Source organism: Saccostrea echinata, unplaced genomic scaffold (genome assembly GCF_033153115.1).
Source record: "Saccostrea echinata isolate AGI-Se365-2 ecotype Australia unplaced genomic scaffold, CSIRO_AGI_Sech_v1 ptg000030l, whole genome shotgun sequence".
Lineage (NCBI taxonomy): Eukaryota > Metazoa > Mollusca > Bivalvia > Ostreida > Ostreidae > Saccostrea > Saccostrea echinata.
In genome coordinates, this window is record NW_026889779.1 from 7,756,044 (window position 1) to 7,877,939 (window position 121,896).

At 34.2% G+C, this 121,896-nt stretch overlaps 8 protein-coding genes, 2 long non-coding RNA genes and 1 other non-coding gene across 15 annotated transcripts in view; 7 read left to right on the plus strand and 4 right to left on the minus strand.

The window, feature by feature from the left end:
- Nucleotides 1–26,521, minus strand: part of LOC133197197 (dolichyl-phosphate beta-glucosyltransferase-like) — a 132,180-nt gene extending 105,659 nt beyond the window's left edge. The window contains exons 1-9 of one of the 2 annotated variants that reach the window (XM_061333103.1): nt 26,373–26,521; nt 24,810–24,981; nt 24,074–24,120; nt 23,759–23,827; nt 23,561–23,653; nt 22,918–23,091; nt 22,355–22,506; nt 21,498–21,583; nt 19,616–19,762 (exon numbers count right to left, since the gene is read on the minus strand). In XM_061333103.1, coding sequence (XP_061189087.1) covers nt 19,647–19,762; nt 21,498–21,583; nt 22,355–22,506; nt 22,918–23,091; nt 23,561–23,653; nt 23,759–23,827; nt 24,074–24,120; nt 24,810–24,981; nt 26,373–26,432 — 969 coding nt within the window. In that variant the 5' untranslated portion in view covers nt 26,433–26,521 and the 3' untranslated portion in view covers nt 19,616–19,646. Of the gene's footprint in view, nt 1–19,526; nt 19,763–21,497; nt 21,584–22,354; nt 22,507–22,917; nt 23,092–23,560; nt 23,654–23,758; nt 23,828–24,073; nt 24,121–24,809; nt 24,982–26,372 lie in introns of those variants that run through there. The other variant, XM_061333102.1, reaches the window with a different exon arrangement.
- LOC133196281 (uncharacterized) lies at nt 3,069–4,413 on the minus strand. The gene is made up of 3 exons (XR_009722308.1): nt 4,334–4,413; nt 4,100–4,221; nt 3,069–3,250 (listed from the first exon to the last, which is right to left on the minus strand). It is a non-coding gene; the product is annotated as an uncharacterized LOC133196281 (long non-coding RNA).
- On the plus strand, nt 4,663–9,799 carry LOC133196282 (uncharacterized). Its single transcript, XR_009722309.1, has 4 exons — nt 4,663–4,718; nt 5,946–6,033; nt 7,548–7,634; nt 9,713–9,799. It is a non-coding gene; the product is annotated as an uncharacterized LOC133196282 (long non-coding RNA).
- On the plus strand, nt 15,274–16,084 carry LOC133196163 (craniofacial development protein 2-like). The gene is made up of 2 exons (XM_061332093.1): nt 15,274–15,682; nt 15,852–16,084. The coding sequence occupies exons 1-2, from the start codon at nt 15,274–15,276 to the stop codon at nt 16,082–16,084; spliced, it is 642 nt and encodes a 213-aa protein (XP_061188077.1).
- LOC133196164 (uncharacterized) lies at nt 16,553–17,691 on the plus strand. The gene is made up of 4 exons (XM_061332094.1): nt 16,553–16,840; nt 16,943–17,065; nt 17,165–17,298; nt 17,388–17,691. The coding sequence occupies exons 1-4, from the start codon at nt 16,553–16,555 to the stop codon at nt 17,689–17,691; spliced, it is 849 nt and encodes a 282-aa protein (XP_061188078.1).
- Nucleotides 26,522–26,722: 201 nt separating the features above from the next.
- On the plus strand, nt 26,723–36,200 carry LOC133197189 (PGAP2-interacting protein-like). Its single transcript, XM_061333089.1, has 15 exons — nt 26,723–26,883; nt 27,110–27,422; nt 28,026–28,180; nt 29,692–29,872; nt 30,000–30,139; nt 30,319–30,555; nt 30,814–30,891; nt 31,063–31,142; nt 31,900–32,008; nt 32,119–32,254; nt 32,481–32,545; nt 32,654–32,795; nt 33,040–33,189; nt 35,299–35,454; nt 35,630–36,200. The coding sequence occupies exons 1-15, from the start codon at nt 26,826–26,828 to the stop codon at nt 35,709–35,711; spliced, it is 2,082 nt and encodes a 693-aa protein (XP_061189073.1). The 5' UTR covers nt 26,723–26,825; the 3' UTR covers nt 35,712–36,200.
- Nucleotides 36,201–39,031: 2,831 nt separating this feature from the next.
- On the plus strand, nt 39,032–47,496 carry LOC133197190 (testis-expressed protein 26-like). Of its 2 annotated transcripts, XM_061333090.1 has the most exons (9): nt 39,032–39,225; nt 39,315–39,483; nt 39,584–39,616; nt 40,353–40,446; nt 42,895–43,057; nt 44,049–44,199; nt 44,776–44,952; nt 45,229–45,390; nt 46,801–47,496. In XM_061333090.1, the coding sequence occupies exons 1-9, from the start codon at nt 39,145–39,147 to the stop codon at nt 47,259–47,261; spliced, it is 1,491 nt and encodes a 496-aa protein (XP_061189074.1). In that variant the 5' UTR covers nt 39,032–39,144; the 3' UTR covers nt 47,262–47,496. The 2 variants fall into 2 exon arrangements, with proteins under 2 accessions (XP_061189074.1, XP_061189075.1); XM_061333091.1 differs by lacking the exon at nt 39,584–39,616 and having other exon boundaries at nt 39,035–39,225.
- Trnas-uga (transfer RNA serine (anticodon UGA)) lies at nt 43,188–43,269 on the minus strand. Its single transcript has one exon. It is a non-coding gene; the product is annotated as a tRNA-Ser (tRNA).
- Nucleotides 47,497–57,219: 9,723 nt separating the features above from the next.
- Nucleotides 57,220–73,327, plus strand: LOC133197191 (uncharacterized). The gene is made up of 12 exons (XM_061333092.1): nt 57,220–58,407; nt 65,947–66,103; nt 69,328–69,438; nt 69,706–69,835; nt 69,940–70,021; nt 70,188–70,380; nt 70,537–70,592; nt 71,046–71,196; nt 71,307–71,458; nt 71,563–71,742; nt 71,859–71,956; nt 72,116–73,327. The coding sequence occupies exons 1-12, from the start codon at nt 57,424–57,426 to the stop codon at nt 72,837–72,839; spliced, it is 3,018 nt and encodes a 1,005-aa protein (XP_061189076.1). The 5' UTR covers nt 57,220–57,423; the 3' UTR covers nt 72,840–73,327.
- A 3,758-nt stretch (nt 73,328–77,085) lies between these two features.
- LOC133197195 (stromal interaction molecule 1-like) lies at nt 77,086–106,362 on the minus strand. Of its 3 annotated transcripts, XM_061333098.1 has the most exons (16): nt 106,018–106,362; nt 101,685–101,806; nt 100,049–100,166; nt 93,764–93,875; nt 91,792–91,907; nt 91,337–91,511; nt 90,795–90,885; nt 89,189–89,278; nt 88,058–88,222; nt 87,680–87,780; nt 86,580–86,722; nt 86,091–86,165; nt 85,448–85,471; nt 84,646–84,702; nt 81,473–81,680; nt 77,086–80,191 (listed from the first exon to the last, which is right to left on the minus strand). In XM_061333098.1, the coding sequence occupies exons 1-16, from the start codon at nt 106,187–106,189 to the stop codon at nt 79,801–79,803; spliced, it is 2,160 nt and encodes a 719-aa protein (XP_061189082.1). In that variant the 5' UTR covers nt 106,190–106,362; the 3' UTR covers nt 77,086–79,800. The 3 variants fall into 3 exon arrangements, with proteins under 3 accessions (XP_061189082.1, XP_061189083.1, XP_061189084.1); XM_061333099.1 differs by lacking the exon at nt 85,448–85,471 and having other exon boundaries at nt 106,018–106,361; XM_061333100.1 differs by lacking the exons at nt 84,646–84,702; nt 85,448–85,471 and having other exon boundaries at nt 106,018–106,361.
- Nucleotides 106,363–106,632: 270 nt separating this feature from the next.
- On the plus strand, nt 106,633–121,213 carry LOC133197196 (steroid receptor RNA activator 1-like). The gene is made up of 6 exons (XM_061333101.1): nt 106,633–106,663; nt 117,204–117,353; nt 117,585–117,952; nt 118,122–118,224; nt 118,461–118,531; nt 118,907–121,213. Exons 1-6 carry the CDS (start codon nt 106,645–106,647, stop codon nt 119,186–119,188), a joined length of 993 nt encoding a protein of 330 aa, XP_061189085.1. The 5' UTR covers nt 106,633–106,644; the 3' UTR covers nt 119,189–121,213.
- Nucleotides 121,214–121,896: the final 683 nt, after the last annotated feature.

A 121,896-nucleotide genomic window follows, 5' to 3' on the forward strand; every position in this document is an offset into this window, starting at 1 on the left:
TGCCTGCACTCGACATTACAACATCAAAAGGTGGAGGAGAGGGCAACCAGCATCTAAATGAAAATTTACTTTAGCAAAAACTATACTCAGAAAAAAAGTGGGGGGGGGGCGGGCCCCCTGGCCCCCGCGTTCTACGGGCCAGCAATAACTTACAGAAACAAGTTACTACACTACAGCAATCAACACTAAATAACGCAGAACAGAGACACTTACTAAACCAAGATCAGTTGTTAAGTAGATCAGTAATTCTTATATCGGTTTATAACATCTTTTAAAAAATAGATTATTGCACTTACAATCTTCCAGTTTCATTTCCTTCTAACGTTACATTGTAAGACCAGGTATAATTCACACATAATACCACAAAGAGGAACAACAATTTCATGGCTGTGAAAAATTCAATGTTTAAAGTTATTCCATATTGTTTATTGTGTGTTAGTTGGAAAAATAATTTTTCAAAATTTTCTTGGGGAATCCCAGACGTTTTACATTAATTGTGTTTTTTTTTTTGTTTAATTTGTCTGTCAGATATCAACAATTTTTAAAAAAAATATGTTTGTGAAACGCTGATGCCCCCGTTTGGGCAGCTTATGGCGAAGGTTAAAGTTTTTCAAATGCAAGTCAAACTCCAAGGTCATGGTCAAGAGATCAAAAATGCTGGTATCCAAAAGGGAAGGTCTTGTCACAAGGAATACACCTGTGAAATATGAAAGGCTTAGCACCAACCGTTCAAAATTTATAGTCAAGGTTAAAGTTTTCAAAAGTAGGTCAAACTCCAAGATCAAAGGGTCCAATTTGTTGGTACCCAATGGAAGGTCTTGTCACAAGAAATACACCTGTGAAATATGAAAGTCCTAGCACTAACCGTTCAAAAGTTGTGGCAAAGGTTAAAGTTTTTAAAAGTAGGTCAAACTCCATGGACTTTCATACTTCACATGTGTATTCCTTGTGATAAGACCTTTTTTGGGGTACAAATATTTTTGACGTTGGACTTTGACCCATTTGGTGGCCCCTACGAGATGACCTTTCCTTGGGTACCAACAATTTTGACCCTTTGACCTCGACGTTGGAGTTTAACCTACTTTTGATAAACTTTAATCTTGACCACACGTTTTGAATGGTTGGTACTGGTCAAGGTCAAAGGATCAAAATAATTGGTACCCAGAGAAAGGTCTTGTCACAATTCGAAATGTAAAAGCCCTAGTACCAACCGTTCAAAAGGTTTGGTCAAAGTTATTTTTTTAAAAGTAGTTCAAACTCCAAAGTCGAGATCAAAGGGTCAAATTTGTTGGTACCCAAGGGGAGGTCATGTCAGAAGGGACCAACAAGGTTAAAGTTTTTCAAAAATAGGTCAAACTCCAAAGTCAAAAATAATCTTGTACCCAAGAAAAGGTCTTATCAAAAGGAATACACATGTGAAGCATGAAAGCCCAAGCACCAACCCTTCAAAAGTTATGACCAAGGTTAAAGTTTGGTAAAATTTTGCAAAAGTGGGTCAAACTCTAAGGTCAAGGTAAAGAGGTCAAATACGTTGGTACTCAAGAAAGGTCTTGTCAGAAGGAATACACATGTGAAATATGAAAGTCATAGCTCCATCCAATCAAAAATTATGGACAAGATTAAAGTTTTTGTGGTCCAACAGGTAGACGGACGGACAGAGCAAAAACTATAATCCCCCGAATCTTCGATTAAATAATCCAGGTGTGATAATTAAATTGTCATTAGTTCATGTATCAAACCATTTCGATATCAATTAATGAAAGATTTCACGATCTCTCGATCTCTCTCTCTATATATATATATAAACATTCGAGCAATTGATAACACATTACCAGAATTTTTTTTTTATATATGAAAGTGAAATATTTGGATATACCTTTGAAATCATTCCCCTTGAAAGCGGAAGATTTGAAATTTTTTTCCAGACTGAATATCAAACTTCCTTTCTCAGAGATTTGTACAGGACTGGAAATTTTTGCATATATTATTTTTTTTTCATTTGAAAATACAAGTTGAAATCAAGCTTTTTATCTTTTCTATTGTAATACTTTATAACAAGTATATATTCATATTCTACATAAAAGTTAAACTTTTATAAACTGTAATTATGATTTAAAGATTACATACAATGAAATTAAATTAAATGCCAATAATTTTAATGTACTTAACAATAATGTAGCCTATTAGTGTATTATTCGGAGACCTTTCAAAACAATAAAACAATTTTTAAAAACTTTTTGTTTATCATCGAATAGTTAATACATAACAGTGAGACTATAATAAATATTCTACCAATCTGCATTAATAATAGTCCAAAAGTTTACCGTGCAGCTCCTGTTGTTAAATTGTCTGCTTTCAAAAACGCCTACTATACACAGATTACATCGATTTTCATAATGATTGATGCGAAAATCTTTTTCGATGTTTAAATGCTGAAGGTTGAGAGTGAATTAGGTCATGGTCTTAAATCAGATATCAGTTTACACCATGCAGTGGCGTCGCAATCTATAAATCAACAAAAAACATGCAATTCTCTGTAAAAGAACTTCCTATCGAAGCTACTGATACTATTTTTAATATCTAAGGATTGTTGATACTATGCCTCTTTTCATTTTTGTGCATATTGGCCCTCTTACAACGAATTATGACTAAACAGATGTTGTTGACAAAGAACCCTCTCTACACTGCACTAAAGAGTTCTGATTCTATGGTATTTTTCTGCAGTTAGATCTGATCTGCCCTTAATTTGAATTCAAATAAATTGAAATCTTCATGCAGTGTGATACACAGGGAAAAGTGGCTCGCATGATTTTCATGCGTTTGCCTTTTCGCACGAAATTTATGCGAAAATCATACAAAAATCATGCGAAAAGTCCCACATGCGAATTTCATGCGAATGTTATCACACAAATTTCATGCGAAATTCATGCGATTTTCATGCGACTAAAATTTCGCATGATATCCATGCGAATTCCACTTTGTCTGTTTTTCGTGTGAAAATCGTGCGATATTCACAAGAATATTATGCAATATTAATACCATATGAGGAAAAGCAATGAACAAAAAAATTTAACATTTCAATGTTTATTTAGATGCATCTATCACAGTGAGTGGTAAAAAATTGCCAGTCTCTGATGATCCTAATAACATATTGTTTGGATGCTCCTTAGGAATCCATTTACATTAATGATGGCTGTGTTTAAAGGCAGTTTTTCAGTCTTTTTCAGTCTTTTGTCCTGACAAGCATTTCCTACAAAGAAATTAAATCATAAAAATCTTTATTAACTACCCATACTGATATTCCAATTGTTTCAGTCAAAGGGGCTAACTCCTATAATTACTGAATAGGATCTGTCATTACATACAATAAATTCCATGTTATCACCTGAAAGGTCCATGGTTTGTCAACTTGTTTATGTTAAACTGCACTGGTATTTCATGTTTTGGGCAAAACAGAAGACCCTGTGTTTTGTACATTAATAACTGCACAATAGAGGCATATGTCAGACATCAGAACATGTTATTGACCATGCAACTCTCTATATAAGTAGTGATTTCCCTAAGAACCAGCTACCGGCCAAATTAGTCACTTCAATTGATAAAAATGCCGCTTTGAAATAATTAAAAAAAAAAAATAAATAAAATTTAATTGTAAGGTCCACAGAGATTTGTCATAAACATCAACCCAAAGCCAGATACAATTGATCTCTAATGCTTTACTTTGAAATAAAGGGAAAACACTGTATAAGGTTGTTATTGGAACCTATTGTCCAAATTAGATATAATAGTCCATTTTAGTTATGATATTCCAATTGGATTTATGAGTTTTACAGACATTATAATGCTGAAAAGATGGGTTTTTTAATCTGCATAAAATAATTAGAATATATCAAATGCAACAGTTTAATTTTGACAAGGAATTTTTTCATTAATAACCCTCACATTTCTGAGATTAATCCCCAAGAAAATTGGATCTTTTGTGGGACCTGCGTCCTAAAATATTTTGTGTGATACACTGTAAAAGTCGCGTTTACAAGTCTTGCACATGTGTCAGAACAATATACACAATTAAAAATCACTTTTAATGTTAATTACTTACTCAAAATTTAGTAAAGCCTTCAAATAAATGTCGCTTAGCATAAAAAATGCATAACTTCATTATGACTTCGATGAAACGGAACCATTCGATTCACCTGGCCGTGTTACGTTGAACTGTTGAACCTGAAACGAAAACGAGATCCGAATTTACTCTGAAAATTTTCGTTGCAAAATGAATAACAATAAGAATCTACATTTTAAACACAAAATTTGACAAACAATTAACAGTACATACATATTCACCGTCGTTTCAAGGGATTAGAGCACATAAATCCCAAAGGAAACTCTGGAACAAGCCACAGGAGGGTACACTCGACTGACTCGTTTTTTTTTCTGTAACAGGAAGTGCAAGTAGAACCTGGCTAAATCTGCCAGTCCTTTTCGTATTCATCACAGAATCGGGAAATATCTAAATAACTATAATTTTTGTCCTTTAAATCTTTATTTTGAAAATTTATTTCCGCGTCGAAGTCGGAACTTTGATGACTACGGGGTTATACACTTATTTTACGAAACCAAAAGTAGTTTTTTTATGGAATGCCGTACGTCACATATTACGTCATGATGCGGCTGAGAAAGCAGACAAGAAAGAGCAGAGTAAATTCAACTGCATATTTTCTGTAAGTTTGTCATATTTTTATCTCCTTTATCACCAGATGAATGTAATATAATTTATTGGCAATATACATGTATGCTGACAGCTTAATAAATAGATATGTTGAAATAAGAAGGACCTGGCACAGGCACTCTTTGCCTGTTGCACCTGGGTCCGGTGTAAACCTCACCAAGCAATATACAGCACTGTAAAGTTATACATGTGTATTAGGATATACCTAATTTATTTTTTAATCAGACTGTAAGTCAATCATTTTGTTCTAAAAATAGATACATAATGGAAGGGTGGCCTGGAAAAAAGTGGGGTGGGTCTTTAATTTATCCTTCTCCTAGCTCCCATCCCTTCAACTCTACTATTTTGAATTTCCATTATATTCCTCTGTCTGACTCTGACCTTCCCTATTTCTTCCTCTCCAAACTCTGCTTTACACCTCACATTCACCCATCACCACCAATCAAAACATTAGTTTGTAAATGTACATGTATAATCACAAAGAGGTTACTCTCTCTCTCTATAGAACCATGATATTTATATAATTACTACAATGTACTAATGACATGCACAGTGGGGGGCACATCTGTTTAGATACACTGTAGTTCATGTTCACTAGTTTGCAAATAGTAAATGAGTTGTGTCCCTTTGTGGGGTCTTTTTTTTTTCTTCCTATGTGGTACAATCCACTATAATCACTTAACCAAAAGGTCAAGACTTAAAGAGTGAAAAGAATAATGTTTTCTTTGATCTTTTTGCCACCAGGGCAGGCATAGGGGTGTGCTGTGATAAATTCAGTGTTTTAAAAACACTAGGAGGTTAATTATAAATGGGGATGGATATAAAAAATGTTTATAATTCATCGAGTTTGAAGTTTGACGCTCTGTTTGCAATATTAATAAAAGCAGTAATGTAATATAGCTAATAAATCAATTGGTTTCTGATTGAGCTAGAGATAAAAAGTATTTATTTAGGAGCACTAATGCCACTGTAAACATATCTATACATTTTAAATTGAAAATACAACAGAACTCAGTTCTCATAAAAAGAGGTAAATCTCAGTTGTTTTAGGAATTAAACTGTAATGGATTCCAAAATACATGCAGATATATAAAGAAGCTTAATTATAAGAAAGCAAATCCGAGTAACTTCCCTGTAAATGAGTTGTACTGTATATTCTGTGTTTAGTAATGACATGTTTGAGAAATATTTACTAAAATGTTGTATTCTTAACTTGCAGGTATTTGCTAGAAAATGAGCAGATGGTCCCCCACTATACCACACTGATAGCTTCTCAAAGATTATACATATATGTTGCATGCAAACAGGTAAAAAATATCTAGAATAAAATATTTATTGCAAAGGTATACATCAATATATATAACTAATGTTGTTATTTATGATCAAGTGGCTGACATACTTTTCCCCCCATCTTATTTTTGCAACCTGTCTGCTTTTCTGCGACTACTCCATGCTGCTTTTCCATGATTGGTTTTAAGCTCACCTGAGCCAAAGGCTCAAGGGAGCTTCTCTGATCAAAATTTGTCCATCGTCTGTCATTGTTGTCATAAACTTTTCACATTTTCATCTTCTTCTCCACCACTGGGCCAATTTCAACCAAACTTAATACAGAGTATCCTCTATGGTAAAGGGGTTTCAAATTTGTTCAAATGAAGGGCCATACCCTCTTTCCAAGGGGAGATAAGTAAGAAATAGTATAAATTGGGTGTGGATATTCAAGGGGAGATAAGTAAGAAATAGTATAAATTGGGTGTGGATATTTAAGAATCTTCTTCTCAAGAACCACTGGGTCAGAAAGATGAAACTTATGTGAAATGTGAAAGCTTTCTGACATAATGTAGATTCAAGTTTGTTCAAATCATGACCCCTTGGGATAGGGTGGGGCCACAGTGGGTGATCAAAGTTTTACATAGGAAAACGAAAAATCTTTAAAATTTCTTCTTTTCAGGAACAGTTAAGCCATGATTGGTGATTTTTATGAAGAAGCATCCTTAAGTAGTGTAGATTCAAGTTTGTTTAAACCATGACCTCCGGGGCCAGGGTGGGATCACAATGAGTGAACAAATTTTTACATAGAAATATATATACAGTGTATAGAAAAAATCTTTAAAAATCTCCTTCTCAAGAACAGCAAAGCCATGATTGGTCATATTTATATGAAAGCATTGTCAGGTAGTATAGATTAAAGTTTGTTCAATTCATTACCCCTGGGGGTTGGGAGGGCCTAAATGGGTGATCAAATTTTTATGTTAGGCATACATGTGAAAAATCTTCTTCTCAAGAACAGTTAAGCAGTGATTAAACATATTTATATGGAAGTATCCTTGATAGTTTACATTCAAGGTTGTTCAAATCATGTCCCTTAGGGGTAGGGAGGGGCCATAATTGGTGATCAATTTAGTTTAAAATGAGAATACATAGGAGAAATCATAAAAATCTTCTTCCAAAGAATTGCAAATCCATGATTAGCCATATCAATTCAGAAGCATCCTCAGGTAAGGTTAGGTATATTCAAATTTGTTCAAACCATGTCCCCTGGGGTAGGGTGGGGCCATAATAGAAGATCAAACAGAGAAAAGCAAAAATATAATTGCAGAAAATCAGGATAAGGCTGCAGAAAAGCAGGATTTTTTTCCCTGTGAATTATTTGAATCAGACTAGCAGAACCATAAGCATTCAGGTTATTTCTGCTTATCTAATTCTTAAATATATTCTGCTAATTTATAGAATAAATGCATAAAAATGCAGTAGTACTAAGGAGATAATTAACCAAATGCTATTGAATTGACAGTATCTGAAACTTTTTTAATTTTCACTGTAGGCACAGTTAGCATGTCATCACAGCTTCAAATACCAGAGTACCTATATCCTCAGAAGATACATGCAAACAGATTTGTCAATGGTACATGTAAGTAAATACATGTATGATTTTTTTTTTCGACAATTTAAATTTGACATTAAGCTGAACATATTTAATTTAATTATTCCATCTAAGCCAGAAGCTTTAGTAAGCTTTTTACTGTCAAAACTTGTCTGTCTGTTATTGTAAACTTTTGCACTTTCCAGATGTACGTATTACATTCTCTAGAATCACACCTAAATGCCAATTTTAACCATTGCGAACTTGGCCAGTTAGTACAACTCATGTTTTGTTTAAGTCTCAGATTAAGGAAATTCAAGTTTTAACAGAAATGTGCAGACTAACCATTTTCCAATGGGAGAGCATTTAGGGATAACGAAAACAGTGATGTAGGTGTAGTAAAATATTGAATTATCTCAAAAGTCAAGATCACTGGGCCATATATTATTGGTAAAAGCTAAAACTTTTTTGCCCCTACAGTGAAGTTATATACTAGCTCCTACAAAGAAGTTGTAAGGGTGTCCTGGAATCACCATGTCTGTTTGTCTGTCTGTAGACATGTTTTGTCTGGAAATTATCTTTTAAACCACTTTATAATAATGCCCTGGTAATCGAAGAGTCGTGAGTATATAAGTTTTTGCCCCGTCCGTCCATATTTCACATGTGTATTTATTGACTAGACCTTCCTTTTGGTACCAACTTATTTGACCTTGACCTTGGAGTTTGACCCACTTTTGTAAAAATTTACCCAACTTTAACCTTGGCCATGACTTTTGAACAGTTGGTGCTAGGGCACCTGACAAGACCTTTCCTTGGGTGTAAATATTTTTGACTTTTTGACCTTGACCTTAGAGTTTGACCCACTTTTAAAAAACTTTAACCTTGGCCATAACTTTTGACCCACTTTTAAAAACTTTAACCTTGGCCATAACTTTTAAATAGTTAGTACTAGGGCTTTCAAATTTCACAGGTGTATTCCTTGTGACAAGACCTTCCTTTGGATATCAACAATTTTGACCTTGCCCTTTGAGTTTGACCTACTTTTGAAAAACTTTAACCTTGACCATAACTTCTGAACTGTTGGTGCTAGGGCTTTTATATTCTGCATGTATATTTCTTATGACAAGGTCTTCCCCCTGAATACCATTAATTTTGACCCTTTGACCTTGACCTTGGAGTTTGGCCCACTTTTAGAAAACATTAACCTTGACCATAACTTTTGAATGGTTGTGCTTGGGCATTTTTGATCTCTCGACTTTGCAGTTTGACTTGCATTTGAGAAAGTTTAACCTTCACCATAAGCTGCCATACGGGGGCATCAGTGTTTCACAAACACATCTTGTTTTTCCCTACACTTTGTAATTACATATGAACTAACTGGTAACAGGAATTTACAGACTGATTTGTCAAACTTTTAAAAAGAGGAATAAGAGAATTAAATTCTTATTTGAACATGACTTTGTAACCAAGAAAACAATCTTAGGCTCATAACTGATAGAAAGGTAGCTTGTGTCCAGAGATGAGTCTTGACCCAGTACCAAGGGCATTTTAGATATCTTCAAGGTCAAAAGGGCACAAATGTATTAAATTATTTTCATTCACAACTCTATAATGGAAACACAGTAGACATACCTGAGACAAAACTCACCTGTGACTCAAAGATATATCCCAAGACTAACATAGGGTAATATGAACTAGATATGTTTTTAAGGTTGCTTAATTATGACTTGAGGCAGTGAAACAATCCTGCCTGTTGGTCATTTAAGCAATGTAGAAGTAACAGGAATTGAAGTTTAAATTCTTGGCCATAACATAATTGTATATTGAAAAAAGTAACTCCCAAAGATCATACTGCCCTAATGGTTGATAATGATCATAAGATATGCCAATTCCAGAACAGAGGTCATAAGTCAAGGTCAAGGTCATAGACTTGATAGAAGTATCTCAGAAAATGCAATTTTTTATTGGAGTAGTATCTGGAGAACATACTTGGCGTACAGGTGATTATGACCAAGAGGTATTAATCCTACTTAAGGGCCTAGGGTTTTAGTCATAGTTAATTTTAAAAAAAATATTGTCCATTATGAATTTCAATAACTTGAGATTGTTTACTTTTGTATTTTCAGCTATAACGACAACACCCTCTCAACAGAATCCTCAAGATAAAGAAATCTTATGTGATGAGAACCTCAATAAAGAAGATAGAAAAAGATCAATTGTTTTAGTTTTCAATGTAGAAATTGATGTCACAGATGTCTTTATTTAGTCAGGGAGTCCAGAAAACAAGTTTTGATTCTTTCAAATTCAAAGTTACTTTTTGTATAATCATGCATTACTTGTGTCTGGATTAACTGACTAAGTAAGAAAAAGAGAATTTTTCAAGAAAACTTCATTTGCAAGAAGCAAAAATTCTGTTTCCAAGGAAGAAGGATAGAATTAATGGATTAGGTTTGGTGCACTAATAGATAATAGCTTGATATTAATATCTGGGGTACAAAAAATATGCTTGTCTTCGCATGATATTCATATGAAACCTGGGTTCTTTTTTTCACATGAATTTCGTGCGATTTTCTTTTCGCATGATATTCGTGTGAATTTCATGTGAAAATTGCATGATATTTTTGTGCGAATATCATGCGTGGTCCTTTTCGTCTCCTTCTCATGCGAAGAATTTGCATGATATTCGTGCGAATTTTATATGAAGTTCATGCGAGCCACTTTTCCCTGTGTACTCAATCTGTGATCATTTCAAGTATTCTAAACATTTTAAAAGGCCAAGATAAATAAATTGAACATTTCATTTGCATGTATTTTCTCCACTGAAGTTAACAACAGTGATTTCTGTTCATTGCTACTGTTAATTGTCTTTGAACATTTTTTCTGGGGGAAATGCCACGCACCCTATGTTGAAAATTAAACAGATAAGCTCAATATTTACACATTTATGCAGTATATTTTTCTCAATATTTTGCACTGGTGTATAGAAGGTTCTTAAATGTATATTCTCCGTATGAAGTTTTGTTTGCCAGTGATTTAATTGACTGCCCCTAAAGCGAATTCCATGTAAACAATGCAAAATCCGAAGTAAGTTGTATTTACTCCAATGATATATTTCTGCGTTGATAGTTAGCAATTTTTCCTTCACAAAAAAAGAATATGTTGGTTGATAATCTAAATCTAAAAATATTTTTGAATTCGATTAATGGAATCTGGATAGGGCCACATAGTTCACTATCGCGCCATCGAGCATCTACTAAAGGGTCGATGGCGCGCGCGATGACGATGACTGGACGGTGCCATATCGCGATTACGATGATGCGATGGCGCGACAATGCGATTACAATGCTGTGATAGCACGATGGAGTTATAGCGAACATCGCTACATCGTCATCGTACCATCGCTTCACCGTCATTGCACCATCGTCTCATCGCTATCGCACCATCGCGTCATCAATTCATCGTGCTATCGCATCAATGTCATCGCATTGTCGCGCCATCGCATTATCGTCATCGCACAATCGCTTCATCATCATCGCACAATTGCTTCGTCTTTGCATTATCGCAACAACGCACTGTCGATCCATACCTCGATGGTGCGATGATGCGATAGTGAACTTCATGGCCCTATCCAGATTCCATATAGTTATAACAATTTTTTTGAATTCGTTATAACGAATTCAACAAATTTCTTAAAATTTCTTATTTAGATTACAGGCAGTCCGGACATAACTTCATTCAATTCACATGAAACAATATACCATAATCATGGATAAGGAACCAATCTATAACAGAATATTTGTTTTCTGGAAACAAGTAATTGTTTTCTGGAAACAAGTAAATGAATTCGATAGGATTGAAATCATGACCGACCAAGATTGTATGACCAGGTTATTTATCAATAGTCTAGATACACGGATTGATGTACAAACTCTACAACCTAGGAATTAAAGAAAAGTTAGGGCAAATCACCGATGTCTTTTATGCTATAATGCAAGTATTGAAATCATTAACCAACTTCAGTCCAGCATTAGAAGGAGTAAGACAGGGTTGCTTTTTTTCTCTTAACGATGTATTAGATGAATAAGAACTCGCAATTCAACATTATCCATATGTGTTTTGGACCCTAAGTATGTTTGTCCTTTGCAAGCTGATGATGTTCATGTATTCCATGCACTGATGTATCTACCATAATGGATACTAGTATGCATGCAATTTGCGCTCTAAATACAGCGTCTCAAAATTCTAACAATTCTGCGATAATCCTTTACCAGTATTTCATGAGAATTCTACATTTGGACGATACTTTGATCACACGGCCATCATAATAAACGAGAATCGAAACAAGAAAACATGTCTTGTGTGCATGTGATGAAGGATGACAATCCTCAGTGTTATGGTCTATCTCATATCAATATCTTGTGCACTAACCCTCCAACCTTGGCACATCCTTAAAACCATCCTCCCCTATGCACCCTTTAGATGTGAACTATTGAAATGGATTCTGCAACTATCGAAATTCCCGGGAAAAAAAAACCTCTGCCTTACCTAGATCCACAGTTTACTTTCCGTCATAATTGTCTTGGAATTATTCCATCGACAAATAAAAAAAACTTTTGCATTCAACAGTGATACGTAGTATCATAACAGATGGTGATTTTCAGTTTTTCAACTCAATCTTCTACAACAACAAACTTCATAATATTTGGAAACATTCGGAGTCTCAAATTTTTCTGCAAACTAATTATCAACAAAGTTCAATGTACCATGATCAGTGCAATTTGATCTCTTTATGACGACAATTTCTGTCATGCAGCCTTGCATGTTCTGTCTGTCAAAATGAATGGTGGAATGCCACCGCAAATTAACTCTTTTGACATCAGTCTTGTGGCAGAGCTTCGTGGACTCCATAAGATATCTTCCTGACTGTTCCTAACATAAACCATGTTATCTGAGTATCAGGACAGAAATTTCTACAGAGCTCAAATTGTTATTTCGCACTTGTGCATAATACAAAGGGTTACGTGGGGCGGTCCAGTAGTATAACTTTTAACTTGTAAGGAACAAAACGTGCTTTATATATTAATACATGTATGTACATAGATAAGCAATGTAGTTTTACAATGAATCTATTTAAAGAGAAAATAAAAGATTAATGAATAACAGATAACTATTTAAAAAATACACATACCCTTGGTGCATACATGTTTATTTCCTGCTTTAGATTTTAGGAGACAACGATATCGTAAACCGATGTGATAATGAAATTGTCGTTAGTTCATGATTTAACATTTCCTTTTTATTACCGTAATCGTTATCTATCTAATCAGTAAAAATTAGCATGCAAGCAATTAAAATTTTATTAGAATTATCGTGTTATGAGTTATGATACAAAACTTTTAAATCATTATACATGTATTTGATATAATGGAAGATTAATTTGATAATGTTTTCCTCGAATGAATGTTAAATATTGGGACAAGTCTTGTAAAAAGTACAAGGAAGAATCAGAAGAAGACTAAAAATTACCAGTACTTTAAAATCTAAATTTATCTTTAAAAAAAAATTTTATTATATAATTTAAGTTGGAATCGAGTTATATATCTATTCTGTTGAAATATATGATTTTGATATTAGTTGGGGCGGGAGTCGGGGAGTGAGTATCCTTATAGAGTGAATTTCTATGTGCTTTCTGTATAAACCTCTAATAAAACTAATGTCCAAATGCTGTATCTCACGTCCAATGACCATGTAGCATAGGGCAGCGCCTCGTGAAGTCCATTATTACAACGCACTTTGAAAAATTATGCACTTTGAAAAAAAAATTTTGGGACCACGTTAACGCACTTTGAATAAAAATATTTCTTTTCAAAGTGCGTTAATATCGACCATATTAACGCACTTTGAAAAAAAAAATGTGCACGGCTTGGTCAATATTCTTGCAAATTTTAGGTATGATAAATATTTATTTGAACCTGGTTGGATAACTTTTCGGTGATGAGATATATAGACGTTTAAAGATTTTTAGGAGTTGTCTTGTTTCCAAAGGTTCTCGTAACTGTTATTTTTATGAAAGGGAAATGGATCTTTTAGAAATAATGGAGGAATGATTGTTTAATAGCACAGTTTTGTTTCTTTTTTCCTTTTCTTTTTTAAATTTTATCCAAGCTCTCTTCTTTAATTTAATAGGGTGCGTATTTTTTTTTCAGGAAAGCTTACCTCAGTTTTTTCATCTATTTTACGTTAAATCAAATTTATTGAGAGAAATAATATCAATGTCATACCAGTTATTTAAATACTTATATTTGTGTAGGAAAGATAGAGAGTTGGGCTGAGGGACTTTCTACCTGTCTTCTCCACGTTCTCGATGAGGGTAGATCAATTCATCAGTTTTTTTTTTTTCGGAAGAAATATAACAAATTAATGCTGTCTATTACTAAAATCTAAGTCCTGAATTTTGTTTTATACGTATTTTTTCAAAGTGCGTTAAGTGTCTCCATGGTAAAAAATTTTGATGTACACTCTTAACGCACTTTGAAAAAAAATTTCAGAGTGCGTTGATTTTCTCCCAAATTTAACGCACTTTGAATTTTTTTTTTTTCAAATTGCGTTGATTTTGTCCCAATTTTAACGCACATTGAAAATTTTTTTCAAAGTGCATAATTTTTTCAAAGTGCGTTGCCACAGTCCATCCATTGGCATCAAAGGCAGGTTTTGTTTTGTTTTTTTTTTACTTGCCTAGATAACCGAGCTGTCTAGAGCGCTATTCCTGAACCGCAAGGAGACAGATTCCGCAGGCCTCGAGTTCAAATCCGTGTTGGGGCGGGAGCATAGGCGTCGGAACCGGGGGGGGGGGGGGTAGGGGGGCTAAGCCCCTCCCACTTTTTTGCCAAGTTGGCCAAGATAGACATAATATAGGCATTGAACATTGGGGTGTAGGTTTAGCCCCCCCCCCCCCCCCCCCACGAAATAGGATTTTTGAGTTTGGACAATTTTCAATTTTTTTTTTTTTGCTTGTCAATTTTTTTTCAGGTTTGAATTTTTTTTTCACTTTCAATTAGTCCCCCCCCCACTTTCAATTTGCTTCCGACGCCTATGGGGAGTGAGTATCCTTTTGAAGTGAATCTCTCTCTCTCTCTCTATTCAAATTGTCTACGTATGGGGGTCAAATGCTGGTGAGGTTCTCGAGAGGTATTACTTCGAGTTTATGTCCATCTTCTCAAAAAGGTTCTGCCAGTAAAGTCACTTGTCACACCTCCTCATTTTGGTGACCTTGGAAGTGCTACGGCAACTGGACAGTGGCGAAAGGCGAGTCTCCGGCGGCTTTGAATAACTGGAATTTGTGACCTAAGGGAAGAGAAACCCTGACAGAAAACCACTGGTCCTCCGAGTCCAGGGGGTTCTGCTCAGGGTGAGCGACCCTCACATGTAAAAAAAAATCAACTGCTACAGAAACCAAAGCCGAGGATAACAGATTGGAAACAATTCAGGAAACTGATATCATGAAGTCAAACCCAACAGGAAACTGACACCGAGATAGTGAACATCCTCCACCCTAAATAAGTATGTAGAGTTGGCTGCTGGAACGTCCGCACCCTCTACCAGACAGGAAAATTGGCTCAAGTCTTAATGGAAATGGACAGGTATAACATCCAAATACTAGGTACATGTGAAACTAGATGGACAGGAAATGGGGCCACTGGTCATCAGATACTACGATAAACAGCACAGCAGTGGTGTAGGCTTAATACTCAGTAGGAAACTAGGGAAGTGCATGTTAGGCTGGAAACGACTCAGCGACAGACTTCTTTCTGCACGATTCCATTTAAAATATGCTAAACTGACTGTTGTAGTCTGCTACTCACCTACAGAAGACAAAGACGAAGAAGAAAAGGATTCCTTTTATGAAGAACTGCAGAGAGCCATAGAGGAGACACCAGTTCATGATGTACTACTCATACTGGGTAATGTCAATGCAAAAGTTGTCACCAACAATGAAGGAAAAGAATCCATAATGGGAAAATATGGCTGTGGTGTGATAAACAACAATGGTAGTAGACTAGAAGATTTCTGCCAAGAAAATAAGTTAATTATTGGAGGTACCATCTTCCAACACAGAACATTCATAAACTAACATGGACTTCACCAGATGGACACACAAACAGCCAAATTAACCATGTACTGATAAACAAGAGGTGGAGAGGAACATTGTAGGATGTAAGAGCAGGGGCTGATATAAAACATTACCACAATCTGGTCCTAGTAAAGGTAAAATTGAGAAAGATAAAGAAAGGGGAAATCGGTCAACTCAAGTGGATGTAAGCAAACTCAAAGACCCCACAGTCATGAAATCATTTCAGATAGAGGTTAAAAACCGATTGACCATCATAAAAAATAAACAAGAACTCAGTATTGAACAATTCAACACCACACTTGTTGAAGCAGAAAACATTGGGGTTGAAAAGGAAGAAGAAGGAAGAATGCCATTGGGTATCATCTAAGCCATGGAAATTGGTTGAACTAAGACGCAAAACAAAGAAGAAAATACTAACAGCCAGGTCAGCCAGACTAAAAGATCAGCTAAAAGAAACATACTCAGTATAAAGAAGTTAAGTGCACGAAGGGACAAGAGAGATTATGGTGACACGCTAGCACAAGATGCAGAAGATATTGCCTCAAAACAAAAGATGGAGACCTTATATCGCATCACAAAATTTTGAGTGGAGGATTCAAAAGCAAAGATACACCAGATGGAGAATTGGCCTCCAGTATAGAAGAAGAGCTTACCTGTTGGAAAAATCACTTTGAAAAAGTATTAAACAGGAATGTACATCAACAGAACAAGCTGAAATAAGTAAAGGTGTAGACACTTTGGACATCGATACTGACGTATCAACAATAGAGGAAGTAAAACAGGCCATCAAACTTCTTAAGAATAATAAAACCCCAGGGATCGATCAGATACAGAAATGTTGAAAGCTGAGGAAGTATTAACACCCAAACTTCTTACCGATATCTGGCAGACAGAAACAGCACCAGATAATTGGAAGGTTGGCCTCATAGTAAAGCTGCCCAAGAAAGGTGACTTAGCTGACTCAAATAACTGGAGAGGAATGATGTTGTTGTCAGTTACCAGCAAAGTCTTAAGCAGAGTCATCTTAAACAGAATGGCCTCAATGGTAGACCCATACCTTTGTGAAGAAAACAAGCTGGATTCAGAAATGGAAAATCATGTACAACCAGATATTTGCCTTGAGGCAAATTTTAGAATAGAGCAATGAATTGAATGCAACGCTGTATGCCAATTTCATCGACTTGCCAAAGCATTTGACAGTATACATTGTCCTGCTTTATGGAAGATCTTCACACATTATGGCATCCCTAACGAGATCATTTCCATCATTCAGATGCTTTACAAGTACTTCCAAGCACAGGTGATCTGCGGCACAGAACTGACAGAGAGCTTCCCAATCCAAAAGGGGGTACGACAAGGATGTCTGCTTTCAACATTGCTCTTTACTTTCTGTATAGACTGGCTTAAAAGTCAGACTAATAGGAGAATATCCTGAACATTTCAACAGTCACTAAAAGATCTTGACTTTGTAGATGACATTGCTTTACTAGCAGAGCAACATAAGGATATCCAAGGCAAAACTGATGGCCTAGTCAGGATTGGGAGACAAATTGGACTAAATATAAATGTAAACAAAACAAAGTTAATGAAGATATTACAAAGATAGATAAGGAAGTTACAGCAAATAACAACAGAATAGAAGAAGTAGACAATTTTATATATCTTGGCAGCAAGATCACAGCCAATGGAGATACCACCAAGGACGCTGAAAATAGAATAGCAAAAGCCCGTGCCACCTTTGCAAACCTACAGAACATCTGGAAATCTTCGAATTCAATCATCAGAACCAAAACCAAAATAAGAATATTCAAAACAAATATTATTGGAGTCCTCAAGAGATCTGACTCCTGGAAGGTGACAAACAACATCACTCAAAAACTAGATATCTTCCAACAAGATGCCTCCGTAGAATACTCAAGATATTCTGGCCGAACAAGATCAGCAATGAGGAGATGTATGAAAGAACAAAAATAGCGTCCATATCCCACCAGATCTATATATCAAAGATATATATCAAAGGTAGTCAAACCTCGTTATCTCGAACTCAATAACTTTGAGGTATCCGAGGATTCGAGATATCCAGGGTAAAATACTTAAAGAAAAAGTTTTGGTTTGGGACTTCCAAATCACAATATCTTAAGAAAATCCTTGTATACTTTGGTATCCCTTTCCGTCCGCCCATCACAAATAAGCAGCAAAAGCCAATTCATCTTTTGAAACACGATTAATGGTGCCCGGTACATGTGCATTTTTCTTCCATCCTCGCCAGTGGGAACCAATGGGGGTCGAAAAAACATTTTTTCCTACAAAACCCAGTTCTCAGAATTTCCTTACGTTTGACAAAGAAACTTTTAATAAATCATCTTGGTGGTTGAATTGCAACAAGGTTTCAAGAATTTTCATCTTTATCCAGGAGTCCAATTGAAGGGGGGGGGGGGTAAAAACATGTTCCCAGAAATTTTCACACTTTAGGAAGTACTATGCATATTTTGCCACAATTTATTATGCTTCATTAAATTCTTTTTAGACTGATGAATTTTTACTATATGAAATACTAACATAAGAGCCCCATGCTCTGGTACACCTGACCATTTTACACTCCATTTGATATATTATATACATATATTTAATATATGTATATATTTATTGTAAATTATAGAATAACTATTGCTGCATGAATCTGCAGAAAAGGTCAGTCATTGTAATTTTATGCTTTCTGATTTTTTAAAGGATCTTTGATATCTACTCCAGGAATTTATAGAAATGTTTCTCTATTATTACTTACGTAACCTTATGTTACAGAAGGAAGAAAATTTGATGGATCAGATTAAGTCTCAATAAAACTAAGAAGAGAGTAAAATTAATTTTCAAATTAAAAATATTTTTGAAAAAATTATATTTACATTTGCAAATGTTTTCTTTTATATAACACTATTAAAGGCAACGCGTATCTATATCCGTATATTTACATTTGCAAATGTTTTCTTTTAAAGCAACGCGTATCTATATCCGTATAAACGCGGGTTCCTCGCGTCATAAACGTTCGACGTAATTTCTCAGTGACGTCATAAAGGGTTGACGCGCAATCAATAGATCAAATTTGATCTCGTGACCAACCCGTATTTATATCCCGATAGATGTTTAAAAACGATACCTTATTTCTTAAATAAACACGGGTTCCTCGCGTCATATACGTTCGACGTAATTTCTCAGTGACGTCATAAAGGGTCGACGCGCAATCAGTGGATCAAACATGTGCCGTTGGGTTTGAAAAATAAAACGTTTCACGCTTAAATATTATAATCAGGCAAATATAAAATATGAATAAGTCACAAATGTAAATATAAGCAATAAGGTATCATTTTAAAACATCTATCGGGCTATAAATACGGGTTGGTAGGAGATCAAATTTACCATAAAGCCCTTTGGTCTCGTGAACAACCCGTATTTATAGCCCGATAGATTTTTAAAAATGATACCTTATTTCTTAAGTAAACATAAAGCAAAATCATCAAGTGCATTTTAAACATGTTTGTAAAATAAAAATCAAATTATTCGAAATATAAATTTTGAAAGGTCTTTTCCCAGTTTATGATCTCATGGCCCAGACCTCTTAAACTCTTACAATCTTCTCTCATAATGAGCTACATCTGGCCTTCTGGCAAATAAAACTGTCTTACAACGTATAAGTTGCAGTTATCATATTTCTACGCAGAGCAAGCATATTTTCTGATTGGCTGACACTGCTTTAGAAATCTGAACACAAATATTTTATGCCCTATATATCCTTTCCAAAAAAGGAAAAAAAAAACACTACTTGTATATTTATTACAATCATGTGATAGAAATACAATCACTCAGCAATAATGAAAATGATTGAGATGAAAGCCCCATTCACACAAAATTTTTCAACCATAACTTTCAACCTCTCATTCTACTTTGGATTTTTCCTTGATCTTCCATGCACCTAGTAAATATCGCAGTCGTATTAAAATAATATCCTTTCCCATTTGTATCCAGGAAAAGACAGGCACCATTTTTGAACCTGAAACAGAAAAAAAACAGAAAGAAATTAAATCATTCTACCTTGCAAGCACATCAATTTACTTAAATAAGTTGAAGAGTTCTTGATTTTAGAACATTCTACCAATAGTCTGGACTTTCAGTTGTTGCTGACAAACATTGGATGAAGTAAGCTTATCCCTTTGATCAGAGGAAACAATGTCTGCACCAACTGAACTCAGTGAAATTTTCTAGATTTTCCCTGTAAATGCTTTTTCTCATGTGAATACACAGTTCTACATCTCTTTTGACAGATCAATGGGATGTAAATACATGCACTGCCTAGTGAAAGGCCACACTACTATAGGTACTTTTTTCCACGTCAAAATTCCGCAGAAACACAATTTATGTTCAATCTGCAGGTAGAAAATTATGCAGATTTCTAAGATTGCCACTATATGCCTTAATTGTATTTTATGTATGCTTGGAAAAATTTCTGTGGAATGTTTGTGACTCCTTACATAGCAGAAATTAATCTAGATTGGTAATACTGTGAAATCACTAATTGTCGGGGGTTGGGGGGGGGGGGGGGTTGAGGTATGAAGAGACACAAGAATTCATGTCCACCACAAAATGTATAATTCATATATGCAACTACTCAGCACTTTCCCAACCACAAAATCAAATCCCCTAGAACCAAATTTTTTTCTTCAAACCTTGAAAATTTGACCTCACAAACTGGGGGGGGGGGGGGGGGGGGGGGGGGTTGAGGTATGAAGAGACACAAGAATTCATGTCCACCATAAAATGTATAATTCATATATGCAGCTACTCAGCACTTTCCCAACCACAAAATCAAATCCCCTAGAACCAAATTTTTTTCTTCAAACCAAGAAAATTTGACCTCACAAAAACATGATTTCATAGTATTTGTTCACTAAGACAAGAACATGGTGATCTAGAATGAAACAAGAGGCCTGAGAACCTAGAATTGCTCTCCTGAAAAATTGCACAAAGCTGTCGTTTCTATTAAAAGCCTCTTGGTATCTCAAATAGATAAAGCCTTGAAATTCCAAAATAAGGTTAACATGTTCTACTTTTTGGTTAACACACTTTAAGAACCCAAGATGCATCAACTGACAAAGTTTGATGATAATATGCCTCTTATTATCCGAAACAGATATAGCTGTCACAGAGATCTACTTTTTGGCTGAATCAACAAAGTTTGTTATTTCTAAGCCTATTGGTATCTTAAATATTGAGATGAAACTATGAAATTCCATAGTAGGTCACTGTGACCTACTTTTTAGTTAATAGAGTCTAAGGACCCAATATGCATCAACTGACAAATCTGATGACTTTAAGCCTCTTTTTATCCTAAATATTGATAAAAGTGTTCAAAATCCCAAAATAAGTCACTGTGATCTATTTTTTGGTGATTCCTCAAAAATTTTAAATTTAAAACATCTATTCATCCTTAAGCATAAGTTTGGCGATAACCTGCTCAGTGATTCTTGAGAAGATTTTTTAGCAACCATTACTCCCTAATTATCTCCCATTGCTTAAGGGTCACATCACTATTTTATTACACTTGAAAGCCCTTGGGCCAAGGATACTCTGTGACAAATTTGACAAAAATTGGTCAAGGGGTCTTGAGATACGGCCCATATTCCAAGAAGTTGATGCAAACCGTATACATGGACAAAGCATTAGCCCTTTGAGCCTTTGGCTCAGAAGAGAAAAAAATGAGGATAGAAACTTTTTTTTTCTGTTTATACCTTCAATTTCAGTCCAGGTGATGGCCACCTCTCCTACTGGAATGTTAAAGTACTGAGCTAAGAACAGCATGTCTACATCAAATGCCCTACAAAACATAAAGTAGCATTCATCATTTGTTAGCAATGCATACTACCTTTCAATTTTTCATGACAATTATGGCAAATAAATTATTACAGTGTGACTGAATACAGGGTTCGCCACTAACATTTTAAGGCTTTAGTCCAGCCGGACTAGTGCTTCTTTACGTTTACTAGTCCGAGCGCGATTTTATGAGTCCGTAAAAAAAATAAATAAATAGAATAAACATTGCAATGTACTTTTTGTACTTTTTTTTTGAAATAAACAAAGCATTTATGTGAAATGATTAAATCCAAGATTCGTTGAAATCTCGCGATCAGGAATTACGATCATATTCCCGATCTCGTTCGTTTTTCTCTATACATGATTACATCACCCAAATGTCCGAGATCTTTCTTTATGTGTCATACTAAATATTTAATTTCATACCAATCAGTCCTAAAATTAAGCACCGAATCGACTCAGAATTACCTAACTTCCCGCCAAGAAGCTAGAAAGCTAAAAATACATGCGGGGTTTTCCAGTGAAAATTGTCGAGAATTGAAATCAGTAAATTATTGATTTTTTTCCAGAAAATTTTATTACTCCGTTCGGACTAATTAGCCACAGATTTTATTAGTCCAAATGAAAATGTATTAGTCTGAGACTAACGGACTAATGTAAATGTCGAACCCTGCTGAATAGGTAATAAATGAATGTCCAGAAATATTATTATGTATACAGTTACTAGTTTAAGCTTCTATATGATTTGTCTTTTTCTTATGAAAACAAGACCCACCATCTCTCTACATGCAGATTAGAGAAGAGGAGAATTGCTGCCTCTCTTGTAAGAAGTTTAAATCCACATTGTGTGTCCTTGACTCCCCGTACACAAAGAAACCAGACAACAAAATGGAAACCTTTCATCAAGATTGTCCTAAATAAAGACCTCTGGAAATGAAGTATAACATCATTAGCAAGTTTAATGAAAATTCATATTTTCTTTTTTTTCAATTTTAGATTATTGTATATACAATGTACATGTATGTGAATATTCATACATATGAACTCCAATCTCAGAGAGATAACCCAAGGTCTTTATTTTTAAATATGTTCTTGGATAGACTGAATGATTTATTACAGTGGAGAGAGCATTAAACAAAAGAATGAACCTCTAAAAGAATTTACCTGTGTGACCAACACTGGTTCATATTTTACTTGTGTAACTGACACAAGTTTACCTGACCGACACTGGTTCAGAGTTTACCAATGTGACCACGGACACTGGTTCAGAGTTTACCAGTGTGACCACCAACACTAGTTTAGAGTTTACCTGGGTGACAACACCGATTCTGAGTTTACCTGTGCTATAGACTCCTCTTCCAGATGTGCACGAGACCCACACACCACTGCCCTGTTACTGCTGTCCTTATTTATATTTTTCATTTCATTCTCCAGTTTTGTAAAGTCACTAAATTTACTTGCTCCATCAGCATCAGCAAATAGAAGGTATCGTCCCCTGGCAGAAAACATGCCCTATCAAAAAAAATCAGATGATGTACAATACATGTAATATTAAAAACTTGAATTGCAAAAATTAAGGTATAGGAAGGTTAATCCTGAAGATATATGTTGCAAAATATTCAAATCTGACAAAGAAAATGGAGACCAATCTTCTGAGGTTGAAAAAAGGCAAGCAAATTCTCAGACAAATAAATGAATTTAACCATAGCCAATAAAATATGGTTTTACTAGGTAACAGATCAGGAAATTTACACGTAGAAGAATACTTCAATTATTTATTATGACAGAGTTTGTATTTTTTCCGCCAAATAAGCTGCCAGTGGTACTGTAGAATTATCCTTGCAATGCAACAAGTTTAAAACCTAACAATTGCTGCAAAGAAAATAGGGAGATGCACAACTTTTTTTATTCAGTTCTTGAGAACTACATCTCAACAAAACAAAATCTTTTTGAAACAAAATAAGATTAATGGCATACTAACCAGCCTAATGGCTCCACCCTTTCCGCGATTCTTTGCAAGTGTTAACACTCGCACTTTCTCAGATCCAAATTTATTGCAATATTTTTGTGCTGTCTGGAGGTAAAAATATGAAATATAGCGGATAAAATTATCTACATATAATATTTCAAGATATTCAGAAAACAGTACATGTACTTTGAACAGAGTAAAATTATTTACTTGTGTAGTTTTGTCTTTGCTGCCATCATCAACAACTATCACCTCATAGCTGAATGATGACGATTTTTTCTACAATAAAATACATGTACCTGATGATAAAAAGAATAGTTACGTATATTCTCTAAAAAATGAGTTTTTTATCAATTGTGTATCAGAAGATTGTCAACGGATATTATAAAAATAATTTTTAAGATACAATTGAATTTCTAAAGATTACAATATATTTACAAAATTTGCTACTAGGATTCTCTAAAATTTTCTGCATGTAATATCAATAATTATCTACCAATATTTCCTTTTCACTACAAAACCAACCTTTCTTTCCTCTAAATAACCTAAAGCTTCATCCATCATTACTGGTACTACAAGGAAAAATGTATCTAATTAATTTATAAATTGACTCCATCCTATTAAAAAAAATACACATGTATATATAATAAAAAGGAATGTACAAATGAAGTAAGATTAATGTGGAAACATTTTAATTTGTGAGGGTCAATGTTCAAGGACAAGCAAATTGGTTCTTTGTTTCATGGATAATTCATTCATACAGAAGATTCAAATGAATCAATACGTTGAAAAAAATAATTGTTTGTAAAGATGTAAATTTGTTGGTTAGGGTGACCCCATCATCGCAAACCACAGCCAAAATGTACAATCCTCTCCCATTCTGGCTGTGGTTGAACGAGAAGAGAATATTCCGCAGCTCATTAAAATATTGACCAATGCAAGTAAAGCATAGTCAGATAATGAACTTGAAATACCCAATCGCAGTATACGAATCAATTCTTGTATACTGTTGATGTCAGTTGTTGATTTCAATTGCAATGGAAATAAAATATTGTCATTGGCTGAACATGACGTCTCAACATAGAGGCTTAAATATTCAAGATTACGACACTTATTGAGACCAAGCAGCCACAGGTAGGAGAGAGCTATATGCAGACTCTGGACCGTGGCTTGAGACGATGGGGTGACCCATGAAATCAACACATTGGTCCTCCACAAACAATGATGATACAGAAGTCTACTTAATTTCCTGTTTACATACACCTTTCTTCTTCATTGTATGCTGGTACAATGACAGAGAGCTCCAGAGTGGCTGGATCATTGATTGATGGAAACACACATTTCTCCTGCTTTTCATTCATGAAATACTTTTCAGTCTCATATCTTCCTAAATCTGGATATGGCTTTGTAGACATGGCAACAACAATTAACACCTGTGGAATGAAAAAAAACCCATAACTTTCATGACTGTAGATACATGTATATGAATTGCAAGAATCATCACCATTGATATACTGGTTCACTAGTCTTTGCATTTTGTTCCCAATGTTTATCTTGTTTTCCCATTAAGGCAATCTTTTGTCCTTAGTTTTTGGACATTTATCTTTGATTAAAAAATGCAGCATTATTTAGGCCTATCAATCAAAATAAAGGAAACATAAAAGAATTATAACAAGAAACCAATAGTGTCAGAGGCATCACGGATTATGCTCATTCATAACAGTTATATTTTCTGACATATATCGAAAATGTACAGTCTTCGACAAATCTCGGGAGTTCAATGTCCGGGACCTGGTCAAGTTGGAAGCCCCAAAGGGCATGTAAATTCAGAGGCTTAAATCACTATATCGTTTATAATAATGTACTTTTGATTTTGATTCGAATGATCATTCATCGAGTATTTCATTTTCATTATGTGTAATGTAACACATCAAATTAAATAACATCAATGATATTAAATATAACTTGCAAGCATTTGTCTGATTTATTCATCCAAAGTGAAACATAAAATAATGACAGGTTATTCTACCATGATTTCTAAGAAACTCTTTTGAGTTGGAGGCACAAAAAGCTATATATTGAAAAAAATGGTGTGACAATAGATGCTCTCGGAGAAATGGATTTCCTTGGCACAAAAAGGGAAATAATAATAATAAATTCTTAATAAAAGTCGGGGGCATGTAAATATTTGTTCGGGCTAGTTTAATAATTGGATACATCTGCCAGAAGATTCTGCGAAGACTGAATGTATGTTGTAATAGCGAGAAGCGCAAAGCACCGCTCATCACTGCGAGCTCTAACAACAACGCCTATGTAAAGTGAAAATTTGGCCTACTGCACATTCATTCAGTATAATTTTTTACGCAGTAACTCTGGACCAAAAATGCAACGCTTTTTGTTCTCGCTGTTAACTTCGTTCTTGTGCGCTCACCCCAATTGTCGCACCGACAACATATTATTGCCTTTTCTAACAAAGTGACTCTCGAGATTCTGATTTTGTGAAAACCTAAGCCTCATTTCAATGTTCCCCAATTATCTTCCTTTGGACCTTCACACTCTTTTACCCAATGCTTTATGCCAAGCATGGTTACCCAAATATCTACATCAAGTTTGGTTGAATAAAAAGAAATGCAAAAGCTGAAAATGTTAATGACTTTACAGACAAGTTTCAATCAGAGTTTCTAGCTGGGTAGAGAAACGATCAAATAATGGAAAGTGTATCTGTCAATATGCTGTAGATAAATTAACTGTGGTGCAGCATAATATTGCAGCTGCATTGAGCAAGATCAAAAGTCTTTAAACTGTAAATAGACCTTATACTTACAATAAAAGCTGTAATAACTGCAATGCCCACGAAGGACAGCAGCATTGAAAAAAGATCCATAAGTGTTAGCTGCTACTATTTCATCATGCTGTCGATGTGGAGAAGCTTGTCAAGTGTACCCGGAAGTCGTTGGATGGATCTGAGTTATCAAAATGTTTTGGACTGAATATTTAATAAGCTCCTAAAACTATAAAATCATAGTAACTGTTGATCATTTTCCAACATTTTCCGATAGATATATATATTTCTATGATTTAAAAAAATCTTTGCGTAGTTGTATGAGATAAAGGAACAATTTAACCGTTACAGATATTATCCGGGAAAATTAATTCAGACCGTCAATTCAAAGCGTCTAAAAAAATGTTTCACGTTGTTTACATTTCTACTTTTGAGGGTTCCAATAGATTAAACATGTTAAACGCTTAGTCTTCGTGTGCCACGACGAGCATAAACATGGAGGACCAAATTGAGCTGTTCTCTTTTCGATCAATTGCTCGAGAAACAATAAATGGTAGGTCTCGGTAGATGTTGAATTATAAATTCTACACATTGCACTTCCTTTTTTCGAGGAAATGCGGGAGATGCCGGTAAATGAATCACATTTCCTTGTTTGATGAAATAAATGCAACCTAATTAATTTATATCATAATCTGATTGAAGAAGATTTAATTTTTTTCATGATTTTGTTATTTGCTCTATCAATAAATCATGACAGTGCTTCTTCCCTACTTTTGTAGGTTTTGTATTTTGGTCCTTGTTTCAAGGTCTAGGGCCTATGATATGGTTCTATCCTTTAAATGAACTTGATATATCCGGATATGAGGCGTTTGCTGCCACCTGGTTCAGCCCTATTCTCCTTGGTATACCAGGCATGATGTTACTGGTTCAGAATCGATGGGTCTTGGGTTTGCTTCGGCTACTGATGGTTGGATCCTTGGCCTCATTTCAGGCACCCACAACTCTGACCAGACTCATGATTCTTGCAGGGGGAGCTGGAGTTCAAATGCTCGTTTTAGCATCCACATTATGGAGTCCAGATGTCAAAATAAGGTAGGGTGCTTTGTACATTCTACAAACGAGAGGAACTAATGAAATAGCCCTCAGTATGTTCTAGTGGAGAGTTTGAGAATTGTGCATGATAACATGAATGTACATTAAAGTCTTGTATAACAGAGGTATAGGCAACATTTAATTAGATAACATTGTTTCCACAGTTGGAATACATCCCAATTATACTCTTGCAGAACTGTGGCAAAACTGAGCAGATATGCTCGGTCACAATTTTGAATGATACAAATGAAGTTGCTTTGAAATAAACCACCAAAATTAATCATAAGAAACCTTTCTGAGCTTGTATGTAATTTTCATCCTGAAAATAAATCTGAAAGGAAAAATTCAAGAAAACACATTGTCTCAATGTGTTTTTTTTTCTCTTCAAATTTCTTTGCCATGGTGACATTAAAAACTCTGTGAATTGTTCATAGTGTACATTTACCATGTATATTAGAATTATCTGCACCTGTTCATTTTACTACATGTACCATACATTGCCAACACATAGTATCATTAAATTAGATCCCTGGGAAAACATCATTCTAAAGATGGACTGCTCTAATATATTAAGCTACATTGTAAACATGGTCTTTATTCCAGATCCTCAACATTCTGGGGACTTTTTCTGGGACTACTGTCCTTGATCACAAGCAGGGTATGGTTTGTCTCCTTTATTCCCACCTGGTGGAGCAACAGTACAAACTCAGCAATCATTGCCATAGCCGTCATTTCCACCATAGACCAAATATTTTCAGGTAAATCTTGAAAAAAAAGTACGAGGGTTGTCCGTAAAGTTCGTGGACAAGCTAAAATTTAAATAAAAGTTGGTTCAAAGATATTTATTATTAGCATATTTATAATCCTTTACTATATGTGAATTACAAAATGTAAAATTTTATTCAATTTTAAATGTATAATTACAATTATGTCCTCATTATTAGACTTAGGATGGTGACCCGGAACATGGCAAAGTTTTAATTAAAAAGTTATTTACCACTTTATACATTTCATCTGTATTTTGTAAAATAACGTGAAAATTTGGATGACTTTCGCATTATGACGTTGACAGAAGTTTTAGCATCAAACCTGCAAAATTTGAATGTTCAAAGTTTCGAAATGGCAGAGAAATCGAGGTTAGAATCTATCAAGACAAGATTGTCGTTGTTCAAAAAAGGGACGTTTTCGGAAAAGGTGGAGCAGAGAGCAGTGATAAAAGTCTGTGTAGACATCGGAAAAACACCAACAGAGACCCTTAAATTCTTTAAACAGTCGGGAAAACATAGCAAAGTAAGCCGTTCTTTAGCGTTTAAGTGGCACAAAATATTTTCGGACGGAAGGGATAGTTTATAGGATGACCTGCGGGAAGGAAGACCATCTTTCCGAGATTGCAGTCTGTAAAAAATGAAGCTTAATTGTGACGTGATTGACAATGATCGGCGACTAACAGTTCTATTTCCATACATAAAGTCATTTTTACGCGGACTGAGGTATTATGATTTTTAAGATCTTAGTCAGGAAGTGTTAAATATTATTTCACGTATGAAACCAGAACAGTTTGTGCACATTTTTGATGACTAGTTAAAGCGACATAAGAAATGCATTGGGTTAAAAGTTGACTATGTTGAGAAAAGTTAAATGTTTTTTTAGCTTTTGACGTCGGGTAACGTCATGAATTTTCATTTTAGTGCTCCGGGTATGAATGTGTGTCTTTTTGTATCTGATAAAAATATAGCTATTTGTGCTTTGTTTGTGATGAAAACTTGTATATTAATAAAATGAAACATGAATTTAATGAAAATAATAGTTTCATATATTTTATTAATGTTTGTTTGTTATTATCAAGGTTGTCCACAAACTTTACGGACAACCCTCGTATATTATTAAAGTGAATATAGCTTTTTATTTTTTTTTTTAAATTGTTTTGAGAAAAGTCCCAACGACATGTGTAGATATTTTAAAATATTCATGTATATTATTAACAAATGAAGTTTATATTTCTTCAAAGTTTAAGACTTAGAGGTACTTGAGAATTTAAACTATTGTGATGGCCAGACAGGTTGTTTTGCCAGTGGCCAGATAGCTCAGTTGGTAAAGCACACCTTTCTAAAGTTCAGGGGGCCTGGGTTCAAATTGTGATCTGGTCCATCACATTTTCTTCCTGTTACACTGTGGAGATTTAAGAAGCAACAATTGATAGAAAATGTGATGTTTACTAGAGATTTTTACCCAATAAATTATCATTATCTATTTATCCCAATTCATGCAGGAGCAGACATTGTAAACAACAAAGAAAAAGAGAGACCTGATCAGCCATACTGGTTCCCTACAGCTATTGGATTTGGAAGTCTTATCTATCTGACACACTGGTGTTTTGGGGAGGTGTCATTAATTACTAGATGGGTGGTGACTGGCTTTCCAGACCATGGACCAATGCCTTATCCTTGGGGGTAATTTATTGTAATAAATACTTGTACATGCTGAAAATGAGTTGTTTCCTTTTGTGTTTCATACATGTTGAATATATTTTACTTGGAATTATTCTGTATTAAAGTTTTTAACATTTTATATTTCCAGAATTGGAGTATTCTTATGTCTTGTATTTGGATTTTACATGTCAGCATGTCGCCACGTAGCACAAAGTAAAATCTGGTGGCTGATAGGTGCCCTATCTCTAGCTGGACTGTATTACTTACCAACCTTCCAGGGCTACACAGGTCAGCTAAAATTATAAGATACAATGAAATAAAAATATAACAGAATTAAATATCTTTTGTTTTGCATCCACATTGTTTCCATTATTACTGAGGGCATGAATCACATGACATCCTATTGTAAAATGTTTCGTAATAGATACATGTATTTTTTTTAAACAATTTGTGATCTATTTCAACAGCTGGCCTAGTATTAGCTGTATACACCATGTCCATTTGGCCAGAAATGGCTGACAGGATCAGTAGATGCCCTCCAGCAAGGTCACTTGTGGTTGCCGTGGTCACCTATCTTGTGGAGATTTTCTTTTTTGTGTGGACCGTGGCATATAACTTTGTACCTGGTGGTGTCTATACTAGAGAACATACAGACTATCTTATAGCAGCTGTGATGTTAGGAATATTTATAGGATTATTTATTGGTAATCTACTTTTTTGATAGATTCAAATTGTTTACATGAATTTACATCCTATTATTGTTTGAAAATATCAGTATTCTGTATCTTAATGAGGAGTTTCATTTGATTTGCCACTCTGCCTATTGCATGTATTTATGTATTATATGGGTGCTATATAGTATAAGAAACATACATGCATATTTTAATTCAATGGAAGATATATTGAAAAAATAATCTGTGAACAAATTTTTAAGCAAATGTTTTCACAATTCATATTTTCAGGTAAATCTTTTGACCAGACCTTTACAGTATTACCTGTAGTTGATAAGAAGAGGATTTCACTTTCAAAAGTCAACATCTGTAAGTTTACTGGCTTCTTGTACACATTTAAAAGTTTTCTTATAAAGTAAAAACTTGCTACAGTGTATGTCACAGATTAGCAGGCAGCATTTAATGGTGAATTTGTACTACCAGTATTTGATGAAATTATATATTTTTAATAAGGGATTTAAAGGATTCTTTATTTGACAGTTTTGGGACTGATTCTGTGCTGTGGCCTGACTGGATTTGCCACAAGATACAGTCAACAAAAGATTTCCCATCCTGCAAAGGTATTGGGTTTATCTCACCATATAAAGTTGTGTCAATTTGATGAATTGTAATTTTCACTTCTGTATCAGTGAAAACAAAATTTTAGTTCGATTGATACCTTCAACTTGTTTAAATTGAATACATGGACTTGATACTAATAGAGCAGACTATTTTCCCCTATTTTTGAGGAACAACTTAATGTGTTCTATTGCCAAAGGCCAATGGGCAAAGGCAATAGAACATATTGAGCTGTTTCCAGCAGCTCGGTAATAATGTTCTGGTGTATTGACTGATGAGACATTAAATAAGTATTTTATTACTTAAAAATATACTGAGTATATGGGATCTGCAAAACCCAAAAGATCACTGATCAGAAATTTGCTTACTATTGACTGGCCGTCCAACAAATCACCAATCTGAAATTCACCAACTATTGACCAGAGATACAAAAGATCGCATTGAAGTTACTTAAGTAGTTCAAACAGATGAATATTCATGTACATACAAAATAGTCAAAAATATTTAATGGTAACGTTTATAAATCAACAAAATCTGTCTGTTGTATTGGATAATAATTTTTGATAATATAACATTAAGAAAGTTTTGTTTGAAGAATTCCAGAATGGTGACATACTTTTACCACCTTCTTTGTTTCATTCCAGTATATTGCATATTCAATTAAAGGCAATGAAATACATAATCTCATTCAAAATAAACTTTTAATGTATTGGTTTGACTGGATCATTGACATCTCTGATGAAATTTTTTTTACAACAGGCAGAATCTGAACCAGAATTTTCAGCCATGATTTGGACATACCACTTTGGCTATGACAATAAAGGCTGGCCGAGTCTGGAACGCTCTGCCAAACTTATCAATGAAACAGGTCAGAGATATTATCCAGAAGTTATCATAAAATGATCTCCAGTTTCTCTGGTTTACACAAAGTGACTTTTGGGGAAAAAAATCAGATTTTATTGATGACTTTCCCCACAGGAGCTGATTTTGTGACCCTTCTGGAGAGTGATGCTTCCAAACCATTCCTTGGGAACAATGATCTTGGAATGTGGTTGGGGGAGAAGCTGGGAATGTACGTAGACTTTGGACCTGCAACAAAAACACACACATGGGGGTAAGTGATGCAAAATACGTCTCACCAGTACAATTGTAGAGTTATTATTTGAAGATTTGCATCAAAATGTTTTGAAATTTTTGAATACACAATCAACAGAACTTTTCAGAGACAAAATAATGGTATAAGCTAGAGCTGTTGCAAAGAAATCTAGATACTGAATTTAAGTGCATGTGAATGCTTAATAAATATGTAATTATTATCTATACATGTATTCTACTTGTAGGAATCTGATATTATCTAAGTATCCAATTGTAAAGTCTACTCACCATCTTCTTCCCTCACCACATGGTAGGTCAACAGTCATCACAGTGCTCAAGTTTTCTTAAAGCTTTTAAAAGATACCATGTAATTGTAAATGCAGTGCTACAACTCTCTGTAAATCTGTTTATTTGGCAGGAGAGTTGGCTCCAGCTATCACAGCGACAGTGGACTATGGAGGGAAACATGTAGACTTTGTGGTCACTCATATGGGGAATGATAGAGATGTACTGGACCGAGAACTACAGGCCAAATTTCTGGCCAAGGAACTCAGAGAGAGGTAAAATTAGGTTAATGCTCAAGGCTACAGTGTCTGAGGAGCAAGAGAATATCATAATTCATTGAAAAATGTAAGGATATCTGAAATTTTTTGCAGTCTTTACTTACATTATGATATCAGACTTTTTATACTGTTTATTAAATAGACTCTCTATGGTTATTGATGTCAACACCAAATGAACCATGTCTGGTTTTAATAAAAAGATTTTTTTTGTTATGATGATTTTGAAGTTTTCTCTTATTAGCAAAAATCCAGTAGTTTTCCTTGGTTATGTGACCTCTGCCCCTGGAAGTCGTGACTACCATGAACTTTTGACCAGTGGAAATGTCAAGGACATTGATGAAACTGATCGAGACAGATGGTGTGAATATATTATATACAGAGGACTCAGAAAGTAAGTAAAGCTCTCAGTGATTTAGAAATTTGTGAAAATTTTACATATATTTTGTGAACCAGAAATTCTATTGTATATATGCATAAAAATTAGGGATGTCACTTTTACTCAGATAGCCTAGTCAAATAAATGGGGCTTTAGTCGATCAAAAGTCAAGTACTAAAGTCTTGATAAAATAATTTTTGTCATCGTTTAGGTGCTTTTCAGATTGCTTGTACTCCTAATATTTATATCAAGTTTCTGTCAAATACAACATATTTTTCCTATTTATTTAATAGAATACCTGTACTATAATTAATCAATTTCAAATTATTTTTCTCACTGAATATTTTATCAAAATACACTTTATCAGATACAATGGCTTGTCATTTCTGGAGACACTCATAAGTTTATGTTTAAAAGATTGATCCATCTTGAGGCCCTTTAAATGTGTCTGATTTCAGCTTAATTAATGATGCATGGCTGGTAAACAGTTAATGTGTACTTTTTTTAAAAAAAAAAGAAGCTTTTGATGGTCCCCTGCTTTCCGTGTCTTAGTGGATGGGATGCCATTATTTATGGCATATTGTTTCAAATATGCACACCCTATCAACTTTTAATTATGCAATTTTGTGCAAACAAACAAATCTAATCATGAAGTAAAGGTATGTCACTCCAGACGCTGGTTTCATAAAGGATATTTTGAGAAGTATATTTTAGATATCTACTCATATTGCATAACTCTAAAATCAGAAAGGAAATTGAGTGTCAGTGTGCAAATTACTGCGAACAGTATAGAAACTAGATCTTTTTGCACTTCAGTTTTAACTTTTAATCACTGTAACCTCAATCATATTTTATCAGATGTAATCAAAAAATGGGTATAATCTAATTTTATGTAAAAGAGTTTAAATTCAAATAAACTTATAATATTGAAAAAAAGTTGCTGATGAATTATCATGTGACTTTTTTCATTAATTAAATATCACATTTTGGGTATTAAAAATGTTAACACTGAATACAATATTTTTTTAGATTAAGATTTTTTATGAATAAAGTGCTGATCAGTTAGAGGTATTGTACAATTTCAAAAAAATGAAATAAAAAGTTGAGGCCAGTGATGTAAATTTTCATTGTCAGAAACCCATGGTCAATCTCGCATACATATGCAAGATTTACCGTGGGTTCCAACAATGGTAAATTTTGAAATATGGGTCAAGTTATGCAAATTTAAGGCTTAAAACAAGGTTAATTTTATTTTGACTTTTTTCAGTATACATGTATCTGCAACTCTTGGCAAAGTATGCTGAAAAAATGTGTAAAATTTGTTCTAAAAAATATCATTTGAAACCTACATTGAATAATCTTAGCATATAAAAATGTGAAAATTTAAGTAGGGCCAAAGTTCCTAAATATTGGATGAAACAAATCCGCTGATGTCAAGAATTTTTTTCATAATTTCCTTTATCCTTCCACCTCAGGGAGTAGCCCCTCATACATGTAAATCTTCATTCTAGCAGATTTTGTGATCGTTTTTTTTTTTAATTTAATGTTGTACAAATTGTATTGTTCAATTCAAATGTGTTATAAAAAATAAATTGTACTGGTTATTGATAATTTTGACATTGAATGTTCTGACCAAACTTTTCTGAATTAATGCTGATGATTGGTATACCTTAATTCATATAGAAAATAGAAAATTTATAGTGTGCACACATCTACATGTATCTTTATCTTACCGATAAATATGTATTCATTCTCCTTATAAAAAAAATGGATCCATAACATGGCGAAAAGTCTATTTTCTGACACCAATAGACAAGCTGAAGAAAAAATTCTGTTAATTATTAGCTTGAATTACTATTAAATAGCACATTTTTATGAGTAACCAAGGGAAAAATATTTAGTTGATAGTAGGTATGACCGAACGATAGTCAAGTACTTGAATACTTGTTGATACCCTTAATGAAAAAAATTGAATCATAAAAGATTATGAAATAAAGAAAGTTTTTCTTGAATTTTCCTGTATTTTAATACATGTATTGGATTTAAACAGAATTAATTTTAATATTCACTTTGCTTTCACTAATGGTTGACTGGTTTATGACTCTTCTCTGTCATTTTGTACAGACTGGGATATGCTCGTATAACACATGGGGGTTTGAGTGACACTGAAGTACAAATGGCCAAATTCCAGATTCCAGGGAATCCGGACAATTACAAAGATTACACAAGACTGACAACAGATCCCTCTCAAGTGGATCCTAGTGTACATTTTAATAAGAGGTGAATATAGTTGTCAATTCTTAGTTCAGTGGATTTGAAAATAATGATTATGAAGATTTATTTGGAATGACAAAAAAGGGGGGGCAAACTTTTTTGGGATTTCTGGTATTTGAATTGAATTGAATTTTGTTTTTTCTTAGATTTTTTTAAACCAGAAATTTACTTTTCTTGTCAGATTTGGATCCTTTCATCGTGGCCATGGTTATTTTTCTGACCATAAATTCCACATGAGCACTCCTAAATACTTCCTGCCATAGATTTAATCAAAACTTGCCATTCCTGACTTCCAGAAATTCCAAGAAATTACAAACTGTATGCTTGTGTCTCTGTGCAAAGAGTGAATGATGCCTATAATTCTTTGATTATAAACATGAAGCACCATGTTTAAATTACAAGGACCTGCAGCAGTGAACTAGTATGCTTGACCAATGATACTCCAGAATCTGTCATGTAAATGGTGTGCTATTGCTATCATATTTAACTGCATTGTGAACAAGTGGTAAAGTTGAATATAAGGTTGAAGATGTGATTAGCTTAGTGTAACCATACTCTACACTGGGCCTGTGACTTTTGTCCACTTTGCACTGGGAGAAACTGGTTTGAAGCACAACTGTACTTAGTTTTTATTTCCTAGGAGAGAACAAATATGACATTGAGTAATCATTATACTATATCTTAAACCAGACATTGATTCTTTGTCCTCATCATTCAGAAAGAAAATGCTAATAAAATGATTTACCACTGAATGCTTGTTGTAAAGAATTCACCATTTTTTTCTTTCATGTTCTTTTTTTTTTTAAATTCTCATTACTCTGATAATTATATAATTATTGCACTTGAAGTATAACTCTGTAATAACGTGGTGGATGGAAGGGCTGTGTTTTTGTTTGTTTGTTTGTTTTTTGTTACCTATATTACAGTCTGTATGTGACCTTATCTCATGTGTCCATATCTATTTCATGTGACAAGTTGCATAAATCATATACATAAGTATTGAAAGTACTTATAAAGCCTGATTTAAATATTTTTTGTTTTGTTACTACTTACTTTTGACGTAATTTCAGTCCTTAATGAAATGTACTTTTTTTATCGATATATATTTATTAAAGAAATTTCTCTGTATTTTGGTTCTATGTGACTTATTCATATCACAGCTCTTAATCGTTCAATCCAGTATGCCTTGTACATGCATTATAGTTACTTGTGTTTTTTAGGAAATGCAGATTTGCACAAGTGCTAAGAATGCGCTAGAAGAAAGAAACATGTTCAGGTGTTTAAATAGATATTAAATGGATAATAGGAAGATGTTGATGTGGTGCAACTTTGACCCATTCTTTTGAGTTTCATCACGTGTTTTGTGTCACCACAAGTTATGTCAGTGTTTGCTTTACAATGTTTTAATTGGAACTTTTTAGTTTGGGAATGTTGGGGACAGGTCCAGGATAAAAAAAAAATATCATATGGGGGGGGGGGGGGGCAAACTCTATTAATGAGTAAGCATCCCCTGTCGATCGGTCACACCAGACGTGATCCCTATGTATTGATCAGGTAGACAGAGTATTCCGTAGGCAGATTTAGTATAAAAGCAATGACATAAGAAATGGTAATGCACGTCAGACAAAATACGACCCAAAGAGCTTCAAGCAGGCACAGGAATTTCAACTGCTGTGCCAGTTTAGACTTAATTATTTGCACCATCACAATGACTAGAAATGATATATCATTCTCACAAATGTGACATTCATTGAGTGCACATTTCAACGCCTTACGAAAAGTAAATCACTGATTGTTCAAGGCAAAATGCGAATGGACTACCTTTTGAAAGTGCTTTAACATTGTTCCTCGGACTTCTTGCACTATTGCTTATAAATAAAACACTTCCTGGTGCCTGTGAATAAAAAGTTTGCCTTCAGTCAGCTATAATGATATTCTAGAACAGTAGTGGACAAAATTTGGACTTAATAATTCAGTCTTGTATGGCAGATATAATGAAATTCCTTCTACTTATTGCATGTTTGATATTAATCCAGTAGAAGGCGACAGCTAGTTTTAATAATTATAAACTTTCACGCCTGTATCATATAAACGTTCTGAAACCCACTCTGGGATTCCTTTCGCTTGTTTAAAAACTTAATAATTCAAAACAACCACAAATGAAATTCCTTTAGTGTGATGTTGTAAAATTTCCGCAGCAACGGCCACGAGTTTACTTGCGTGACCTTAAGCACAGCGTTTTCGAATGTAATTGATTATTTTATACCTTATTAACGATAAATGCTTGGAAACAAATTAATAAATAATGGTTGCGTCGTTGCCGTCACAACAACATTATTTGAATGAGGGCTCTCTTTCGGTGAGTACGTATCTTTAAAATTCGGCTGATATTTTCTAAAGACTTTCCATATTCACATCAAATCCATTTTCCCCAGAAATCTTAACCCCCACCATCTTAAATCTAAGGCCGTTGGGGTTAGGGAGGGGAGATTGTCATCATTTTTCCATTAAAATTGCAAAGTAATAGTAATGTCGGTGTCAGGTTGTAAATTTGAAATTTACCGGGTGGCAGTAAATACAAAATTTCGTGTAATTTATATTTACTGCCACTGGGTAAATTCAAAATTTACAACATGACATCGGTATTGACAATAAAAAACTTTGGTAATGCAATATCAATGTTTGGTAAAGCAAAACTGCGAAAACTTTCTTATGAAATTTAGTGATGCGTAGTGGGAGGAACTATACTTCTTATGCAACTTTTTTTTCTTTTTTTCTTTTAAAATTGTTCATTAATAATTTCTTATCCGTTGTTAAAGATGATAGACCAATTAAGAATACTGTTCCTTGTGATATGTTTTACTGTTATAGTGCGATTGCTATAGTGTGATCATCTGCCAAGGGAACACGACTGTACACATGTATACCTTTTTCTTCACAACATGGAATTCTTACCCCCCCCCCCCCCAAAAAAAAGGGGGGGTTGGCATTTCTTCTCTAAGTGGTGACTTAGGAATATGAAGGAAAAAATGTTTTTGTTTTTTTTTTTAAATAATGTTACATGACTAATTATTTTCACATGTAATAATCTTTCTTTTTTTTAGGGGGGGGGGGGGTTGTATTTAATTTTGTATAAATCACAAGTCAGTGTATAATAAAATAACTTTGTACCTTGTTATCAACAAGTTGTATGACGTGAACTACCACCAGAATTTCTAGGTACTTCAGACTGATAAATCCATTATTTACTCTGATCTAGAATTTATACACACTGTTTGTTTTTCCTCAAAATAATGCTTATGAACATGATTATAAAGAGTACATGGGAAATCGATATACAAATATCTCTTAAGTGTATAGATATTTATTGATTTCCTTGCGATAATTATCTTTTCAAATGCGACGAAACACTTCTTTATATGCCAATAAAAGATGTATTGTTGTACTTGACAAACAAATACATTCACCAAAACTTTTTAAAAAATGAAATTTTGATAGGCGCTTATCGCAGAAAATAAAACAAGGTTCAAAACGCACTTTAAGAACCGTCAAGAAATCAGCCAATATTAAATGGAAGTCCATTGAAACATGAGGCACCGGTAATGTTTAAATCGACTTGCTTGACAACGGGACTCGGGGCTTTAACGACAGCAAATCATATGGTTCAGTTGTACAATTCCTGTTTACAATGTAAAAATGGCGACTCTAGCATACTATCGGAAACCAGTGAATGCCATCCCTATGCCCAGGGTGGAATATGTTAACACTGAGACACGGGTAAGTCCCTCCTACCCCCAGCCTCGGGCAGAGTCCCTTGAGGGTTAAATCAGGTCGCTGTAAATTGGTGTTTAAACTCTGTTTCATAGGTTGGGGACGAGCTTGTGGTCCCAGGGCTCCAGAAAGATCTACAAGCATTCTATGACAAGGCGGAGACTGAAGCTGACCGCGCCAAAGCTTTAGAACTCTTAGCGTCATTTCATCTGGGAGGGAGTGATCCCCCGCCCCCGCGCCCGGCCACGGCCTTACCGGCATATGGTAAGATTGATATATGTATAGGGGATTCTTCTCTTTAAAGGAATTAGATTATTTTGATTTTTTTTTATTTGTCGCTCTTATGTGAAAGTGTTCGTTTCAGACTCCGATGATGACGATAAAATCGAAACTGAAGGTAACAACTACATTAAAGTTCTGTTTAATCAGACCTTGTCCATTAGATTTATGACTCAGTGTGTATTGCATGAGAACAACTGTAATAACTGTAATTAAGATATTAATCTGACATGTTTTTCAACAAGTATGGATTAAAGAGTGCGCTTGGGGCATGATGCATAAATTTTACTGCATTGTTTGTGTGTAGAGTGAAATAAAAAATTCTAACCATAGATCAAAAGTAGATTTGGAGAAAATTTATTAAAGGTAAAAAAAAAAACCCAGAATTCAAATAACGTACATGTAATTACCATTACATCCTATTAGGGATAGGGATTTTTTTTTTCGGGGGGGGGGGGGGTATTTGATAATGACTCTGTGTACAAAACTGATAAAACAAGGTTGCTTTCATGAACAATTAATGCTGCTGTGACTAACACGTGTGTATTTAAATGAGATATATTTGCTTTCCAACAAGTTTACCCAGCTTTTACCGCTCAACCAAAACTGGAGAGGATTTTCGTACATTTTTCTATCAGGAATTAATTCATTTCCTTTATTTTGCGACACCAATGTACAACCCACTCATAAACTAAACTGTTTGTAAACAAGTTTTTACTGACTTTCTGATCAGTTTGTTAGCTCAACGATAACAGTGGTGACGATTGTGATTATGACGTAAGAGAATTCGCTATTGTGACGTCACAATTGCCAGTCTTTCTATCATGTCGAGTAATGGAAATTTTTTGTTTTAGGTAGGAAAGAAAGCTACTACACGATGAATCCTTATCAAACCACGTATGGCAGGGACTACCCAGTGAAGGAACCAAAAGACACCATAGCAATCAGGTATTTCTTTCAAATATACAGATATACATGTACCCACATACCCAAATTGTACGATTCGAAACTCATACGTAGGGCATATCCGAGAAAGGGAAAAATCCATGTTTTTTGAGATGGTAAAAAATATACTTTAAAGAAACCCCTTAATATATCCTTGGAAGATTTTTTAATTGTATTTGACTATACAGGAGTTCAATTAGGAACTGGATTGGAAACTACGATAAATCGGAACTGGTATTCTGTATGTCAATGTGTACAGCTTTTCAAAGCATACAAATTTTTTGATATTAATTAAATAATAAAAAGGTCAACACAATTTTTAGTACACAACTCTGTTTAATATTTATCCAAGAATTATTAATCTAATTAAACTTTGTTCACTAGATATGCATTGATTTTATTAACTATACAGTGAGAATTTTGACTATGTTGCCTTTTCAATGAATTTTATCAAAATGATTTCATGCTAAAATTGTTACGAGTTTTGGTGTAATTTATGCTTATTTTCCTTTAAAGTATTTTTGCGACACATATGCACGTATTGAATGCTTGTGGAAACTTTTTTTTTAACAGTACACTCTTTCGAAAGGATTTTTAAAAATGCCTAAATACACGCATACATGAAAGAATTAGTTCAATGATATACACACAAACATGTATATGTAACTTTTATGTACAACTGGTATGTTTTTTTTTAATTACATCTTTATTTCGATTATTTGGGAAATGTTACCTGAATTTTAAATAACTTTATTACCATCTACTATAGTCAAGTACTTGAGTTTTGGTTATGGTGTGTTCCTTTTCTTAATTAAGACATGAAACTGGAAGGTCTAGTCCCAGTAACTTTAAGTGAATACTTCCCGGGCGAGTCTCCATTTGAAGTTATATGTTTAAAACTTGCAATTTGTTCAACACACATTAGTATAAGCATATCAAAATGTGGGTTTGTATATCAAGAAAAAAGATGTATGTTAATACTACATGTATGGTATTGTCCCTAGCAAATGAACTATTATTTTCAATCTAACTTTGAAGGATAGTTATTAATGTTAATTCCAAATATGTGAGAAATGACTAAATGTTTGTATAGTTCACGATCAGCAATAACTTCGTGTAGAACTTTTTGGTGTGAAATGAATGTTCATTGTGAAACTTTTCAGTGTCAATGAATAAATTATCACAATGGGTGTTTATCAAGCAATTACCCACACAAAATCTGAGGTTTCTCGTAACCTACAGACCATAAGAAATGTTAAATTACTTTAGATTATTGCGCCTAACCAAGTTATAGTCTTCTAATAATGTCTGAGTGAAGCTTTATGAGAGAGAGAGAAGTGATTCAAACAAAACAGAAGTTAAAATCTGCTTTAAGAAATAACAAAATGCTATTACATGTACATAATGAATAGTGTAAAACTCAAATGTACAAGAGGATGGGTTTTTTGTTTTTGTTTTTTGTTTGTTTGTTTTGTTTTTTTTTTTACGAATTTTATTTGAATTTTAAAAACAAATTAAGAGGATTAAAAAATCTAAGATGTATGAAGTGACAGACAAAAATCTTGTACATTTAGACCATGTTATCTCGTTTTCCAATAGAACATGAACAAGGATAAAAGTACTATGAGTAATAGATTTTGTACATTATGTTCTGTGTTCTATAATGTGGTCAATTACAAATTACAGATTGACTTCATTACCTTTTAGAATGCACAAGTATATTCTTAAATAAATATGTATAACAATATACGGGACAAAAAAAAAATACAAAGCAAAAAACAAAACAAAAACAAACACACACACCCTCACACAAACACACGCAAAAACGAACAAAACAAAAACAAACAAACAAAACTCTCAAATAAGTTATAAACAATGAAGGTGTAAATGACTGATTGATTGTGTGGGAACTTAGTCCTGAATACATTTGAATTTTTAAGATACATGAATAAGTTCAGTTTGTCCTTCATGATAAGATGTACATTGCAAGATAATTCTCACTTATTTAGCTTTTTTTTTTTTTTTTTTTTTTTTTTTTGAATATTGAACTTCTCATTATTATGTAATAGTTGTGGAAAAACAAATGTAAATGATTGTATGTCCTACATACCTTTGAGAGAGAAAATCTAGAACTTTTAGCTGATTTAACATATGATAAAATTCTTTTTTGCTTTTCTTTTGTGTGTTGAACTGTTCAAAGATTCATTTGGTCATACTATCATGTTGTAAATTTTGAATTTACTGGATTGAAGGTAAATATAAAATTTACATTCATCAAGTAAATTCAAAAATTACAACATAATATTTAATAATTATATAACATAGCTGGTAAAAGTTTGCTTTCCTATGACAGATAAAGGGCTATATAATTGCCTTCTTTTAAAATTTGCAATATTCTCATATATAATTTTCATGATATAAAAAATGTTCCAATTATTTTACTTTCCACAGACCTCAGAGTTCACAAGGTTTTACAGCCTCACACCCCCTTGAAGGCCCCATTGGTGAAACACACTACACTGAAGAATTTCATGAGAAACCCAACAGACCTGCCACTCCCATTAGGAGTGGAACAGCATCAGGTGCTAGGAGGAATAAACCACACCCATTGGAAGTAAGACATTTAAGCTATTTCATACACTACAGTTATATCAGTAAATGATACGGGTTTATTAAAAATTATATCGGTTCGTATAAAATGTAAAACTAAATTCAGGAAATATGTCATGTAAAAAAAAATCTGACGCTGCGAGCAGGGTTCGAACCTGCGCGGGGAGACCCCATTGGATTTCAAGTCCAACGCCTTAACCACTCGGCCATCACAGCTGTTTAATTCTCACTTTAAAGTTGTGGCAAAATTGTAAGCAGGAATTAAAATCCCATATGCAGGTAAATTGTGACAGTAAAATAACTAATGTGAATTTCATATGACGTAGACAACAATTATACAATTTAATAATACAGAAACAAAATTTTTGTATTAATCATTAATATGATATGATATAAACATTAAATATAATACAATATAATATAATATAATATAATATAATATAATATAATATAATATAATATAATATAATATAATATAATATAATATAATATAATATAATATAATATAATATAAAAAGAAAAGTTTAACTTGGGAACTTTTTTATAGATTTACTTACATGACTGTATAGCAAAATTTATTTACCTGGGGAAAATGTTTTACATTAATCAACGAAAAACAAAATAAATATACTTCCCAAATAGCTAAAATCATGTTTTTAAGAAGGAAATAAGAATTACGAACCATACCTTGTGTCTGCTAGTATCAACAAATAGTAATAGACACTGGGAAAAAAATCATTGCGCCGTGTTTAAAGTATTGATTAATAATTAAAAGGACATGTTTGAAAGGATTAGATTTAAATTCAGCACCTCTTCTCAGATTCAAGACCCTCCGCGATGTGAAAGGAGAAAACGAAAACCAAATAGCTCAAATAAATTGATTTTCTATTTTACTGAGCAACGAGTCATTAGTTTGAAGTAGCGTTTATTGGTTTTTATACCTATAATCCAGGGAGATAAGAGCCTCTTAAGAAAACAATGAATTTCTTTTTCAGTCTTTTCTAGTCTGGCGATTTCCGTCCAATGCCAAACCGGAGCAGCAATCTAGTCCCTGGTCTGAGGAGCTGACGGACGAGATGATAGGTCAGGTCCACAAACGACTGTGTCAGTCCACATACCAGAACGACTACCTAGGGATACCACAAGGTATGTTATTCGCGATTACAGTGGTTGTGTTTTCTTTTTTATTTTTCTTTCTTCCTTCTTTTTTTTAAATTAATTATTACTGTTAAGATTTTCACAATCATACATTGATAAGATTTATAAATGTTAAGACAAGGAGGGGTTGCTGGGTTTTTTTTCTACAATGTAAAAAGACCCCTCTCCCTTCCCACCTCATCCAAACTGACGAAAATATCATAGTTGTTAACTTCCAACGTTTACCTGTTTGAATTGTACACAATTTTTCTTACTTAGAACAGTTTTTTTGAAATTCTGATGAAAGAATGGCAATAATAGAGATAGAGGACAAATGTTTTTAAAGTAGTAATTTTTTGTTTGTTTGTTTTTTGTTTCGTTTTGTTTTGTTTTGTTTTGTTTTTGGGTTTTTTTTTTTTTTTTTTTTGGTTTTTGGTTGGATTTTTTTTTGGGGGGGGGGGGTGTTTTTGTTTGTTTTGGTTGCTTAAAAAGAATTTCGAAATCGAAAAATCCTACAGGTCTACTCTATTAGGGTAAAGAATTTGAGTTATCTTTCTTTTATCTGTATCAATTTTCAATTCTTAGGCTTTCAAGTGAAGAGGGCTTACACTCTGCCCCCGGACTGGAAGGCTAATGTTCCATACACCTTAGACACCGTGGCCAGGTACTCTTACCAGAAACCCAACCCACAGGAAGAACTGCAGGTCCCCATCAACAGATACGGGAGCAACAGGAAAAAGCCAGTAGCCGCTACAGGCACAAGTAAGACTAACTCTCCAACAAGTATATCATGTATTATTACGTTATATATGTTATACAGTATCTCGGAAATCTTACATAGGCTTGGTTTATGCTTGTAAAAAGAATAAATTGTCATTTCCGCAAGAATTATGTTGAACTGGAAGAATAATAATTCAGGCTTGTCTCCTATTTGCCCGGAAAACTACTATACCGATTAATCATTAAATTGTTTCACATTGTGTAGTTTTAAAGAAAAAAACTTGCCGCTTTTATAACTTTATTTTTTTTCTTATCTAGTTCCCACCGCTTCAACACGATTTTACCATATTAAAGGAAGAACTACATACGATCGCCATTTTAACGACAACGCCGAAAATGTCGTCACACAGATCAAGGAAGTAGGTCAAAAACTGGAACATGAAGCACTACAGAAATATATGGAAAAAGCTGAAAGTCAAGGTCGGTATCTTAGCAACGCTACTGTGTGGTGATGTAGTATTGCCAGCACCTTTCAACCAAGAATCAAATGATTTCTTGCCAAATTTCAAAATACTAAACGTTACTACATTTGTATAAATAAGACCAAAAAAAATTTGTTTCGATCATATCTGCTAACTTCCTCTCTACAATTAAACAAAGGTAGATTTCGTTCAGTCGTAATTTTTACTTCCTATATTTTTGCTCAATATTTCTTAATTTTTACATCATCAAGAACCTGAAATTTGACAAATTTTAATGACCCTTTGATAATCTTATGGTGAGCATAGTCAAAGGCCCCATCTTTTCTGTTGTGAAGAGGTAAAATCATCATACCTTTAAAAGCATACGGTATCACAAACTCAGTTTCGTTTTACGTTGTGATTGTGATATAAAAGGAGATAATTGATGATGTTTTCGAACCGTTTAATTAGTTCAATTCGTTAGGGTCTTGAACATAACTAGCAAAGATGGGAGATGGGGGGGGGGGGGTTAGACGATTTATATGACAATGATTACTTTTAGATTGTTTGGAAGTAAAAATATAGGGGGTATGATGCTTTGATTTTGTTTTGGTGGTTTTTTTTTCTCTAATTAAAAATTGCCCCTTTAATTTGTCATTTAGATTCCATGGCTGAAAAACTCTTATTTTCGTTTCATGATCAAATTTTTCCAGCACTGCAATTCAGCATTTTGCACGTTTTCTGCATGATGCAAATATTTGAAGCACTGCTAGTACACCAATGACTTAGTAACAGTTACTGAACATACTTTTTACAAGAATCATGTAATTTCGTGCATCATTCATCAAAAAATATTATATACAATGTAAATAAATGTAAATCTATAGCATTTAAATAAATATAAATATTATTTGTTGTGATCCAAAAGACGTCAATCATTTAGGGATGTGTGATTCATTATCGTAAATACATTCGCACGTAAATTTAGTTTGAATTTTTAACCTATCTACACTCGATCTATTAAACGCGTGTCAATGACCTAAATTATTATACGGCATAAAATTGTATATTGAAGCATTATTCTATTACAATATTCAGTCACTTAATGTTTGATTAATGATTGTTATTTGTTTGCGAACTAAGTAAAGTCGTAAATTTTCTCTGCAAGGGCGTAGAAAGTAATTTAGAACTGATAAATTTGTTTGTTCGTTTTTATTATTTTTTTTCTTCTTGTTCGCGCATGTCCTTGGTTGGAAATTATGAATTCCATGTTCAAGTCTAACTAACTGTGCCGCGTCATAACGACAATTGGTCAAACGTATCTAGAAACTGTAGATTTGTAAAATTTGTTTATTGTTTTGCTAGCGTTTGCTAACCTCTTTAGTTGTTTGATGTTTTGTCTATTTTGCTTTCAATCATTTAATTTCAGAAAAGGACACAATAAACCGACTTCTGAACGCGTACCAGAAGGGAGACGGGCTCAGCCCTCGTCCCCCTTCACGCATGACCATGCGCTCAGAAGTCCCACCTGTTAGCACACCTTCTTCATTTGCTAGTAAAAACCTTCCTCGCACTCCAAGTTCTGCGCGGTCGGACACAAAACCTCCCACCCATCCATTGTACAAACAACCAAAACATGTACCAGTCAACAAACCACGTGGAAAGTACCCGGATCTCAGACATCCATCACGATCTCCCTCCGCAACCTCAGCAACACCCGTGACGTCTTTCAAGTACACCAAACGGGAGTCTACCTCTTCCACGGGCATAAAGACGCCACCCCAAATCACAGACTTTGATATTGATGTTGCTTTACACACGCTGCAGAACCCGGATACACCAAAATCATTGCCTATCAACTGTTATTCCCCGGGATACAATCTCTCTTAAAAAGCACCCTGCACTATAAACTCTCTTCATTTAACAGTACACCTTTATTTGAATACTCCTTAGGGGCAATAAAAATTCATTCAACTTCATTTTATTTTAGAAAATGAATTCCATATTGCTTTTTATCGTTTTTTGTTGGTTTGTTTAGCGCTATGGAATTTGTAGTAGGAGCTTGCATCATTTTAATTTTTTATTTAAAGAGTTGGTGCCAATTTTTACATCTGTGATATATATATACATGTAAAGAAGATATGTTTAATTTATTGTAAATAAATTACGTTTTTCAATGAAATTTTTATCTTTAACAAATTCTTTCAAAAGTGTCTTTTGTGTCTGCACTTATTCGAATTACTGTACAAGTACACACCTTTTTATGAAACAATATATTTTTGCAGAGAATATCAAGAACATCAATTCTGAAATTCCTCGTCTGGAGAGGTCCCGAACATCTTTTCCACGACTTACGCATAGGAATAAGTCCGCACTTAATCGTGTGACCACGTGGTCTGGACCAGATCACATATCTGCTTAGTTATTCTGAATTAGCTCTGCCTTCTTTGCTTTCGTTGCTTTGTATTGAGAAGGAGAATGTTAATCTGATTTATTTCATTTCTAAAAGAATCATTTATGTCATTTTCAAGAATTTAGGGGATAAAAGGGTTCATATATTGCATTTAGGAAACTAGTCTGCATTTAATTACAAAGTTGATAGATAGATATATCCAGAACATTACATTCTTGTATAATATGTTGTTTTATATGTCTATATAGTGTTTATTTGTCTTGTTCGTATAAGTATATAAATGGTTACAGTATTAAGAAAATCTAGATGTTGCTCAATTCATTTAAGGACTTATAATGGGGAATGTTTTGGTTCTATGACGTATATATAATTATGGGTACAAAAGAAGTACATGTACGCAAAACACAGAAATAAATTTACTTTGAATCGTGTTTGTTTTCTGTGTCTGGGGTTATGAGGATTTACAGTCTTATGATCAAACTTCGACGCCAAATTGAGCTTCCAAAGTCAGGATAAAGTTGTCTCCCTTTTTCAATCTAATCGAAATATTTTCCCGGCACGAATTTGTAATTAGGCTCATTTTAAATATGCTTATTAACAGGTATCATGACAAAATGTATATTTTGAATTCCAGACCCGATTAAAAATCATCACTGTACTATCCCGTGTTCAGAGTGAAAAAATAAAAGAAAGCTCCACTCAGTGTTTACAGTGATTACATTTCAACATGCTCAGTGACGTGTTTTGAGAGCAACATATCTTACTTGTAAGTAAGGACCGTATTGTTCATACTTTACACTTGATAGCATGAACAATTAGTGAAAATTACTGTAATACTTAAAACTTAAGTTTATACGGTGTATTCAACGTGGGTGTGTCAATTTTTTTTTTCAAATAAGGTATAACATGGAATGAAACAAAACTAAATCCAAATAAAGACAAAGAACTAGATTTCCTGTTAATAAGATAAGTATTTCGTTTTGGCACTGCCATTTTTTCCCCTCAAGACTCTGATCGACGTATTAAAAAACACAAAACCTTTCGCTGGTGTTTTGGAGACTTGTACCTTCATTCTTTGTTCAGTAGTAACTGTGAGTCTTTCACTGACTTGTATAAGACACGCTGCTATCGTATCAACTTTGTCAGGTAAATAACCCCTGGTAAGTCCTCGTTTGTAAATAAACAACTAAACCACCGTGCGAGCAAATGTAACATCAACAACATTCCAAAATTAATTATTTTTCCTCGACCTATAACAATTCTCTGTCTGAATTACAGTCATGTCCCTTCAAGACCACCATCAAGAAGGTCAACTAACATTGACCAAAGCTTTATTCCGAGGCGACCGTTTTTCCAAAGAAATTCCAGATGTGCATTCGCTTTCCTCGATAAACTCGTTGCATCAAAGCGTCTCTAAGATAAAGGAAGAAAGGGAGAGAGACGCTTGTTGCTTTCGCTCCGTCTAGGGTTACCGCTGGTGCCTTATTTGTAGCGCATGACGTAGGGCAACAATTCTCAAAAAATATCATGGCGGAAAGGTACATGTTATGGTTTTCGAAGAAAAAAATATTGAAATTATTACATGTGGCTATTTATTATAAAAAAATCTTCATCTCAAAGGATTAAACATGTGACTTTTACTTTGAACAAAAAATCCCAGTTTCACAGTTTGCATTGCCATGGTGATTAAGCTACCGTGAACTTTACTATGCAGCAAAATGTGGTTTCCTAAATTTTCCCGTAAACCATAAGTTTTTGTTGATTTCAAAATCTTGAACGTTTGCTATATGCTTAATGGAGTGTTGCTGTTAATTCTGTGATGTTAATGAAAACCATCTCCAATGGGATTTATGCGGCCGGACCCCTGCGATTTTCTCACCAGCAGTGACAGTAAGTACCCACTGCAATATATCACTGTCTTCTGACGTATGCAGATCAATTTATATTTATTATAGCAAAATCTGAGTTATACATGACTGTGTTTATGTAAATACGACTGACAAAAAGACTGTGACGTACACAGAGGGGGGACAATCATACTTTCATTAAGCACTGACCCAACCAGCAAGCAAACGGACAACACTTCGGTAAATTAGAATGGGGCATACTTTACTGAATACTGCAGGAAAATGACAGTGGGGAGCATGAGTTGGATATGCGGAAGTAAAATGGCGCTTACATTCCAGGCGAATCTTAGATGTCTCTGCAGTCGAGAATTTGCTGGGAAAATGCAACCTGTTGGATGTGAGGATACAAAGCAGGGTTATTAATGTTTATACCGCTATAGATGTCATTAAGCCGAAAAGCGGAGTGTTAGTAGTACCATGGATACCCCTTTGCTTTTTTTTCGATGCCAGAAAAACTTGGAAGTCAAAATTTCGTCCATTGAGATGAAATATTGCTATGCCCATTAATAAAACAATGAATATTTATTGATCTAAAACTTGATATTATGACAATATATAAGACTTTCTCTCTCTCTCACTCACTCTCTCTCTCTCTCTCTCTCTCTCTCTCTCTCTCTCTTGCGTTCCTGCCAACACTTTGCCTTGACTGTAAGGAAGCCTTCTTCTTCGATGACTCATCGGTTGTCTGTAAGTTCTGTAAAACCAATATAGAAAACTTGCATTCCGCCGCCCCAGCATTTTTTTTCTTAAACTTTTAAAAAAGTGCTGTCATGATCGCTACATTATCTTGGTTTCAGTATCGCTTTCATTCAATTTTTTGAATCATTTATCATGATTTTAAAATTATATTAAAGGGGCAATCTGTGTAATGGCAGAATGCATAATATAGTAATTTATACATTCATTGACTTACATTATAAAGATAAAACATTGATTTCAAGACAGGTTTATGTATGAAGATCAAAAACGTCCATGCATTCCTGTGTCCTTTAAAAAACAAATTAAAAGTCTCAGGGTCAAAGGTTCAACATGCACAGGTCAATTTCAATCAATATAATAACATTTCTATTGTATAATTCAGAGAATAATAATCATAAAATAGGCAGAAATTGGAATCCTAAATATATTCCTCGAGGATTGCGATAAATCATGGTATGAATGTATTTGTATTTAGTATATTAACTTTGAAAATAAGACGTATTGACTTTTTGTTTAGTCAAAGTTTCATGAAAATAAGACGTATTGACTTTTTGTTTAGTCAAAGTTTCACAGCAACAGTAACAAAAAAAATCATATTATAGTAATGTAATACGTAATTAAGTATTTTACAAAATTTTGTTTCATTTAGTATGTGAAATTAAGAAAAAATAATCTGTAAAAACGTAAAAATTTTCGTTTGAACATTAAGCTTGTTCTTGAATTTCAAAAAAAAAAAATCAACAGACTAAATCTATCTTTCGGTTGAAATTCTTTCCAAATCAAAATCAAACCTGTTCTAAGAAATAATCTATTGCACGGGGTTATATATGGGGATTCCCCTGTGTAACTGTTCTTCCACATGTAAGTATATGATAAAATCTGTTGTATGATTTCCAAAATATCTGACATTTGTCAGTGATAACAATGTGTACTACTCATTTGATAGTAAATTCAAGCGCTAACTAGAGTTCCATCACGGCGTGCCTGCTATTACTGAGGTATGGTTACGTAGAATAAATTGATATACAATTATCTCCCCCTATTTGAGGATCATAAAATCTTCAGGGTGTAAATTCTGGTGAGTTAAATGATACGATCAAAATATTAATATACGAGACAAGATATTATTTTTAAGTGCTTAATGATATAAAAATAAAAATCCATAAAGCTTTCAGCGCCAGTCCCCCCCTTTTTAAATGCACATTAAACTGAGTGATGGTTAAAATTTTAAAGAAAAAGAAAGTTATAATAGAAGCAGGTTCTTTCTGGTAAATTGTTCTGGATACACGTGACTTGTTGGAGAGATTTAGTCTGTTTGATGACGCAGGTGTTGCTATGGATATTTGTAGTAATTAGCCGAGAGTGCAAGAGTAATTGTAAGTTTCTTTCGTGGATTATCGTCCTGTGTACCAATTATTTACAGCAGCTTAAAGCACGCACAAAACGAGATAATCCGTAGCAACTATCGTTTCAATGGTTGTGTTGGCGAGCAAAATGCAAGATTAGTTATAATTTTTTTTGTACGGTCTTTAAATAGAAAGGGAGGTAATCTCCAGGTGTAGCAGCTGTCAATGGTCATGATGAGAGTTATCTGTGTACAGAAAAGAATCTATTGTTTATATTCTTTATTTATTTTATAGCGAATGTTGCCGTTAAAAATAGCAGCAGATCTTTTCCAGCGAGACCCGTATGACGTCATTGGTGCCTGATGCTTAAAACTCAGAATTAAAGAATTAACCCTAGTATAGGTGGACAGCTTCCACGTGTTCATAACATTATTTGCAATAACCATGTAAAGACATTTATCCCTTGAAATGATCTGCAAAATGCCATTCTCATTATTATTTTCATGCACTCAAATAGTTTTGTTTTTAAAATGTTAACTTTTTTCTTTGGTCACAAAAAAACCTCGTGTACGCCACTTGATATATTTTTATTGTAAAAGATAATATGTATGACACATGGTAACGATGTAACCTGCCAATAAGCTGTCACAGTGCATTCTGTTCAAGAGTTTCCTTGTCAATAAAACTGTTTACGCCGAACCTGTCACTTTCCGCACTGTTGTGTGCATATTAAATTGACGGCGCACGCGAAACACATCACAATTTTCTCTTGTTTTTAAATACCAATAGACATTTGTGGTTCCAAATTCCAAATTTTACTACTCTATGTATGTAATATATTTATCAGATGAAAAAAAAAAAGACGACCCGGTGACGAAACACTGAAGAGTGTACAGAAGAATTGGTAAAACTAAGCACTGCGTATGTATGCGACACATCGATACTTCAGTGTATGCGACACATCGATACTTCAGTGCGCGAGTGATGAGTATAATCCCTACATTTAATTTGGATAATTTCATTTTCAAAATGTGTTATTCAGTAAAACTTATTAAAATTCTCAAGTATTTAAACTCATCATTTTGACATTCATCGACAGTGATATATGCAAATACCCATACATGAGACGCGTCAATAAACGTATCCAGTAGGCAATAAAATACCTGAATGAGGGCTGAATGTTGACAACAAAATATATGCAAATATTTTTTTAATGTTCTTAATTTTTAGATTCATTTAATTGACAACTTTTTGAAGTTTTTTGAGAGAAAAAAGTTTAATATCCTACAAATATGTCATCCGATTGAAAATGAGCTCAGATTGAGCGACGCAGATAGCTGTTATCTCGCAATATTCATTCATAAAAATCGGTTAATAATAGGCCCCTGTGTAATTAATCACAGAGGTTGTATTGAAGCCCCACAATCAAAAGATGCACCCAGTCAAAATTTATCAAGGCAGATTCGCTTGAGAAACACGATCGGTCGATTAGATTCTGCGACTGCACAGACAAAAAGTACTTGTTGCACTTAATGAGTATATAAGATACAGATACAAATACTTTTTATTACATCAAAAATATATAAGAATTATAAAACAAAATGTCACAGTGTTATGTAATTTAAGACTTAAGGCCGCATAAATTAATTTACGTTTTTGTCATGGGATATTTTGAGTCATAAAGTTGTCATTATGCTGTCAAAAACACAGTTCCTGCAGGTATGGTCTGGTGAAATGCAGTTTATGGTTTATTATTTGATGGTCGATATGTTCAGCAGAGAAAGTTTATTAAGTACAATTATATCAGTACTTAATGTCTAGAGAACATTTGGCTTTTACCTTTATTACAAATTATACATAATGGGTTTCGTTTCTTTCCTCTTCTTTTTTTTTTTAGTTAGCGAACTATTGGTGCTCTTCTTAAATCCAGAATAGTCAAAATGATTTCTACTCTATAATTCTTTTTTCTTTATAGTAAGTATACAGTATGTCACTCTGTTGGCGACCCAGGAGTTACAATGACACAGCCGTCATGTGCTGATAATCGAGGACACGCCCACTTTCTCTCTCCTCCTAAGGGTTACTGATGTTTATCTTCTGAGTGACGTCGGACGGACTGAACTGTGTGTCCCATTAAACCAAAAATAAAAAAAAAATTGAAAAGGCCAATGACACCAAACACATTATAAAGTGTCGGTTCCTTCATTATGAATATGAATGTGTGTGTAGGTAGAACTTGCATTCCAAAGGACTTCATCCTGGATTATATGTCACAATGTATTGTTTTATAATTGGTGACTTTGCAAAACTTGGTCTGAAATAGTCACGAGTTATAGAGAATTCCTGTTTCTTAAATAGATAATTTCATATCGCGAAAGTGCTGCATGGTATATATGGGTTAAAAATGCACATGAATAAGACTTTCTCTCCGTTAATTCACGACCATCTCTTCATTACACAGAAATGCTGGTGATGTGTATTAGTGTGACGACCTCTAAATGCCCTCTTATAACATTGATACAAACCGTATCTGTAGTGATCTTCTCTAGATAGCTCCTGTCCAGAGCTGGATGACGTATTATTTTCTCTCCCTATTCTTCCTATTTGTACGTCACCAATTCTAGTACTCTTCAGTCCATAGACCCCACTAACATTATTTTTTATTTTGCGGAAGCTCTTTTTTAAGAATTAAAAAAAAGTTAAAATCCTCAAATTATAAAGGAAAAGATTTTAACTTTGTAACCGGTAAATGACATAACAGTTGTAAAATGGCGCCACTATGATGTTCCGGTCGAATATTGTGCTAGAATTACCCCCTGTCCATCGATCATGCGTTGCTCAATCATGCGTATGATTTCCGGACACGGCGGAGTTATCAAGTACAGCTAGTGGACAGCTAGGGTGTAAATTTTCTGGCAACCAGACTAATTTTTATGACTTCTCGGTGACTTTGGTGCCTTAATTTCATCTTCGCCTCCAGAAAACGTTATAACATGACGTCATTTCGTTAAATGATAAACTAACATGATAAAATTAAAGAAAATAATTTAACACAAAAATATAAACAATTTTGATATGTTGTCAATTTGATCTAAAATTTTATTTTCTTTATTGATCCAAAATAAGGTGAAAGCTGTATTCAAACTGCGTGTTCTGTCCCGTGCTTCTATAGGATATAAACCTTTTTCTAATATGCCACGTCCTCTTCTTACGACCACTTGAACGATCATTGCTCTATAAAAATTGTCATTTTTTAAAAATTTCTTTATATCTTTTTGAAATTCCCATGAAAATTAAATCTACTTTTATTTTATTAAGTTCAATGTACATGAAAGTCACTTGTAGGACAATCACAATGATTTAAATGTAAAAGTTTTTAACATCTTGTTGCGCTAAAGGTTTAAATATCTTGTAGCGGTATCAAGTAAATTATGAATTATTGAAATATTAACAACATGATAATACTTATCTTGTTGTAAAATTTTGTATTACCTCCACCCAGTATATTCATAATTTACAATATGACAGATAGCACTAATGTCGTATAGATAAAACTTGTGTCTTTGTGGTTGTGTAATTGTGGCAATGTGTAACTCATTAGGGCTTGAAAACTAAATTCATTTACATTTTTGGAAGAAAAAAAAATATTACACATTCATACAAAAAATTTAATTTATATACATTTATATCACGTATGAATTTAGATTTGTTAAAGACGTCAAAAACAAAATCATCGTGGTCTCTTCATTTATGCCTTCTTAACCCCTTTCCCCTAATTTGAATTATAAATACATTTGAAACTTATCATCGAGTAAAGAAATATTTATAGCCAAAACAAGAGAGAGAGAGAGAGAGAGCAAGCAATCAAGAAAGAAAGAAAACTCGGTGATTAATGCAGGTTTCGTAATAGAAACGTTACGAACATGGTTATACATCTGTACTACTTTATCTTTTCATAAACTTACTTGGTTTATTTATTTATTTTAAAAAAGATATAAAGTTTCTATGACTATTTCATCTCTTTAAAAACTCACTTCGTCTTGTACAATTAATAAAGTTAAACCTCTCTTCGTTTCCTTTTTAAAAATGGCAATATAGAAAACCAAGTCTGATAAATTATTCATGACCAGAGCCCAGCTTTATTTTTGTTCAACATTCATTTAGGAGACGTCTGGCGACACTTCATTAATTAATACCACGCCGAAAATAGCCTTCAAAATAAGTAGATGTTTAAAGCATATTCAGAAAATGTAAAAATTATGCATGAATTCTTTTATATCTATCTTTAACATCAATTTCCGACATTGAAAATATGAGTATAACAAATACAATATTTAAGCTTTTCCTCATTTATATATATATGTGTAATTTTTGGGGGGAGGGGGGCTTTTAACGGTCTGTTAAATGTAAATAAACATTTAAAATTAATTCAATTACTCTTTAATTAGCAATCAATTACACGATCCATGAAAAAGCTTCCGCCAAAATAAGGTGAGAATGGAATGTGCTAGGTGCCTGGAGTGATCGGCGAAAAAGCAGTCCTCGCTTTGTACATACAGTTATTAGAATTGGCCATCAATAGATAATAATTGTCTAGAACGATGTGTGTCTGTGGGATTTCTTCTTTTCTGTATTGTTTGCAAACACTGCTTTGCATCATTATGATCTGTTTTCTCCTGTTGACAATCTATTGTGGTGGACTCTAATCGGATCACAAAATTCCGGACATGGTTCGTTTAATCTGTGGCGGGCGGATTGGGGTTGGGATTGGGTTTTGTGTAAAGAAAGTTTCTATAGGTAAAGTGATACAGGTGGTACGAATTCCCTCGTCTTACATACGGCAGACAAACTCAATTATTGGACTATAGTTATACCAGACTCTGCCTCCACACAATTATCAAACGTTGGTTTTATTTATCAGGAACAATTCAAACATCTGTCTGACATAATTACTTTGTCTCCTGTATTTGATATAAACAGATAAGCAACAGGAAATTGTATAATTCCATACTTCTCTTCTCTTTTTTTCTTTTTTTAATTTCTAAAATACACTTACATTATGAGTCGCTAATACTTTGACATTCCTGTCAATTTATTCTTATATATTTATATTGTTTTCATTTCTGTCATATTTACTCCACATAAGAGCCTTTTTGTCAGTTCTTTCTATAGCAAAGTGTTAAGTAGCTTTTTATGTCAACAAAGATAAAAATCTAACAGAGTAGAAATAATTTCTTTCCCTACGGGGTTCCAGAAAATCCAGCGGACCTGAAACAAGATACCTGTTTATTGCCCTATAATGACTCGTTTCGGTTGGTTGATCCGCTGTGACAGGCCGTTTCACAGCTTGGCGCGGTAACTCCGCCCACCAAAAATAAACCACTTGTCGCTCCATATACGAGAGAAATTATCTGTACTTCATATGTAGGTCGAATAGGGACCACTATCGGTTGAGGATATTATTTACATAGTTAAAATTTTGTGTACAAACTATATACTGGATTTTAGTTATTGACTTGTGTATTGACTTCTTTTTCACCGAAAGGAATTATGTGAAAAGGATTGTTTAACTTAATTTCGTCTAATTTTTTTTTATTTTTTATGTGCACATGTTATAAATTATATTCAGAAATTAGGAAGTGACAAACGAAAAACTGCTGAGGTCTCATGTGTAGGTGAAAGCAAAAATGACAGTCCACGGGCAGTGGTCAAATGCCCAAAACAAAATGAAGATGTTACCTTCCACTCAAAACGGGTACATGAACTCAGCAGCGTACCCGCCGGACTCCCATCTTAGTGTTAGTAGATCCTGGAATGGACTTGTCTTCCAAGTTTCCCCTATCAGAAATGGATACACAAATGGACATACAATGGTGTCTCCATTAGTGTGCCAGGAAAATGGCTCAGATTCGCCAAGATCTGGGATGTCCACACCGGATAAACTGTTGGACTCTCCATTCGTTTCAGTGTCCAAACCCCGTTTTTCCATAGGATCTGACGACGTGGAGGAAAATTCTTATTATTCTCAGTTTGATTACTCGGAAACAGAACAGGAATATGTGACTTTGGACAATAACTACCTCGTGACGACCACTAGTACGCCAGCTTATACAAGACATCTATCCATGCTGGACTTCAAGAGAAATCAGCTGAACAATTCTACGAGGTCGGATAAAACCCGACATGTTCCATTTAGTGCTCACAACCAGGTGTTCATTGACAAAAACCTAGACCAATCTTATAGCAAGCAGAAATCCCTTAAAAGAAAAAGTCTTAAGAAAATAGCGGAGAACATTGGGTCAGTGCTAAGTTTGTCCCCCAGGAAAGATGGAAATCCTAAATTATTTTCTCCTCGGGAGGAAACGGTCTGTGTCAAGAGGGAAAGAAGTAAATCTGTGGGGGACCTTGAAATGTTTGAGGACCTAATGGGACAGAGGACTGTAGGGCAAGAGGGTGGGGATGGGGAGGGACTGGGACATTATAGTGACGATGATGTTGACGGTGATGATTATGGATTTCTTAGTTACCCGTTTTCTTCCTCGTCCTATCTTTCTGTAGCAATGAACAAGACGAAATCCCCCACACCCTCCCATCGTATCCTGCCGCGGATACGGAGAAGCAAGACCAAGCCTCTCCCTGGGGCCCAGCACGCATGTATGTGGAGCTCACAGGTGAGTCAGAATTTTAATATTTGCATTCACATTTCAATTATTTGCCTTGTCTAAGCATTTGCATCTTTGCACAGAAAACACGTTCTAATTGACTCCACAGAAAATATGCAATCGAATTACGTTGGAGAGCTAAAAAAAATCAGGTTAAATAAATATTATTACTGTACATATTTTATTGATGAGGTTTAGCAGTTGTATAGATATCTTGTCATAAATTCTAAAGCAAATTAATAGATCAAGTTGTTTTACGTAAGTTGTACAAATTTCATTGGATGATGACAACACGATAGTGGGGCTTTTCGTGTCTCGCATTACGCCCTCACGTTAACGGTTACATCCTAAAACTGTACTAGGGGGTAAACGGTATTCGTAACTGACAATTTTCCACTAGGGGGCCAGGGTCAGTCTAAGTTAAAAATTCATGTTACACTTGTAAGGGACATCTTTATCTAGTAATTCTCTCTACAACATTACTTTTATGGCCAGGTGAACTATATTTAATTTCTTTGGAACGCGGATAATGTTTGTGATTATGGCAGTATAAATCATAATCGCCCCTATTTAACCTAAGCCTCTCGTATACACAGGCCCAATTTCGGGATTTGGGGAAATAGACCAAACTGTTTATTTATTTCATGCCAAGAAAGTTTAGATGTTGCAACTATTGGACCGGAATTAAGTCATTCCTTGCATGACGAAGGGGATTACGTTCTGATTAATTCAATTTTTGTCTCTTGGAATTCTTCGCAATCTATCTTCTCCTACCGTGACCTCAATTATTTAATCATTTGTCGTTAATTCGTTGGGGGTTTATCTAACCTGTGTCAATATTAGAATTTGTCAACTGTTGACAAGAGACCCAACAACTGTTTACAATTTTATCTACAGCTCTTGGTTTTCTATTGTTGATATGTAACATCCTCTTTCGCTATTGCTTCAATAGAACTTATTCAACAGGTGAATCAAGATACCGACTCCACGTCGGGAACGTCAAACTCAAGGTGTCAGTATTTCAATATAGATATGGTTCAATCTTATTGTTTCCACGCCTCATGGCTCTGGTCGTGTGGGCAACTGCAAATCAATCTATTCTTTGAATATATTTTGTTTGTAATTGAAAATATCACAGCTTATTATTCATGTTTCAGAACGCACTTCTTTACCTCATAGTTTATTCTTTGTTTCTTAGTTGTAATTTGAATGTCTTCGTCCCACCTGTATTCGTTTTAATGGTCATTGTGGCGTGGAATATTTCTCACAAAAAACTGTGTCACCCTTGCATCGTCTTTAGTTTCCAGTAGGCTTCAGGAGTTCATAAGATTCTTTGTGAGATGATAAACGAGTATTTTATCTATGTGTTTGATCTTAAGACATCTTTGTTTTTACCCTGTTGAACAAAAAGAGGTGTTGTTAGCAGGTTACCTTGGCGTAAACCTGGATAAAACAATCTTCCTGTAAAGATCAACATTTCCTCTCTCATTTCTTGTTGACAAAGTTGTCTAAGAATGATAAAGAATTAGTTTAAATCTTAAGGGCTGGGCTTTATATCGGAGGGTTCTAAGCAGATGTGCTGTAAACGGTCTTTAAATAGGACTATAAGTAGACGTCCCCTCATCTCTCTCCATATTTGTTGACACAAATGAGACACACCAGGTTGAAAACCAACACTCCTCTGCCTTTAAAGTTAATTTTCGGTGTGAATTTTCGACGACCGTAACTTATTTAGGTGTTTCATGTCTATAAAAGGTTAAAATACTAAACGATGTTTACTTAAATTAACTGCCAAGATGCCAGTCATGTCATAAACTAACATTCAAGGACAGATTCCGGCCAGGGCTTGTTTGGGTCGGGCTACAGGATGAATGGGAATCCATTAAACTGAGAAGGAAATTAAAGGTGTGTTTCACTAATTAGTTCTCATAAATATTACCCTTGTCCCGTACAGAACAAATTGGAATATTAAAAGGTCAACTGACCGTAGCTAGTGCAGGTTAGGTCTTGTCCAGATGATTAGACACACACAGCAAAAGAGAATTTGTTCAACATTAATTTTGGTTGAATAACTTTAATTTATTCAAAATTTAAGCATATGGTACGTAAAGGTATAAATATATGCACAGTAAATGTATTTTTGGATCTTAGTGGAACATGGATAATACCTAATAACAAGACATATGCAATCTGCTTAAATTGCTGGAATGAAACGTTAAGAAAGATTTATGAGTATAAAGTAAGGTCTCAGAAGAAGATAGAAACATTGACCGAGAGAGGTTTTGTTTGTTCTTTATTGAAATGCAAAGTACTTGGAGTTCAAAAACCCAGGAACACAAATGACTTGAATTATGCTTTAGAACAAGATTTATAAAGGGGTGAGAGTGGGAATCTTAGAGTCAACACACCTGTTTTCCCACTATAAGGAAACTAGAACGTAGAAAGATGAAGTACATGTACGTTGTACTCTCGTTTTGGTCATCGGAAGGGATGATGTGTGTGGGGGCCATAACGCACCTGTCTGTGTAGGATAACATGTCGAAATCTGTTTCTATGCGTCAGCTTGCCACTGATGGCGATTGTAACCCAATCCACAATGACTGGGCTGATTTATGGATACTAAGTAGCTAATTCTAACAGGGGGCATTCTTATGTTAATTGTCAAAACCTTAATTATTTATGTCGATCTAATAAATTAAAAACCAACTTTCTCAAACATAGTCATATCGTTCTCGGAGATGGTTTTCGAGGTGGAAAATTGGAATCGAATCCCAATTGCATACATCTACACCAGCGGCATTTGATATGTATGGCTTACAATTAAGCATTATTATGCGGTGTCGTTTTCTGCATTATCTCCCAATAATCAAATATCGTTTTTATAATTCCAAAACAGAGGAATTAACACATAATTACACGCGACCATGAAACTGAAAGCCTTGACTCAACAACTGGGTATATCATTTAGAATTTTTCAAGTTTATCGAGAGGGCAATCTTAAATCATTTTCTCACGCACGTGGTAAAATATAGCAATACACATTCTACAACCAATAGTCATTCCACGCGATAAGGCACCCAACACTTCTCCCAGGAATCCAAGCTTTGGAATGAGTTCACCTTTTGTCACCGATATCGAGGGTATTTATCGCGATACGAAGGGGGGTCCCTCTGATCTCGTTAAACATTCAGTTTCTATTGAAATACCTGACAAGAAGATTGGGACTCAAATTGTACGAGATTTACAAACACTGTAATTGCAAATTACCATTTCATGCGAATTAAGTAACGATCCTGTCTTTTCTTTAAAGGTTAATATCCCTTCGCAATTTACTTATCTTTATTTACCTTTTAAAACAGCAGGAATAATGGAAAAAATATCAGCGGGTTTACCTGGTCATTTGTATCGCCATCAACATCTTGACCAAAGGGACATGTTAAGGTCCGATTATTAGGGTGACATTCTAGACAGATATTTGGATAATTGTGTAATCTTTGCGACTGTTTCATAACCCTATACTGTTCAGATCAATGATCATCAATGTTACGAGACAATAAAAAGGTGTCTGCTTTGTAAATAGATTTTACGATATAGGGTATGAAAATAGACGAACTTTTTGTATAAACAATTATTTTCACAGCTTATAAAAATGAGTTATGGTAGAATAAAATGAGAGATCATTCATCAAATTTCGTGATACAGTTCACACGCAATCGATCACTAGGTTGTATTATCATGTAAAAAAAAAATCTTACAAATATTTGAGTTACTGGGATCGTGTCCATTTCACAAACACCTGTTTTAATGAGTTTTTCCTTTAAGAAAACAAAAAAAGAAAAATATAGGATGTCAGTTATTTTTTGATGAATTTATGAAAACGAATTTCTTGACAACCGTGCATATTAAAATGAATGCTGGAAGCGTCTCACGACAAAAAGTGGCTACCGGTAAGGCACACCAGCTCATGCTTCATTCCCTGGGACTGGTTCATTTACTTCATGACTAAGTGGGTCACCTAAGATTCAGGGACGAGTGTTCTATCAAATACCACAAAAAGGCTCGAGCAGGGACATAGTCAAAAGAAACGCTTAGGTCCATGCATGAGTAAACGGTCAATTTCCCCCCGGGGTCAATTTATTTTCCCGCGAAATTGTAGCGTGAGTAATCAAGCATGGATTGCTCTGAGATGGAAAGTTACAAATTGCCCAGGCAAATTTTGTGCTTGGTGCGTTCTAATCTGATGACTGTTGTTACTACACAAAATTCAGATCATATAGATATATATTACAATGTATATCCACATTATTATCATAATAAAGGGATATAAATAAAATATTTTTACCATATTGAAGACATTGAAAGGTCAAGTAAACAAATTATCAAAATAAATACATACGTAATTAAATTAATAATAAATTTAACATTTGAAAATCTGTTAGTTTTCAAAAAAAATATTTTCACGTGGATAAACTGATCAAGTAGGGTTGTGCAATTGCATTTTATCGTGACAAAGGCGTAAAGCAGGGAATGTCGATATGTGCATTACTGTCTCTGTTAACAATGACTTAATGGAGTGATGTAACATATGTCGTGTTTGAATAATTACATATTCAACACATAAATATGCCATACTTACACATGTCATTGCTGTGGGGTCAGGCCAAATGAGATCTTGGTGTCTGCCCCCTTGTTCAGCTGTCTTTTGGAATCATTTGAAAATGTGCATGAACATAATGGATAATTATTGATACATTTATTATGAACAGTTGGGAAATTCCCTTCAGATGAGCACTGACCTCCTGACTAGAACAAAAAAAAATTATACATGCTAAACATAGAGGTATTGCAGGTCTTTTTCTGAATTTAATAGCTATATTTCATTGGTATGACTTGAACAATTTTGTTTTTATTTGTGTATGTGTATGATTTGTGATAACTGACCAATACACAGAGTTAGTGAAACACCCGGAAAGAAAATATTCTTGTTATATGGTTCCCTCGGGCAATGCTTGGCTTATTTGTGGCAGAACACACTTGTTTCTGAATGTTTACGGGATTCCTATCAAAATTAGTATGCAGTTATATCAATTTGCCTTGTGGCTGTCCTCGTTTGGTCATGTATTGAGATCAAGGGTCTTATTTGTAATACTGTATTTGAATAATATGTATCACAGTATAGATTGTGACAGGGGTGGGAGGGAGGATAGGATAAAAATTAATTAAATCAAAGGTGGAAAGGAGAAAGGGATACATTATATTATATATTATATTATATATAATACATACATATATAATATATATATATATATATATAATATATATATATTATATATTATATTATATTATATATTATACATATATTAAGAGAAACGGGCGCTCTCATTTTTAGTAGCAAAGGATAAATTGACTGTACTTAAGGAGGCTGGGGGGTCAACAAATTAACCACAAATTAACCACCAGATTTAACTTAATTTTTTAGATATGATATCTTAAGCTGTCAACTATCATTTGGCAAAGAAAAATTTCAAAAATTTTAGTTTTAAAATTTGATCATTTTCTATATCTTCATACGGAGCTCTTCTTCTAAAGGAGATCAATATAGTCTAAAAATGGCCACAACCCCCAGCCTCTTTAAGGTCAATAAGTCCTATGATTCTCTATATATGCCAAACTTTATTATAAAGTAGTGTTAATTTACAACATTGCAGGGATCATTAAAGTCTCAAATTCAACAACACAGTTTATCATATATGTATGAGAAATTCAAGACGATACACTTAATACAGCTTGTAATGGAGCACATTGTACCCAATGCATTAAGAAGATAATCCCTGTAACATTAATTTATCCTTGTCCAAGGACATACCACAGCAAAGACAATTTGAAGGGTATTCGGAAATAGAACACTGTCATTTGTTGCCCGAACATTTTCTTCAAGGTCGACACCCGAGCCTTCTAATCGGAATTTTATTTGGAGATGAAATATAAGATAGCAAAGAAAACTGTCTCTAGTGAAAAAGAGAACCATCGTAGGGGTCGCGTATGAATACTAATGATGTACAATGGCTGAAATGACAAAAGAAAAAAGTACCTGGCGACAGGAATTTAGCAGCGAACAAGAAAACTCCGAGGTCATTAAGAATTCTGCGTATGAATTGTGAAATAGGCTAAAAATTATCTGCGCAGTGTTAATTACATGAGCGACTAGCGAATAAATGAAAAAAGAAATGGGACAGAATTTTTTTTGGAACCTCTTGAATAATATGGGCGGTAGCTCAAGAGGCAGTACACTTTAAGTTTAACTACTTGCTGAAACTTAAAGAATGAAAGTTCTACTCTAGAATTAACACCGAAAACCTCAATCAATTTCATTCAATGATCGTCTACTACTTGCTGAGATCACCCTGACTCCGTTTTCAATGAGTGCTTGTGTTTGGCATAATTCATATTTTCCCTTCAAACGCGCCACCAAGGGAGACATCATTTTAACGTTTATTTGTCTCCGGGTCAATATTTCAAACTAGGCACAATAGCGCCCCGCTCTCCTACCCATAACGCCAACTACGATGTTGAATGACAATTCTCATTTATAGAGACCTTTTATAGAATTTAATGTAAATTTTATACGAACTTTCAAAAAATGTAAACATATTTTTAAACTGATTTTATCTACTACCCCAAAAACATATTTATTATCTGGAGCAAATAAAAAGTAGTATTATTTTGCATCGCCATGCAGAGCTTAAAATATGTCCTTTAAAGCGAAGAAAACACAAAGAGAATGAGATCCGTGGGTACCAGGTCTTCGTCTCCCCATGCACCAAAATCTTGATACAATGCCTTCTTTTACGACACATGCTTCGTCAATGGGTTTTTATGATAGTCTGTCAGAATAAAACCGATTTTCTCGAAGATTTACAATTTGATTAACGTGGTTTTATTTTTACTCTTTATGGACTTTCTATTTGTAATCAAGCAAAGAAGAGGCACTTTGACATGCAGTGGCTTTGTATTCTACGAGATAAAGCTTTTATAAATGCTACTGTCAATATGACCTCTTTAGCACTTTTATTGCATGCTCTGCAGTTTTAATTCATCCATTATTCAAATAAATATTGAGCAAAAATAACCTTTGCTTGAAAAAGAAGGACAAAATTAGTAACGACGAAGGGGGTGTTTTCCACCTTTACCGTCAAAGAACTTTCCCAGGATTGGGACCAGGACAATGCATGTTTTTATTGCAGATTTTTTCTTTTGATTCCTCGGGGAAGGTTTTCCCACAAGACCGAGACAAGGCGCCAACCGTCTTAACATCCACTGTCCAATATAAACAATCAGGGGATAATCCTATGCACCCACTGTCATATTTTTACATGCCACATGATGTGTTTTGCCTTTTATTTAACTTAAATGTGTTACATAATATAAAATTCGCTATTGAAATATATTTAGCACATCATATAAGACAAGTTTAAAAATTGTTTGGATAATAGATAGAGGATATTTTTAGTGGTGTTTATTTTTTAATGTGATTTGTTACTATTGCAGGGACATTGCACGTGGACCAGTTTGAGTGGGCGCCGGGTGGAACTTCGGCCGTTCTGTCTTCTGCAGATTACGGATGCTGAGAGACACGTTTTGCATAAGATCGCCTTATCTCGACTACAGGCTCTTAACCTAGGCTGTCCAATAGTTATCCCGAAAGGTAAAAGTCTCACGGTACTTTGCTATTCCTAAAGAGATGTCTGCCCTACCAGAAGAATGTAATTTTTGTTTATTAGGTGCCTCATATGTCAGTTCCTAGATTAAACTGATTCTTGCATTCCAATTTCAATTCAATCACACGTCCTTACCTAAGACTCAAGGAAAGTAAAAATCAGCATTTCCCTGGTTAATACAAACTAACAAAATCTGAGTACATTTCATTCTCAATATTCTGTTACTAATTAAAAGTTGTTAATATAAGCAATAAGTTGCAAAATATGGGTTTTAATTGAAGCAGAGGTGCATACAAGTATACTGTAAATCTTGCAAATGTACCATCATATTTCTATTAAAATTCTCTCAATTTGTTTTTGTAATTTCCGCCAAAGTTTGCCGGCTAGTCGCAAAGGTGTGGTTTGATAGAACGTCTTTGATGTATTTTTGAATAATTAAAGTGTGAAATTCCACGTAATGAACTTAAGCTGACCCTAATGAAGGTTTATACGGCAACAATTCTGAACTTCATTGGGGTATGAACTTTTGGTTTGAAATTTAAGGAGACGTAGAGATACAGGGCGTCTGCAAAAACAAATTAACTTTAAAAGAACTTAATTTTCGCACAATTGTAGTCGGTCCTGTTTCAAATGAAGGATCAAATGAGTTGAACATGCCCTCTCATAATCACATCGTAAATTATTTAGCGTCTTCAGCTTTAATGCTCATTTTTTGTACGTTTGTCGGAGCAGAACTTGTTTCAGATGAATAAGATGATCTCTAAGGAATTCCATTGTAAGACCCAGTAAAGGGGTAGAATCTTTTACACAGAAACGTGAATGGCTTCAGATATTTCTGTGGTATATTTTTTCATCCTAATCACTCAGAAACAAAACCTAGATGCACTGAACTGTGTTACTCTATGAAAAATCGGTCATCGGTAATTGTCAAGGAACAAAAGTAAAGATTTTTATCGTAAGATAAGATCGACCTTTAAATATTTTTTGTTGTTTAGAAAACAAATAAATATAAGAATTATCTAAATTTGAATAATTTGGGATGGGTGTTTTTCACTCAATTTAAAATTCTAAGGCATTTCTCTGACTGAAATCTATTTGTTTTCAAATGTGCTTAGATTGAAAACTTTCGTGTTAAATTAACAGACACGACCTTGTGGTCTATAGTTTATTTTCATTTCATGCCTTATTTTATACGGAAGCTGTCTAAATCAATATTCCATACACAGGTGTTTCATACAAATTGATTTTAGTAATGACATTTTTGTCACTGTGATATATTGCTGCAAGTATTATGGTAATTCAAACAGAAATGAACAATTTCACAAGTTCACTGCATAAATATTTTAAATGCTCCAAATAGTCAGAAGTGACAATATTTTACCGGACACAGTAGACCGATATCTGTTTATTTTCACGCGTTGTCAGATAGCGATTGTTTTGCTGTCCGAATCTTGTTATGTTGTAAGGCTATGAAATAGATAGTCTAATCACCCACCAAAAATACAGTCATAAAAATCGACATAAAAACGTGGACAGTCCCACAAGATTAGTGTGTAGACAGTGGCCTTAGACCATATTGGGAGTCTCTGGGCCGTAAAATATCGACAGGCCAGGGAGGCCGAAGGGGGTAATGACTCCCACGTTAGCATGGACCCCACAAACCACGAAATTCTGAAGACACTGAAAACTACAGATCTTTAAAGAGATATTCAAACTTGTAATATTTTCCTAATGATAATGAGATGCTTGGAATTTTTCCATTCTTCCCAGGGGTTAATTGCATTAGCTAATTTGCGGATTTTTCAAGTCCGTCCGAGCGATAACTGGGACTAGAATGTCTTTCATGAACCTGAAGTTGTCCAAACAATGAACATAATTTGCAATATTCTTCCAAGTTAAATATGTATTGTACCAATTGAATTTCTAGTTATCGCGTTCTGGCATATTTTAAGAAGAAATTCGTAGCATGAGTCACTGACTAAACATTCCAAAATTAGTAATTAAGCCTGGAAAGATTTGCTTAAGATTATTTGCCATAATATGCTTATTAAATAAACTATGGAATATTATATGCATTGTCTGAACGGGTGATTCAACTCTAAACTGTTTACTTTTACATGATTATGAATGGAGAACTTTTAAGAATGGTGACCATGGAACGTCGTTATGTCATCAAATAGCAGGGTCAGCGCTTAATGCGAACAAAGGATTCAATTAAATGACCACAACAAAGACAGCTAAAAGTGTAAAATAAACTAAGTCAAAATTCAAAAGTTGGGCCCATTCATAATTCTACAATAAATCCAGCATATCTTCGTACACTTGATTACAATTTTCTATATAGTAAAAAAATTGATATATTTGTGTACTTTATGCAAAACTAACACTGCGGGTTCTGTTTTTGGGAGCACTTTTCCAAAAAAATGTGTCTATTTCTCTTCAACTTCTCTTATTCTGTTTATAGGCTGAAATTGTCCAAAGATAGGTTACCCACACTGAATAAAATTCTATTTCTAATTGACAGTCCATCATATGTCTAAAGATATGAAGAACTGAATTAAAAATTAATAGTGTTTACCTCTCTAGCTATCTCTCTCTTTCTTCTTCTTTACAATAATATGCCTTTTACATATGGAGTAAAACCCCGAAAATATGTCCGTAATGATGGGGAATACCCTATAAAATTAAATGTAATGTTCGTCTCTTAAAAGTATAGAATTGAAAGAGGGAGATGGTATCAAAATGATAATGCATTAAAATGATTTCGCGTGATGTTGATCAAAGGAAAAAAAGAAACATTCCTTCAACAACTAGGGCGAATCTTGTTATTTCCGGAAGGGAAAGGATCCCCCATCCATCACATTACAGTAACATTCCAAAGTTACTAATGACGCCAACTCACAAGGTGGCGATATAGTCATCTGATTATTCCAATCAGTTCGTGATTTGCATAATTTGATGTCAATTGGCAACATTTTTTTTTCAACATCACGGAAGTTGACATCGTCTTTCTCCAACAAAATATCTTCTCGCCACCCAATGCCCATAAATAACATTATTTTTAAAACTTCATTAATAAACTTGCATTTCTGATGAGATGTCATATATTTAATATATTCATTGTATATATCAGTTTAGAATAATATATCTGTCATTAAGTGTATTTTAATTGCAAAGGTAGATGTATTTTAATGACTTATGATACTTCCAGAATCTACAGACTGTCGGCGACCAAAGCGACAAATCTTGTCGTTTAAAAGAAGTAAATCTGCCAACTTAGCTTCCATCATCGACAAGGTCAAATCAGACGGTGATAACAAAGGTAAAACACTAGTAACAATCTCGGTAATTCATCTTAGGGACAACAGTAAAAATGATGTATAGATTTGGGCAAATCGTTTCTACAAACCATTTACGGTTCATGAAAGTGATAATGCATGATGGCTTCTACATGTAGCATAAATTTCAAATGTTTTATTTAAATGATAGTCTGAATGGTTGCATAAATCGGTTGCCTATTTTCCATGAACTCTCTACATACATGCATTTAAGATGTCCCCCCTTAACGATCCCTATTTTATTCTTGTAGAGCATCAACCCGTCGGTTTGGTTTTCGGGATACCTTTGGCGAAATGTATCGCGAACGATATTGACTTGCAGAAAAAAAGAAGTGCTAAAAACGAAAACAATGACGTCATTATTCATCGTAGAGAACCAAGGTAAACCACATCAATTTAAAATATCAGTATATACTGTATGTATATTTTAGCAATCAAAACCTGTTTGTAAATATGTATCTCAAAGTGTATTACAATTTTTTCAGGAAATCCAGTAGCTCATCACAGGGTTCCACAGATAACTTGAATCAAAATGGAAATACTCTGTCACCCGCTTCAATCAGCAAGGTGCGCTCTTAAATATCATTTTATTCTATAACCAAGGAAGAAATCGAGTTTTCCTTAGTTTCTCTATGCATTACTCCACTTTGAATCTAAATGGTCGAGATTTGCAATCGTTTATCTACATCATTACTTCACTTTGTGTTTAAATGCTTACCCTTCTTGTTTTCAGAGAGTCCCTAGTACCGATTCTTTGTCCGAGTCCGACTGTAGTCGACACACGACAAATTCTAGTCTTGTCGATGCCCTGTCGCTATCGACACGTCCAGAGAGTCTGAAAAACGACCAGCTTTCGTCTTACCCCTCAAGCCAACCACGTGTTCCAAAAATTGTGCAAACCTGTTTCAAGTATCTTGAGGCTTATGGTATGTATTCTCTTAACAGTAATATACTATTTATACGATATTTTTAATTTATTAAAAAACAAGCATGCTGGTATAACTGGTAAACAGTTGCGAGTAATGTCGATTTTGAATATTAAAAGATGATTTTATTAAACAAAATTCATTCCTTTTTTTCAGGACTTCAAGTTCTAGGTATTTTTCGTGTTGGGGCATCCAAAAAAAGAGTAAAACAGGTAAACTACAAAGTCCTTTCCTATTAAAAGAATTTTAAATGGGTGTAAAAATAAGTTGCTATTGACTTGCTTGAAGAAGTTCTATTATTGTATTTTTTCAAGGCTAAATGCGTGATTGATGGCATGGTATATGAATTATGATGTTTCATGTATACTTTGTTATTTTCCCAGAAATCCTTAAAATAAATTATTACCTTTACCTAAAATTTAGACTATTCTCAAATGAACTTCAGTGATTGTGCGTTTTATAAGAGGTCTGATATTTCTTGTTTAGTAATAGCCCTTTAGAAGGAATAGCTCATAAATGATATTTTGGGAAAACATGTTTCCATAGAAACGTAACAAAATGTCATCAAGTTTCATTATATTTTTTGTATGAAATGAGATGACTAACGTACATGTTCCGTGAGAATAAGACTCATGTTTTACTAACAAGATTTGGCTTTATTACAGCTGAGAGATGAGTTTGATAGCGGTAAAGATGTGAACCTGGACGAGTCCCAAAATTGTCATGATGTAGGTGCACTGCTTAAAGAGTACTTCCGGGACCTTCCAGAAGCACTTCTAACACGTGATCTGTATTCAGCATTTGTGGCTACTCGAAGTAAGTTTTTTCTTTTCCTCCAGCATAAAATTTGTAATGTCCTCAATAAAGAGAATTGATATGATAGACTAAGTGACCACTTTTTCAAAATTAAGAATTTCCATTTTCAGAATTGGGCAGTAAAGAGGCACGCATAGAGGCTCTTAGTTACCTTGTTTCTCTACTTCCGGTCTCAAACAGAGACACTCTCTGGGCACTTCTCAACTTCCTGTCCACAGTAGATCAACATTCCATGGATAAAGTCGGAGAAGATGGACAAACAGTAAGTTGAAACAAAAATAAATTTTATAAAATGAATATAAATGACAAATGCTTTTTATGGTTTTATTTATTGGATATGTTTATTAATTGACATTTATCCACCAGTTGCCGGGAAACAAAATGGATTCCAACAATCTCGCCACTTTGTTTGGGCCTAACATTCTACACAAGGTGAAATCATCTGAAAAAGAATATCAGGTGGAGAGTTTGGAGCGGGCGGAAGAGCGCAAGGATGTCATTGACGTCATCAAAGACATGATTGAAAATTACAATCAAATATTCCAGGTAAGCACTGTATCAGTATTCTGAACACCTGCACCTAATGTATTAAATTCTTGTACATTACATTGATTGTATTTGCCTTTTCTGTTTGAGTTCTGATCATTATTTTGGTTTTGAAGGTTCGACCGGAAGTGCACGATGAAGTGATTAAATTGTTGGTGGACACAGACCCTGAAACTGCCGACGATTTGCTCAAGGCTATGTCAAATGACATGGGGTATGTATGAGCCAGTGTTTTAATTTTATAGATATACACTTTTAAATGGTAAATTATTAACATCAGTACATTGGAAATGCAAAGTGTCCCTTACACTGAAGATGACAAAGTATTCAATAACAATGTAACTAATGTTTATATATTTGCTTTCTTCTATAGAATTGAACCTGACCCTGACACTACTTCAAGTAGCATTTTTGAAGACAGCGATACGGCGTCACTGCCACATTCACCCTGTAGCGAAGGGGACTTTAATGCATCCGCAACAAGAGATAGTGCTCTACATCCGCCTTTAAGGAATACTCATAGTGAGGATATAATGACTCCTAAAACAAGGCGGAGATTCTTTTTTTCTAGTAGTGACAGTGACAAGAGTAAAAATAAAACTGACAATAATAATACGGAAAAGGAGCGCCCTAAGTTCCGGTTACGTATGGACCGGAGTCCAAGTCCCGGAAACAGAGCGAAAATGAGGCCACCGAAGGTGAAAATCTCTTCAGACAGTTCAAGTCCAGAAATTTCAGTCCGTCGTTCTCGCTCAGAATACGTAGATAGACCTCGATCCGAAAACTATTCGAACATTCTTGCCATTCCAAAACCAAACTACGTCAGACAGAATAGTGCCACAAGTTTTGGTAGTTATGCTAATACCTCATCTAGTGACAGTATGCCAGAACCCGAGGTATCAGGACAATATTTACTACCAACTCCAGTATCCACAGATAACTCGCCTTTGTCTAAGAGAATATCCCCGTCCCAGCGCAGGCCATTAGGGGTGCGGAGGAATGCGTACTCCGGTTGGGAACGTGAGCGCTGGCGGCAGTGGGAAATGTTAGCGGCGGAGGGAGGGGATGAGGGATTTGAGAAAGAGACTCTTGTATGATCCATGCTGAACTATGCAATTTATTGATGTTTAGTATGCGTGATAATTGGAAATATTTATACATTTTGCATTAAACGGGTAAATATCTATGTTCAAATCAGTGCTCTGCAATATATTTGGAAATTATTTCCTGTGCAATATGCATTTGGATTGATGCAATACGAGTAGTTTTTTGTATTTTGTGTTTCTCATTTTATTCACCCCCATGTAGATGTCTCTTTATTGTCTTCCATAAAACATTGTTAAATTTGAGATTTTTGTCTATGCAAATAAATAGATAAAAACTGTTATGGAAATCTGAACGTGTTCGGATAAAATGTATGTGAAGTTAACGAATGTGGTTTCTAAATACTAGGAAGTGATATGTTGCCTTTTTGCGGAAACATTTTTAAAAGAGAGATCAGATGTTCTTTATATTCATTGTTATATTGTTTATGCTTAGTACTTGTTTATAAAATCACAAAATAAATTATTTTACATACGGACAACTCTATGCTGTTTTATTTGAAAAGGAAAATTGGGATTCTTCCATTTCACACACGTCAACATATACTATTCTGTCAAATCAAGGTGGGCAAATATTGAGCAAAAGTACACTCATTTATATGTTAATGGAAGGGAAAATCAATTAACTTTACAATCCGATTATGCCGTAAAATCAGCGTGAAATTACATAGTTCTTTGATGTGGTGGTTTCTTCATACCAGAATATTGAATATTTGGTTTCGGTTGAGTGTTACCTGTACAAACTCTGGTGTAGGTTGTACAACTGTGTATCATTACACCGTAAGATCCCGTTACACCAGAGCTACATATACCATAAACATCTCCGGGGTATATTCATATCTGTACATCACTACTGTTCACAGGAATGAAATATTTTATAGAGGAAGGTCACATCGACACAGTTATTAATACGTGTACGTAAAGTGTATAATCATTACCTGGAAAACAGTAAGAATTAGATTTTTTCATGAAGTGTATTTCATGTCGTAGATGAAATTAACACGGTTTTAGTAATTTCAGCTATTATTTTTATAAATATGCACAGCAATTGTAAAGAGGTCATATTTTTGTGGAACATTTTGACTACAGTTAAGAATAAGAATACGTACACGTAAATAAAACCATTTTTTACAATCAATATCTTTAAATCTTTGAATGTTTGTTTTGCTTAACGTCCCCTAGAGAATTTTTTTTATCTAAACCGGAAGCCACCAGTTGTTAGTGGAAGGCTGCAAATTTACACCTGTAGTGGGATTCGAACCCGCGACGATACAATGCCAGTATTTTTTTTTTTTATATATAAAAGACACGTTTCGATTATTTTTTGTTAACCTTTCCAGGAATGTTAAACTATTTGTATTGCAACTGTCAGCAAAAAGAAAACGTTACCGACGGTGAACATACTACGAAGTGCATTTAGTATTCCCTACTCCCACGGCAATACCACAGTAATATATTATTTATGTTCTACAGAGTTTTCAACAACAAGATTGCCAACGTAATTTTTTTAAATGTCAAAAATTGTCAGAATCATGTAGATCATGTCATTCAAACCACATTAAAAAGCAAAACTATCTACAATCACGACGAGTCAACATTGTTGGTAGTTGGTACGCGAGTTATCTATTAATTATGATTCTAGAAATACGACGTTTGTCAATATTTTAAGTAAAAGAATGGTAATGGAAAATGGCATCTCGAAGAGTAACAGTTTAGATATATTAAGATGAGCCCCACCTAAAGAAAATTGACAAACAGGTCTTTTTTTAAGGAGCCTTTACACTCTGCACATTAGAGAATTCCAATTTTATGGTTTATTTAATGATTGTGCTCTTTTACATGTAATTATATTTTTAAAATAAATGATTTGAAATTAATCTACTGTCTATCAACTTGATTAATTTGTAATTAATCTACCCATATTTAACAAACAATCTGTTGGCACTTCGATGGGCACTAATTGTGCTCCTTTATTAGACGACCTGTTTTTTTATATTCATATGAAGTAGAACTTATTCAAAAACATCTATACTCGATGTTTTCAATTCACAATAGCTACTTTCATTCATATGTTATACATGTGTATCTCTCTTTGTATGTATCAGTCGAAAACGATATATATGTATTTAAAAACAGCTTACTGGGACAAAAGGGGTTACATTATCGATATCAGGTAGTGCATATTAGAATACAAAAATAGGAACTAGGTGTGTCGACCCCAGATTTAAAAAGAAATGGAAAGGGAAGGGCACAATTTAATTTTTCTCAATGGCCAAATTTTTTTTTCATTAGTGTATTATTGGATCCTCAAATCTTTCGTTTACTCCCTTGATTGAAGTCTCTTTTCAATTTATTGAAACTTTTAACAAACAATATGGATGGGGAAGAGGAGTAAATTGGACGAGTACATGCTTTGACCTTTATCCTAAATATACGTTGTTCAGGGTCACTGCACATTTTGTCAAAAGTAAAACATGGGAGGATCGAGCAAATTATAAAGGAGGACGCAATTAGCTCCTAATAACCAGTCCTGGCCAAAGAAAAAGAGACAAACGGACGGTCTGGGCGAAAGTCAGCACAACGCACTCGCAGTCCACCATACAGTAATGCACTTTTACATGTAAGTTTTAATCAAAATAGTCATGCGCGGATCTAGAGGGGGGGGGGGGGTTCGGGGGGGATTTGCAGAGTTATATAAAGTATATACTGACCCCTCCATCACACGATGAATTAGGTGTTTTTCACCTTTCGGAGATGGATTTTAGGTTTTTTTTCTTCTAGTTGGATAATAAAGTCCCAGAAATTATGTACAGAAGCTTGTTAATGCAGCCATTAACAAGGTCGGATGATGGTGGGAAAAAGATAGCATATTTTTTTCAACACTGGAGGTGTGTGTGTGTGTTGGGGGAGGGGGGGGGGAGTTCTCCGGAGATTTCAGGGTTATGTCCCTTCCTTACAAATGCTTAACACACGATTTTGAAGTAATAAATCCATTCAATTAAAGATACTTTCCTCAATCTATTTACTATTGTAACGCTGGACTTATTTTTTTAAGTTAATTTTTAAAGAGACATTTCCAACCCACCCTTACACATCAAGAATAGAACAAGTCTTAGTAAGGCTCTAAGAAATATGAATTTAATGACGCCTGGAAGAAACACATAAATGGCAAATTGTATTTGTTGATTCAGTCATATAAAGGACAATATAAAAGTTAACTGTGGAATTTGGCCCCTTATTTGGTGTAAAAATCGAAACACAGTTAAAATATCGTGAAGTTTTCAGTTAAGAACTTTCAATTTGTTATATAAAACATGCATTAATTCTGAATCAAACCGTACACGGTGTCACAAAAGATTCCAAAATATGACATTTTAACAAAATATCTCAATTCTGATGGAATTTCGTCAAATTTGAGATACTTTTTACTTCAAAAAAATAGAGCACAATGCTTGTCTATCTAAAATTTCTATACACAAGATGCATATGATGTTAGTGCATGAAATATATTAACTTCGGTAGATAGGCAAGCTTGTGCTCTTTTTTTCTGAAAATGTGCTTTAAAATTGATGAAAATTTGCGTATATATGTAAAGGGGAATTTAAAAATTGGCATACATTTTGTGACCTTCCTGTGATCTTTTTGTATCCGATTTATAACTTAGAATCAATACTCATTTTGTATCAGGAATGACAACTTGTTTAGTGCAGCGTTATTGGAGACGCTCCAAACCGGGGGACGAGGGGGGGGGGGGCAAAAGTGGGTTTTAGCCTATCTTGTCTTTTAATTCACATAATAGAATTCAATACAAAATCTACAATACGGTACCTCATCCGCTAAAGCAATAGAATAGAATTCTCTCTTGGTGGGTTTGATTCAAATGAAAATGTTCCTAAAGAACTTTTTTTCATTTAATTTAGGTCTAGCTATCAGTTCCCATGAAAGTTTTAACTTAAAGCGCACACTAAATTCTAATCATAGGTTGCATCCGAACCAGGTCTGGTAATATATATCCTTAGATGCATTATTCATGCAAGTTTTGGTCACCATACGGCTTATAAAAGCTCTGACGACATGTGAAAGTTTAGTCTAAGAGAGACAACTCTTACTCACATCCATTCTTCAAAACACACGCAAAATGTCTAAAGAAAAACATTTCGAATCCCCACCGTGGTCACACCTTCATGTATACAAATATTCAGCTAATGCAAGCTAAAAAAAATAACAGAAAAATGTAGCATCTAATAAATTGTGATATTTATTTACAATTCAATAACAGAGTAGTGAAAAAATATCCATAAAATAGGTCTTTTTTTTCATTGAAACAACAGGTAACAAACAGATAATAAATCCAACACAGAAGTGCTGGTTCAACACAATCTCTAATATTGTCAGCATACTGAACAGCTTATTTCAATGTCATATAACAATACAGAATAATAAAATTACTGCTAAAGGGTTTAAGTTAACCTGACAAAATATATTTTATCAGGTCAACTTTAAAATAATGTTTGCTTGCCCTCTCCCGACTCGGGATGGAAACCTTGGGTTGGTAGGTAGGTTGGAAAATTATTTTCCTTGGAAAATTTTAACATCAAGGCTAAATTTACAAAATCTATTTTCTGGGATTCATAAAAAATAAATGCTTTCTAGAGGTTAAAAACATTTTGAGTCGGGCCATTTTGAGCCGGTCGGTCAGGAGATGGCAACCAAACAATTTTTAAAGATGGCCTCATAAAGCAATGCCTACCAATGTTAAAACAAAAAGAATGCTGGTATAACTGAACAGGGTTCTAGAGGTACAATAGCTGTAAAGGAACTAAGGTACTCTATGAACAAGGGGCCATTTCCACAAATCTGAACAAAATCATTCTATAATTCATTACCCACAATGGCAAGAGAATAATTTGGACTACTCAAAACCTGCAATTGCACTTGCATGTAAAACATTAAAATACCTGCATTTCAATCATTGATAAACAGGTGCAAGACTCCATGATACACTATGTATTAATAAGCTGATAAGCAAAAAAATCAGAAACAGACAGAAACATTAAGGTAGTATATAAATTAGTGAATGTATTTGAATTTCAGTACAAAATCTTCATCACAGGAAAACACGATGAGATTCAGTTAATGAATTGCAGTAGTACATGTACAAAAATTAGCGAATCCTGTGAAATACATTAAGCTAGTCTATGATAAAATGAATGATATTGGTCACCCTGTGGGAAAAAGGAAGTAAAACTGAAGGACATTTACCTTTTTTCCCCCTGAAGTGGGACTAAGGAATGTAGGAAAACACAGGGACAAATTCATCACAATAAAAGCATTCTCTGTTGGGGAAATTCAAATGTGGAAAAAAATCTGTTAATCATATACTAAGATAAAGCAAAGCTATTTCCAGCACAAGAAGCACGTGAAAACGGTAGGAATGTTACAAATCTTCATTTCTTTGAAATAACACAAAAATAAACAACTCATGAACACAAATGATTGTCTACACTACTACTAAGCCAAGAGTTCGATAGAAACCTTCTCCATCAAAAAAAATATATATATATAATGGAATAATTCACCAAAAAAAATCACGTAAGTGTTCTGTGACACTCTGCTTGACCTGAAAGGTGTGACAGCATAACTCATATTCCTGGGATTTGGCACAAAAGTCAATTGTCTCACTGACTTAAAGAAGCATTTCATCCAAACATAGTTATATCTCTACCTTATCAAGTTATAAAGCTTTATCAATGCATAAATTAATGTCTAATTACAACAGAGCATGTCAAATTAATTGTGAATTTGTGAGTCTACTACAGTACATGACATACAAAGACAAAATGACTAACAATCGCATTTGACCTACAATCACACTTGAATTGTCAGAAAGGAAAACACATGGAAGTTTACTTCATACAGTATTTAGTTCCACTGATATTTAAAAAAAAAAAAGAAGAACTTAGCCAATGAATAGGAAAGTCTTCACTGAAAAACACAGGCTGAAAATTCGAACCAGTTGACATCAGTGGCAGTAAACTTCTTTTTTAACAGACAAATTTTCCAGCAGCTGTTTCTGGAATTTTTTCCCTTTGTTTTGAGGGATGAACAGCAAGATTGCATGTAGATAGCTTCACATTACCTTTCCAAGTTAAAAATACAGTCAACTTTGTATGAACACTGAAAAATATATCTATAGATAGAAAAATTTGTAATTACTATAGGTAGCCATCTTGTCCACTTTTCATATCCTTATCAATAATCAACATCATCACACTTATTTATTATATATTTGAAAAATTGAGCATTAGTACCAATCTGTGGAAGTATAACAAATTATCAATAAAATGAATCGATCAAAAAATAAATTCATATATATATTGCTTTTACATACTAAACTTTATACATATTCTTCTGGTCATGACTCATTTCAAGATACTTTTTGGATGAACATCAAATGTTGATAAAAAACAGTAATGATGATTTAAACAGAATTAAACAATTCCTACACAGACTACTCCTAAGATCTTTTGTTGTTTGTACACAAAATTCAATATGACCTGAACAAAAAAAAGTTCAAACCCATGATAAAGTATGGATTATATACCATATGAAACACAGGAAAGAATAAAATAATAAGGCCACAATGCTGAAGAACCATTTAATCTGTAAATATCTTCATCTATTGCAAAAATTGTATGAAAAAGCACATGAAAAGCAGAGTGAAATAGATTCTATAAATCTGTTTTAAAGTTAAAAAAAAGTGGCACAACACTGATGGGATTATCTCCCTTCTTTCAAGCTGAACTTCAATATTAACCCTATTCCTTGGAATCATGGGACAAAAATATTACACAACATTTCATGTATGTGCTTATATTTTTTGACCACCAACCTTAAACAGAAACCCATATATTTGTAGACCTAGATAAACATATCACATCACAGCTTATCCTCTCTATGCCTTTTTCTTTTTGAACAGTTTGAGAAACTGATGTCGTTTTTTCTTGTTTTCTAGCCTCTCATTTTCCTCACTTTTGCCATTTTCTAAACTAACAGATTTCAACATCAGTTTCTTTATGTTGAGTTCTGACTGGGATTTCGGCATAAGTGTAGGGCTGGAGTTTTGGGTGATTAGTCGTGTGCTGGGGGGCAAGGTGAAGTTTCCCCCACTCTCTTTATCCGTCTCGTGGGTGCCTGACCGAGGCCTATTCACAATCCCTCCTCCATTTGTTATGGGAGGGTGGCTGTATCTGGTCCCTTTAGAGTCCGAGTCAGAATCCTCTGTACGAGTGAGAGTGAGGTCTGTAGACTTATCCATCTCAGAAGAGGACGGTGACTCTGAAGAACTACAATAGAGTTTTTTTCTGTCAGTCAAACATCTATTTTCAAGCAAATAAAATAAGTAAATTGGTTCAAATACATGTAACATTAATCCCTCAAACAATGCTTCTATTAAAAACATTATCCTTAATATTTTTTAATTTGATTTCTATGGTGAGAGGTCAAAAGCATTACTGAAAGTGAATAAACACATTTAAATTGAAATTAGAGGTACAGTGAGCAAGCTCACAAAATACCCCCTCCCCACCCCACCCAATTTTTTTTTAAAGTGCCCATTTGCAATTTTGTAAATGTAACCTTGAACTTGCAAAATGACCTTAGTTAAAAAAAATGACCAATCCTCTGGTCATACGTAATTTTTTAATGAAATATCAAATATGGACATTCAATGTTCCATCTTTAGGAAATTATAGACCTGACATCAATTTTACACTTTTTCTACCAGTCCAGTGACCTTGGACTTGCCATAATGACTTGGGTCAAGTTTATGATATACCTTCAAGATGTAAGTAATATTTGTGTGAAGTATGAAGTTCTAATGTTTATCCATTAGAAAGTTATGGACCAGACACACATTTAACATTTTTTTGCTGCAAGTGAACTGACCTTGGATTAGATCATGGCATACCTTTAAGTCATAAGCAATATTAGTGTCAAGTATCAACTTCCAATGAGCCTTCATTTGAATGTCAAAGACAGGACACAAATATACTTATTTTGTCATTGACCTTGAACTTGCTGGGATGTCTTGGGGTCATGGTCAATACATACCCACAGATCATAAGCAATATTTGTGATAAGTATAAGCCTCTAATGTTCTCTATTACAAGATATGGTCAGGTGAGAAATTAAACATTTTTCTATAAGTGACCTTGAACTTGATCAAATGACCTTGGTTCAAAGTACCGACATGCTCATAAGCAATCTTTGAATGAAGTATGAAATTTCAAATGTTTCTCCCTAAAGAGGTTGTAGATTGGACAAGAATTTTATACTTTTTCTGCCATTGACCTTGAACTTGCCAGAATGACCTTGAGTCATATCATGCCACACCCTCAGGTCATATATTATCTTTGTACCAAATATGAGCTTCCATTGATTCTCCATTACAAATTTATAGCCTGGATAAGATTGCAGATGGACAGATGGACAAGGTGATTCCTTCCCAAACTTTGTTTGCAGGGGGTATAAAAATCATAAAACAAATTGTCCCTGAGACATTTCTGATTTATCTGATATGGCCTATTCTTACATTCCCATTAGTTTTACTGTAATCTAACATGTACCTTTCGTCCAGGCTAAAGAGAGGTCTGTCAGAATCAGAAATGACACTGGTCGTTTCTGATAGTGGAGATACGGGACTCTCTGCCATTCGGCTGTTTACATGCCCCGGTCTGCCCAGAGAGTTAGTGCTGCCAGAAAATCCTACGCGTACCAGTGAGGAACTGCTCCCCACCAGGGCTTTAGGTCGTTGTCGAACCTGCATGTTGTACCCTGAAATCATACAAATATAAACTGGTAAAAATTGATAAAAGATGGTAAAGAAAATTACTGTTTACATTTTTACTTCATTGGAAGACTTAACCAGTGTAGGAAAAATGTACCGGTAGTCAAATATCAAATTAACTTAATTACAATATATTTGGAAATTTTAGACGATAACATTTTACCAAAACTTAATAAACCATTCGACCCCAGTTCAAATTTGTCCAAACTGTTTTCCCACTGAATCATTTTGTCCCCACCCTTCCATCATGTCAAAAAAAATCTTGTGTTGACCTTGACCTATGCTATAAATTCATTTGAGATTATAATCATTGTCTCAGGCAAGAAACTGAAAAATCAAAAGGCTCTCAATGGAGTCTGTATTTTCAGAGCTGCAGGAGCAAATGGACAGATGGTAAGGCAAGATTCCACATTCCCCACAAAATTTGCTGCTTAGGCAAAAACTGAAAACTACACTATATGCAATGGTAAGAAGCCAACAAAAGCCATTAAATTCCAGAAAAAAACAATAATCTTTAAACCACATTATACAACAATAAGTACAGTCAAACCTCGTTATCTCGAACGTGACTTGGATATTGGAGGATTCAAGATATTGAGGGTAAAATACATAAAGAAATGTAGTTGGGACTTCCAACACTTCTACATATCCCTGGTATCAAGATACTGGTGTTCAAGATAATGAGGTTCAACTGTATATGTACTTGGTAACAATTGGATTTTCTTGTCTTTGAAATATAATGCTAATCAAAAAACACTGGACTCAGAAATTAGTATACAAATATACATGTATATGTATATGCATTATATCACAATACACATGAACAGATATCACATGACATTGTCACGAGAATTATTTTAGTTTTTTTATAGTCAATTTTGAAGAAATAAGGAAAAGGGAGAGAAAGAATTTGTTTTCACAAATATCCCAATATACACTCAGATTTACAGGAATTTATTATGGTACATGTATATATATACTGTCTCATTGTAGTCATTAAACACAGTATACACTGAAAAGAAATGAATACATTTTATGAAGTTCAAGGACAAAAATTCACAATAATTCCAAGTCTTCATTTCAAAACATTTTATGTATTAAATTAATGTTTATACTATTTCCAATCATAATTATAAAATATTAATTATTGTACCTGATTATCTCACCCGGAAATGTAATCTAAAGATTTGTTATAACTAATCAATGGTTCTTCAACAAAAATATCTTATTTACTTTGTACAGTATACTGGAAATTTTTTGCTTTATGAAGATATAAAAATTTAGATGGTGGCCCCACCAATGTTTCAAGTTGATCATTTATAAGTTATCTATCTTCATACCATGGCTTTTAGTCAAAATTTCCCAGTTTGCAGTAGTACAAATGCGTAACATAAATGACAATGCTAATGCTGATCAAAAATGCTCATCCAAACTTCTAGCTTAGCTAGAAATGTATAACAAAAAACACAGCCTATCCTCATACAACATAATGTAATGGTGAAGGCTGTCAAGGACAGTAACTCTTTGTTAACCTGTTGTAGAGTAGATACATGTACTGGTAATTCACAAAGTTTACTGTTCAAAGCTTAAAACAATGTTGCTTGTTAGAATTATTACAACAAAATACCATTGTCCATAGAAATCAATGAAAATGGATTGGAAGGAAGGAAAAGTTTGATTCCTAAGACAAACTCATGTATCTGACACATGCAGACATTCCTGCATTCAACACCGATAAATTAGCTTATGAAATAATAATTTTAGATCTTTGATAGATCTATTGAATTGTACGAAGTAAAGATAAATCTTTGTTGTTTTATAAAGTTAAAATTTGTTCACATGAAATAGCTGGTGTTAGTATGCCTATGAGCAGATGAAGAACATAAATTAGTAGGTCTATATTCAAGATACTTCAAACTTACAGGAATATGTCTTTTCAAAAGATGTTAGATCACCCCAGTTCAAAGTTTAAAGAAAAACAGTGAAAGGAAACAGCCTGACAAAGAATTCTCAAGTGCAAACATGTAGATCTACTCTTGTGCAACAATTAATGAAACCATACTGCTTAAATTTCACTACTTAAATAGGCAGCATAGAGTAATGACCTTGACAACAAATTTCAACCAATCAAATATCATTTCACAATGATCATAAATTCTTAACTTATGCGATTTTTATGCAATGAATGCCAATTTCAAATTGAAATATTTACCAGTATTAAAGATTACATTGTAGCTTGACTTCACAAAGACCTTGCTAAAAATGATTCACAGTAAATAAATAAACATTTCTATTTTATGCTTTATATTTCACATTAAAATAACACATCACTATTTTAAGACTAAAACAATTGTACATCAAACTGTTTTCTCAATCCTAGATTCTCACAGTTTTATTGTTTGAAACTAACATATTTGTTCTTGATAATAAATAAATCTACACAATTTTTCCTTCCTCAATTAAATCTTGACAAATTGTCATGTGCAAAGAAAAGCTTGTTTACAGTATACATTCTTTGAGTGGACTCTAATTTGAAATTTGGTTTTTACACTCGAAGCAAAGCAGAACTTGCAAAAAAATTAACCTACATACATGTATACTAAATAAGTGTTCTAAAGCAATTTATAATTATCAGAGTAAGGCATAATTCTATCTTAAATCAGAGCAGTGTGTACCTGTATACCTGGAATAACACATTAAAAAATTCGTACAACATAAATACCTAAATAAGCAGCAACAAATTTTAAAAAATCTGCAAGTTATGAATTGCCCCATCTCCAAGATCTACACCTAGCTATCGCAAATATAATGACAAAAGGGTGATCTGGAATAAAAATACGAATGTTAACAGTGCAAGAAGCTTTTACAGGCAGGAAAAGTGGGGGGAAACAAGGCATACATATAACCGCATGCTGCTACATCAATGTGTATTCACAGTGAGAAAAGGCCTACCTGTGTACAAGGATGGTCGTGAATAACCATTTGACATCGTAGACGAATAATACATGGCTGCCAGGGAAGAAAAACAGACCCAAGATTGACATTTACAGATTTGCTTAGAAAATTAATTAATTTACCTGACAGCTGTACAGTTTTCTGTTTTTATCTTTTAAAATTTCAAAGTACATTATAATTTGATGCATTCATTGGTTTAACTGTTAAAGGGTATTTCTGTAATACCTGGATTTTAGAGAGTAATTTTCAAGCAAAAGCTGTTATACTTAATTTAAAAATAATTAAGAGCAACCATTAAATTAAAGGCACTCAGAAAGGGAGTTAATTCTTGCAATCACTCAAATGTATTAGGGCATTAACTAAGTGTAGTGCAACAATAAAAATGATGTGTGTTTATGCAACTTAATCTTGGATGAACACTTGGAATTGGGGGGGGGGGGGGGGGGCACTGGTGTAAACTGAGAGGATTCCAAGCCATATTGAAGTTAGGAATGTGTTACAGATCAATGTAATGCAGTTTTAATCGTTAAGATTCTGCAAGTAAAAGAATTCTGGTTTGAGAAATGGAAACTTTCCACAAATATGTCTAATATCAAAAGTTTGTATGATATTTCAGATATGCAATTTAAAATTCTCTTAATTTTCAAACTGATGTCCAGTAATTGTCGTGCATAATTTATCCTCAAATGAACCAAAACCCGATTATCAAGCACAGTGAAGATATGTCCAGGAAAAACAAATTAATCTTTATTCAGGGATTAACACTGCACCCCAGACCAACATACAAACAAAATATCACCTGATGACTTTGACCGAGGTGAGCCTAAAATATAAAGGGTGATTTTTTTTATATTTAGCAGCGACAAAACATAATATTTACTCTAAAGCTGTCTACAAGAACTGAGAAACACAGAGGGTTGAGTGGTAAAATCTATCCAGTTTGTTATAGACAGAAGTCAAATTAGTAGAAAGAACTAAAATCAGTGAGATCTGTCTTTGGGCATGATATTAAGGCTTTGATAACATGGAAGTTTTGCATTTTACAGTGAATAGAAAGAAATTATAAGGGTGAAAATTTGAAATTATAAGGTAGTTGCTATTAGTATAACATAACAGAGGGACTGGACATTATAAAGAAGTAACATTTAGCAGAATGGCTGGGCTTAGATTAATAATGAAGTTAACATATCAAATAAACTTCGCAATACAAATGTACCTCTATACCACAGATTGTGACATATGCATGAATGCCAGGCTGATTAACATGGCGTGGATATTTCACATAGCTTGCATTGTGTCATTACATTAATACTGCAGCAAGACAGTTCTAGACTATCTGCCTTAGTTACCATGACCATGCAGTTCTCTTAACAGTATACCAGAGAACAGCTGCCTACAGACTTATCTATCCTTTATACTAGCCACAAACAGCCAATGCTTACCATACTGTGGGTCTTCGTCCAGCTCTGCTTCATCCACATTTAAGCTGCCTAGAGCAGTGGAGAAGTTATTTCCACCTACAATATTACAACATAATACAATAAACAATTTAATACAATATTCAATAAAATATTACAATTTAATACAATAAACAATGCATTTACTCTGCATGTGAATACTATAGATTCCAATTGTTTGGTCGAAATTTATTCCTATTTTAACTCTACTGACCTCTATCATTTATTAGAAATCTTGAAACAGAATTTGTTCCAAGAAAATAATGAAAATGACCACAAATTTTCTGTGTACTTATCATACAAACAGGGAAGCATTACTTCTTTCAAAACAATTCATAATTTTTTAATTGGAATTATTTTTAAGAAGGCATTTAATTTACATTCAAAATTTTACAGCATTCTCTTTTTCTTTTATTATAAAATTACTGTTTCCTTTGTTAGTATTCATTATTTTAATAACTCATTATTTTTCACCTGTGCTAGTGTCTAGAAATAAGGTCTGTATTAGATGCTCTTTCCCTGGGTTATTGATGATGGGAAAGCCACATAACATTTCTATATTATGCCACCTCTGGGATTTCTCTGTTAAACATTTTCTAACTTCATCCAGGGCCTGCCTGAAAAGACATGAAAGCTTCAAATCAAAAGTTATCCAGTCTTAACCTAAAAATATTTACATCCACTGAATATTATCTCCTTTATTTCTAAATACTTTAATGATGCTAAGCAAGCCACCTGTATAGATTTCTTGAGCAGTGGTTCTTCCATCAATGAAACATACAATGACATACATATCAAAAATACTGTAGATCACGTTTTAGAAAAGATTATATAGAACAAAAACCAGAGTTCATGAAAATTATGTCCCGCTTATAAATACAAAATGGCCATTGAAATTTAGCTATACACAAATTTGAAGTCAAAGGAAAGGACAAGGTCAAAATGTTGATGCAGTTGAATAGCTTTCACCAATATGTATCAGCATATTAGATTTGATTAAAATATCTTTAATAATTTCTTTGAAACTGGGTCTTACACTATTTTGAGAAAAGTGAGGTCAAGGTCACAAGAAAGATCACAGTCAAAAATTTTGATGCAGTTGATCAGCATAAAGGGTTTGATAAAAATATCTAAAGTTTCTTGAGATAATCACTTATTTAAGAAAGTGAAGTAAAGGTCAAAGGAAAGGTCAAAGTCAAAAAATGTTGATGACGTTGAACAGTTCTCATCAGTTATGTATCAGCACCTAAGTTGTGATAAAAATATCTTGAATAGTTTTTTTTTTTTTTTTGAAACTGAGCTAAACAATATTTTAAGAAAAAAGTGAGGTCAAGGTCAAAGTCAAAAAATGTTGATGCAGTTTAATAGCTCTCCTTAATATGGCTCATCATATGAAGTTTGATAAAAATGTCTTGAATAGTGTCTTTGAAACTGTGCTAAACACAAAGTGTTACGGAAGGACAGATGGAAGGACGGAAGACGGACATGACAAACATGGCCATATTCATGGCGGGGCATAAAAAATAGGTCTCAAGCAATATGCCCATCGTTAATTCCTGGAGCATGATGATTACCTGGCACTTTCTATCTTATTATCAAACTGGTCAATGGAGTTTGTTGGAGCCATCCTAAGAGGTCCAAATAATGCCCCTCTTTTCTTCTGAATTCGTCTGCACTGTAATATACAAAAAGACAATCTCAAAACAAAAAAATCTATGCCACTGCCTTAAATAATTCAACTGTATAAGTTAAATTACTCTTCTATCTGTTAAGCATCTAGACACTACATTCTACTCTAACTAAGTACAAGTACTAAAAGACAGTTACAACGTATTTCAGTTTTTTAGAATCAAATTTTTACCATTCTCTTATCTGCACATGTTATAAAACATTGACAGTACATTACATTTACTCCTCTCTATACTGTGTAAATCAGTCCTTTTATTACTTACTTCCTCCCTAGCCTGCTCCAGCTGTTTTTCAGCCTCTCTTTTGTGAATGTTGAAGTACATCTGTTCCGTTTCGTAGGTCAGTTGAAGCCATTCTTGGAGTTCTGGTGGCACGGAATGTACCTTCTTCCCTAATTCCTTTTCTGCCCTCCTGAGAGCTGCCCTAACCTTAAACAAAATATGCCAACAATTTTGTATGTTTTAAAAAGAAGTAGCCTATGTCATGAAAGAAAAGAGGTATGACCCTTTCAGCAAATTAGTTAACTTTACTGACAGCAAAAAGTATTTCACAGTAGCAAGATGCCCTTGGGCCACACTACTCACCTGAGTCACCCTTGCTCTGCTGTTCTTCGAGATTTAAAAAAAAATCCTCTCTAGGGAAGATTTCTAAATGATTTTTCCACCCTTCTTTATTTCCATGAAAATTTTTACCCCAAATTATGAAAAGATTATGATAGAATTATCCTTTGATCTTAATTGTTCTCTGTCATAGTTATCCTTTGATCTTACCTGTTCTCTGCCAGACTTATCCTTTGACCTTACCTGTTCTCTGTCAGAGTTATCCTTTGATCTTACATGATCTCTGCCAGAGTTATCCTTTCATCTTACCTGTTCTAACTCACTCTCTGCCAGAGTTATCCTTTCATCTTACCTGTTCTCTGCCAGAGTTATCCTTTCATCTTACCTGTTCTCTGCCAGACTTATACTTTGATCTTTCCTGTTCTAACTCACTCTCTGCCAGAGTTATCCTTTCATCTTACCTGTTCTCTGCCAGAGTTATCCTTTCATCTTACCTGTTCTCTGCCAGAGTTATCCTTTCATCTTACCTGTTCTCTGCCAGAGTTATCCTTTCATCTTACCTGTTCTCCGCCAGAGTTATCCTTTCATCTTACCTGTTCTCTGCCAGACTTATACTTTGATCTTTCCTGTTCTAACTCACTCTCTGCCAGAGTTATCCTTTCATCTTACCTGTTCTCTGCCAGAGTTATCCTTTCATCTTACCTGTTCTCTGCCAGAGTTATCCTTTCATCTTACCTGTTCTCTGCCAGAGTTATCCTTTCATCTTACCTGTTCTCCGCCAGAGTTATCCTTTCATCTTACCTGTTCTCTGCCAGACTTATACTTTGATCTTACCTGTTCTAACTCCCTCTCTGCCAGAGTAAGAGCTGAATTTTCCTCCTGCTTTCCTGCTTCCCTTTCCTTTCTCAGTTTTTCTGCCTCCCTCTTAATTGTACAAATTACAAAATAAATACACTTGTTTATGTATGATTATCACATGAACAATTCAATTCTATTACTTGAAGACAAAAAGAAGTCAATACACTTTATAGGTTATCTTTCAGCTTAGGCCATTTTTTTTTTTAATTGGTTTATGGAATTAAAAATTTGTTAGGAAAACGGGGAAAAAAACCCAAAATACCAGTACTGGTAGGTGAATTTCAGCAACATCCATCAGCCATGCAATTCTAAATTAGAGGACCAGACATAATGCTGTGATTTTTCTTATTTCTTTTTAATATTGACATCATTTTGATTAATTAATTATTGACTGTATTGTTATAATGGAATATGGTTCAGCAGTTTGATATTGTATTGATGTATTAAAAATCTAAATCACGGTTCCGCCTCCATCAGGGATCCAACAGTAATTTCTATTATGGCAAAATAGCTTTTGTAAGCAAATCACCAATACTTTTATGTTTAGCATTTGCAATCATTGGTTTTGTTTGAAAGATTTGCATGTTTCATCTTTTAAAACTAATGACCGGTATTTCAAAAATGTTGATTTCTTTGATTCTCTGGTAATACTTTGTAATTAGAACATTTGGTATTTCCTTGGTTTTCTTGGTTTTATGTAGCATTATGACTCTGTTTAAAGCCAAGGATTCATTAATAATTGGGTCAATCTCAGTTCTCTTGTATTCTCTGTTTAAAAGGTGTGATCTGAACTCAAGAAGTTTGTTATGCAATATTACCTTTTCACTTGTATTGCGTACATGTCTTATACATTCCCCCTTAATAAAGCCTTTAAAGACTGATTTGGGTGAGGGCTGTGACAGTGCAAATATTGGAATGTATTTGTTGGTTTAATATATGATTTAACATCAAGAATGTGAAATTCCTTGTAACAGTTTCCTTTGAAGTTGATGCAGCCATATATTTTTTCATGGTTACAGCATGGCTTTTGATGTGTTCCATTAATAATGTTCCCAAAAGCTTGCCCATGTTTTGATTTAATGATAGCTGTGAAAGATTGCGGTCGTTGAAATGAACGTTGAAATAAATGTTATGTCCTAACCCTCCATTATGTCGATCAACCATGAGGGTTTTTCTATTGGTCAGTGTTTTAAAGGTGCATTTAATTATATTTACAATGCAAGAAAAAGTGTTTTTGTGACTGTTGTGTTATAGAATTGGGTATGTCAATCCCTATTTTTTTTTTTTTTTTTTGGTAATGAAAAATTATCATCGACAGGAATGTAAAAAGAAGAAAAATTCTATTTTATTTTTTTTTTCTGATATTTTATAAAATTGTTACAGCAGATCCGTAATCCAACTTTTTGAAAAAAAAGGCCTTATATACATTTTACTTTCTTAACACTTCAACTTAAATAAAGATAAAAAACCCTTAAGTTACTTGATTCTTCAAATTTAATTATAATTACATAATTCATACACTAATCTGAGCCAAATGAAGTTGAATTACAATCTAGGATCCCTAACAAAAACAAGATTTCACCTTTGCCAGATCAATTTCATCCTGGTATCTCATTTCCAAGGTCTCTTTCTCCTGATAAGCTGACTTCTGTTTTTCTTCGGCTGTATTCAGTCTAAAAGATATTGACAGTAAAATGTCACCTGCCATATATTTACAAACAATCATTATACTGAAATTAAAAAACTATTTTTGTTTAAGAAGGCTTAGTAAATCCTACCTCATAGCATGATAAATCATAAAATGTTCAATCGCAAAATAGAGTCATTTTCTCTCTGTCAAAATTATAAAACTTTGGTTCAGTGGTTCAAGAGAAGAAGCTGAAAATGTTCAAAAGTTTATAGCCAACAAATGATGGACAAAAACAGATCACAATAAAGCATGAATGACTCAGCAACATATCAATAAGCTACCTGTATATAATTTTTATGCCCCTTCTATTCTTGCATACATTACACATCAAACAGAATATAGGTCATATATATAGATATATAAATTATGTGCTTATTTCAAATGGATTTCAAGAAAAAGAAAAAAATGTTCTGATATTTATGTTTATGACCTACTTTTCCTGAAGTTCCATCAGAGAGTCTTCTGCTTTTTGTAAATTTTCCATCTCTTCCATGACCTTCTTCATCTGAACTTTGGAGGATTTGTGGAATGTGTAGGCAATGCCACACCCCACGAGGGCAGTTACAAGGGAGGTCATTAGTATCAGGTCCTTCACAAAGTTATGCTTCTCTGTAAGAGACATAAACTTTCCTAATTAACACAGAAAATATACAGAACAATGTACAAAGAATTCAATTCAACAGAATTTTATCCAAGTTTTCTATTTATAAAAAAATTGTTTTATTTTCAACATTTTTTTTAAAATTCTATCTATCAAGAACACATAAAAAGAATACTAGATACAAGAAAACTGACATTTTAAATACTCAAGTTAGTACCAGTATACACTGTTGATGTAAACTGTACTTTTTACTTAAAAAAAAAAACCCATCTAAGTTGGTACCCTAACCTTTAGGGGGACCAAACAAAATGAGATCCATGGCCTTCACCGAGATCTTCTGCCGGTGAATGGCATTCTTAATTTTCAGGACATTCTTTGTGAAGTTGTTATTCTGAATGGCAATGCTGAAAAAATTATAAAAATGTAAATAATTCTTCTGGTTTTTAGCACTGGAAGCAACATCATTAAGTAAGTATGTGTCAATGGTCCTTGAGTGGATTTTTTCTGCAGCCACAAGAAGTTTTCTTCACAACAAACTTCCTTGATAAAAATAACCAATTACATGTAACGTGGTAAATAGTCATATACCAAACAAACTTCATTTTCCTTTCATAAATGACAAATATTTTTTCCAAAAATTTAAATGAATTTTTGAATTTTCTCTCCTTTCACTAAGGTTCAGGAACTCCAAACTACATTAATCAGGCCTTAACTTCAAATATAACTCAGAATGACAATTTTTAAGTTCACAAATTTTTATGAAAAGCTTCAGTATCAGAAATTCTTCTGTCCTTCAAACTTATCTGGGGGAAAAAGTACATTTGACTTCTTATAAAAGGACAAGCAAATTGTTATGTTGAAAGAAATCAAAGAACAAGCAAGTCTAATGCTCCTTTTTTGGTTTCTTTTTCAGGTGACATTCAGAATAATGCACTAGTTCAATAACAAACATCAGTGAATACTGAATAAACCTGTTTTAAAACAATTTAAGTGATGGCATACAGTAAAAGTCAATTATTTACAAAGTTCCTCAATATTTGGGGTTCATTTTTCATCAATTTTAAAATATCAAATTTTGAAGTATATTTTGCTTCAGAAAACAAAGCATTGGCTTAAATAAGACAATCTGTTTTTAGAACTATTAACAGATACAGAATTGGATACATGTGTACTCATAAAACATAGGCTTGCTAATGCTTGTTATTTTCCACAGCGGAACATTTTCTAAAATGATAAATAAGTCAAAACTAAAGAACTTTGTGAATGCTTTAAATCAATAATTGTCATCTTAGAAACTAAGTACAAATTATCTCAGTATTAGCTACATTTAATATTTTTGACTCTTCACAAAAAAATGACAGCAAACCACACCTTTTTTTTTCTCTGTCCTATATTTACCACATATACCAAAGACTGCTGGAATAAATTTATCCATAACTTAAGTATTACTGTAACACTAGAAAGACAATATACTACTGGTACTTAGCCCACCAACATATATCTTTTTCTTAACTGAATCACCAAATACATGCATATAAAAAATTAAAAATTTTATAAACCATTGATATCTATCATTTTTCTACACACAATCATATTTAGAAAAAATAATATTTCAGATTTATTAGATTTCCCTAGAAAATATACAGGTAAACCCATCTCATAATCTACTGTACAAAAATAACATGGACATGACACATGAAGTACACTATTACAATGTACATGTATTTGAATTTATAAACATTTTCAGTGATATTTAGAGTGAATTCACTGCTGGGCAAAAAAAAAGATGACTTTGAGATGGCAACTAATAGTACGTTTTTAGTATTGCATTGATGCATGAAACATAATACTAGAAGGATAGTCTGCAACTTAAAAACAAAACACTTCACCATGCACTGGGGCAGCAAAATCACAAGGTACCATGGTACATATTATAAATAGATTGACTGGGTCACAAACCTACCTACCGACTTTTGCCATGGGTCCAAGTAATTAATACTCTACCAAAATAAAACTGTATTTAATACTAAAAACTGTTTTCCTGAAGAAACTTTTATTACTAGTATTTTAATATGCTCCTGATTTTTTTTGATGGGCCAAATTTTCTAAATCTACACTAATTAATATATGTATGTAATACAATCCACATCCTGAACTAGAAATATTATTGTTGACTTTAATTTTGCAGTACTTCAATCTTCACAACAGATTAAGATAAAAACATGTCAGTAACTGAAAACTTTCTCGCATTAGTGGTTACCTTGGTAACATTGTGCCATCGATCTTGGCCTGCTGGAACGTGGACACATATTGACCAAGTTCCACATGTTTTGACAGCCATTCAGTGACCTCCTCTATAGTCCAGTTGTAAACTGTCAAAAATAAATCATCAGATGTAATGTAAGTGCCAAGACCAAAAGCTTTAGATTTCACACATATTTTTCAGGAGTTATCTTCCTTCTTCGGAATTCTCCAACAAATATATACTCAAAGTAATGAAAACAGATGACTACATGCATCCATGTCATCATAATTTCATTTCATTTAATTGTTCAACTTCCACATTAAAGATACAAATTTACAGAATGTCTACAGATATATATTTCAGTATGGATTTATAAGATGTTATGTTGCTTAATTGTAAACAAGTGTTTTTCCCCCCACAAAGATATTTATGATTCATAACTCAAAAAAGTTCTACTTTTTTTAGTTCAATAAAGTCATTTGAAAAGAGTGTGCATATATAAATAATTGATGAGATATACCTAGGGTGAATATATATTTTTGAGAATTTATCTTTGCTATGTGTCAAGTTATCAATAAATCAACACTTCTCAAGCAATCTAGAAAATCTGATATTTTCTTCTAAAAAATTTTTTGTTGTTGCAATATTGATGCATAATGTCACTTGGATAGATCAAATGATGTTTCCAATCCATGAAAATTGCCCAGATTCTGAAATTTATTGATTCTCATACATATATCATCACTAGTTTGTCTTTTGACTGACACTTTTCTCTCTCACGTCATTCACAAGATTATTGGTAATAATATCACACTTTGGTCACAAAGTATTTAAAAAATGTGATCTGTGAAAAAACACATTTTCAGAGTGCACCAAGAAAAATGCTCTTTAGAGATTAAAACTATGATGAAAGTGCACATTCAGCTTCACAAAATCAATTTTTTATAATTCTATTTCCACCTAGACAAAATCCATATATTACTTTATTTCTTTTAAAAACTGATGCATTAAAGACATAAAAGTTGATCTCACAGACTGAAATCTAGTCGTATTTTGAAGTTTCAAGTTAAGTACACTATAGATATATTCTGCTTCCAAGGACATATGTATATTTATGTCCCAATGAGGAATCACTAATATATTAATGAATTTTTTTAAATAGGCAATGAAATACCTGATACATGCTGAATAGTTCAAATTTAGCAATGTCATTGAATATCTTAAGAAAAAAAAATTGGTTTAAATAAAGACAAAGCCAATTATCATAACAGTTATAGCATCAAAATTCTTTGCCTATCTATTTATCTATATTTATTTGTCAATCTGATATTTAATGCAATATGCTGGAGCACTTCAAACAAAACAATATATATTTTAGTACAAATGTATAACTCATGGTAGAGTATCACTATTATTAAAAAAAATTGTTTTTCACTGAGTACTTTACAACTGCATTATATTTTCACAATTTTCTAGTTTTTGCTATTTTACAACAAAATTAGAATTGCAAAAAATTTACAACACAAAAAATACTAACAGTATTCATGGTTTATTTAAACAAGAAAATAATGCTTTCTTTGTTTGTAAGTATAGGAATTAATGTTGCAGCTGTAACAGTTGCAAAAAGAATTACATAACCTGTGTACTAACAAAAAAAGAAAGACATTTTATTGTTTACATATATTTATGTATGAATAATCAATTGCGAGGCACACAATGCATAAGAGCACTATAAAGATGGCTTGAAAAAGCAGTTCCAACTGGCATTTACTGATTGATGAAAAAAGTGGTTTTCATAGAAATAAAAGAGAAAATCTACAGTGAATATAAATATCTATTATATAAAAAGTCTTTGAATTGGGCAATAACTCATTTCAAACTGGAAAGTGCAAAAAATGAAGTTTCACAAAGAAAGGATACTGTAAATGTGGATATTTACACGAAATTAGGAGCAAGAACACACGCCTGTGTGGGTTTATTAATTCTGTGATACTGGAATTACGTATTATCCTGCCTCTGATAAAAATCTTGAAATTTCATTGGTCTCGAGAATACTGTATTAAACCATATTATGCTGCCTACCGTCATTATATTGTTAATGTGCCTCCTCAATGTGACCTATCCACCACATATCAAATCAATATACCCCCTCCATTTGCCCTACTGTCCAGGTCATATTCAATATGTTGTTTTCATTTGAACACGCATTGATGTCACACAAACATCAAAAAATGTCACAATGTAAACAATTGCATCGGAACGATTTGCTCAACTCAGAGAAAATGAACTTTATTAAAAATTCTTCAACAGGATAAATTCCTTATGTAGACACTTAGAGGAGTAATACGGAAATATATGGGGTCCTTGAACAAAAATGCAAATTGGGCATGACTTATGCCTCGCCCCAAATATGCATTTTTTCAAGGACCCCATATACTTCTGTATTACCCTCTAAGTGTCTACATACCTAATATTATTAAAACTGAATAAAAATTTTTTAAAGGTGTTGGTATGCAGGGTGATACTTACATGATAGCTTTCTTATCTTGTACTTAGTATTAATTACCCTCCACCCAAGCATAGATTTTCAGGTTTACAGTAATCCCCATTTGACTTTTTCATAAAATCTGTGCTATGCGAAAGAAAAAACATACATTTTGTAGTAAGGAATACATTTGTGAATGTAAGTGCAAAATTCATTCCCAGCTAACCTTCCTCCTAAAACCACTAGTTAGCAATATTTATGAAATCGTGATCTGCATCTTAATGTCAACTCTAAAATATACTGCCAAATTGATTTGATTCATTTCATGTGGTAACCTAAGTTACAGCTTTCAATTATCAAGTTTTCTACTGTGGAGGCGAAAATGTAAACCTTGGAAGTAATTTTCTTTAATATGCAACAAAGTATTTTTCTCATATTATCTACGCCTTATCAGTTTCTCTGTACCACACCTCATCAACATTTCAAAATAACCTCCTTTATACAGTCAATCCAATTAAAAATGGCTTAATAAAATACATTGGCATCTCAAAATAACCCCCTATATCTAGTCTACCCAATTAAAGAATGGCTTAATAAAATACAAAGGCATCTCAAAATAACCCCTTATATCTAGCCTACCCTATTAAAGGTGCTTGGACACAGATTTATTTTAATATTTTCTCAAGTTTTCAGTATAATATCATGACTTATATGTTGCCATAGCATTTCAAACGGAAATAAAATAAAAAACTTCTTTTATCTGGAAATTATTGAAACTACAAATGTCGGGACGCGTTTGATTGATACATCCTAGCACTTTCATAAAGCAAACTTTATCCTTAATACTTAAGAAAAGTAAAATGTTTGTTGTGTATTAATGAAATAAAATTCAGAGTAGAAATGTAAGAAAGCAAAACCAACTCACCAGTATTGTCAGTCCATGCTCAGTGATGTGTGCAGAGTTTAACAAATTCAACATTTGTTGATGGGTGCGTTCAATTTGTTAAACTCTGCACACATCACTGAGCACGGACTGACAATACTGGTGAGTTGGTTTTGCTTTCTTACATTTCTACTCTTTATTTTCTGGATTATAGTTTAATATCTTTCAATAATGCACAACAAAATTTCTACTTTTCTTAAGTATTAAGGATAAAGTTTACTTTGTGAAAGTGCATAGATGTGTCAATCAAATGCATCCCGAACTTTGTAGTTTCAATAATTTCCAGATAAAATAAGTTTTTTTATTTTATTTCCATGTGAAATGCTATACAAGATGCCATGGGGCCACATCGCTCACCTGAGCACTCTGGCTAGGAAAAAAGCAGAAATCAGTTCAGTCTTGAAAAGTTTAAATATAAAACTGGTTCGGGGGGGGGGGGGGGGGGGGGGGGGGGGGGGGGAGGGGGGGTATTTAACTAACTTGAATCTAAACTTCATAGGGATGCTTTTGAATTAATATGACAAATAATGGCTTTGCTGTTCTTAAGAAGAAAATTTTGATTGATATATCTTTTATATTCCTTTGTATGATCCCCTGTTATGGCCCCTCTATTCTCCAGGGGATCATGATTTGTACAAATTTGAATCTACATTACCTGATGATGCTTCCATTTAAATATGACTAATGGCTTTGCTGTTCTTGAGAAGAAGATTTTTAAAGATGTTCCCTATATATTCCTATGTAAAACTTTGATCACCCATTGTGGCCCCACTCTACCCCTGGGGGTCATGATTTGAACAAACATGAATCTACACTACCTGAGGATGCTTCCATAAAAATATGACCAATCACGGCTTTGCTGTTCTTGAGAAGATGATTTTTAAAGATTTTTCCTATGTATTCCTATGTAAAACTTTGATGCCCCATTGTGGCCCCACCCTACCCCCGGGGGTCATGATTTGAACAAACTTGAATCTACACTACCTGAGGATGCTTCCATATAAATATGACCCATCATGGCTTTGCTGTTCTTGAGAAGAGGATTTTTAAAGATTTTTCCTATATATTCCTATGTAAAACTTTGATAGCTCATTGTGGCCCCACCCTACCCCCGGGGGTCATGATTTGAACAAACTTGAATCTACACTACCTGAGGATGCTTCCATATAAGTTTCATATTTTCAAGCACAGTGGTTTTTGAGAAGAAGATTTTTAAATGACGCCATTAATTTTTCATGAATTCATAATTATCTCCCCTTTGAAGAAGGCGTGGCCCTTCATTTGAACAAACTTGATTCCCCTTTACCCAAGAATACTTTGTGGCAAGTTTGGTTGAAATTGGCCCAGTGGTTCTTGAGAAGAAGATGAAAATGTGAAAAGTTTACGACGACTACGACAACGACGACAGACAACGGGCAAATTTCAATCAGAAAAGCTCACTTGAGCCTTTGGCCCAGTGGTTCTTGAGAAGAAGATGAAAATGTGAAAAGTTTACGACGACGACGACAACGACGACAGACAACGGACAAATTTCAATCAGAAAAGCTCACTTGAGCCTTTGGCTCAGGTGAGCTAAAAACATATAAGTCATGATATTATACCGAAAATTTGAGAAAATATTAACTTCAAATCTGTGTCCAAGCACCTCTAAAGAATGGTTTTAAATGAGAAAATTTTCTCATTTACATTATCTACATTCCAAGTTAAAAGGAAAACAAACAAAAGATAGCAGTATTCAAATTGCTTATTCCCATTGGTCGATTCCTCTGAGCTGTCCAGTGCAAACAACATACATACTTTTAAACATACTCTATATCAGTGCTTTACATCATGTTATGTGCCCCCTAGCTACAAAATATCAGCTCTTTCCCCCTAGCTACAAAATATCAGCTCTTTACATGTGCCTTAACTGTGTATTACCCAGTACATGCATTAGTGCTGTATATAGTTACACACTATCAGTACTGAATGTGAGCCCTTTATTTGAGCATATTCTAGTATCAGTACTGTACATATACCCCTTGATACACAATATCAGTACTAAATATGTGCTTCTAGTAACACAGTATCAGTACTGTACACGTGTCCATATATAGTTACATAGCATTAGTACTAAATATGTGAACTGTACACATACCATATCTCTAGTTGCACAGTATCAGCTCTGAACATTTTCGTCCATTTTGCAGAATCAGCAATGAGTAATTTAGTGTGTTCCCTAATTTATTACACAGTAACAGTACTGAACATGTAGTATTAGTACGGCATGAATATACTCCCTACGTGATCGCCCAGTGTCAGTACTGAGCATGCTTTCAATAGCTACACATTGATACTGAGCATGCTTTCAATAGCTACACATTGATACTGAGCATGCTTTCAATAGCTACACATTGATACTGAGCATGCTTGCTAAGTTATTAACATTATCAGTACTGTACATGAAGTATTAGTACAGCATGAATATACTCCCTACATGATCACCCAGTGTCAGTACTGAGCATGCTTTCAATAGCTACACATTGATACTGAGCATGCTTTCAATAGCTACACATTGATACTGAGCATGCTTTCAATAGCTACACATTGATACTGAGCATACTTGCTAAGTTATTAACATTATCAGTACTGTACATGAAGTATTAGTACAGCATGAATATACTCCCTACGTGATCGCCCAGTGTCAGTACTGAACATGCTTTCAATAGCTACACATCAATACTGAGTATGCTTCCTAAGTTATTAACATTATCAGTACTGTACATGCTCCCTCTATAGCTACACAACATCAGTACTGAACATATGCCCTATCAGCACTACTTCCTTCTTAATCTGCTGTCCAACCCATCCCAGCTGTCACCATTTTGCGTACCTTGTGATTTCTTCCACGCATGCCACAAATCCTCCACACTTATCAACTTATCGTTGCCATGGAAAATCGACAATCTTTCATTTGACCCATCTTTGTACTGAAGTTCATCTCTCATAAACTGAAAATAACAATCAATACTTTACTTGAATAAAATACTAATCCTAGTACATGTATACAACTTTTTATTGTAGAAAAATCATTGTGAAAAGGATAAAACAAAAGGAAAATTTCTATCAATAACTTTGTATGTTTGCAATAAAAATTACATGACAGCTGTGTAAAATACAGATGGAAATGTAATGTTCTTGCATAACAGATGAAGCAAAGTCATATAAAATAAAATGACATGAATGACATCTTACTTCATTGAAAACCCATGATATTAGAACGAATACTTCTTACAATAAACAAATGTGACACTAGAGTTTCACTGTAATTATGTTCTATCATGCAGCTGTGAAATACAAAATACTCCATATAGAGGTTCATCTACCATAAGTCACCAGGTAAAGTGCTCCATGTCACTTTTGTGGCACCTGGTCTTAGTTTATGTGTGTTTCTGGTCAGTACAGCTGTGTCATTTCCTACCTGGACTTTGTAAACAAGCTGTTTTGACACACAGGAAGTTCTACAACTTTGTCTCATCTAATGTTCAAAGTGTGACAAATATTCAACACCAAAAATATTAATCAAAGCTCGCAACACATACAGTGTAACTAACTGCTGAATCATTAGTTGTTTATTCACTTACATGACTGAGTTTCTACAGAATTCTCTATCTTGTGTGTAATTTATATACATCTTTGTCCAGTAGATTTATAGTCACAGTATATGCACCGATTATAGTGGAAACATGTGTTAATAAAATGCCAGTAAATGTAATATATGTTTTGGCACTTTGTCTGATCTGATGCATAGGAGCCAATGCTTAGATAGATTAATCTCATAATGTAGGCAATAAGGAACAACGAATGGAGAAAAAAAAACAGGGCTGAAAGCGATGACTGGTCAAGCCAAGTATATGTCTCAAAGTGAGATTTATATCCTCCAACCCAAACAAAGAATGGTCAAGGTCTCTCTTTACATGCATTCTTAGTACAATATCTAGATATCAGTGTTGCATAAAACCAACACCTCATGAAGCTGTGTACTTTAGATGTTAGAGATCTACCTCTGTATATTCTGACCTGGGGCTGGTGTAATTAAAGTTTACTGATAAGAATCACATTTAACATATGAAGTGTACAGGTAAATGCTTTCACAATACTCTGGGGGTACTGCTCAGAGCTTTCTTTGTCCCACAATGAGGTCTTTTGTTTATTCAAAAAAAAAAAATTCACCTTAACTAAACCCATATTTAAACCAATCTGACAGGTAGGTCATTTTATGTCAACAACCCAGTGCCCCAGAGACTTTTATATGTTTGAGATATCAACTACCAAGTAAGGATTAAATTAGTTTTAATGGAATAAGAATGGCTTTGGTCAGAAAAACAAACACAGCTTGAGTGTGATAAATCAGTTTGAAATTATTTGATTTCTATTGGTTCCTCGAACCTTCTTCATTGCATTTTGATTGGTCAACAGAATGTTTTTGGGAATTGATGCAGGACTTTTCCTGGTCTGCTAGAACTTACCTCGTCACTTTCTGACTGGTCAACATTGCCATTTTGGTCATCGTCTATGAGGCGGTGAATTTCATACACAGCTTCCAGACTAATGTTGTCTCGCTTGCACACAATGTCTTTCTCATCGCAAACTGAAAAACAATATAAACAACAAACTATGATATGTCAGTGAAAATCATGCTTTATGTAGCACATTTTCTTGCTAAATTATGCTACATAAAACAACCAGAAAGATTTACATGCAAGTTAACATATAGCAAATGCATTGCATGTATACCCCCCCCCCCTCCACCCCTTACCCCGGTAGTTGAATCCCTGGCCCTCGTTACCCACCTAAACTTTTCTCTTACCTATTGTATACATCGAAATACATGTATATGATGATCCTTCAAAATCCTTTTGAATACTATTTCAAAATACTTTTTTTAAAAATATGTCAGCCAACATGAAAAAAAAAAAATAAAGCACCACCAACATTTAGAAAATGCCTGGGTGTTTATTAAATCTTCTTTCTGATAATTAGATAATTACCTATCTAAAAGTGGCTTACAATAGTTACTGAATTTAAGGAAATATTACATGAGTAGGCTCTTACAAGGACATAGACATTTCTTATTCTTGAGGTAAATTCATACTATCACTGCAACATAAAGCATCTAAGTAAAGTATGTATATATGGTATATGTATGGATAAGACAAGTGACTGATCAGACTCATAGTCAAATTACCCTTTTAAACTGATACATTATAACATGCTTGGTGAGTTCATTTTCCTATTTTAACTATATATATTTATTTTCATCAACATTAAATCCTAGGGAGCTATATAACATCTCTGTATCTGACATATTAATTAGCATCCACAGACTTTGCTCTGATCAACATTTGCAATCAAGCAATCAACAGGATCAGCTGATCAGCTGACTGAGCCTCTTATAGGACAGGTTGATGGAGAAGTTTGTAAACTAACAAATGACTTATGTAAACATGTCTAGTCGGTGAACCTAGGGTGTTTCATGAGGCTTTAAGGTGGTTTGTCACTCTTGAGAGGAATTATAAAATAGAACAGCTGTAGTACAATTTGTTAGTGGCATTCTCTGAGGTGAAAAATCAAAATAATGATGTCAAAATATTTATTCATGAAATAGGAATGTTACAATGTTACAGTAATTAAAGATGATAGATCTGGAAAATAAATTCCCTAATCAAAAAAACCTATGGAATGTAATTTGAAGAATTCAAGATGAGATAAATATTAAACAGTTACTGAATGAATTACAATACAATGTACTTTTTATCATTTACTTAGTTACCTAGAAAAAGAGAAATATGAAACTTGAAATTTTCAGCTTAATGATAATTTGGAGCATTGTAACTACAATGTACTATTGAGAAAAACATTCAACATAAAAAAAAAAATCACACACTGTCACACAGAAGTTATTATTCAGAGTATCGTACATATAAAATAGAGGGGAAAAAAATAACAAAGTACAGGATATGATTCAGGAGTTTTTTTTCCCTTAGAAAAATATATAAACATACAGTCACTCTTCCTAGTATTAAAGAGCAGGTTTGCCGTACATCATGGTACTGCTAACAATACAACTTGATTTTTGACATACAGATGTAGATATCTATAAATTGATATATTCACCTTAGTTGATACCCATCAGAAGCAACCACCCATCATTTACCTTATGAAAAGATCAAGGACCTCTTCTATGCAGTTTGACTTTATAAATCCAATCAATACCAGTATTTTAATCACTTTGAAGTACATGTATATCAAAGAGGAAAAAAAAATATGTTTAAATTAAATGAACACTGTAATAATGAAAAAACCATTCCCCCTTAAAATTTCCTAAGCTCCTTTGACCCTGTATAAGGTAAATATTAATACTGTATATTATATCAACTACAATACATGTACAACATGTTGTTTTTTTTTTTTTTTTTACAATTCCTATAAGCATGTATTTCTAACTTGCACACAAAGCATGAAAATGGTACGGAAAAGGAAATTTACTTCCTCATACATACAAAGCAATTAATTCTACATTTCCAGAATGTGATTGCTTATTGCTTTCTGAACTCAATATGCCATCTTTCATCTAAATTCCAATATACGGGTAACAATATCTACCTGTACTCTACAAAATCCAATATTGAAGGGCATTGTTTGGTTACTTGTGTATCAACATTTAAACCATGTAGATCTTACTGAAACACTCAGCAAAGCAATAAAGTTTCCTCATAAATATTAAAATCAAACACTAGAAGACATAATTTCCATAGCTCCTCTTCACAATATTATTTCATGTCTACATGAGCATGCATGTAGCTGGGTTCTGAACACTCTTTAAAATACAAGTTTTCAATCTCCCTGATTAAACAAGTTCTTATCATTTCTATAGAAATCAATTATACACCACTCTTTTTCCCGTAATTTTGCTGTACAATTTTTTTTCTTGACTCTTCTATTTCAGGTTTCTATTTCATTAACATAACTTCTGGAGTTTGCTGTTGCTTCAGTAGAAACTGTAGCTCTGAGGTTGACATAACTATTCAAATTATGAACAGTGGAAATCTATGATTGAATTTTGAAGAAGACAATTAAAATTATCTGAAAATAAATACATGTATTACCCTAGATAATCCATGCCATGACTTTAATACCTTCTAGTTTATTTCTTTCCCATAATTATTATATGTTAACTACAATACAGAAGATACCCTATAGAAATATGCACTGGCTGATTTCTCTGAGGAGCACCTGTCTTCAAGCAGTAGTTGGACTATCTAAATGTGATTTTATCAAATTAGACATAGCAAATAATAACACAAAACAACACAAGACAATAATTACTCCAAAACAAAGCAAATTCATGACCACCCTCTTATCTGCTGATAATGCTGTGAAATTAACATGTACCTTTAAATATCAACAAAATGCAAAAGATATACGATAAACTGAATCAGAGTTACTAACAAATCAATATGAAACAAAGCCCCTGATTTAGAAACATTGTGCTGAACGGACCAACCTGCACACGCAAACATGCAAGGTTCACGTGGGTCTGAATTTGCACAATATTTAAAAAAAAACAGGAAATATGATGCTGTCAATACTATTATCTGATCACATTTATGTATATGAATGCCATCAGTTAAGTAGCATTAATTGGAAATGTAAACATGTAATGAACAAGTTGTAAATCTGTCCACGTTGTCTGCTAGTGTGAGGCCATCAAAGTGATCAAAGCTGTTCCCAGGTTTTACAGGGGCTCAGTCTGTGCATATCAGGCAAACCACAGATTCATGACAAAATTTTGAACCAAACCATAAAAACAATCCTCTTATCTTTGTCTTGATTTTGATTTTAACACAGATTGATTTCTATAGCTCTCTCAGGTTTAATGGTTCCTCCCAAGTTATAGGGCTTACATAATCTGATATAAAATGCAGACTATGTACAAAGTACTTAAATGATTTTGTATACTTATATAGATATAAATTATTTACAAAATACATAATTCAGTAATGGAGATGTCAGCATGCCACCTAACCATTATGTAAACAATAATGCATTTTATTTGTTTATGTGAAAATAGTTTTATTCTTTCTCAAAAATATCTTTCACAGCTTACACAAAACTTATGGTTTGCAATATTTTCTGATCAAAGCTTATTTATGTGTGTTCTAATCAAATATAAGTGATTCAGTCAAAGTTTACAAGTATCTTTTGGTTTTCATTTTCTATGTGAACACAGGAAGGATAGGGGAAAGTTGGTGTAATCTTCTGATGACACTAATCATAAAATAATTGGTGAATGTTCAAAAATATTTCAGTAACATTGAAAAATTATGCGAGTTAACATTGTTTAGTTAATAAATTTTACCTAAAATTTATAACTTTAAAGCAGAAGTACCAGTTGCTGTGTAATAGAAAGTGAAAATATGGGAAGGAAAAGTGAAAATAGGCTGATGATTTTGATCATCATGCCTTATACTAGATTCTCTTTAGTGTGAAAATGCAATAATCACATATAGTTTTAGTTTACAATGGAAAAAACTTTGGTGTTACTAAATGAAAACAATAACGATCATATCACTGCATCTTCTATATATATACATACATCAGATATTCATCAGAATCAATACACTGTCTAACTAAAACAATCAGTTTTTTTTTTTTTTCTTTAAGAAATTGATGAGGAGTACATCAAATCATCCTTTAGAAATGGAAAAGTTATAAAACTAATGGGATTTACACTAAAACATGTAACGGTTACAAGCTGGTAACAAGTAATGAACACATTCATCTTACAAACGTTCTTACCGATCACAAACTGTCCGTCCGAACCGTACGTCTCAAAGGACTTGAGTGGTTCACTTCTGTTTGTTAAATTGGTGGAGTTACCGAGTGCAGAAAAAGCAACGAACGCACACACTGTCGCATACAAGACAGTTGTCATTTTTAGAAGCCAATATAAATATCGCTCCGTTTTCATGTGGACAAGAAGATATTTTGAAACCAAATTTCATTATTAATCCAAATATATAAACAATATCGCATAATGTTCCGTTAAGGCATCATAGATAAACTGTTCCCTTTAAAACAAGAGTATCCCTTCTTCGCCATCACTTCTTTCGTCACCTAATGGAAGTCACCGAGAGTTGTCTATCTTTGATTTTTCGGGATTCCTCTGATTTGTTAGTAACATTGAAAGTTATTATGGAGTAAGTCATCAAATGTGAAAAAGGACCCTTCTTCGCACTTGAACTGCATTGAAAAAGAGAAATTTTCACTTTTTATCATTAACTTGCAATAATATTATTTGAATAATGAGTAAAACACGTACTTGTATGATTAACTACAATGAACAAGGGAGGTAATTTGAAAAGCCAGAAATTGCAATTTGTTATCATTTGATTGGTTGAAAGATGAAGATCACATGACAATAACATGGCTGCGCCCAGGCCTGGTGAGTTGGCTAGAGAAAGTTGTCATTTTTGTAAAGAATTCATAATCATTGCTGAATATATCAACAACTCAGTTTTAAGTTTGACACACTGATAAAAAAAAGTTGTCCAATTTAGACCTTGTGCAAAGTTATACATCTGTATAGAAAAAAGCAGAAGAAAAAAAAATATGTTGACACTTAGTCATGTATACAACAAAACAAAAAATCAGTTGATAATCCAGACTGCTCAGAAAGATCATTACTTAGTGACCAAAAAAAATTACACCATATAAAGGCCTCTTGAGTCCAGTTGAATTCAATGGAAATAAGTCATTTTAAAATAGGTTTACCAGTAGAAAACCAATTTGCTGTTTCATTGTGTAGATGACCTACATGGTCAGAGCTCCAAAGTTCTTGGTTGACTTGTATGCTTTTCAAATTAGTGGTACTCAATCTTTGGAAATATGTTCGCAGTTCAATAGGTCAGGCACAATCTCTTGATTAAGCTATATAGCTTAAATTAGCTACATAGCTTTATTAAGCTATTTAGAATAGCTTGATATAGCTATTTTATCATACTTTTTTCTTAAATGTGTTTTTTTTTCAGTTTGCACAAAAAGTAACGTCCGAGAGAGTTTTGGCCTGACGTAATAATCTCTCTCGGACGTTATCGTAATAAGTGATGCATTCTTGGTGTACTTCCAAAGGATTTTTCAACACACTGACTGCAATGCTGTTTAAAGATTAATTGTGGGATTTTTACGAGATGCAGAGTCAATCCGATAATATGAACTAAGACAGAAATATATGTAGAGACAGTGTGAACCGACATTTTAGGTTAAAATAAAATAAATACATGTTTTTAAACCCAGAAAGAGCAGTGGGGGAACAACGTAAACAAACCGGAGTGGCATACCTTTCTCTCTTATAATGTATAGTGGGGTATTTTTGTGTGGAACGATTATTTTGGGGTTTTCACGATTTTTTCCTATGGTACACATGATGAATAAGTGTAATAAATATAATTTGTGAAAAAATGTCTAACAAGCCCCGGGGTTGAATATCAGGGGTCCTGTCCACAAGTACCTGTGCAGTGACAGTATTCAACTTTGAACTCTTTCTGAAAATGATGCTTATAAAAATTGCTCATCAAATTGTGTCTCCTTGAGAGACTTTATACTCAAAAGTTCAAAAAGTTTTGGGGCTATATAAAGCAATCGATTTGTGACCACACAGTTACTTCTAGAATTAAATGATAAAGGAGTTCAGTTCTCATCAACAAGATTGTTGATTGGTAATAATTCAGCACAATGTGAAGCAGTCATACTTATCCATGCCTCAACACACACTAGGTGGTGTACAGTTATCCGAACAATGGAAATAAATCTTTTGCTTAAAAGTATTCAAAAGCTTCAATATTGGAACTATCTTTGATTTGGGATGCTATTCTGAATAGCTTAATAAAGTTACATATACCGGTATATAGTTAATTCAAGCTATGTAACTAAATCAAGAGATTGTGCTGAACCATACATATCTTGGACACATTTTTACTTGAACATCATTGCTTGTGATTTGTCTTGGAAGGATTTTCACTTCTACCAGCTTTTCCCATTGGCATGTTTATCCCATTAAATGACATTGTTAAATCTTTAGAGATTAATGTACCAAAACTAGGTAGATATTTGTTTAGATGTCATAATTTCCATTTAAAAGTCTATCATTTAATTACATGTTTAAACTTGTAACATATATCCTAAATACCGGTATATAACAAGCATAGTCTGCGTCCACAAATCACTTGAAATATTGCTTTAGTTTATACATGCACTTTCGTTTTCTCTGACTTGCACTTTTGTCTGTCAAATCTGGTTCAAATTGTTAACACCATGTCACAGATGTTGTGTTTTAATTTGTACATAAAATTGGCGCGCATTGCCAATCGAATGCGTTCGCTGCGTTTGTTTGTGTTGTGTGTTTAGTGTGAATGTTTTGGGAGATCATGTGACATTGTTTATTTTTGTATTTCCACGTGTTTCCGGTTAGGTGACCTAATGTGACCTTACAGCTGACCAATAACCGACTGTTTTATCTTATTAATATGCATGTTTAAATTTCTGCACCGAGTATTTAAGCACAGTACCCGCCAATTCTTAACCCCCACGCTTTTTGCCTTTACGGTAGAAGTCTTACATATATTTGAAACATAGAAGTATTCTTTCAAGTATTACTTGGAATTAATTTACTGGATTCCTGGTAAGCTTTCTGTTTACCTTTATTATAATTATTATATAAATGTATTTTATAATTTACTTTTATTAATTAATCCCGACAGCGAACAATCATATAATTTATGTGTTGTTAATGTCTGATGTTAAATGTAAAGTATTCGTTTTGTGTGTGTATTGTGTTGTGAGAGTGTGTTTAATTTATACTTTGTAGGTTTTTTGTTATAAGCACAGTAATAAATATAGTTGTGCCGAATCCAGTGTTGGATTTTTCCTACAAAAGACCCGGTGACAATGGCGCCCAACGTTGGTTTGTGCTGAAAACCAGGATCCAGGACTAGCTGCGAACGCCCAGGACCAAGCCAGTGTTTCTGTGACGTTTTGAAACAGCTACAATCTTCAAGAATGGAATTCCGTCCGATTCAAGTAGGCCTACATATTTTTTTTCTCGCTCTTCACTAGAGTACTTTATTATTAGAAGTGAATACCGCTTGTTAAACAGTGCGGAGAAAACCATTCACTAAATTGGTGGGAACCGTAATATACGTGTGTGGTGAACTGTACTCAGTCAGCTAACCGAACAATACCGCCTGTCCATTGTTTTGACCTATACCGTGAAGCGCAGCTCATGTATACCTAAGTAGACGTTAGTGCGGAGGACCATTATCTCTGCAGATCGATTGTCATTTGAGCTCATCAACATCAACATTTAATAAAAACAAAGTCAAGTGTGCACATCATTGTTTTGTGTTTGTCTATGTTTTTGTTCATATGTTTGTCTTTATGTATTTGTATTTGTTCTGTTTTGTAATGTGTGTGAGTATACCGGCCGGTGCTAACTAGTGCGCAAGGTGCGAGAATTGAAGTGTGAAAGAGATCGGGCTCGATATTCCTGTAATTGTGACGTCACGGTTTGTTTCGTTTTGTACTTTCGTAATACAGAAAAACGTGTTTTGTCAGGTGTTTCTGTTTGATCCAATTTATTTATTTTTTTTGTTTATTTATTGGCTGTCATTTTGAACGCGCTGTCGATTTCATCGTGCATTGTGGTGTTCATTACTATGTGTTGTCTACTGTGAATGTATTTTCCGATTTTTTGTTGAATGTTGTACATGTTTGTGTTCAACGTGCCTCCCTCTCCCTATCCCATTTTCCCCTGCGCATAGCGACAATCACTTTACAGGTATTACTAATCCATCAACTGCACGACATGGACTCTTGGACAGCTTGGACTGACAATCAGGTATTTGTGTTCTCAGTTATCAATGTCACTGTGTATATATTTTGAGTCTGCATGTGGGTGATAGTGTGTATGTGCATCTTGTTGATAAATGCGCAACGCGTTATTTGCTTTTATTTTGCTGGAAATTAGTTTTCATTATTTACAATTTGAAATCAAAATGTCAAATACTGCAGGAGCAAAAGATGATAAGGGTAAGAAGGAATTGCAAGATATCATTGATCAAATTAACAGTGAACAACATTTGAGAGTTTTGACAAAAGAAGAGTATGACAGATTACTCAATAAGGAACCCCCTACAGGTGTTACATTTCAACATCTCCCCACTAGTACACCTAAGGTTCAGCTCAACTTTGGTGAAGGAGCTATTCCTAAATTTAGATCCAAAGAATCTTTACTTTCACCAAGGTATTTTAGCCCATCTGCTCTGTATCAGAACCCAAATTCTACTCTGTGTCAAATTCCCAACCCTAACTCTGTTAAACTTCCCACATTTAGTGGAAGTGAACCACTGCAAAAAGGTGAAGTAAGTTTTGATGTATGGTCTTATGAAGTTAGGTGTTTGAAAAATCAATTACCTGAACATGTTTTGTTACATTCTGTTAGAAGTTCTTTAAAAGGGTTAGCCAGAGAGATGTTAATTCCTCTCGGAGAGTTTGCTAGTGTTGACAACATCCTAATGAAGCTGGAAGACTTTTACGGAAATGTCAGCACTGCAGAGAACATCATGCAAAACTTCTACAGTGATCATCAAAAAGAAGGTGAGAGCATTGTTGCTTATGGTTCAAGATTAGAACAAACTGTTTCAAAAGCTGTTAGACTTGGACATGTAGATGTAGTAGCAAAAGATTCAATGTTAAGATCAAAATTTTGGTCTGGATTGAGAAATCCCCAGTTGAGAAATGCTACTAGAAATAAATATGAAACTGTCAAAGAATTTCAGACACTGTTAAGGGAAGTTAGACAGATAGAGCAAGAAGAATTGAACTTAACTGTTGCTAAGCCAGTTCAGAATAATGTTGTATCAACAAATGTCGAAACATTAAATGTATCAAACTCTGATTTGCAAAAACAGCTCAGTGAACTACTCAGTCAAATGAAAAAGCTTGATGCTCGAATGAGTAAAATAGAACAAGATCAAAAGAATTTAACTAATGCAGAATCTTTTCAGAGACATACGCCTCAAGACAATTCCAAAGGCAACTTCAGAAACAGTTACCAAGGCAACAGAGGAAACTACCGGTACCAGAATTCAAGAGGAAGAGGAAATTTCTCACAGCAATATGGTAATAGAGGTTATGGTAAAGCACAGAGAGGTAATGATTTAAACTAGCAGCATCTTCTGTTGCAGGGCGGACAGAAGATCAGTTTACTAAAAGCCCTACTTTACCTCCTAATCAAGATCTATTGACCAGACTTGTAGGTACTCCTAATGAAGCAGACATTACTGTGTTTGGTACCAAGACCAAGGCACTTATTGACTCGGGGTCTATGGTCACATGTATTTCAGAATCTTTCTATGAATCTCTGAAGCCTATGCCTGAACTGTTAAGTTTAACAAATTTTGGACTTAGTGTTCGAAGTGCCAATGGCAGCGAATTACCTTACAAAGGTTATATAGAGTTACAAATCAGTGTTCCTTCTATAAGTAACTTTTCATGTCACATCCCTGCCCTTGTTGTACCTGAAACAAATTATTCGAAGAATGTCCCAGTTATTATAGGTACTAACTTTATTCGTCTTTGCAGACAAAACTGTGAGATGATGGCACAGTCGTCGGACATACCAGACGAGTGGCAGTTGGCTTTCGAGAGCATGAACGATGAGATGCCGGTCAGGACAACAAATAAGCATACCATAATAGTTGCTCCAAATGAGACCAAAGTCATTAGAGGTATTGTAAAAAATGTAAATAATATTGACTCTGCATTGACAGAGCAAACTAATACTAGTCTGTCTGGAGATCTTGTCATATGTCCTAGAGTTATTCCCCTTACCAAGGGTAAGCACACAGTTACCATTCCTGTTAGGGTGTGTAATCTTTCTGTTACATCTGTTCAGATACCTCCCAAATCACTTTTATGTTCTATTCATGGTGTAAAGGTAGTAGATTCTTGGTCTCCTGAATCTCAGAACTCAGGTAAGAAGCCCAGAAAATCTTTGGAGGATTTGAATTTACAGATTACTGAGGAAAACCTTACTCTAGATCAGGTAAGTGTAGCTAAAGACTTTCTAGGAAAATGGACACACTTATTTTCTGATGGCCCGACAGACATTGGCAAGACCAACCTATTAAAGCATGAGATCAAGTTGACTGATGAAACCCCATTTAAAGATGCCTACAGACGCATACCGCCAGGAATGTTGGAAGAAGTTCGACAACACATCAAGGAGATGTTGGATATTGGTGCCATAAGACCATCCCAGAGTCCGTTCTCATCTAACATTGTCCTGGTCAGGAAGAAAGATGGCAGTCTTAGATTTTGTATTGATTATCGGAAGCTCAACGCACGTACCATCAAAGATGCTTACAACCTACCAAGAATAGATGACACCATAGACAGACTTATCGGATCCAAATACTTCTCAAAATTAGACTTAACAAGTTCCTATTGGCAAGTGGAAATTGAAGAAAAAGACAAGGAAAAGACAGCATTTTCAGTTAGTGGAATAGGCCATTTCGAATGCAACAGAATGGGATTTGGACTAACGAATGCACCAGCCACATTCCAACGGCTGATGGAACGCTGTATGGGTGAGTTAAATTTAAGAGACTGTTTAGTGTTTTTGGACGACATCTTAATATTCTCACAAACTTTTGACGAACATCTTGACAGACTGACTGCAGTGTTCAAAAGACTGGAAAAAAATTGTTTAAAACTTAAGGCTAAGAAGTATGAGTTCTTTAAGCACAGCGTGACATATTTAGGCCATGTGGTAAGTGAGGAAGGTGTAGCCACCGATCCTGAGAAGACCAAGGCAATTTCAACCTGGCCGAGACCTCACAACATCAAGACACTCAGGACATTCCTCGGTTTTGCAGGTTACTACAGGAGATATGTCCAGAACTATTCCAAAGTGGTGAAACCATTAAACGACTTACTGAAAGGACATCCTACAAATAAACAGATTAAAGGTAAGACAAAGAACAAACCATCTCCATGGAAATGGGAAGACCAGGAAGAGAGAGCTTTTCAGGACATTAAAGGTAAGTTAACATCCCCGCCGATCCTTGCATTTGCAGATTTTGAGTCACCATTCATTTTGCACACCGACGCATCAACAACAGGACTTGGAGCTGTCCTCTATCAAGACCAGAGTGGACAGAAGAGAGTGATTGCATACGCCAGCAGGGGACTCAAAAACAGCGAAAGACATTACCCAGCCCACAAGTTGGAATTTCTCTCCTTGAAGTGGGCAGTTACAGAAAAGTTCCACGATTACCTTTATGGAAATACCTTCCAGGTTGTAACGGACAATAACCCCCTTACTTATATTCTTACCTCTGCAAAGCTGGATGCAACAGGTCATAGATGGCTAGCTGCATTGAACAACTACAACTTTTCTTTACACTATCGAAAAGGAGCCAATAACAGTGATGCAGATGGTTTATCGAGAAGACCCCAGGACACTGAAGAAATAGTTCCAGAAATGGTGAAGACAATTTGTAATTCCTACACTATTCAGAGAGACAATTGTCCACTGGTGGAAAATGTACTTCTACCCGTCAACATTCCAACATGTATGTCAGTGAGTTTACAAGACATTGGGGAAGCAGGTAACATTTCAAATATATCAGAACCCCTCACCCCTATCCCTGACTCCATTCAGATAGAAGATTCATGTGTATTCAGTAATGTTGATTGGGCAAAAGAACAATCATGTGACAAGGTCATTAAAAGAGTTATAGAATTATTGCAAGGTGACTTTGTTCCATCAAGTACCACCTTAAAAGCAGAATCTCCAGAAGTGAGTAAATTTATGAGAGAATCAAGAAAATTGTGTCTAATTAATGGTATTTTATACAGAAACACTATACTGAATAATGAAAATAGAAAACAACTAGTATTACCAGCTTCTTTCAGAGAAATAGCATTCCATCTACTACATAACAATTTAGGGCACCATGGCCGAGACAGAACTCTGCAACTGATGAGAGAAAGATTTTACTGGCCTGGTCTCGAGCACGACATTACGGAAAGCATCAAAACCTGTGACAGGTGTATAAAATTTAAAACCCCAGAGAAAGTCTCAACAGAACTTGTCAACATCAAATCATACCAACCTTTAGATCTATTATGCATTGATTACTTAGCTCTGGAAAAAAGCAAAGGTGGTTATGAAAACGTCCTAGTAATTACTGATCATTTTACCAGATATGCCCAAGCTTTTCCCACTCGTAATCAAACTGCTAAGACCACTGCTAGAATTCTGTTTGAAAATTTTATTGTACACTATGGCTTTCCCAACAGACTTCACAGCGACCAGGGTCGGAATTTTACCAGCCATGTCATCAGGGAGCTCTGTAAACTAGCTGGAGTACAACAGTCACGTACCACGCCCTACCACCCTATGGGTAATGGGATGGTAGAACGGTTCAACCAAACCCTACTTAAAATGCTCGGTACGCTGAACGACAAACAAAAAGAGGACTGGAAGTCATATGTAAGTACCTTAGTTCACGCGTACAATGTAACCAAACATGACAGTACGGGTTTTTCGCCATTTTTCCTCATGTTTGGGCGACATCCGCGCCTGTCTATTGACGCATATTTAGGCTTAGATACCGATTCTACCGAGAAGCCTAATAGTCATGACAATTACTCTAAGAAGCTTCAGAAACGATTAGAATATGCATACAAAATTGCTTCTCAGGAAGCTGAAAAGAGTAGTGCACGATATAAATCTAACTATGATACAAGAGTAAGACATTCAAAAATACAGGTCGGTGACCGTATTTTGGTAAGAAATGTTGGGTTGAAAGGAAAGAACAAATTGGCAGATAAGTGGGCCAAAGACACTTACATTGTAGTAGGTCAACCCAACATTGATATTCCAGTTTACAGAGTTAAAAAAGAGTTTGGGTCAGAAAAGGTGAAAACATTGCATAGAAATATGTTATTACCGATTTCATATCTCCCCAGGGTAGCTGATACAGAGCAAACCAATCCTAAGAGTAAGACTACCCCTGCCCCTGAGCAAACCATTCCTAAGAGTAGTAATAGGACTACCCCTGCTCCTGAGCAGACCACCCCTAATCAGATTATTCCTGATCAAGGTCTTAAGACTACCCATGATATGACACTCCCCAAGGAGAGTCCCACTTCAGATATGGTTGATACCGGTACATTGTCTGACTCGTCAACTTCTGATTCAGAATCATCAGATAGTTCCCAGGTATATGTGATTCCTCAGAGGAGGGTAAGGCCTGGCATTGTTCGTTTGAAAACTCCTAGTACAATAAAGGGTTCTCATGATTTTCAGGACACTATGTCTGCATCTGATCCCAGTGCTGCATTTACAGGTAATTCAACTTTGAATCGTAATGCAACATTTAGTGATACTAGTTCCTTTGTAAATAGTCCAGCTTCTAATGTACCCCCTCGTAGATCAACCAGACAGGTAAGACCCCAGACAAGTATGGTGAGTGGGTTTCACATCAGATTAATCCAGTGGTCTATTTTGTGTGAGTAACTTTTCCATTGTTCAGGGGAGAATGTCACATGAAATGATATTCTTCATTTTGGTTTTTATGACGTTTCTTGAGTATATAGGATGATGGTCTTCATTTTGGTTTTTATGACAATTCTTTTGTATATAGGAATTTGTATATTTTTGTGTTTTATTAACATTAATCTGATATTTATAAAATGTCAGGAGCCATTTTCCCAAGCAGGGGAGAATGTCACAGATGTTGTGTTTTAATTTGTACATAAAATTGGCGCGCATTGCCAATCGAATGCGTTCGCTGCGTTTGTTTGTGTTGTGTGTTTAGTGTGAATGTTTTGGGAGATCATGTGACATTGTTTATTTTTGTATTTCCACGTGTTTCCGGTTAGGTGACCTAATGTGACCTTACAGCTGACCAATAACCGACTGTTTTATCTTATTAATATGCATGTTTAAATTTCTGCACCGAGTATTTAAGCACAGTACCCGCCAATTCTTTACCCCCACGCTTTTTGCCTTTACGGTAGAAGTCTTACATATATTTGAAACATAGAAGTATTCTTTCAAGTATTACTTGGAATTAATTTACTGGATTCCTGGTAAGCTTTCTGTTTACCTTTATTATAATTATTATATAAATGTATTTTATAATTTACTTTTATTAATTAATCCCGACAGCGAACAATCATATAATTTATGTGTTGTTAATGTCTGATGTTAAATGTAAAGTATTCGTTTTGTGTGTGTATTGTGTTGTGAGAGTGTGTTTAATTTATACTTTGTAGGTTTTTTGTTATAAGCACAGTAATAAATATAGTTGTGCCGAATCCAGTGTTGGATTTTTCCTACAAAAGACCCGGTGACAACCATAAAAAGTACTTCTGCATATGCTACAAAACTCTACTACATATGGGTAGACTAATCATCTCTGTATTGTAACTACATTGCAAGAATTTTCAAACCTGTTACTGTTAATTTTCTAGAATATTTAATGCAAAAGTAATTGTATGCTTGCAAAACTTCACCACTAGTGATATGACTGTAGGTTAATTAACAATGGTTCCGTAGTCATTTGATGAGATTATTTGAATACAGATGACCAATTTCTTCCTACTCTCACAAGCTGTGGGCATCCAACAATAATGTTTATATGTACATTAGCATTTTTTAGAGCATTGTATTTCATCTGGATTTGCCCTCAATAGTTTATTAAATGGCAAAAATTATAAATCCAGATTCAGTGTAATACTGTTCAAGAAAAATCAAGCTCTTAAAGGTTTTAATGTACAAGTAAAAATCAGTGTAGAATACCCACATCGAGATACAAGATCAGCCAAGAGTTTCCTCAACATACCTGTTGAAATTGCCAGACAACATTAGCAGACCTAGCTTGTTAGTGTAGAAGTATTAATTTTTTTTTAAGGAAACACAGAGAGAGGATGGAATGATCCACCCGTTTTTGACTATCAGTCCTCTAGTGTCCTCCAGTCTTCACACAAAAGGACAAATCTGAATAGGAGAGTTGCCTACCCTTTATCTACCAATGAGGATAAAGCAATGAGTGGCAGTTCAGGTATGTTTGATTGGTGGGGATAAAAACACAATGACCAAGACTGGGTGTTTAATTTAAGTGTACCTGAATTCAAATTGATAAAACGACTTGAAGTCATCATTTATTGATCCATGATTCAAACTCATATTTGTAAACTAGAATATTCTTTTCCTATAGTTTAATTTGCTTACCTCATTTTAATTTGTAAATTTGAGAGATGTGATGTTTCTTGATTATTGATATCTTTCCAAGGTACCACATTGAATCCAACTGATGGACCTCCTGTTCTTATGCCAGCATCTCTACATGGTACCACTCTAAACCCCTCCGATGGACCCCCTGTACTTACGCCAGTAGTTAACCCCTCCCCAGTGCAGCTTCTGCCCCCAGTACCCACCACCTGTGCCCCTTCCCCAGTTCCCCTCCTAATTCCTGGAATGGTTGTGGCACCACCTGCTGTAAACACAGTTGTACCAGAAGTCACAAAGGACAATTTAGTAGGGTTTAACTGTCTAGAGGAGGCAGTGGAGGGACTGAAGCTCCAAAGTCCTGCAGAGTTAGTGGATACTATTACAAACTCACTTCACCAGAGTCTGGAGAAAGTCAAGTCCTCATTAACAGTAAGAATTAATTACCAAAAATTATTATGCGTAAATCTATGAGATGAAAAGAAAAAATTGATATAAACTCAATTAGTTTCAAAATTCAAATATACAGTTTGCTTAGGTTGTTCAGTAACCTGTATAGGATTAATCAATATTATGAAAAGCGTTTTCCAAATATTATTAGGAGAGGTCTTTTGACGATGTTAAAAAGAAGATCCAAATGTTCCGAGAGTCGTGGGATAAATTGTCTCACCCTGTGAAGTGCAGAATGTGCAGCATGGCAGATGGTACAAGTATCTTAGAGAATCTGTTTTAACTAATACATGTATTAAAGTATAATTAGCAAACACATACATAGCAGTTGGATAAATGATTATTTTTATCTTAAAGTCATTGTAAAGTTAATGAAAATGTTTCATGGATTCAAGACAGTACAATGTATTCTTATCTTCTGGTATACAGTCATTCTGTGTTTTTAACATACACCCCATAGTATTTTGTGTATCTTTCATGTTTTGCACAGCTTTAAAAAAGAACATCTATGATGCAGCATGGTCCATTCATCAAAATCTGATGGTAGACTACACAACAGAGGTGTGTAAATACATGTATTTACTCCCACAAAGATCAAAGGATTAATGCTTTTATACTGTCTGTCCTTCTTCTGCAAAACCTTTAATATTTTGCTTTAACTTTTAAACCATAGTACATAAACTCTTTAAGCTTGGCAGGCATATTCAATATTCAAAAAGCTCAAGCCAGTCAGTAAAATATGGGAAAAATACAGCAGAGACACAACACACATGTATGTCAGAAATCAAAATCATTGATCAGTACATGTATTTCTCATGCTGATGATGCACATTTAGGCATAATTTCTTACTTAAATTTTAGTACATTTTGAATTTTATTTTATTTTTTTTTCCAAGTTGATAGGTGCATTGCATACCCAGTACTTTTACTTTTTAGGTGAATGTTTGGATGGTTGGTATAAAAAAGATCATCCATGAATTAAAAAATCTCCCTGAACCGTCCGAGGCACCTGCTGAAGGTACAGAATCAACTGAAAAGAGTAACAGTCCAGTGACTCAGTCAGACTCCACTAACTCTGAGACAGGAACCAGTGTAGATCGGGCACCAGAAAACCAAGGTGTGACAGACAGTGAAACAAAAACAAAGGAAGTGGACAAGGAGCCTGACATACAGACAGACAATGATACAGAAGAAAAACCACAAAGCAGCACAGAATAATGTTGTTAAAGGCGATAGAGTCAGAAAAATGTTTGGGGTCAGTAATTGACATGATATTTCTTTCCTCTTTCACCTGTTTTCACTCCCTTAAAAGAATAAAAGCTGATAGTGTAAGAAAAGAAAGAAAAATAAGTATTGTTTGGTGTTGGATAAATAAAAAAAATTGTAATATCATAATTAGTATATGTTCAAAGAAATTGTACTTCTGTTTTTGCTAGTATTACATACTTTTACAAGGGCAATTTACACTAAAAATTTAGTATTGCAGTTTCAAAAGAATATAAAATGCAATTTAGACATAGTTGTTGCTTATTTTTAATTGTTATGAGTAGGATCTGAGATCACTTTTTAGTGGCAATATTTATTATATGGTGCTTTACTTTAGATGAGGTTACTATAAATTATGGATTGTAATAAATACAAGTAATTTTTGGTATCTTCACATCGGATATGTTGACAACCTTGGATAGGTCGACCTCCGTCCGCGGCCCCATCAGTATTTATTATATAAATGATTTGCAAAAAAATGTGGATATGTCAACCTCAGTAATGTCAACTACCCCACTTATCTCAACGTATATTCACAGTCCCTAGAGCAAAATGTACCTGGAAGATGTCAATTTTAGGGCTATTTTCTGCTCTGCTAAACCTTACTGTTTGTCAAACAGTCACTTGTCACGCACGGACGACTCCATGTATCTCAACATCGTAAGAATTTTACACCTTTCAAATCCATGTTTTGACTGCACACTGTACAGTTAATTTTGACTTTATTTGTAAATGAAGCCCAAGCAATCTCGGATGTCGATAAGACGTTTAAAGTTTTAAAAGCTTGGCTAATATCATTGATAAGTCTACTGATTCTGTGTAAACAAACAAACCTGTATTTATATCAAAACCTTTTTTAAATTTGATTTAAAAAGGGCAACTTAATTATAATGAGTAACAAACACATTGAATCCAATTCAGATATTTTATGTAAGAAATTTATTTATTTTATATTTTGTGGTATAAATGCATTCATCAGGTAACAATCCAATCAACGAAACATTTAACTGATGATTAATTTAAAAAGCTCAGATTCATATATATGTAACATCACTGCCTTATTTCAAGTAGACAAATGTTTTAAAATTTTGTGTTTTTTTAGCTCACCTGAGCTGAAAGCTCAAGTGAGCTTTTCTGATCACCCGTTGTCCGTCGTCCGTCCGTCTGTCTGTCTGTCCGTCTGTCCGTCCGTCCGTCCGTCTGTAAACTTTTCACATTTTCAACTTCTACTCAAGAACCACTGGGCCAATTTTAACCAAACTTGGTACAAAGTATCCTTGGGGGAAGGGGAGTTTAAATTGTTAAAATAAAGGGCCAAGTCCCCTTACAAGGGGAGATAATCAAGAAAAGACAAAAATAGGGTGGGGTCATAAAAAAATCTTCTTCTCAAGAACCACTGGGCCAGAAAAGCTGAAACTTAATTTTAAGCATCCTGGGATAGTGTAGATTCTAAATTGTTAAAATCATGACCCCCGGGGGTAGGGCGGGGCCACAATAGGGAATCCAATTTTTACATTGAAATATATAGGAAAAATCTTGAAAAATCTTCTTCTCAAGAACCACTGGGCCAGAAAAACTGAAACTTATGTGGAAGCATCCTGGGGTAGTGTAGATTCTCAATTGTTCAAATCATGACCCCCGGGGGTAGGGTGGGGCCACAATAGGGAATCCAAGTTTTACATTGAAATATAGGAGAAATCTTTAAAAATCTTCTTCTCAAGAACCACTGAGCCAGAAAAACTGAAACTTATGTGGAAGCATCCTGGGGTAGTGTAGATTCTAAATTGTTAAAATCATGACCCCCGGGGGTAGGGCGAGGCCACAATAGGGAATCCAAGTTTTACATTGAAATATATGGGAAAAATCTTGAAAAATCTTCTTCTCAAGAACTACTGAGCCAGAAAAGCTGAAACTTATGTGGAAGCATCCTCAAGTAGTGTACACTCTAAATTGTTCAAATCATGACCCCGGGGATGGGGGGGGGGGGGGCACAATAGGGAATCCCAAGTTTTACATTGAAATATATAGGAAAAATCTTCAAAAATCTTCTCTAGAACCACTGGACCAGAAAAACTGAAACTTATGTGGAAGCATCCTAGGGTAGTGTAGATTCTAAATTGTTCAAATCATGGCCCCTGGGGGTAGGGCGGGGCCACAATAGGTATTACAAGGGGGGAAGTCTGGTAATGAACAGCATGGCCAAAGTTACTCAGGTGAGCGATGTGGCCCATGGGCCTCTTGTTTGTGTGTGTGTTTTTTGGGTTCAGTGAGTTCTTTTTCCTGAAATAAGAAAAAGTGTGCATAAGATTGTTTTTTTTGTCTTACCTGTGTCAACTTTTACAGTTCAAGTTTAAAAAGGGGTTTTCAAATCCTTTTGAAGTAGTCTGAACATAACATTACATGTGGAATGTTTAATGGAAAACATTCCATAAATTTAGAAAGCTTTTGATATGAAGAAAGAATAAGATATATTTTTAGCTCACCTGAGCTGAAAGCTCAAGTGAGCTTTTCTGATCACATTTTGTCCGGCGTCCGTCTGTCTGTAAACTTTTCACATTTTTGACTTCTCAAGAACCACTGGGCCAATTTCAACCAAATTTGGCACAAAGTATCCTTGGGTAAAGGGGATACAAGTTTGTTCAAATGAAGGGCCACACCCT

Excerpts from the sequence above, each read along its gene's own strand:
- LOC133197195 (XM_061333098.1), bottom strand. The coding sequence starts at position 106,189 with ATGAAAACGGAGCGATATTTATATTGGCTTCTAAAAATGACAACTGTC. Across the intron at positions 87,781-88,057 it reads TGGAGCAGGCTAGGGAGGAA|TGCAGACGAATTCAGAAGAA; the intron begins GTAAGTAATAAA and ends TGTATATTACAG. Across the intron at positions 85,472-86,090 it reads GGACGAAGACCCACAGTATG|GCTCACCTCGGTCAAAGTCA; the intron begins GTAAGCATTGGC and ends TTTATATTTTAG.
- LOC133196164 (XM_061332094.1), top strand. The coding sequence starts at position 16,553 with ATGTTGAAAGCTGAGGAAGTATTAACACCCAAACTTCTTACCGATATC. Across the intron at positions 17,066-17,164 it reads GCTTCCCAATCCAAAAGGGG|TCACTAAAAGATCTTGACTT; the intron begins GTACGACAAGGA and ends ACATTTCAACAG. Across the intron at positions 17,299-17,387 it reads ATAAATGTAAACAAAACAAA|CAAGATCACAGCCAATGGAG; the intron begins GTTAATGAAGAT and ends ATATCTTGGCAG.
- LOC133196163 (XM_061332093.1), top strand. The coding sequence starts at position 15,274 with ATGGGGCCACTGGTCATCAGATACTACGATAAACAGCACAGCAGTGGT. Across the intron at positions 15,683-15,851 it reads AAATAAGTTAATTATTGGAG|GTAAAATTGAGAAAGATAAA; the intron begins GTACCATCTTCC and ends GTCCTAGTAAAG.
- LOC133197196 (XM_061333101.1), top strand. Across the intron at positions 117,354-117,584 it reads AGCAATGAGTGGCAGTTCAG|GTACCACATTGAATCCAACT; the intron begins GTATGTTTGATT and ends TATCTTTCCAAG. Across the intron at positions 117,953-118,121 it reads AAGTCAAGTCCTCATTAACA|GAGAGGTCTTTTGACGATGT; the intron begins GTAAGAATTAAT and ends AAATATTATTAG.
- LOC133197190 (XM_061333090.1), top strand. The coding sequence starts at position 39,145 with ATGGCGACTCTAGCATACTATCGGAAACCAGTGAATGCCATCCCTATG. Across the intron at positions 39,484-39,583 it reads CACGGCCTTACCGGCATATG|ACTCCGATGATGACGATAAA; the intron begins GTAAGATTGATA and ends TGTTCGTTTCAG. Across the intron at positions 44,953-45,228 it reads AGTAGCCGCTACAGGCACAA|TTCCCACCGCTTCAACACGA; the intron begins GTAAGACTAACT and ends TTTCTTATCTAG.
- LOC133197189 (XM_061333089.1), top strand. The coding sequence starts at position 26,826 with ATGGAGGACCAAATTGAGCTGTTCTCTTTTCGATCAATTGCTCGAGAA. Across the intron at positions 32,255-32,480 it reads ACAAAAACACACACATGGGG|GAATCTGATATTATCTAAGT; the intron begins GTAAGTGATGCA and ends TTCTACTTGTAG. Across the intron at positions 35,455-35,629 it reads AGTGTACATTTTAATAAGAG|ATTTGGATCCTTTCATCGTG; the intron begins GTGAATATAGTT and ends TTTTCTTGTCAG.
- LOC133197191 (XM_061333092.1), top strand. The coding sequence starts at position 57,424 with ATGACAGTCCACGGGCAGTGGTCAAATGCCCAAAACAAAATGAAGATG. Across the intron at positions 70,381-70,536 it reads CAAGTATCTTGAGGCTTATG|GACTTCAAGTTCTAGGTATT; the intron begins GTATGTATTCTC and ends CCTTTTTTTCAG. Across the intron at positions 71,957-72,115 it reads GCTATGTCAAATGACATGGG|AATTGAACCTGACCCTGACA; the intron begins GTATGTATGAGC and ends TTTCTTCTATAG.